The sequence below is a fragment of the Amblyomma mixtum genome, chromosome 3 (assembly GCF_055824585.1).
Source record: "Amblyomma mixtum isolate Tamu chromosome 3, ASM5582458v1, whole genome shotgun sequence".
NCBI classification, from domain to species: domain Eukaryota; kingdom Metazoa; phylum Arthropoda; class Arachnida; order Ixodida; family Ixodidae; genus Amblyomma; species Amblyomma mixtum.
The window spans coordinates 394,173,381-394,317,559 of record NC_143014.1 but is presented as its reverse complement, the minus strand read 5'-3'; the positions used below and the strand labels follow the sequence as shown (position 1 = coordinate 394,317,559).

The following is a 144,179-nucleotide window of genomic DNA, read 5'->3' as shown; positions in this document are numbered from 1 at the left end:
CAGCCATGATTCTGTAGCAAAAACATTTTCTGGGTTGAGCATCTGTACCAAACCATAAAACTGATTGATTTTGTTTTTAATGCTTTGGCAGTTTATTAAGAGAACAAAACGTTCAGAATTTTGGGACTTCCTATTACTTAAGGCTGTTCATTCCTTACTTAGCTTGTTTACAGATTGGGTATCCTCATCCAATCTGAAAGCCTCTCCATTTATAATTAGTTTGTCATATGCCAGGGGCACCTTGTCCTTACTGCTAAGTTTTCTTGGCTTACCAACAGCCCAGAGCTTCTGACAAATTTCTCTGACACACTGAGTAGTCCCGTGAGATTACATAATCACAGCCTTTTAGTTTATTGACGTTGATTAGGACTAGTTCGATCTCCTTGTATGATGCAAAGATTGCAATGATTGGTCATTTACGCTCAAGAGTGTTTGCTTATCCTATGGGCCCGCTGAATCTGCCCTATGGTCACTATCCTGGCAACGGTTCCTAAAAAAGTTTTCGGAACTTTGCCAGATTTCGTGTGGTTCCTTGCCTTCGAAGCCATAGAAAATTAAATTCATCCTTCTGCTATTATTTTCTGAGTGATCTACTTTTTTGGCTGTCATATCGACTTTTCCTGAACATATTTGCGTACCGCTATTTATACTAACAGTCTCACATTCGTTGATTTTGAGAACGGCTATCCTTGATTCTAGTGACTCTAACCTTACCCTGAAATCACCCATTTATATTTTAAAGCTTGCTTTGTCTTTCCATTATGTTACTTAGCCTACTAAGAATTGTTGCCTGACCCTCTAGCAAACATTGAAGGATAATAGCCAATCCAGGGCTGGGGTTTTGTTCAATGTCACCCGACAGCAACAACAGTTTGGTGAAGAACCCCTTCACTGACAAAACTACATATCGCACATCCTTCGTGGGAACGGCAGATCTGGCGAATTTGGGCATATTGCAAGCAGGTGTGGGAAAGGTCGTTGAAGCATCAGCTGCTCGACACAGTGAATTGGCCTACTCAGGGATTCTCAGCAGCAGTATTAGCAATGATTCTTTCTGGAGAGTCTCCACTACGTAAATGGACAGCTCGAAATGAATGGGTCATAACATGAACTTCAAGCTCAATAGCAACTTACTAAAATATGTAAATGCATAAACTTGGCAACTGGCAAAAGCAGCCTGAAATTAAACAAATTCACAATTAACAACATGCAATGTATTCCCCTTTCCGCAAAATGCAGTTTCCCTCTGCATTCTGTTTCCTTGTGTCTGTTTCATGTTGGCAGTCTAAATAGTAATCAAAACGTCAACCAGTGCATTGTACCAACTACAATGCTCAAGTGACAAACATCATGTGGCTGGCGTCTTGAATTCGCTCTTGCCACTGAAGCCAGTTTTGCCTGCTGACATATGCAAATAATTTAACACAGCCAAAAGGCTGCAGTAATAGACTCTAGGTGCATTCACCACAATAGAGGTCAGCTCACATAAAGATTCTTTGATAACTTTTCTGATCTGGCTGAATGCACTGGAATATTTCTAGGGAAAACTGCTCACTACAAGTAAAGGAACAGCTCTTATGGTGCCAGCTCCACATGAAGTACCCAGCACAGAAAAGGAGATCAAGGTAAAACTACAATGCATGCAACAAAATGGCACTCAGCTCCTCAGGGGTTGAAAGCATCTCCCATTGCTGCCAACTCCACAAGTTCCTTGAAAGCAAGCTTTCCGAGTTTCCAAGCCAGTCGGTGAACAGTTTATGACCAGCCCCTGAATTCATAAAAAAATACATCTGACAACGGCTTGCACTAAAGCCACCTAGGAACATGATTCCCAATCTGACACTTCCTTAGGCATGCCCTGTACTGCTGCCATGTCAGATGCAAAAGTCCACTTGTGCAGACAGTCATCAAATTACACACAATACCTAACTTGCAATAGTGATTCAGCACCTGAAAGATGCTGAAAACGGAGTGAGTGAGTGCAGGTGAAAGTTTCTGGAAGTAAGCTTTCTGGGAGAGATTACAGACAACCCAACCACTAAAGAAACAGCACTAGAAGAAATAAGCAAAGTAAAGCATGCTCGCCCTGAAGAAAGCGTAATATCATAGTTTTCGGCTACCTAGACACATATGGTAAATTACTCTAAAACTTCGCAAAGAAAACGAAACTGCGAGGCTGAACTCAGCAGACAAGTCTGGTTTACCAACAGCCGGCACACATAATTCTCATCTAAAGGAGAATTCTACAGGCAGGTGAAAGAAACACCAATAGGAACCTCCACCTATGTTGCTCCAGCAAATCTAACTATGGAACACATCGAGGAACAAGCTCTCAACTCACTCCAGCCATAGCCAAAGGCTTTCCTCGGGCATGTCGATGACTGCTTCTCAATCATCAAGAGATTCCAAATTCAACATTTTCACCCTCATTTAAATTCCATAGCAGCGAGTGTTCAGTTCGCACTAGAAGTGGAAAAAGGAAACTTCTTTTCGTTTTTGGATGTCCTCGTAACCCGAAAACAAAGCTCCCTTTCGTTCTCTGTCTTCTGCAAACCAACCCATTCAGCCTTATATCTGCACTTCACTTCAAACCACCCAACAATCTACAAGACACCAGTTGTGAAGAAATCATTACGAAGAGTTCAAACACACTGCAGTATAGAACCAAACAGAACAAAAACCTGATATTCAAGGACCTCATCATAAACGGGTACCCAAAAAATTTTATTCAGATAACCAGCCACCTCCAAAAAACCGAATATGTGCCAAGAAATCAACCAACAGCAGTTAACCAGACCACAAAATAGGTCACTCTTCTTTATGTCTGAAGGCACCAGCGAAACTATCACCCGTATCCTGAAAAAGGTGGCCTCCGAGTAGCGCACATGCCTACGAAAACTGGGGCACTTTCCCCACCTGCTCCCAAAGACCGGCCATGGAAAGAGCTCAAGCACTGCTTACAAGATTCCTCGCGCCGACTGCGAAGCAAGTTATGTAGACAAAACAAAAAAACAAATAAAGAATTCGGCAATGCAAGAACAACATATGCAACTTCGCAACAAAATGCAGCCCAGTAGCCAGACATTCTGAATACGCCAACCATAGAGCAAACGTTCAAGAAACCACCCCACTCGGAACCAAAACAAATAAACAAAAAAGGTTCTTATTCAAACTTTAGCATATTCAAGCTAATCAAAACAATGCCAACCGCACACAGTGCAGCCTATCCCCCTGTGGACGCGCTGACTTTGCTCCACAGCTCACGGAAAAAGAAAAGACGCGGCAGCTGTCCCCACACTGCCTGGCACCATTACTCACAGCCGTAGACCGTAGCAGAGCCTGTGTCAAAACATCCTTACACCCTCCCACACCCTTCACCACACCAGAGTCCTTTTTTGCCCACTGCGTAGTTAGAGACAAGCCCACAGCACCTGCGTTGCATCCCAGCCAGAAAAAGAGCCGAGCTGGCTCCAAAATGTTGGGATATTGAAATTGAAAATGATGGTTTGGTTTATGGGGTTTAACGTCCCAAAGCGACTAAGGCTATGAGAGACGCCGTAGTGAAGGGCTCCGGAAATTTCGACCACCTGGGGTTCTTTAACGTGCACTGACATCGCACAGTACACGGGCCTCTAGAATTTCTCCTCCAAAGAAATTCTAGCCACCGCGGCCGGGATCGAACCCGAAATTGAAAATGAATTGGCTGAAGATGTGTTGCAGTTTACCACAAGTTATCAAACCAAACCAGACAAGCAACTCTCAAACTGCTTATTTTTACGGTGTTCAACAAGAATGGGTTCATAACAGTGAACAACCGATGCCACTATGTGCATCGGAATACTTTCATGCTCAAGCACCCCCTCAGTGCCTAACGGCAGCACTTCCTCAGGCAGCTTACGAGGAGAAATGGTAGCCAGTGTCACATGCCTTGTGTGTAGTGCATGTTACCAAGCAACCACAGACATGTTTTCTCCAAAAAAGCACTCGCCACAATGGGAGCATGCATACATAATGAGTTCTACTTGCCCAGGCTTATTTACACACTGATAACCCACAGGCCATTGACATCGTTGTTCCCAATAAAGTACGCCAACGCCATCACGCTACACTTCAGCCAATCGGCGAATGCTACCATACAATTTCACCGTTGGGCCCACACAAAAAACACACACATAGTGTCAGAGAAGGCACTTGCAATGATTGGTGAAAAGCCTGCAGCAATCATTACACAGTGTGCACCTACGACTGGTGAACCTAAGCAAGCCATGCTGCAAACTGAAGCAACTGCACTCATCATGTGCTGCTATAGAGAAGCGTCATGTTTGTAAACAAAGGTGGCGCTGCGGTCAGCAGCGACATGGGGTGTAGGCAAAAATGTAGCATGCCCACCCCGCACCAAGCGATGCTGCCTTAGAAACCAACTCGCGTGCGCGAATATTTCAGAGCGTACGCATCGCTTGTGGTTAGAAAAATTTTTTGGTGACCGGAGAGCAGTTCAGCACCTTTTCAACCTGTTCGCCGGACGGAATTACCTGGCGATGCACTGCACAGGCTTCCTTCTGGGCTCCTATATTTGGCAGCAACGGTGCGGCTATGGCGGCCGACTATAGGTTGACTTATTAAATGAAACCGAGAAAGCCCGAGGTATACAGGTCTGCAGTCTCAACAATTGGGGCGATACAGCATACCCGATCGCTAAGTGCAAGAAGAAGGACGACTGGATGCACGACGCGGGGCAGCTTTTTCCCATGACGAACCTTTGTGATGTGCCTGCTCTCGACCAGCCGTTTCAGTGCGGTGAACGCCAAACACTACTGGACACTGAAGCCATGAAGTTACTTTGAATGAGTCATGCAAATGCGATCTTCACTGGTAATGTCTGAAAAAATGCTCTTTTTGTTCGCTTCGCTTTAAGAGAGGTGCACAGGCGAATGGATAGAAGTTTACCTCGAGCTACAATGAAGTTACGTTTGCTCTGCACAGCAAAATATTTCAAGTCATTCTGATTGCAGGCCTTATTCTGCTCGATAACTGGTTTTTGGTCTGGTATTTGCTGTTTTCGCCAGGTTCTGATTGACCAGTAATTGTAAAATTCAGGTAATATGGGAAATAACACTGCATGATTTTGCCGATACCTTAGTGACGTTTAATCGTTTTCTAGCATAGGTGGTGAAAAAACGTACATATTGAAGCTCATGGAAGCGAAAATAGAGAAAAAGCTACGCGTCATATATTCACTACCGGACTACAGTGCTGCTTCAAACGTCGCGCTTAGTGGTCCAATGAATGCTGAAGGCGACTGGCAGCAGCAGTTTTTTTTTTTGTAGCTCGAAAAGATGCCCGGGACATAGTCCAGGGAACGCCACCTGAAAACGGTCCCCTGCGTTCAATTTACGGTACACCAACATGGAATGTTGCGTCCAGACTTCTCGTAATGACAGCCCAATAACGCGAAAAAGCTGGAGACGTTGACTCTTGCACTGTTCGTCGCGCGACTGACGCAAACTATCATAATTCGATGCAGAAATGCAATACTAGCAGCGCGACCGATCCGTCGCCAAACTTTCCCGCTCCATGGTCGCTGCGCATCGCTTTGGCCCATATCTAAATGCCATAAACTTGAGAAAACTTGTGCCGCTGCCTTTCTTCAGCATTGCGGTTCAACCACCTGCACCACAACTGGCCGGAATATTGCCAAATGCATTCAAGAACGCGCAAGCGTGGCATACCCAAGGCGCACGGTACTGCCTTTTGCATACGCAACAAGTCACTGCCGACCCCAGCGCCACCGCATCTTCGTGACGTCACGGCCTGACGCTTGTCTATATGACGACATCGCGCAACACGCAGACACCCACTGCAGTAGCTCAGCTGGTCAACGCATTGTCCTTATGATCTGTGTAGTTGGTGTGATTCCTGGTTGTGGTGGCCACAATGCAATGGAGACCAAATGAAGAATTTATTCCCCATGTGCTGCGCAGTGATAGCGCAAGTTTAAGTGCTCTAGACAACTGTAATCATTCTAAAGCCCTCTAGTGTGGCATGTGATAACCCACCTACAGCTGTGGGAAGTTATGCACCAAAAACCAAATCATACACCTGTCCCATATATTGTCAACCCATGTTAAAGAAGCCCAAGTAATGAAAATTATTCCAGGTTTCTCCACTACAGTGCACCTCAAAGCAAACATACATCTTTAGTGCATCCAAACAACAATACACAGGAACTAGCATTGAAAGCACAAAATATACACAGACACCAAGAAACTTGTGCAGGGACTCTTGCTCACACAATCCCCATCTTCAGCTTGCTTCACGACATAAAAGCACACCATCTCTGCTGACTGCAGACTTGCACTGCCCATGTCACTAGAGCCATCTTGATGCGATGCGCCTTGTTATGTGGGTTTGCACAGGTTGTGCCTGCAGACTGCCTCAAAGCGGCTTGACAGGGATGGTGTAGCTGATGGCAGCGTACTTGCCTGGCACTGCCACAGCTGCCACTCTCCACGAGCTTGCCAACGATGCTGGGGAGCTGGCTGATATAGCCTGCATTACATAGATGCAAACAGAAAGGAACCCATGAAAAAAAAAATGAAATCATAAGCAACACTGCAAAGAGCTGAAAATTCAGGATCTCTATACCCACCCAAAAAAATATCAGGGCTTGCAGCCCTGAACTCGACCACTCCAAGTGCCGCAATCATTAGGGTAACCTCCGCTAAGTTCAATCAGTTAAGAATGATATACTTGATCTTTCTCTTTTCAGCCCGTACATGCTTACAGATCTTTATCAGGGCATCAAGATGACTGTCCCAATAGCATTCTCAAAAGTCAGTGTTACTAAGCCCCCAACTGTCCAGTGTCAGAACATTATTACAAATTTCACCATTCCTTTACTTACGAAAGAAATAAACATGTAATCAAATACTTCTGTGAATGCTCTCTGGTGTAAGTACTATGAATTGCAGTCACTCCTTTTCCACTCTTCTATGCAACATATGTTGGCAGCTCTTACAATTTTCTATTGCATGAGCAGTACTATTGCTAGAAGATGACGCTATACCACCATGACATGCTCCGCAGCTGAGCGACTGTGAGACGTACTGCTTTTACGATGCTGCCTCCAAAAAGTGTGGCTGATACGACATCACAATGAGGCTCTATTCTTATCTTCATATCAGCCTTATTTGGGAATCTTTTGTGAGGCTTTTTTGAAAAACAAGAGGCATCTACCTTTGTGCAAAACCGTTTACACAGAGCGCGTGACTTTCTGAAGTAGAGGTTTGCGCGTCGCCCTGGCCATTATCCAGGTATTGGTTAACCCACGTGTTTGGAAAAATACGATTTTGTAAAAACAGGTCGGCTTACAGACGAGTAACTACATTAATAATGCAAAAATGCAAGCATTCATAAATGAGACGTGGAAACTATATGCATATCTGGAATTAAGACGCGATTCTGGATAGTCGTAAGTCCATTTCGAGCAGCTGCAGATACCAATGTTCTCCAGAAGTCGCAGGGACTGTGTTGAGCTGCATCTCGTGAACAAGTTGGCAGCAGCCAGAACCACATTACCATGCACAATGCGCTCCCGCACATGCGCCCCACTTTGTGGCCTGCATTTCTTTCCAGGTTTTTGCCACAATGACAAAAGCCAATGACCTCCACACAAAAAAATAGACAAAAAAGAGGACATTAACTAGCAGTCAGGTACCTGATGACTGACCAAAACAAAAAACTTTTCATTTCTTGACCACACCGCAAAATGCATTTACATCGCATTTTAACCAGGACATTCTCTCAAGAGTATGAGAACACTAAGCACAGTTCAACAGTGCAAGTGCCCTGCAAGTAGCACTGTTCATGTGAGCGGTGGACAAATTGCTTCCCAGAGGGCTATAGCAGCGGAAGTGCATGTGGACAGTGAGGGTCCGGCACAACTATCCTGCAGTTTTGATGCTTGCCTTATCACCAGCACAGACCAAGCCTTTCTGCTCCCGTCAGTGTTTGTCAGGGGCACCTTTAAATATTCATGGAGTATTCATCAAGACAAAATATAGTACAGCCCACTTATAATGAACCTGACGGTCACGCATATTATGTTCATTGCATCTGAGGTTTGTTGGAAGTGGACATCCCATATTACAGGCAAATGTACAAACCCACACGCAAGCACCATTTATTTTTTAAAGAAGCTCCTTATGCGCATATGGTGCCTAAAGGTAGACGCTATGGCGGCACTTTGCAAGCTCGCCAGAGACGTCATGTGCTCCTCGCCAAGACACTTGATGTGACTAGCTGCTTTGGAATTGCGATGTAATTAATAGCAGTTGAAGCGTTCACGGCAGCTTGTGCTAGACTGGCACTCTTGGCATCGTCTTCACAATAACCTCTTTCTTGGCAGTTTGGAAGTGCATATGCGCGCATACTTTAGCCGCGTTGGTGCACGATTCTCGTATGTCAGCATCATCACCCATGCAAACCAAGTCATTCTTAACAAATTCACATCCGACCAACTTTGAAGGATGCGCTGCCTCAAGTCCAATTCAATCGCAATGCGCGGGTGTTCCACCGCATCCTCCGTTGTTCCTGGATGCGTAAATCCTACCCCACTAAAGCAATTTGTGATGCACTTTAATGCAGTCATTTCTATCTAAACGGTTATAATCGTTTTGACGGCTGTGAACAGAGACCCTAACTGAGACATCGGCAGCTGGTCTCTAAGTTGCTACCAGCATACACTGTGACAGTGCCAATAGGGCACTAAAGCACGTGAATGAAGCGCCCATGTCGCGTGGCTGGTCTTCCGTGCTGCATTCGATGGCATTCAGAGAACAGCACATGGTGCTAAGCACAGTTACCGAGCACGAGCAGGAACTGAACTTTTTTTGTTCTCTATACAGTGCTCGAAATCAATTGACCACTCGACACACAGTCATGCTTCATTCCTATACCCCCCTTCTATACTAAAGCCTAGTGGCATACTCGTCGAATAAACGAAATTCATTTGTGATCCATGTCTTTGTGTTAGGCCTGCAGTGTACACATGCGTAGCTCACGAAGTATCTTGGCCTGAGAGACTTGGCGATGACAAACGGTAGCTGCCGGTCACTCATGTCCATAAATGTGTACAGAAAGTTGGTAATGCGAAGCGTTGCCTTCCCAGGCATGCATTTCGATGGCTACATCTGGTAAATAGTTTCGTTCGCCTTGTACACATCACACCTTTATGACTACTTTCTCAAGTTGCCCTATTCTTTCCAAAGAAGAGGGGAGATTGTGTCACGGGAACTGGGAGGCGCTGTTCGATCACTGGCCCTAAAGGAAGTGCGAGGTTACGGTGGGGCCAATTTTGTGGTGCCTCCTCGTTTGCAGCAACCGAGTTGTGCGGCCACACTTGTACGTTCTATCTTAGATACAGTGCCATAGCCCCAATACATATCTTAGCGGTCACATTGCCCTTGTTCATAGAGCATCCGTTTAACTGTGGCCATTATAAGTGGGCTCAACGTAGTTGACAGAAAAGATTGTTCAAGTACTTTGGTGTATATTTCAGTGCTTATTTAGGCTGGAGTGCCCACATAAATCCCACCACAAACAAAGCATTTCAAAAATTGGAACGCATTAAACGTCGTTTATACCTTGCCAAGTCCAAGAAAAAGCTTCACACGTATACTACTCTCATAAGGTCAGCTTTACAGTATGCCTTTACAATATAAAATCCAAGCAGCATTTCATTAATTAACCACATTGAGTCTGACCAAATCAAGCTGTCAAGTTCATGCTTTTGGCATACTTACCGTATCAGAGTTCATCATTACTACAGGAAACTCAATATTCCCGACCTTATCACTCGACGCAACTTCTCCTCTTTATCGCTCTTTCATTCTTTATAGTACAGTGACTCCCCATTCGCACCTGACCTTATTGCTCTCTCTTATCATATTTCATCCAGGAGTGATCATTTCCGCAAAGTAACGCCCACCTTTGCAAGAACCCTAAAATATCAAACCTAGCCCTTACTATTCTCTATGAAAGATGAACTCGTTGCCGAATGACATGATTACTGAAACTGAGATATCCTGTTTTCATACAAGAGTTTCAGTGCACCTTAGTTGCCCAAACTCATCGTAGTATTGTTTTCACTATTGTCTATTTAAGAACTATGTGCTCTGTCGTGCCCAGATTTAGGGACTCGCGAATGGACTTCCTTTTCTCCATGGAAGAACTAGACGCCGCCATCGCTGGTTGCAGACGGTCATCGTTGCCGGGGCCCGATGGAGTAGCATACTCTACACATGCAAACCTTGGTCAGGAGGCTCGACGGGCTCTTTAGACCATTTTAACTTATCATGGTGTGTAGGTACAGTACCAGATGCATGGAAATCAAGTCATCTGGATCCAGTCCTTATACCTGAAAAATCACCGCTTGACCTTGCATTGTATTATCCAGTTGCACTGGCTAGTTGCGTGGGCAAACTCATGGAAAGGATGGTACTTGAGAATTGAGTGGTATCTAGAAGCTAACAAATAAAACCAGATGTAATGTCTGAGTTTCGATGTGGACGTTCATCAATTGATAGCGTGATTGACCTGGTGTCATCAGTTCAACATCAGAAACATCTGAAGTGCTTGACCGTGGTGTTGTTTCTGGATGTTAAAGGGGCACACGATGTCAATCATCAAGCTATTATGGACGCTCTGGAATCTGCAGAAATTGGTGGTCGCATATTCTGCTGGATGCAAAGTTATTTATCCAATAGATCACTCTTTATGCAAACTGAGGATGGACCAACATCTTCACATTTCACTTCCCGTGGTGTCCCACAGGCTGGGGTATTTAGCCCAATGCTTTTCAACCTTCCGCTTGTCAGCCTTATCAACATACTACCACAGTCGGCGCAACTCTCAGTCCATGTGGACGACATTTGTGTCTGGGCATCAGGAGTTACGCGGCCGCAAGTTAGAGCAAGGCTTCAAAAGGCAGCCAGCATTCTTATGGCCTACCTCCGCTTGCAAGACCTAGAGATTTAAAGTGAAAAATATTCCCTGGTTGTCTCTACATGCAAAAGTATGTCTCATTACCCCGTATGTATAAATGGCTGAACAATACCCTGCGAAAGAAGGCATCGCTTCCTTGGAGTAATTACTGATCGTAACCTATCATGCAGCCCATGTCTCGTACATGAAAAGGCAATTGACATTGATCGTTCACGTTCTCTCCTTTCTTGGAGGGAAGCCGTGGGGTGCATCAGTGCAGTCGATGCTCCACCTGTACACCGTATTATTCATGGGATTCCTTCGGTACAGTCTCCCTGCACTTGGAAACTTGAGGAAAACGAACATACAGTGTCTACAAAGCATTCAAGACGACTCCGGAGACTCTGGACGTGCCTAGGACTGCCCAAATGCACGTCTACAGCGGCAACAGTACTCATGGCCCAGGAGAATCTAGTGACTACCTATATAACAATCGACACGTTGAGAGTGCATATGACACCTCTCTCGGATTCCCGTTCACCATCTTGCCAGTCTTCCTGCTAACTGGCTGTGTACATCCTATCCAAGAATTACTGATGCCCATCACGACTTTTTCCCATCACAAATTACACCAGCCTCTAGACCGTCATCTCCATTATGAAGCCTGCACCAATCTCGTGTGCTTCTTTCCATACCAGGCATCAAAAATAAGGCTGCTTTATCACCAGCAGCATTAAAACAAATCACTATTGAATTAATTGCATGAGAACCACAGACACCGACTGCCCGTATACATCGATGGCTCTGTGACCCCCTCCAGTTCTTCGGGCTCCGTAGTCATCCCCGTAAAGACCATAGTTAAGAAAGTGAAAAAATCACACCAGACTTCATCGACTGGTGCAGAACTTGCTGCTATTCGCATCACCACTGAACATATTAGTGAAGAATGTGAAGTGCAATTATGTTTTGTTCATATGTGTCTGTATTTTTGTATCTTAACACATTGTTTCCCACCTGCTATGATCTTGTGTACAAGATCACAGTATTCATAAAAAAAAAAGAAGAAACACCCCAGCAAGGATCTGTTTTCATGTGACCAAGAAGCAGTGATTGGCGCATGCATTGACGATGCGCTGTAGGCTTTGTTGGCTCTGTGCTTGCCATTTCTCGTAGCCATTTTGGTATTCCGAGCGTTCAGCTTGCACTTCGCACTTATCGTTTCTTCTGTTCTGGTGCCGCGTTTCACCCATGCTCTTCACCATGTCTAGGAAGCGTAAAGCGTTATCGCTGAAAGAAAAACTCGTCATCCTCACAAAAGTCGACGAAAATCCGCAGAAGAAACGTGTCGACCTATCACGTGAACCTTGTTTGCCTGTCTCCATGCTGAACACGATCGTCGGCAAGTGAGAAGAAATTCAGAAGAACATTCAAGTCTTCGGCGCCGGCGTGAAACAAACGAGGGGAACCCAACATGGCAAGATGGAAAAGGTTCTACTGGCATGGTTCAGGGAAGTAAGGGCGGCGGGCGTGAACGTGGACGGGACAGTTGGTCGCGAGAAAGCTGATGAAATAGCACTCTCATTGGGCATAGAAGATTTTAAAGCTTCGGGCGGGTGGCTCCATCGTTTTAAAACACGGCACGGCCTGTCGTATAAAACCGTTTCCGGCGAAGGGAAGTCTGTCGACCAAGATCAGGTCTCCAACTGGCTTTCGACTCTTCCGGCGGTGATTGCTCAGTACCAGCCAAGGGACGTGTTCTACGCAGATGAAGCTGGGTTGCTCATCAACCTTCAGCCCGAGAAAAGTCTCAGCATGAAAGGCGAGACGTGTCAAGACGGAAAAAAAAGCAAAGAAAGAATCACCGTATTGTTGAGCTGCAACGCTGATGGAACCGAAAAGCTCAAGCCTACCGTCATTGGCAAGTTCTGGAAGCCACGCTGCTTCTCGCGTAACCCGCCCCTTCCTGTCGTTTACAAAGCGAATAGGAAGGCATGGATGTCCGGAGGCCTTTTCACAGAGTTCCTCACCCTTCTGGATGCCCGGATGTGTGCCGAGAACCGTAGAATTCTTCTATTTCTCGACAATTGTGCCGCGCACCCTGTCGATGCTTCGTGGCTGCAAAACGTCAAAGTAATTTTCCTGCCACCCAACTACACCAGCCACTTGCAGCCCCTAGATGGAGGAATCATTAGAAACGTGAAATTTCACTTCAGGAGCTTGCTGGTCAGACGCTTTTTGGCCAAGATTGACTGGAAAGATGCCAGCTTGAAGGTAGATCTTCTTGATGCCATCCATTTTCTGGCGATGTCATGGAATCGCGTCAAACCAGACACCATCGCCAACTGCTTCAAGAAGTACGGCTTTTTTTGTGCATCTGGCGATACTGAGGAAAATGAAGATGACGGCGCGGAGATTGACATCCCGGACTGGGGTGACCTCAATGTCGACGTGTCTCCGGAGGAGTTTGTTTCGGCGGACGACCAACTGGCGACATGCAAATTACGCACCGTCCAAGACATTATTGCAGATGTTACCACTGAAGAGGAGAGCGACCACGATGACAACCAAGACGCCGGAGATTGCAGCAGCGATCGTCGGCCATTAAATACTGACGGTGCACTAGAAGCTTTGGATGGGCTTCGTGGCTTTGTCGCGTCTGCGGAGCTAAGTGAGGAAATTGCTACTCATTTCTAAGAGTTTCAAAAAAGCTTGCTGCAGGACCTCGAAAAACAAAAAGTGCAGCGCAAAGTGACCAATTATTTTAAAGTGCTTTAATAAAAGCAAGTTCTGTGCCAAGTATGTATTATTCGCGATCTTTTGGAGTCCATTTTGGATAATACGATTTTCGGATAATACGTTTTTATTCTCGGTGCCCGTGAGAATCGTATCAACGAGATTCCACTGTAATATATTTCCAGTGTTGCTAATGGTTAGCTTACAAGCAAAAGCCATGTTCCTTGAGGCCAACAGTCACTAATGCTAAGAAACAAGTGGATGGGTTACTACGTCTGCCGTGCAGGGGCACTCTGTTATATCACACAGAATCAAGTCTTTAGGTGTATACAACTGTAAAGGGGCCCTGTGACATCTCTACAATACCAATAATTATGGTCCAGAGGGAAGTTTTCCTCTTGAAGTGCAAATAAATACCACATTCCAGAGACACAAAGACATCACAAGGACTATCAGTGCATGCAAAACTCTGCAGTCAGCACAGTAAAACTGAAAACCTTCACATACACTTATGTACTACCTCAGAATCACTTCCCCACAGGTCTCAGTGGCAAATCGTCCATTAGCCAAGCTAACCGAGTTAACCTTGAAGCTATGCAGTTGTTTAAACTGAGTACAAATGGATAGAGTTACTCGATGTTTTCTGTTAACTCAAGGATGCTATAAACACCCGAACAACAAAGCAGCTGCAGCAGCTCCTGTGTGAGAGTGTGTTGCTCAACATCACTATTTGTAGTAAAACAGACAACTACGCATGTTGGTATCATTACATCTTGGCCCACAACATGACTGAGATGAGGAAAACAATGACAAGAAAACACGATAAGCTCTAGATGAGACAAAATGATAAAATGTTACCATCTGCTAATTAAAGTGGATGCAAGGGCTTTTTTCAAATATCTATAATGCCAGCAGCTCTAAATGTGAGTGTGTAGAGTGAAAGCTCGTTAATTCGAACCTCGATAATTCAAATTTTGGGATAATTTGAACTACGCGCCGCCGCGTCTGGGCGGCTTAGCACACAGCACGTGGCCAAAAAAAAAAAAGCACCCCGGCATAGTTAGATGCTGCGCACATCATGAAAGGGCACAGAAGATATGGAACCGGATAAAACCATGGAAGAGTGGGTATGAAGCCTAAATGGCGCCATCACCGGCGCGACGGCCAGTGGTACTGGAAGGTAGGGGTTGGCGGCCGCGGTGGCGGCTGCCTACCCTCTTTTCCGCGCAACCTCTTGAACTCGCAACTAAATACTCGTTAAATCGAGCCCTGTTAATTCGGAAATACGGATAAGTACTGTCGGCGCGGCCCCATCTAACGCCCACGAAAGGCTATGACTTCGGACGGGCGCAACAAATTACGTGTGAAAAACGTTTTTTTTTCTTTGCGAGTATCGTCCATCCTTCCACCCATCAGTCGCCAATGGAAGCACGCGGTAAGCCGCGATCATGACGCCGGCTTTTAGCATCATTCGCTGCAAAAGGCGTTTGCTGCTATCGTGCGTTCCAATGATTAAGTGGCAGTAGACGCTGTTCGCCCCAATCGCCCATGGCACCATAAGGCGAACGTACTGAAAACAAGGCTTGCGCAACTGGACAAGCGCTGGTATTCTACCAAGTTCGCTTCCAACCGTGTTGTTATCGCTGCGCAGCATCTTGGCACGCTGCCAATAAATGCACTGCAGACAGTGACGGTGCGCAAGTTAATGACTGACGCTTTTTTTTTCAAATTCTTAGGCAGAAATCCGGGTGAGTGGGTTCATTACGCGAGTGGGTTCGTTACACGAGTAAATACAATACATATACCCTAATGCAAATGGTTCTTGTCAGTTTTTTTGCGGCCATTCGATAATTGAAACATCGGATAATTTGAACTTTTTTCCCGGTTCCGTGAAGTTCGAATTAACAATCTTTTACTGTATTACACAGTATACAGATGATATAAGTCTCATGAATAATTAATAGACTAATACATATTGTACACAACCAAACGGTAGGTACAGATCACTTTCCTGATAGCAAATCCAAAAAAAAAATAAGAAGACTATCAGACAAACATCATGCTTAAACAAGTGATACAGAGGACTATCAGACAGTTGCAAATCTCCACAGCGACATCCCGTTGCGTCATTCACCATTGGCACGAGGCTTTTGGTGGCCATCCAATCATAGGATGAATACATGCTTTTCCAGTAAATTGAAGGATGCTGAATGAGAGGAACGATCATGCACTGAGTGATGTGCACTGCTTTAAAAACAATTTAACTGCACCTCACATTGCGAAAGCCAGCATGTGCATTTGGAGGACACCCCGGAAGATGAACTGAACCTGCTATGACCAACTCACAGCAACTCGACAACTTCAAGAAGCACTTGGGTGGAAACTGTTACCCCACAGAAGGAAAGCATTGAGATTAAAATTCTGGCACAATATCTACAATAATAAAGAAGGCTCACTATCTTGCAAGCAGAAGAGAAAATGCCATAAAAAATACAAAGTATCGTGTGGGGAAAGCCCACATGATAAACGATTAGAATCTGTTGCCTAATGAAATATGTGACAGTGGGAACTTCCAGGCTGCTTTAAACAATCTCTTATAATCTGATATTTACTGTGGTTCATGCTGATTATGCATTTCAGTTGTATATATAAATGCATAGTATATACTGAAAGTTTGTTGACATTTTTTTATCACCTTTATGTTCTCATTTTGATTGCTACACTTAAACTACTGTAAAATTCTGAACAAGCGCCCCCAACCATGCAAGGGCCCCCCCCCCCCCTAACATCTAACATCACTGTCAATTTCACATTTCCGCGCCGTTCCGGGAAAGCACCCTGTCCCCTGGCCCTTATCACGCAACGCGCCCAAGCAACACTGGTCTGCCCCATCCAGTCCAAGAATTCAATCCAATCCAATCCTGCTTTTCAAGCCATTCACATGCTCGTTCCCATGTGTCGTTCGCACGCGTCATTTGTCATCTTGTTTTGCCATTGTGAAGTTCCCGATGCACTCGTACTCAGTGGCAAAGAAAGTTGAGGTCGTACAATGGCATCGGGAAAACGGAAAAAACGTGCACCAAACATCTCGACATTCCAAGCTCAACCGCAAACAAATACAGGAATGGGACAATAATTTCGAGAAGTTGCTTCAGCATAACTACAGGAGAGCAAAACTTCAAAGAAAGCAGAGTAATGGCGCCCCAGTTTTCAGTTAACCCTTTGCGGTCCTTAGTCGGGCCTCGCCCGACAACGCTGCTCGGCCGTAGCGGTCCGCTGTCGGGCACAGCCCGACAAGCGCTTCCACAGTTGAATCGCGCGCGTTTCGGCTTATTTTGCATGGTGCGCCATCTCTTAGAAACATACTAAACTATTTTTAAAAATGTGTTTGGAAATTTTGCACTAGATGGCAGCACAGAAATGTTTTCGACCTTTCGCACCAGCAAGCCTTCGAGCGTCTCGTGGTTCTGTTTACATGCCGCTCGTAGCACAGCATGGCCGCCTTCTCGCAGAGTGCATTTTACGGCAAAAACTGCCAAGCTTTCAGTGAAAGTGAGGATGATTTTAGTGAAGAAGAGAACTATGTGCCGCCATCAGATGACGAAGACAGCGTATCTACAGAATCAAGTGGCGGCAGCGATGACGACGACGACTGCTCTGGAGCCGGTGGCTCTGGTGACACGAGACCACCTGCAACAGTCTGGCGGGCCTACCCAAAAAATTGTCCAGACTTCAAACCCATTCCGTTCACAGTCTCGAACCCGGGACCTCAAGTAAGCGCCTCCAACCTAACATGCGAGTTGGACTACTTTCAGTTGTTCTTTATGGACAAACTGATTGAGGACATTGTGCGCGAGACAAACCGCTATGCGCTTGAGAAAATCTCGAATGCCGGAGTTCTTCCAGAGCATTCAATTTGGAAGAAATGGGAAGATGTGTCCGTACACGAATTCAAGGCCTTTTTAGGCGTAATAATCAACATGGCACTGAATCCGAAGCCCGAAATCAAGGAGTACTTCAGCCAGGACCTGCTCAAGAAGATGCCTTTTTTCCCGCATGTTTTCAAGCGCAAGCGATTTCTTCAGATTTTTTGGATGCTCCACGTTTCGCCAAGCACAGATGCCTCGTCCGACCGACCAACTCGTGGCAGCAAGGTGAGGGACATTGTGCGCTACATTGATGTAAAACGTAGAGAGCATTTCAGCGCCGGGCCAAAAATTTGTGTCGACGAGAGCACCGTCGGCTTCAAAGGGCGGATTTCATTCAAGTGCTATAACCCACAGAAGCCAACGAAATGGGGCATGCGGGTTTTTGCTCTAGCTGATTGCCAGACAGGGTATATTTCTGCAATTGAGCCCTATTACGGCAGCACGACGACTGAGAGCCTCTGCCGTCCCGATCTCCCCTTTACATGCAGAATTGTTCTGCACCTGCTGGAGAAATTGCAGCTAGCTACACCGGGCAGTGGCTACCACATTTACACCGACAGGTTTTACACTTCGCCGCTTCTTGCAGAAGAATTGCTTCAGAAGAGCGTGGTGCTAACAGGCACTGTAATGACCAACAGGAAGAAAATGCCACCGCAGCTCAAGAAAAAACTGAAGAAAGGCGAAGTGGCGGCTTACCGCCAAGGAGACTCGTACATGACACTTGCGTGGCGGGATAAACGTCAAGTGACAATGCTTAGTTCGGCACACAATGCATCGATGAAGGAAAAGACGCGGACGAAAGCAGGAGGCAAAAAAGTCACTCTGCAAAAGCCTGTGGTGATCAGTGACTATACTGAGAACATGGGTGCTGTCGACAGGGCTGACCACTATTGTGCCAGCTATGCTTTTAGCCGAAAGACCATGAAATGGTGGAGAAAGCTGTTTTTCTGGCTCCTGGAAGTCTCGATTGTAAACAGCTTCATTTTGATGAGACTACAACACCTCAAACAGGGCCTGAAGGAGCAGCGACACCTCCACTACCGCCGGAACCTCATCGAACAGCTGGTTGGTGATGTTAGGGCCCGCGCTAAAAAACGGGGCCCATCTGCTCGTTTGGATGGCGAGGAAAGGCTGGATGGCAGACCTCATTTCATTTTCAAGCTCCCAGGCCGAAGCAGCAAAGATTGCGCGGTGTGCAGTGACCGCAAAACGAAAGGAGGCAGGAAGGAGACTGTATTTTTCTGCCAAACCTGCAGCCAAAATCCAGGCCTGCACCCAGGGGAATGCTTCCAGCGCTACCATACACTGCCAAAATACCGCTGAGTGTCTTAGGCAAGAAGACAAGCCTAAAAAATAAACATTTGAGCAAGCGTTCTTGCACAGCTGTTTGTTTTCTTCCGCGGCGCGGAAAACGGGCAAAATAGTTTCGGACCGGAACGGTCGCGAAGCGGGAAATAGTTAGGGACCGCAAAGGGTTAATGCATGGACGATGCGCTCTTCAAGTTCGAGCGGGAAAGAACGGCAGGACGTGCCGTTAGTAACTGGCTTCTCTCTGAAGAGGCTGTCAGAATAGCCAACAACATGCAGTAGGGAAACTTCGCAGCTTCCAGCCATTACATAAGTCGATGGAAGCAGCGGTTTGGCATGTCAATGCGTCGTTCTACGAACAAGACCCAGAAGACGCCCCAAGAGTATTCGGAGGCAGCAAGTGCCTTTCGGGCTGCCGCAAACTCTCTGCGATGGCGCAACGGCTACACGTTGTACAACATCGGCAATATGGACCAGACAATGGTCCATATAGACAACCCAGCCAACAGGACAAACAGCGTGGTCGGCAAAGGCACCATACGGATCGCAAACACTGGATGTGCCCGACAAGGCTTCACGGTTTGCCTAGCCGCACGCGCCACCGGCCACAAGCGCCTGGCCTTCGTTATTTTCAAGGAACACACCGGGAAAATTCCAGCCAGGGTCTTCGCGAGCCTTCGCATACCAGGTGAGAATGATTCTTTTTTTCAATGGGGCGAGGAATCGCGATGTCGCTCAGTTCGTTCTATCAAGATTCTCAATTTTTTTTCTTTTATTCGTAGCAAATGTTCGTTTCACCGCCATAAAAAATGGCTGGATGACATCAGAAAAGATGCAGGAGTAGCTGTCAAGAATCTGGGGCCCAAACGTTGATGACATGTGCCGCTTACTGGTACTGGACCAGGCGCCCATCCATAAAACAGAAGCTGCCAAGAATGCTTTCGAGGAGTGCGATACCGACGTGCTCAATGTGCCTGCGGGGTGCATGAGCATCCTGCAGCCAGATGACTTCTTTGGAACAAGCCTTTCAAGTCCACCCTACGGCGTTTGTGGGAAGAATATATGCGCGAAAAAGAGAGGACGCCCAAAGGAAACCTGAAGAAGCTGTCGTGCCAGCATGTTTTTGATTTTGTTGCCGAGGCATGGGCTCCTGTACCTGAGGCGACAGTGGCACACTCCTTCAAGGGATGCGGAATTACTAACGCACTCGATGGCTTGGAGGACGGCGACCTGCATGGCGGACTGGCAGATATTGGAGCCGTGACACCAGAAGACCGGGGTGGGCTTCAAGCGGAATGTTGTGAACTTTTTTTGCGACTGACTTGGAGGAGTCTTTTGATGGTTTCGAGAGTAACTGACATAGCAATCTTTCACTCAATAAAGTAAATGTTGCTAGAGCTAAATAAAATTTTAAATCTATGTGCACTGCAGTTTTTTTTCCCTGGTGGGAAAATGTCACTGCTTCTTGAATTTCGGCGCTGCTCCGGGAGAGCGATGACAAAACCTGTGGAAAAGGCAGTCTGGTTATTTTCCGACGGGATTCAAGGCTGGGGAGGTTAGCTTTTGTTTTCAATACTGTTACGCTCGTATGATATGAATAATTGGAATGTACGAATCTTATCGCATGGCTCTGGACGGACTCAAGGGCTTTGGCTAGGTTAATATGTTGGGGGTCCCAGATTGAGCATGAATATTCAAGTTTAGGAGAGACAAGAGTTAAAGAGGTGGACAGTTTTACGGAAGCAGGTGCCAAACACAAGTTACGGTTTAGATAACCAAGAACATGGTTAGCTTCGTTGGTTATGTTCATTATGTGGGTGATAGAAGAGAAATCCTGTGTCTGGCTGATTCCTAAATATTTACATGAAGATGCGTGAGATATCATGGAACTGCGAAGGGTGTAATCAGGAGTAGGATACGATTGACGATGATGAAATGATATTAGAGTTGTTTTAAGTTTAAAGGCATTAGGCAGTTGGTGCACCACTCTTCCACAAGTTTTATGTCACATTGTCTCTGCTAATAGTGATGCTCCGGTAAATGACGCAATCGTCGGCAAACAAATGAACGCTGGAAGATAGATTTGCATTAATGACCTCCCTTGGGAGGTCATTAATGCAAATTAAGAATAACAGAGGCCTTAAAACCGTGCCTTCTGGCACGCCTGAGGTAAAAGGGGAAATGGAAGATGTGTGATTTTTAGCCCATAAAAACTGTTAGTAAAAAGGTTAGTAGTAAAAATTAGTAAAAAAAGAGGTTAGTAAAAATTTGCAGAGCCAATCATGTAGGTACTAGTGGGTTCAGGTTTAGGCGTGAAAGTTTAAATAAGATCTGTTGAGGGGAAACTTTGTCAAAAGCTTTTTCAAAATCTACGAAAACAGCATCCACAGGTCTGTTTGTGTCCATACTAGAACTGATGTCGCGAGTAAAGAGAGGAAGCTGGGTACAGCAGGTTAGGTTTTTCAGGAATCTGAGTTGAGAAGGGTGAAAAAAGTTGACAGCATAGAATAAGGTGATGATGTGTGAGTAAATTACATGTTCCTTTAGTTTAGAGAGAACACTAGTGAGGGAGATGGGAAGGTAGTTATGGAAAGCCTTTTTTTGTGCACTGGGATGATTTTCCCCACTTTCCAGTCGTGGGGTACAAAAACTGGACTCGAGTGATTGCTGGAAGATATGAGAAAGAAGAATGGCTACAACGTTTTTAGTATGCTTGAGAACTTTTGCACTAAGTTCAATCATAGCAGCTGATGAAGTTAGTTACATGAAATTAACACAATTATTCTGTTAGGATCGAAGCGTATGTCCGACACAGAACGGTAGGATAGTCAGACATGTCGCCTACAGGTTCATGGGTAAAATTGGAAGAAAATGTACAATTTAATGCTTCAGCCGCGTCATGGAAGAGGTGAACTGTGTTTGTCGCACGGCGATACTGGCGGGGTTGCTTTTCGTTTATGGCCTTCCAAAATTGCCTGGGGTTGTTGCGAAGCATATCAGGTAATGTAGATAAGAAAAAGGTTTCTTTGGCTTGCGTTGCGTGACAAAAATTTTTTTGCGGCAGCATACTTGTCCCATGCATGAGCGCAATTAAAATGCTCTGCAGATTAGAAGAGCCTCTTCTTCTGCTAAGCAGCCTTTTTAATGTTCCGTTGAACCATGCCGATGATGGCGGTGAATGTTTTAGTGGAGATGTAGGTGCGGATGAGCTCGCGCATTTTATCAGTGAACAAAGACCAGCTAGTTTCGACAGAGCGATTTGAAAAGTTTGAAAGGAAAGAGTTACAGAATTCCATGAGGTTGTTATTCATGGTATTGCAGTCACCTTTGTAGTAGAGCATTAATGTTTTGTTAACTTTTCAGGGAGTAATAAGGGACTGTGATAGGTGCCGTAGATTACCAAGTGATCACTCAAGCCTGATAGGTGCGTAAGCACTGAAATGCTGTCAGGATAAGTAGCGAGCACGAGACTGAGAACGCTAGAAGAATGATTATCCTGCCTTGTCGGGTTGGTGACGAGCTGAGATAGACCAAATGTGAGGCACGAGTTCAAAAAATCGCTCTTGATAGTATGCTTGTTTAATGTTGTTGCAAGGTCATTTTACGATATGAGGGAAATTAAAGTCGCCAAATATAAGCAAACGTGTGCGCGGATATGAGGTGGTTATGGATTGGAGCTCATTGTGAAAGAGCATGAGAAAAGAGACATCAGCGTGAGGAGGCCTGTAGCAGGAGCAAATGATAATGGGCGGGTTAAATTCTTTGGAGCCAATGAACGTGATTTACAAACATGAGGTGATGTTTATGGGGTAGCAGAGTAAGCTTTGATGGGTGGCAATTAGTACGCCACCGCCAAGCCTGTCCTCACGATTGTGGCAGAAGATATCGTGGTTAGGGAAAGAGGCAGGTAATTCAGAGTTAGAAACGGAAGGTTACAGCCAAGTTTCCGTCAGTACCACCATTTTACTTTCGGTGGTGTCAGTAAGGCAGCGCACTGAATCTGATTTTGGTAAAATGCTTCTGATATTTGTGTAAATCAAAGGTACCTACTTAGCATGGGATCTGGAGAGCGAGGCAACCTCTAGCTATGGCTGATAAGGAGCAACAGCCTGACAGAGAACGACAGTCTGGGGAGAGTGGTGAAAAAAGTATGTCGTGTTATCTATAATAAGTTTATTATATCTTAATTTGGAAGTTTTCTTTTCCGATTTGACGACTTCAAACAGATGTTTGCGGACTAGCCAGGTTCCAGATGAGTAATCTTCAGATATTGCATACGAAGAGCCTTAAAGGTTCTTGGCATGTGACATGACAGATTCCTTAGTTTTCAAGTGGGCATACGCTACAATTACAGTAAAAGCTCGTTAATTCGAACTTCACAGCCAGGTTCCAGATGAGTAATCTTCAGATATTGTATATGAAGAGCCTTTAAGGTTCTTGGCATGTGACATGACAGATTCCTTAGTTTTCAAGTGAGCATACGCTACAATAACAGTAAAAGCTCGTTAATTCGAACTTCACAGCCAGGTTCCAGATGAGTAATCTTCAGATATTGTATATGAAGAGCCTTTAAGGTTCTTGGCATGTGACATGAAAGATTCCTTAGTTTTCAAGTGAGCATACGCTACAATTACAGTAAAAGCTCGTTAATTTGAACTTCACCACAGGATAGGGAAAAAAGTTAGAATTATCGAATGGCCTCGAAAAAAACTGACAAGAACCATTTGCATTACGGTATATGTGCCGTATTTACTCGCGTAGCAAGTTCACTCGCATGATGAGCTCACCCACCTCGATTTTTCCTAAGAATTTAAAAAAAAAAAATGCTTCCGTTGTTGATGCTTCCCTCCGTTTTGCACCTTTACAGCCCATAACGCATTTCTTTGGAGTGCACCAAGAAGCTGCGCAGCGATAACATCACAGTGTGTTTAACTTTTGACGTCAGCAAAAGGGGGCAGCGAACTTGGCAGAGTGCCAGCACTTGTCTGGTTGTGCAAGCCTTGTTTTCGGTATGTTCTCATTATCGTGCCATGGGCGATTGCGGTGGACGCCGTCTAGTGCCACTCAATCATTGGCATGCAGCGAACGAAAGCCGGCGTCATCTTCCATTGACGACTGATGGGTGGAAGGATGGACGACACTTGCAAAGAAAAAAAAAAAAGGTTTTCACACGTAATTTGTAGCACCCGTCCGAAGTCATAGCCTTTATGGGCGTTGACTGGTGCTGCACCGACAGTACTTAACCACATTTCCGAATTAACGAGTATTTAGTTACGAGTTTCGGAGGTTGCGTGGAAAAGAGGGTAGGCAGCCGCCACCACAGCCGCCGCGCCGGTGATGGCGCCATTTAGGCTTTACCACCTCTTCCACGGTTTTATATGGTTCATCTTCTGTCCCCGTTTAGGACGTGTGCAGCCTCTAACTATGCGGAGGTGCTTTTTTTTTGGCCACGTGCTCTGTGCCAAGCTGCCCTAACGCAGCGGCGCATAGTTCGAATTATCTGTAGCGGAACCGATTTGCTTTCAAATTAACAGGCTTTTTTATACACAGATCTCTATGAAGCTTGGCTGGACCAAGTGGTGGAGTTCGAATTATCCGAAAATTCGAATTATCGAGGTTCGAATTAACGAGCTTTCACTGTATAGGTAGATTTTTCTTACTTTAGTAGTGTCCAAGCCTGTGTGCATGTTTGATGTCGGTAAGTTGGATGGTGACATCAAGGTTTTCTTTGCAGAGTTTAATTAGGTGTTTTTCAGACTCGTCCAATGTTTCGTGTGCTGCATCTTTGAGACTGAAGAAGACTAGAGCAATGGGCCCAGTCCTCAGCATCATCCATCCTGGCCGTCATTATAGTGATTTGTTTAGCGTTCTCTTCAGCGTCTTCATGCATGCTACTTCAGCCTTTAAAGCGATTAAAGAGGAGGAATCTTCTTCAATTTTAGCAAGCCTTTTGTTATCTCTTCAATAGCCTTGTCAGTTTCCACCAGGCCACTGTGAATAGTTTTTATTTCATTCAGGAGTGTATTTTGCCAAGATCTAATTTTATCTCAGGCATACAGTACATCAGAAGATGCTTGTGTAGACATGGAACGAGTGTTAGGCCCGGGGTTAACTTGGATATCGCCGGATATGGTAAGAAGAGTAAAAAGAATGTGAGCACAATTGTAAGCAACATCATCATCATCATCAGCCTGACAAAGGCCTCTCCCCTGTCTCTCCAATTAACCCTGTCCTTTGCCAGCTGTGGCCACCATATTCCCGCAAATTTCTTAATCTCATCCTCCCATCTAACTTCCTGCCGCCCCCTGCTACACTTGCCGTCTCTTGGAATCCTCTCTGTTACCCTTAAGGACCAGCGGTTATCTTGCCTTTGCATTGCATGCCCTACCCAAGCCCACTTCTTCCTCTTGATTTCAACTAGGATGTCATTAACCCACGTTTGTTCCCTCACCCACTCTGCCGCTTCCGATCCCTTAATGTTACACCTATCATTTTTCTTTCCATAGCTCGCTACATTGCACTTAACTTAAGCTGAACATTCTTTGTTAGCTTCCATGTTTCTGCCCCATAGGTGAGTACCAGTAAGATACAGCTGTTGTATACTTTTCTCTTGAGGGATATTGGTAAACTGTCATTCATGATCTGAGAGAACCTGCCATATGCGCTCCACCCCATTCTTATTTTTCCAGTTATTACCCTCTCATGATCCAGATCAGCAGTCACTGCCTGCCCTAAATAGACATATTCTCTTACTACTTCCAGCACCGCGCCATCAATTGCGAACTGCTGTCCTCTTGCTAGGCTGTTGAATACTACTTTGGTTTTCTGCATGTTAATTTTTAGCCCCACCGTTCTGCTCTGCCTGTCTAATTCATTGATCATGCTTTGCAGTTCAAAGCAATGTCAATGTCAAGGCAGTGTCATCAGCGAATCGCAGATTACTTAGGTACTCTCCATTAACTCTTATCCCCAACTGTTCCCATTTCAGGCCCGGAATACCTCCTGTAAACAGGCAGTGAACAGCATAGGTGAGATCGTGTCTTGCTGCCGGACACCTTTCCTTAGCAACAGTAGCACAGTAATGTCAACGCTAATTAACCACAATAGTGAGTACACGGGGCAAGTAAGGAAAGTTGATGATTTACCTGCAGAAGGAGCAGAGGACGTATATGAGCTTGCGCCATCCCGCTCGCGTTGCCGAGCGCACTGAAGGAAGGCACGAGCCAGTTCGTCCTTATATTCTGGTGTGTTGATCTTTCTGTCAATTTGGCTGATGGAAGCTGCGAGGAGGACGGTGCCAAGCAGTAGAGTTTTTCGGCTGGGGGCACTGTAGTGCAGAAAGCTTTGAGGGGTGGTGGTCGGTCCACGGTTGTTGGTTCTGGGTGAGCACACAGGCGGTCGTTAGGCATAGAAGTGCAGTTGTCTGCTTACAGTGGTATCAGCAGGCAGGAAGCAGCATCAGAGCGACGAGGATGGCTATGCTGTTTGCTTCGCAAACAGCATGATAGCCTGCAGAAAGAGCAGAGGATGGAAATGAGCACATGCCATCGCGCGTGTTGCTGAGCCCACTATACCCTTCGGGGGTGTTGTAGGCACCTTGAATAGACAAATAAATAAACAAGGAAGCCCAGCCTCACACGCTGAGGGACACAGCTCCCTGCATACAAAGCCATGCAGTGTCCACGCCCTCTTGCAGTGGTGCCATCACCACTTGCAGACAATGCAAATTCGCCGCAGGCACTGCAGGCCCTGCTTAAGCGTTACATCTGGCGACGCTTTTTTTGTGCAGCCATTCAGAAGCAACTACTCGTCCTTGCTTTTCTTGCACTTTTCCCAATACGTATAAAGTTGATTGAAGTTTGATGCGCGGTGGCTTTAAGGTTCTATTGTATAAGCACATAACGATGCAGCCGAGAAATCAGGAGCAGGGAAAGAGCCGTCCACCAAAAAAAGAGTATGTTTAAATGCAGAGTGAACTTGCCCTGTGATATAAATTTATAGAGATGAAAAACTTATACCTGCTTTCACAGTGCATTCAATCTTCTTGTCTTTAGTACTAATAGATATGCGAAAAGATCATGAGTAGTGGCAATTCCAGAATATCTTTTAGAAAAGTTCGGGTTCAAACAGCGCACACAGACGAGGACGGACAGTGAGGAACATGAACACAGTGCAGTTTGCTCACTGTCCTTCCTTGTCTGTGTGCAGTGTTTGAACCTACACAACGGAATAACAACCACCCCATCAAAAGACTCTTCTCACCTTTCAGAACTAATTTGGCCCAAAGTAGTCATGCTCGTGCCTCCATTACATGGAGAGAGATAAAATTATAAAATTTTGCCACCTGGTGTAGTTTGGCCCAAGACAATTTTCCCAAGCATTTCACGTTAGAAGAGACAAGCACTATGACGACGCAACCCAGTAAGCATTAAAAAAAATTCAGGGGCACTTTGGCTCTCTAAAGTGCTGCAAGGCGAAAGCGTTTCCTGGTGCTTTGTTTGTTTTTTGATTTTATTAATTTTTTTTATTTTTCATGTTTTGTTTTTTTTATTATTTTTATTGATTTTTATTTATTTTTTCATATCTTATTTTTGTTTTGTTTTTTATTTTTGTTTGTTTTCTTATTTTTATTTTTCCTTTCCTTCACTTTATTCCTTTTATTTTATTTATGAAACCCATGCATTCACTAGATGCGCCTTTAAGGCCGGTTCACATGCAAGCGACTGAGCGATTGAGCGGCGCGTCGCAGCGAAAATTTCCAACTTGTTGAAACCTCGCCGCTCGTCGCAGCGACGACTCAAAACAGGTTTTTCCGCCGCGGCGGCAGGATTCGCCAGCATTTTCGCTTGCATGTGAAACAGGCGTTATTCATGCTCAAACCTTGAGCCTTCGTGGCGGAGTGGTAGCGTAGCCGCTTCAAATGCCAACGGCTCTGGTTCGATTCCCACCCTCGGCGCAGTTTCTTTTTAAGCAGTGACGCCGAAAGGCGGACAAATCTGCCGACGCGTCTGTTGACACCGCTGCCAACAGCGTCTGCTAACGACAGTATGAGGCATTAAAGGCTTTCGCCTTAAAACCGGTGGGTACATGGAGGCACTAGCACTCAAAGCCAGTAACTCCCGAATGCGAGGCAGATGCCGTGACTACTTGGCCATCGCTTCAACACTCCTGTGGCCCCAGTATCCATCCTGTTCTCCAAAAGGGTACCCCGGACTGGTACTAGGTTTTCCTTGGTGCACAGCTTTGGAAGGTAGACTGCGTCTTCAAATCCCGCCACTGTGAGCAACCCTCGCGTGAGCATCATGCCTCATGGAAGTTTAGTTACTGGCTCGCTGTGTGCTTCTCAAAATACGCTATTAAGCCACCAGTTGGGCACAATGGTCAGAGGAAACTCATGCAAAAAAAAAACTGCACTCGACAAGACTATTTTAAGAATATTGCAAGGGGGTCCCCTGGAGCTTCAGTGGGTGGCGGCAGTGGCAGTTAAGAAGGGAGCCTGCTTCTGAAACAAACTTCTTTGCTTTTTTACCTATTTTTACGATATTAAACACACTTGTACAGCTTTTTGCACTGATATCAAATGTGCATTCAGTTCTTGCATAGACCAATTAGTTTTTGAGATAGTCAGGAATTACCATTGCCTTATTACGAAAAACTGGATGAATCGAAATTTCATTTTAACACATAGATAGCCCAAAAGATGAATCCAATGTTGGAAGTAGTTTTTTATTTGACTAAAATTACTTAATTCATGCTGCATCAAATTTTAGTTCTGAAGGGTTGAAATAAAATGTCAAAAACATTTCGACATAATTAAATTTCTGTGCGGAAATTCAAAAATTTGCTTCCAACATTTCATACAATGCACATGCAGCTTCCTATTGCAAAAAAAATTTTGATGTATCTGCTCTGTGTGCTGAGATATCGCAATTGCAATGTCACCTGACACAAGAAAATTTGAGAGCATGCAAACTCTCATTACTGTTCTGTGTTTTGCTCCTTTGGCAACGCTCAATAAGCTTCCTGCCTGAGAGCCATTCATACACAGGGAGCAGGGCTTTGCACACACGAGGCGGTAGGTTGTAGCGATGCTGCGGCATGGGGTCTCGTCTTGCTGTGGTGGCATTCTGGTGGCACCACAAGTTTGCGCCTGTTGGACAGACACAATGATTTGAGGCTGTGTCATTAGACGTGACATGGTGGTAGGCAGCCATTACTGCCTTCCGAGTTGCCCCCACATTTCCTTTATGGGATTTTAGAGCACAGCCATAGTATGACGTCAGTTTAGAGACGAGGTCCGCAGTCAACTTCCCCTTGCCAACAAGGCTTTCTTCACTTCCTCTGTGCGTGAAAAGCAAGGTGCGTAAAGCTGATCCCATTCACTTTGGACATGACTGACACAGTCCTCTTTCTCAATTTTTACGTAGCCATACACATCTGCCTCTTGCAGTGCGAGGAAGGTACGGCTATCGCAGTCACAGAGAACTGTGGTGTAGCGCAAGCCATATTTCTCCAGTGACTGCACTTCCATCTCTCCTGGTTTTCTGTCAGTATTTTTCTGGCATAAATGGCTGATCCTCCAAGCTTGGTAGGACGAGTCACCATCCTTTGGCACTTGCTCTCACCCAGCGCAGAAGTTGCTCAAAACAACAAAATCAAGCACCAACACAGAAAAAAGTTCGATCACCGTGCCTACGCCAATATGAGATGTATGCCCACGCGTCATCCACGACCTGTCAAAGGATAGTGCTATGTTTCCTGCGTTTCCGAAGTGCAGTCCATCGTATAGATTCTTGACCGACTGTGCGCTTTCTGCTGTTAGTTCCTTGGTGGCACGGGTTGCCGCAGGCATCAGCTTTTCTTTGACGTAGCACTGCCACGTACTCTTGTGCAGCCCGTGGTGCAATGTTCATCGCCGCAAAAAATGTCACTGAGTGCGATCTGCCGGTTACCCCTACTCACACAGCACGCGAAACCAGAACATTTACGATAAAGAGTTCCCTTTTTTCCACCGCCGCTAACGCGCGGTGAGCTCCATCGTGCCGATTTCTCACCGCAAACAGCCCGTGTCAAAACGAGCTTCAGGGCAAGGCCAAAATTTCGCTCACCCTTCGTTAAAAACTAATGTCGCCGCCACAGGTTTTGCATTTTGCCGCAAGCTCCAGCAGTTCATTTACAGAATCCAAGGTGACGATAGAGAAGCACGTCTCGTCAAAGGCGCAGTCCGACACGTCATTTGCCACCACTGAAAAAGCCAAATTTTTGCTTTGTCACCAAAGTTGTCGCGAGCTCGTGCAGCCTCTTTTTGGCTTTGGCCTTGTTTTGCTGAATATCTGATGGCTGCAGCGTCACAGTGTTGCGCCGAATGCAGCCGCTGTCGGTGCAATCCTCGGAAGCTAGTGGAACCGCTGGGCCTTTGTTCTCCACAGCGTTGCTGGCTTGGTCGTTCGGTCCGTTGTCATCTGTGCATTCCAGCACAGATGCCCTCTTGAAGTTATCCGCTAGTGACTTCCTCTTTTTTCCGTATTTATGACGCATATGGAACTTTCCGACAGATGTGGACATCGTAACGTACAACTTTGCCGTCAGAGATGGCTCAGCAAAATGGTGTCCTGTGCACGTCGCCAATGCGGCGGCCATGGCCTTGCAGACGACCCCATTCAGATGCGCCAATCAGCTGGCATCCTGAGATCACGTACATGTGGCAACCAATAGAACTGTGTATTTTGGTTTTATTTTAAACCTTTTGTCTCTGCGACCAATCACCACACAGGGTTCGCTGCAGCGGGAAATTCAAGACCAAAGATCACTGTTTTGAATGAAACCGCGATGGCTCCAACCAGAGCTGCGAAATGACCGCTCCGCATCGCTGGAAAAATACCATTTTGGCATCTGATTCTGCATGAATCCAACTTGTGCAGGCATTTCTTAAATTAAATATTGCATTCCAGTGCAAGAAAATTGGTGAAATGATAGAAAAATAGGTGTAGATTTCCAATATTACATTTTCAAAAAAATCTTTTTTCGGCATTTTTCAGCCATCAGAACCCGGCTTCCGCATTAAGAAACTGCCACTGCTGCCAATTTTTTTTTCGTGAAAATGCTCGCATTGTTCAGACACAGGTGTGTAAATACCTGAGCTGTTCATTGTTGTAAGAACAAAACTTACAGATATAGGCTTATCTTTAGCCATCTTGTTCACAAAGTTTTGTTGTGAAAGGAACACTGCGCGAGTGATCAAGCCATTTAGCGGAGCTGACGCAAGGCCATACTGCGCATGCGCGAGGACAGCACACAGCTGGCGCGCACGCCGCCGTCGCTGCGCGGGTGACTCAGGGCCGGCATAATGCGTGCGGCACTGCCATGTCACAATGGCCAAAGCGAGACCCTCTATACTCCAAAGCCACAGATGTTTTCGGCGGCTTCGGCGCCCTCTGACGGTGCTTGCGTCGAACTGGAAGAAATGCTTATTCTGCGCTGGGCGCGGCATAGCTGCACATAGCTAGTGTCCCGGGGCTGCTGCTGCTGCCGCACGCTCTCCATCACCTCTCTCTCTCTCTCCTCGTTGCATTCGTAATCCTCCAGGTTTAACCAGAGCTAAACCACTGCCAATTTTTTAATTTGCTGATACTACCACATATATAGAGCACTGGTGATGCCAGTTGCATGGCAGCTGTATTTACATAAATGCGACTCATCTCAATTTTCTGGCCTGTCGCACGAGAGAAATGCACCAGGAGAGAATATGTATCGCATAAATCTGCCAGACGGGGGTAGGTCTAGAAAGGCAAGCAGAGTTCAGCAGTGAACAGAAAAAGGTGAAGCATAGCCAGTTGAATTGTGGGAAGGCACCCCTCCCTGCCACCTGCTCTGAATGCACCACCTCCCAGCTGCAGATCACAAAAGAAGCCCAAGCAGAAGGCGGGTGCAGCTTGCCCCTCCACGGCCTGCACTGGGCATGGCACCACCAGGCTTGATGCGGTGCATGTAAACGATGGTGCAACAGCTGAACAGGACAAACGAGGAAATGCAGTTGGGCCCAGTCAAATTTGTGCAAATGTGGCTTATGTAGCCTAGCGGAACCCCTCAGAAAACTCTGAACTAATACAGAAACCGTTACTTTGCAAGAGTTGTTGCTTTCTTTCAATGTTTCATGAAATTTTGCATGTTCTTTATTGGAATGCTTTCTTACCACGTTGAATTTCTGCGGTAGTGAATTTGTGGTCCCCCGATATGAAAATCCTCTGACCACTACACGATAAAATTCACCTATGAATGGACATTTCTGTCTGAGTAACCCCTTTAAACAAAAAATGTCAAGGCACTACATGGTGGCCAGTTATTAGCCCTCTGGTTGCACCCTAATAGCAATTTTCGTGGCATCTAGGTTTCTTTACGAGGCTGACAAGAAGACATCTCTCTGTCTTCTTTCATATATTTTTGATCTCAAGCATGCCCCAGTGCTGCCAGAGAGGCCAGCATGGAACGGACAACGGTGGCACATGATGGAAACACCAAAAAGCAGAGGGAGGAAATGCACACCTGCGCACACCCCTTGCACCAAAAAGCGGACTCAGAAAATGCACTCTCAAAGCGACACACACAGCAAAGCATTGGGCCAGGTTAGGCTTGAGACAAGGTGTGCTACACAGCAGGAGGCTCCAAACAAGCTTGAACTGCATTTGCTAGAAGACCTTTCCGAATTGGTTAAAACTTATATCAGGCTCTGCCCTTTTCCAAAAAATAAAAAGCAATGGTCAAAACAAATGAATAAATTCGCTCTCATTTTGTTCTTTCACTCCCCAAAAATTTACCGCTTCCTCAGAGAAATGCTTCATTTGCTGCATGTAAAGGCACTGAGGCACTGGCTGGTAGTTACACCAGGTATCAGTCCAGGTGCCATGGATGCAACAGAACCAATAACAAAAGATTGGCCCTGCAAAACAAAGCATGCTGTCTTTTATTCATTGAAATTGCCTTGAAAAGAAATTGCAAATTGATCAATAAAAAGATATTGTAACTGGCTTCATGGATGATGGGAATGAAAGGAAATCTTGCTATGGCAAACACAGCTCTTGCTATGGCAGTGTATGGCGTATCAAGATGTTGGATTCATCCAGTAGCTTTTGTAGCGGCCCACAAAGCATCGAGACCACAGCCGGCAAAGGAAACGAGACAAGGGAGAGGCCTTTGCCCTGCATTGCGCACAGTCACGGTGGTGATGATGATGATTCCTTAACAACTGGTTTACGAATATACACTTAGGTAGACTGACATGTGCCCAGAAACATGAATGAGGCTGTTGTATACTGCAGCTGAAAGTACACAGGTAAAATATTTCTTTGCAAATGCTGACCATTTCAATTAAAGTTTTGTATGCATTAACAGCATTTGACAAGCACATAATTTAAACATATAATTAAAAAGTTTAAACTGTATATGCAAGTAAAACATGGAGTAATTAAATAACAAAAATAACTTGCAACCTTCCCCCTCACTCAAAAAAGTTCAGGAGTTCCTGCAAAGCATCATCAGCTCTTGCAATAAGCAAGCTGTTGTTAGATTTAATTCAGCAGCTTGAAACAAAAGGTCATTTGGTGAAAGCAGGCATCTGTGATCAAGAGGCGAACACTGTCAGCCGGAGTGCTCATCCATTCTATCCATGAGCCAGATTAGAACACACCACCTGAACATCTCAAAAGCAGATTGGCAAAGAAACTAAAAGAACAACACACCTTCAGGATGCCCTTCGCTTACACGAAGTGTTCAGCAAATCCATGTGTGTGGCACTGATCACTCTCATCTCCGTCCAGGAGCTTCCTGTTGCAGCAGAGTTCGCGTAGAGGTAGATAAGCTTTTTAACAGTCTGGACACCTGAGCTCTGAAAAAGCAGGACAAGTTGCGGTACACAATGACTGAGGGCTCAGGAGACCATGTCATCTTTAAGTCGTGTATAAATACGGTTACCTAATAGTGTTTTGACAGCCCTCAGTACAAGCAACTGCGCTCCATCAAATGTTGGCAGATTGCAATCGAAGCCTTGCTCCTGCTGTGGACTGATCAAAACCAAGACTTTTAATTCACTCCTCATTGATTCACTCACTAATTGCAGCAAGACCCCTTGCAGAACTTTTTTGTAATATATCGTAAAATACATGGCTGTGATGAGACACCTAACGTGTACCAATTCATGGCCAGTGTAAAAAACATATCTGGGTTGACAAACTTTTCAAACTGTATCAAGGAAACAGTGAAGTCACAACCAATGCATTCGTTACCACCTTGGAGAGTTTCCGCATTGTTGTCACCAAGCAACACACCAACCACAAGCCACAGCAGGCAGGAAGGCTTTAATTCATGCAACGTGCAAGTGTCTTCAAGAGATTCCGCTTGCATAGTATATGGAAATGTTGAGTGCCATGTTGCTAGCACTCTTGTTAAGAGCTTTCTCTATCTGAGGACTACAGAGTGCACCTGTGAGACGACACTCCTTAAAGCATATGGTAGCTCTCTCTGTGTACAACACCAATTTTTCACACTACTCAAGGAGAATGGTATTCCTGAGAACCATACAAGTCAACTGCTGCAACCTCTGAAGAATGCCTAAATTACATAGAGGAACTATATTCCACCTTCAGACAAGAAATCATGTACTATGCCCACTTATCGAATGTATGTAAGAATCTGGTTAAAAGGATGCCACACCAGCAGGCTATCGTTCTGTTCATTAGGCTGCAGTCTGGAATTTCTTAAATTAATCTGCCACAAAAAGCTACAATGGTACAGGGCTGCTGGAAAGAAACACGAACTAAGCGTAGCCTAGGGGCTGTTCACTTTAACTTCGGTAGAAGCAAGAAGATGCTAGAGTTGTCCGTGAAGCATTCTAGGACAACTCTAACAACTTTTTTTACCATTCACGTCAAAGTGCAAAGAAAAGAAATTTGATCAGCAGAGCGCACAGGCACCGCGTTGTTTGCGTTTCTTTCCATCTCAATAGTACATCTCATTCGTCAACAGAAGCACAGAAACAAAGTCAAAACACAGTGCTCCTGTAAAAAATAAGCATAAATTACTAAGTGTTTATATTCATGATAGGTCGTATTAGTATACGATTTAAATATTTGGTTTTTCATTGCTGCGTACAGCTTATGTGCCCTCTCGAAGTTTTGTTGCACTATTTATTTTTGTAGATATAAGTATTTATATATTGCTTATTTATAATTATGCTCTGATTGCACATGTACTGTACTGATTGCTTTTGCTCCTGCTGCATTTCTCCTTTTACAAAATGCAAGTTTGCTTTCTGGAAGTATCGTGACCCTTGTTAGTCTGAGCATTGTTATGACCAGATGTTCTCAGTTTGCTTGGCACTCATGAACCCAAAACAGCTTACAAAAGGAGACAAGGAACCCTGTAGTTTGGCTCGTTTTCTTCCCTTCTGACAAGCACACGGCTGTTGTGATTCCCCCCCCTCTTTGTGTGTTCACGCCACATCTGTCGCCACAAACGCCTTTCCCAGAGCCAGTGCGGGGTTCTGCTAAAGTGGTGTTTCTACTAGCACGCGCTCCCATGCGACCTCCTGAAAAGAAAGGTGGAACTGGACACGAGGGACGGATACGACTCCTTGATTCCACGTACCTCAACTGCGGCATGACTGCCACCATGTGCTTTTCCAGACTTAAGGAGTTCCCCTTAAACAGCACCCAACGCAGCAGTATTGACCCTGCGACCATGTGTGTACATCTGCCAGGGTGACCTCACTCAATGCCTGCTGCCACACGCGGAGACGAGCGTATGCCATTCAACCGCGCCTCGGTCTTTCGTCAACTGCGCGGGTGACGCCGCTGCAAGTGTTCGCCTTTGGGCGTTTCCTTGAAACAAGTTATGGGATCCCCCTGGCCGGAAGAGACACTTCCAGGAGACTTTATCCAAGTGACTCAGCCGAGGAAAACGATGGAGCGGGGAGCGCCGTTAAGGAGTACCCAATCGCGACACAAAGCTAGCCAATGAGCGTCGTTAGCTCCACCCAAAGGTGGCGCTCAAGACGAAATCCCTACGATTGGTAGAAAAAGGCGGGAAGACCACGGGAGGGACTATTTAAAGCGCTCGACACATTCATCGAGCAGCAATTCCCTCAGCGATTACCTGAGACACTTCTCAGCCTTTACCCTGTTTGTCTCTGTTTGTAAAGAATTTTGTAAATATGTGAATATAGTTTTTCCTTTACTTCCCCTGCTCCCTGTCTCCAGCCCACGTTCCTTCCTCTGTCAGCACAGAGGTGGTGCTCCTGGACCCGATGCCCGGTGGAACATGCTACTAGCCCAGCAAAACATATCACAGCCACACAGCCACTCAAGAAATCCCGTGCAAAAAGTTGTGAAATGCAAGAAGATGTTGAGGCATGCATGGCTTTAGGTTACTAACCTTTGGTCATAACTGTTGCCCACTGCTGTGGTGTTCGGAAAATTAGTAATGTCTGGAATCCACAGGCAGCGAAAACAGACTGGCTCAGATGTTTGGCTCTGTAACAAGAAGAAAGTTCACATAAGATGCGACTTGGTTGATATGTATGCTAGTGTGGAATACAAGCATGCTAAAACTATGATAATGTGCTACTTATAATGTTTGTTTGTCCAATCATGAGGTTTAACGTCCCAAAGCAACTCAGGATATGAGTTGACCACCTTTTGACCACCAATTTTGACCACCTGGGGTTCTTTAAAGGGACACTGAGGAGAAATTGAAGTTGGCTTGTATCGACAGAATACCAGCTCCTGATTACAAAAACGCCACTCATACTGACAACAAAGCTCTTGTAACGTAGAAAAGAGCAAGAACCAAAATACAGGTATCGCCGCCACAGGCCAAACTCGCAAGTACAAGCGTCATGACGTCATATAACAAAACAGTGTTGCTAGAACCAATGGTTCTAGCAACGCTAGGACACGAGAAGCACAAATCACTGAGGCGCAGCCAATGCATGCGCAAATCTCCTTGACGTCGCCAGATGGCGCCACGTGCCGGGCAGCTACGCGCTCGCCTGAAGCATCGGGACCAATCAGCGCCTGCTCGCCGGCGTTAGGCGGGCTCCCGGTATTCCGCTAGCGGTATCAAGGTACACGGTATGCTAAAGGTGTCTATTTGCGAGAACTTCGTTGACGACTTCGAGAACGAGATCCATCGTAACGCTCGCAAAACGCCGGTGCAAACGTAAGCGAAGCGACTGTAGCGACGGCCGCAATAGCCGATAGATGCCTTCAACGTGCGGCCGGCGGTAGCTTTCTTTTCGGCTGCTGCTAGGCCGCACTGCTGGCCGCCAGAAATCACGGAGTCTGCATCACGTCATGTCACGTCATGTTGCACGTCACTTAGTCCTCTGTCGTCATAGCCGAATCCCAAGTTTGAATCACAGCGGCGGGAAAAACCTTTTCAACTTCGAATCCATATTTCTTAGAAATAAATGCATTTTTCGCTGCCGGCCAAGTGGCAACAAAGCCATGACATGCCGAACTATCGGATTTTGCTATAAAAAATATATTAATAGTGCTCTCCTCAGTGTCCCTTTAACGTGCACTGACATTGCACAGTACACGAGCCTCTAGAATTTCACCTCCATCGAAATTCGACCACCGCGGCCGGGATCGAACCCGCGTCTTTCAGGTCAGCAGCCAAACACCACAACCACTGAGCCACCGTGGTGGCTGCTACTTGTAATGGCTGTGTTAACCATTTTTCCTCTGGAAGTTCTAAAGTATGGGGTTTGATGCCTCAAAACAACAGATCAGCTATGAAACACACATTAGTAGTCGCCAGCAGATTATATTGCACTATGTGGGGTTCCTTAACGTCTGCTGGCACTGCACAGTACACGGACTGGTTGCAATTTATCATTCAGTAAATTGTCCAATGATGTGCTCGGTGATCAGGACCAGGGTCTTTACCGCATGAGGATGAAGTGGGCAGACTGCGGAGGGAAGCCTTCTCCGAACAGCAGCGCTTTCGGTCATGGTAGCTCGATGGCGCCTACCTGGCTCGCCTGTTTCCGCTGGCAGGGCATCCGATCACAACAGTCCATCCGCCGCCAAGAAGACGCCACAAAGTGGTTCCAGCTGATCGGTGCACCACGAATGTGCGTCAGTGTCCGAGCCCATCTGGTCGACAGGTTGGCCAGGAACCCCTGCACAGCTTGCAATGGTCCTCGAAATGGAGCATTAGCGATCAAGCCCATACCCCCAGCAGGACAGCACACAGCCAACCTCCGAGGAACTGCCAGGTTATAGGATAAGGTTAAACAAAGGCTGTAAATTTTGATACACAATACAGCCTTCGCGTCGAAAGCGCATGCCTGGAAAGCTGGCCTATCGGACCTAGTTGAGCCAATTTTTGTTTTCTTGTACTGGAAGCCACTCGCTTCCGCATTTTGGCCAAACAAAACCACTCAAACTCGACGACAAAGGGAACAAAATGGTGGCACTTCAGAGATGCAAATGTAAAGAAAACAAATCCAAATTGTTTTCCTACCTTAACTCTTTCGCTACCGCGCCATAGGCGATCGTTCGCATATGATCGATTCAAATCGCCCGCGCAAAAAAGCTAATTTTGGAGCCTTGTGGACGTGCTCCGCCATCTAGTTAGCGAGCTCAACAACTGCTCTTTCGATTGCAGCCTTGGTTTCAGTGTTTTGACATAAGGGGGCGCCGTGAAAAATAAAACTTTGAACGGCCGCAGCACCGTCAGCCGGAGAAAATGGCGTCCGCGTCGCCGAGCGCTCCTCGGAAGCGAAAGCTGACACCGAGCACGTCGGCCGGTTTCGGTTTCTTTTTTTGCGACGAAAGCAGCGGTTATTAGTCGGGCAACAATGTACAAACGTTGGATTTCGGTTTCGGCAGCGAGACTTCGCCTCGGGAGCCTGGAACGTCAGCGCGTACTTGCATGTAAGCTCTGTTTTCGTTCGCTGTGTGTTTTCTGCGGTGCATACGGTTTGTAATTGATGACAGTGGTTTATTTTTGTGCTTCAGGGTCTTGACAACGTATGGCGAAGACAGTTCGCCAAATGCTCAAGGTCGCGTCACGTTTTTCAACCAAGACGACAGCTAGGTGTCCATATCGGCACATCGCTGCGGAGCGGCGCTCGGAGATTCGCTCGACTTCTCGACTTTTTTTTTATCCTCTTCATGGCGGAAATGATGAAGATCGTGTGCGGAAACACTAATAAGTATGCATGGATGAAGATTTTCAGCAAATTCAGCGTGACGGCTCATGGGAAGCCGTGAATCGGTTGGAGATTCTGATGTTCATTGGAATCATCATATACATTGGAATTGTTGACCTGCCACGACTGTATCTCTACTGAAATACCAGAATAATCTATTCTGGCCCTCTGCCATAAAAAATAATTTCTCAAAATTGGTTTTTCGCTTTTTTTGTTTTTGTTTTTTTTGCACGTAACGGACCCGGATGATTCGGTGGCGGCAGCCTCTATTGGCAATACTTGAAAAGTGTCCTGGCTTTTGAACCACATCGATAAAACTTAATTATTCAATCCTGATGTTTTAGAGCTTGCCTAAAATGCCAAATTTTATCAGCTGGCTTTCAGGGAGCAGCTCATTCAAGAAATCTTCAGGTATGATGAGGGAAAAGAAGTCCACACCCCCAATCCTCTCATAGAATCCATTCAACACCAACCGAAAATAATGAAAAAAAGAAAAAACTACAAGCTCGGCTATCAGAGAACAAGGGAGGAACAAAGATAAAACCTTATGTGAAGCACCTGTCAGTCTACCTCTGCTTCACATCTTCACCTCTGATTGCTCTTCACAGTGGCACCACAGTCATGACCCCTGATTTGACAAGCCATGGAAAGTGCAGTAAATTTTTCTCATAGCTGAAACTGTGAATAATGACAGCTATAAACATGTGCAACAGTTTGTATATTCCAGTTTTCCTCTAATCAAGTTCGGGCTTAGTGCAGCCGGTAATTTCTGTTTTTGCTATATACATTTTTTGTGTTTTTAGCAAATTTCACAAATAAATGTTCATTTACTTTTGCACACACAACTCTGGCATTTATTTCATTCAGAAGTGTAACTAATAAGCTACAATTTCATGCATTGCAATATGTGCTGGGTGTATTAGTTCTTGAGAAAAAAAATTTTCTTTCAGTACGCTCCAAATCGTGCCTTTTTCCGCGGTAGCGAAAGAGTTAAAGGGCAACTGAAGCACTTTTTTTAGAATTTCGCGATATTCAAGGATTCAAATCTATATAGGTTGTAGGTAAAGCATGCCAAGTGTTTTCGCACTAGCATTTAAAATAGTGACGTAATCAACGATTGAATTTTGCAGTTCTCCTGAATGCACCAGAGTAGTGCAGAGAAACTCAGCGTGACGTCACGGAAGGTATGATTTCAAATTACCGCTGTCGTCAGCCACACCCTGCCTTGACTCGTTAGACGCTGCCAAACAGCTCTCGGCAGGGTTCGCCTTCTGTGGCGTTGGTTTTTTTCCTTCAAAGCAGGCGTTTGTGTGTTGGAAATGTACCGATACCTTCGATGACGTCATCATGTGCCCCCCACTTGGCGTTGTGCGATGCAGAGAAGCTTGAAGGGCGTCCAGATTTTAATCAGCGATTACTTCACTATTTTAATTGCTAGCCCAAAAAGACTTCGCATGCTTTACCTGCAGGTTTCACACATTCGACCCTCTTAAACTCGTTGATTTCTAAAACCTATGCAGTTTCCCTTTAAGAACTTCCTACAGGACCACTGAGAAAAACGTGTTTTGAGGCCGTCGGCGTTTCCGTTTTCTCGCCCTCTTTTGTAACGGAGTTCAATTTGTAATCATCATGACAGTTACGAACATGCTGGTTTCCCTTCATTTTGCATGACAGGATCCTGCCGTCACCTTTGCATAACCTTGCAAAGCTGTGCTCAACATCGGAGCCAAGGTTGCATTAATCTCCCTAATGCCTTAAACAAAGTGACTCTAGGCGCTTAGGCTAGTGACCTACAATGGGCCATCTTGCTAGCTCTTTCGCGTGTCAGCAGACGCTGCCAGACATAGGCACCACCACTGAATGGTGCAAAACAATTTGCAGCAAAACAAACTCTAGACCACTGCTGCGGAAGTTTACAAAAAGCATACGAGGACTATACACTGTCAAATCTTTTTCTGCAGGAAAGCGAAAAAAAACGAAAAAGCAAACAGCAGAGACTTTCATTCTCGGAATCTCCTGCTAACAACCCACGTCGAGACTCGAAGAGGTTGCCTATTCTTCAGCCGCGCCCTGCGCGGTCGCAGATGGAGAGTAGCTTCAGCTGCCGCGGCACGACGGAAAGAGAAAGTCTTAAAAATGCTTTGGCACGTGCGAGCTCGAGACGCCCCGCGACAATGATTCGTTTCGTACCCCGGTCGCCCATCTCCAACAATGCGATAGGGGGGGCGATCGAGTACGAAAGAAATGCCTACGAGTATTCCTTTCTCGATTCAGGAATGTTCTTCGAATGGAGCGTGTTCTGCTGCATTCTATCGTGTGGTAGCTGCCCGTGCTTCTCTATGGCCCACTGCAAGTTTCACCCGTCCTCCAAGAACTTCTGCAGTGTCGCCACAATGGGGCCTGTGGCTTTCGTTTTGTCCAAACCCGTCTAGTCAGTCTGGCCTTCATTCAGTGCCTATCGCATCCAGAGTGCCGCGGTGGCAGTCTTGGACGATTACGCTGTTGACCAACCTTTAACCTTACAGGGCCCCCGGCCTGTACTTTGTCCGTTCTCTCGAGAGCACCCCTTGGCTTGGCTCTCCCTGCGCGCGGCTGCCTCCCGGAGACTGCCCTAGCTGTTCAGTCCTGCGTGCCTCCCTTTCTTGCGGTGACCTCACCCTTCACCTCTGCTCTTTGAAGCAGCACCGAGCCGCATTTCCCGCTTGAGTTCGAACTATCGGTTCGTGCTTTCAGTGAGTCACTGCATGTCGCAGTATCTAACTGTCCCGACGGCGCTAACTCTCTGCTGAGCACAACAACTTGCTCTCCTGAGGCTTGCTATTCGACCCTACAACCCTAATGCTCTGGCCCGCAACTTGATCTGAGCCATGCTCTTTGCCTAAGGTAGCGTTTTTGTCCTGGGTATTACCCTCTCGACTGCAGGAATCCGCCTCCTTCCCGGAAAGTGCATGCTCCTCTGGGCTCAAAACTCCCCCATTGCAGCTTTCCTTATTCCTAGTGTTAGTGCCCACACTATCCCCCGAGCTCTTATGGCTTGTGGATTTACACTTTTCCTCATTCCTAGCATTAGTGCATACACTATCCCCCGAGTCATGGTTTGCGGATTTGCACTTTTCCTCATTTCTAGCATTAGTGCATACACTAACCCCCGAGCCCTTATGGCTTGTGGATTTGCACTTTTCGCTAGCTTTTCAACCAAAATTATCGGTCCTCATTGCCAAAGTGGCCTTTTTTTCTAGGACCAAACCTGCCCTATCCTGGCACTTCTGAGCAGCAGTCGTGCCTTCTGGCGACTGAGCAGAGCTCCTAAGTTGGTTTCTGACACTCTCATGGTATGCCTGACCAAAGTCAATATGGCTTTCGAAATCAGCCTCTGCGGAACTTCGGAAGTATCGGAGGAGAGCACTTTTAGCATTCGCGTAGTTTTTCGCATCCTCATCCGACAGGTGCGCTAATACGTTGGCAGCTTCACACGGGAGGATACCCAGCAGCATAATAGACAATAACCCCGACCTAGCTGCTCCTCCATACAAATTCTCTCAAAATTTTGAAGAAAACTGCTGAAATTTTCGCCTGTCCTGAAAACACTTAACCTAGATCGAATTGTTTGCATTCTTATCAAGCTATGTTCACGCGTGAGTTCCTGCAACTCTCTTTCGCAGTTTTTTCCCCGCTCTTCCCGAGCTGCTTCTTCCCACTCCCGCATTCTTTCTCACGCCTGTCGCATTTCTTCCCGTTCTCTGTTTAGTAGCTCCTGAATATCCTCCTAACATTCGACTATCTCCTCCGCGTCTGCACCGCTTGCCTCAATGGCCTCAAGTAAGAGCGGTTTCCTACGGGTCAACCAAAAACCGATGCCAAATTCCCCGCATATCAGAACCAGGTGCGGTTTGTGCAGCTTTTTCCAGTCCATGTCTGCTCTCAAGCGACGGCTAGTCTCTACTCTATGTGGTCAGAGAAAGATTCCCAGGCAATCTCTAGAGCCACCTTACATTACCTAGGTTTACAAATCCTGAAGATGTACAACCTGGCAAAATTCAGAGACAAGGCGGTACACTTACCCATACCAGAGCCAGGACACAGCACAGACCATCACACCGCTGCCATCCAGTTGATGTGCTCGGTGATCGGGACCAGGGTCTTCACCGCATAAGGACGAAGTGGGCAGACTGCAGAGGGAAGCCTTCAGGAGAGTTAGCTCGATGGCGCCTGCCTGGCTCACCTGTTTCCGCTGGCGGGCCCTCCGATCACAACACTGACGCTGTGGTAGGTACAATACCACATAGAAAAGCACTTGTGGTTCCTTGTATACACTGTGCACTATCGTGGTTATTTGTCTTAGGAGCTATTTATACACATGCATATTTTGGGTTACCCCTTAGTGTGTCATCACAAAAAACTGAATTAATGACCTCCGATTATTGCTATTTTGCACCAGCCACGGCATCAATTCTCCAGCGAATTTTTTTGTCACTCCACCTGACACTCAACCTACCTTAGTCATATTTCTCTCCCCTTGTTATCCAAAAAAATCAAGTAACTAAAAAAGGGCATGGCGCACATTCCATGCCCTCAAGCATGAAAGCCTGTAACTCATCTGGCAAGAGGCAAACATGCTCAAGGTTAGCCGAGCCAGGCGGTGAACTTGTATTGGTGTCTGTACAATAAGCTATAGCATGCTATGTCCTGCTTGTTATACTTGTGCACTGCGGACTCTTCTGCATGAGTCATAGCCTTAAACTTCTCAATGGCTTCCTCTGTACGTGTTTATGGAGCAACATTATTTTTATTTCTTTTTCATCTGTCCAAACTAATTTATGTATGTGTATACTCATAGACACACATCGATATATTTCAATTACAAGTGAAATGCTTTACTTTATTGCTATCTGAATCTGCACAAAGTTATTGTGTATACACACACATTTATTGATGTAGCATTTTCTTATGTACACCACCCTTCCCTTGACAGTACTGCACCTTTATGCATTTTGATTTTTTTACAGCGGCTGTCACCAAAACTACCATACCACTGACGCTTAGATTCATCATTTTGAAGCGAAAATCTTCACTAGGCTCATCAACACCGCGCTTCGCGTGAGCCGGAGGCTAGATTTCCCACTTCTATGCATGCGCGAAACCGAGCGACATCACGCGGAGCTCAGGTGGCTGCCGACTTCATAATAAAAAAAGAATAAAAATAAGCACAGAAACAAGAATAAACGAAAGAAATAAAATATTAGAAAAAAAACAGTTTGCCAGGAAACTCTCATAACCACGCCTTAAGGGAAGGAAAATGAAAAGAAAATTGGTTGGTTTTAAGGAAAGGAAACGAAACGAAGCCTGTCTCTCTCATATCTCAGTAGATAGCCGAACCACGCCATAAGAACCACGCCATAAGGGCTTTACGCAAAATGAAATAAAATGAAAATTGGTTTTAAGGAAAGGAAATGCCTGTCTCATATCTTGGTGTACACCCGAAAGGCATGGACACCACAGTAAGTCTCTAAAGCAACCTTCTAAGACAGCAGCGTATTCACTACACCCTCGTCTCCTCCTCCGCCTCCGTACAGGCAGTGCGTGGATGGCCAAACGCCTCCATCATTATCGCGGTGCTCCCAGTGCATTGTGCGCTAACTGCGACGACAGCCATGACGTCAAACCAAGCGTAACTGAACCTTCTCGCTTGTATATCCAGGCTTAACCACAGCTAAGCCATTTCCTAATTTTTTCTTAGTTTTGAAGAAGCCGCATAGCGGACATTCATTAGTCTACTCCCGCAGCAGGAGCCCACCGGCCACAGTGCCACGGACATCGTTTCAGTAGCGCACCGACAGACTACTCAAAGGCTTTTATTGCGAAAGCTATACTACGCCAGGTGTCGCCTCTTCGCGGTACCGCAGCCTACCCTTCACTGTCGGTGGTCAGTCATGTGACTACGGATGTCATACCAGAGCTAGAGATGGGGCACCAAGTCAGCTCTTATTCGTAGTGGCGACTTGGGTTTTCTTATGTTTGCATTCCTTAGTTTGCACCAGAGGAAAATAAATTTGTGTGCAGTTGACCTACTGCTTGCCACTGTCCTAGAAGGAATGAATCGAGCTCTCAAAAAGTCTACAGAGAGAATACTGACGCTGCATCTAGTTAGTTTCATTCCCGCTGCCTTTGCTCAAAGCATAATTTAATTTCTTGCCTTTTCCCTCGAATGCCAAATACAACACTAATCCGGCAGTTCCTGAACGCGGTAACGTTTTCGCGGTATCAGTGTAAGTTAAGTTCAACGCGGGAAAACCCAAGTCGCCGCTACGAATAATTCAAACAAGGTGCACAGATCAATGCAATAGAAACATCCGGTAAACAAACGAAAACGGGAAAATATGATGGCCACACTCTTAGAAGGGAGGAGGAGGGGCGCCGCTGCGAGGAGGGTTGTGCCGTTTTCTTTAAGAGCCGTTTTCTTTAATCGCCTGTCATTAACACTGAATTATTTACGCTTCTGCTTCTCGAGCCAGCGCCCTAGGCAGCCGATAAGCAAACGCACAGCTCACCACCATGCTATCTACACAGACTCGTCGAAATACAGGAGTGAATAAGCACCTTCCGTAGGTATTTAGGAAATCATGTGGGAAAGCAGCGCGGGAGCAGGTAGTTACCAGTATGTACGAAGCTTGAACCGAATCAGCGGCAGCCAGACCGGGAACTCGGGAGCAAGAGCAACTAACCGCAACCAGCCGCAGAAAAGCGCACTGCCATCTTGGATTTTTGGATTCGCTTGTTTCAGCTTGTCTCAGGCTGGCTTAGGAGTTTGAGCAAGCTGTGGTTTGGGTTTTCTGCCACTCCCGGGCACCGCCACTGTTTTTGCATCATTTCATTGCTCAAAAACTACTACGAAAGTTATAAAACCTGTGCAACAGCTTTAGCGGCAAAATATAGAGTTTTTTTTTTTGGTGTTGCACACACGCAGCCATTTAATGCGCACCATGGAGGAAGGAAAAAAAGAGGAGAGACCGTCACGTGACATTTTGTGAAGCCGGAAACAAGCTCGGCGCCATCTTACTCCGGCGGGCTTCTGTTTACATTTCGCCGCCGCGCCGATTGCGCGCGCGTTTCAAAGCCAACGAAGGAGCGTGCTACCGCATGGGCGCAGGCCCCCGCGCGAGTGGCGCTTGGCTGCTTGCCGGTTTAGGGTGCCCTATGTTGGTGTTCGTCAGCGGAAAAGTTAATAAAGCGGAAATACCCGTGTCAGACAGGCGGCTACTTCCAGTTACTGCTTCGTACTGCGTCGTACAATGCTGCCATGCATGACCACACCCCACCTTAGAGTTCAACCTGCCTTTTATTGCAGCTCTTGTCGCTGTATGTTGCAATCTGCCTCCATTGTGTATGTTTTGGAAGCTGGCAGTGTCAACAGTGCCTTCTGTTGCAGCAGTGAGGATTAGAAAAATTCTGCAGTATTTTTTTGTTGGTGTTGAATACCATACTTATCTTCATTGCATGTTTTCGTGCGCCTGGCCGTGCAAGGAATGCTTTCTCATTCAGCAGTGAGGATGGGCAAATATCCTAATAAGTTTGAGTTCTTGACCCTGAACACAAAATGTAGTATCATAACGTGTTGTAATGGTGGCCATGCCAACAATGACTTCTGATTCACAACTCCAAAAGCCATTCATAGAGGCGACAGAAACGGAGAGGGCCAAAGTGCATATAGTAGACGGCAGGGGAAGATTTATGGATGGGGGGTGTGGGGGGGGGGGGGGGGGGGGGCGTCGCTTCCCTCCAAAAGACTGAAATTTTACATAGGACAACCATTCTGAACACCTTTTTCTCAATTAAAAAATTTCAGAAAATATACGTTTAAAATGTGACTGCCCCCTCCGTAAATCCACCCTTTGTAGCATGGCAACATCGCATATGTTTCACATCCACAGATCTAGTATTGTGCATAATATTGTGCATAAGTATTGTGCATAATATTAATATATTATATGACCGTAGCTTTTCAGACTTCTAGAAGTTTAGGAGTACCCAGTGGCTGCAGTATAAGTTTCATGGTGTTGTGCCTCATTTCAATGCTGTGTTTCATATTTAATGTGCAGAGCTGCAGCTGTACGCTCCACTTTTCTCTACTTGGTGAAATACTAGCTTGTAATGTCACTGCATAGTAGCACACTTTACTTGTGATCGACAATACAGGCAATGAAAGTCGATCTGTTGTACGTAATGAATGCATCAAATTATTTTTTTCAACATAACCGCAGGCCCTTTTGCTGGGCTAGTTGGTGTGACATTATGTTCAGGAAAGTAAAAACAGCATAAATTTTACACAAACCACACAGAAAGATGGACAGCTAGGACGGGCGCTGTCCGTCTTTCTGTGTGGTTTGTGTAAAATTTAGCGCTGTTTTTACTTTCCTGATCACAATAACCACCACAAGCATCAATGAAATTCAGCGCACATGCGGATCCTCATTTCACCACGTACTTTTTACGACAAATAACACTATCACAGGACATGGGCACAATAAACGCATGTGAGAAAAGGCCTCCAAATTCAGTTAGAGCTTCGCCTTTTTCGCACTTCTTGACCATGACATCAGCTAGAAAAGCAATTGCAAACCTGCTACAGGAAACCGGTATAAACATAGCGCGTGACCAAAAGCACAGAATTGGCCACGATATTGATACATGCATTCGAAGATACAGTAGTGCATGCACTAGAAGAGAAAGAAGAGTTGGCTCTCGCTCGCGCGCTCGGACCACTGAGGGACCGCCGCAGTTTTTCGTACTCCGGTGTTCGATTTCGCGTTGCACGCTACAATATGAACGAATACACTTGAGGCCGGCACGGGTCAGAGGCAAATAGCTCGCTAGACGCTTCAAACGTTACACGCTTCAAACGTTACACGCTTCAAACGGGCATGCAACAAAGTTTCTGTATACTAAGAGCAAACAGCTGCTTCCTTTACAATATCGCTCTCCGCCCATGTCATGGCCCCCGCCGCTCAAACAAGCGCAATCGTCGAAAAACGAAAATGACAGTTATACCGACGTCAGTGACAATCGCTGGAGCGTTGCAAGAGCACGCATAGGTAGCAACGAGGTTTCACCGCCGATGTAAACGGGAGCGCGAATGGCACACAGACACTGCACGTACAGGACGCGAAACGTCCGCACAATGCGCCGACGACCGCTCTAGCGCACGCCGTATTGAATCACTGGCGAACGAACAGCGCGAATGCAGCGGCGGTCTCCCGACGGCTCCGAGCAGTGACGCAGTAGACGAAACGCCCGTGCGATCGTGGTCGCCGAGCACGTTGAAATTAGTGCACGCAACAACGAGAGTTTTGCGGTTAATGAGTGAACGGCGCCAACGTCAGCCTGTGAGCACGATCAAAAACAAACTCGAGCAGTTGAGGAAAGCACGCCTACGCCGCACCTCAAATGCTACGCCGCGGCCGTCTGCTATCGCCCGGTTTGTAAACAGCAACTACAACGCCGTTGCTAAGCTGCCGGAGTAAGATGGCCTCCCAATCGAGAAAAAACCACGTGATTTCCTCCACACTTTTCTCCCAGGGTGCTGTGTGGAAAGGGCCTCTCCTCTTTTTTTCCTTCCTCCATGATGCGCACCTTGCTTTCGCGCAACGTTTCTAGATAACGTTGCTTTCGCGTAATTCTTCTAGCGGAAGTAAATCACAATCTTGCACAAATTATCAACTGTACCTTGTGTACCATTGGCTGTTGAACGTGCCCTGCTGGCAGCTTGATAACGCTCGGCCAGCAACTGCAGCCGTTTCAGCTACAGAATGAAGTTTTTTAAGTACCTCTTTAGTTGGCTCGCCTTACGTGTTTACTGTGTGTTCCTGTAAATGTCAATGTATCTGACAACCTCGGCATGTGTAAATAAAGTTTTTTTTTTTAAACACTTCTCACACAGCGGAGCGCGGTGGGAAACGAAATAAATAGTGCCCTCTGCTACTTCGGGTGGAGTACAAAAGATATCGCGACACCTCTCACTCATCACCCCTCCACTGACCCAGGGAGCCAGTTATGCATACTTCCTTTCCTTAAAATGATCGGAGTGCAAAACGTTGCCAATGTCAATGAACGCCGACGGTCTATGGCTTCAGCGCTGCGTTCCTGGTTCTGAAACTTGAGCAATGGCTTTAGCGGCGAAATACAGAGTTTAAATTTAGATTTAACTAAAAGGTCTACTCACACGCAGCCACTTGATATGCACTTTGCTTCAGCGTAGTTTTTCTAGCGCAGGTAAATCACAATCTTGCACAAATTATCAACTGTACTTTGTATACCATTCGCTGTTGAAGAATGTGCCGTGTCGGCAGCTTTAGTGTTCATCCGTCAGCTGCAGCGGTTTCGGACTGCTTGGTACAATCTATATCGCGAAGTTTGAATGACCGCGATCATGGAGGAAGTTCTTTCCTTCCTCCATAACCGCGATGAATGTTATATCTCCAGCCGTGCTCACCCACAGCAGGGCATTGCCGTGCCGTGTATGTTTGGGCGGCGTGAAATGAAATTAAGGAACAACTATCAAAAGAAATCGATGTGGCCCTGTGCTACTTCGCGTCAAGTACTAAAAGGGCATACTCTCGCGTCCGAATGTTGGAAAACACTTTTTCGGAGTCATAGGAGGTTTTTAATTATTATAAAAGGCCAGTTGCATTGTCTTGAGGTCGAGGCCCGGTACGGTTCTCGACATTCGCCAACCCACGCAGCGCAGGTCGTACCGTGACGTGTAAATCGGGGCGGTGCGAAAGTAAGTAAATGCAAAATATTAGGATGACGAAATTAAAAAATAAAGAAAAAATACGAAAAAATTATACATTGTTGTCTGCTACTTCGCACAAATTTAAATACAAAAACTACCGATGCCCTAAAGTCGTGCCTGAAGCCGAGCTTCGGTGCTGGGTGTGTATGCGTCGCACAGCAGCGCCGTAGAGATGGACGGTGAAATGCATTGTGGCAGTGGTCTCGGCGAGCACGCCACACACATTAGCTGTGATGGTGCTGAATGCGACACAAAAGACCCTGTGAGCCGGTCATATACCCCATTACCATGCCCTGAGGTCATCTTTTAAGGGGAAATTAATACCTCATCGTTAACGAAAGAAGGTTATCAGCAGAGGTGTCACACTTTTAATTTTCTTCATTATGGCCCCTCTTTCTTCTTTCACTCCCACTTCCTCCCTTCCTCTACAACTGGATGACGGGTGTCCGGGTGTCCACTGAGATATGTGAGGCAGTTACAGCGTAATTTCCTTTCCTCAAATACCATCTTCATTTTCTTCATTATGGCCCCACTTTCTTTTTCTTCTCTCACGCCCACTTCCTCCCTTCCTGTATGGTGGGGTACAGGTGTCCACCGAATGACAGAGGATTACTGCGCTATTTAATTTCCTCAAAAAGTCTTGCGTTCAAAGGGCATGGCGCTGAACATGTTCCCCGGACGCGTGTTCGCCAAATGCAGCTGGTACAGCCAGCGATGACAGCGCCGCCCACCGGCAGGTAGCAGCCACATTAAGGCTGGTTATAAATATTCATTCAGAACGACGGCTTGACATCGCCGCTATGGCGCAGTGGATTAGAGCCACGTGTTGTGTATGGAAGGTCGGCCGTTCGACTCCGCTCTCTGTACTGTGATTTTATTGTTTTTTATTTTCATTTTTTTTCCATTTTTTCCCTTTTAGGTCGCAAATCGTGATGCTTAGTGCCATATAACGACGTTTAAGAGGATTTTTTATCCCTTTTAGGTAAGCCGTAGTGACAATCTTAAGTCACCGTGATCAATTCACCGTGGTTTCAAGCCATGTGGCTGTACAGGCTGCAGTTGGCGAATACGCTCCCCGGACTCCCTGGCAGCACTAGAACATGCTGTCGCGTTCCACTCCTAAAGGCGAAGGTTAAGTGTCATTAATTAGCATTTAATTAGTATTTAGTCATTAATTAGTAATTAGCCAGTGATTAATATTTTATTATTACTTAGTAATTTGTCATCAATTATGTGTGACGTCATCCAGCGGTGATGTCACCAGTGCCACAGAGGCAGTCAAAGTGGTGCAGAAAACGCTTTTGACTCTGCACTTTAGACAGCCAAAGTGCCCTCTGAATTTTTTGCTTTGTGAACATCAACTATGAAGGGTGCCTACATGCAGACTTCACGAACTTTATATAAAAGCATCTCACCAATGCACGGTGTAGCGTGGCAGGTACATTATTTAATGCTATTTAATTTCAATGTTTGAAAAGGCCCTCAATCTCGTTAGTTTTGTCTGACAATGAGCACATAGCACTTACCAAAAGCATACAGGCAGCTACACCACTCGTGTGATGCAAGTATGCACCAAAATGTGAGTGACGAAACAAAATTTTTCATGCTCATCCCCACAATTCCTTTGCTGTAGGACAACAGTAATGCATCTGCAGCAGCACCGGGCAGCTCCTTTCAATGCAGCAAAATTCCTCGTAAGACGAGAAGGTTTGATGTCAGGAGAGGTGAAGTCGGCTGGAAAAAAATGTCTTCACATATGGTACTCAACATTGGGGAACGGGACAAACATGGAGGTGGATAGTGAAGGTGGAGGGTGATGCCACATTACAAACAGCTTAATGAAGTGTGCAAGACATTTACTTTATTCGCTTCATGCAAGTTATTATCAAAGCATGCTCATACACACTCATATTGTCTAGTGCACATGTCATATTAAGCCTGAACATGTCTAGGATGAGGACAAGGAGCTAAAGGAGAATAAAAACAATGGTGAATAAGTTACAGGCACCACAAGTAAGAAGGAAGAACAGCAACACAACAAGAAAAGCACAAGCATGCACAGCAGCAAGACAACACAAAAATTGAGGCAAGAAATGCAAGGCTGACATGAACCTTAGAACAATATTTGTGGGAGGCGGCATCACAGACAGGCAGTGGTATTCTGGCAAAAAGTCCATTAATGCAGCATGATAACACGGGATGATGTGGATTGGTTCTGGCAAGCCCTGTGCACTCCACGAGCAATCTGCAAAAGGCCTCAGTAATGTTTCTTGCCTGATGAACAAGTGTATGACCTTCCCTCTGAACACTCCTTACCACATACATATCAGGGCCATTGTTGGTTCTCTCTGACGGGTGGATCGCAATGCTGTTAGCCAAAATTTACTCCATACACTGATACAATAAAGACCTTGTGATGCCACTATTGTGCACTGCAGGAGAGTAATGCTCAATGTGATGCATTCACTTTAAAAGTAGTTTCCTTTAGTGTGCAATGAAATACAAAACCCGAACACTATATGTACACTCAAAATATGACGTCTACAGTTCAGTGGAGGGCACCATACCATATCTAGGTGCTGAAATGTCGGCAAATGCCTGAAAGGACACTGAGGAGAAATCGAAGCTCTGTAACAGTAGAGTACCACATTCCAATAACAAAGGGCCTTCCTAAAATGAGAACAAAGCTTATGTACATCTCAGAGATTATTTGTTCAAAGAAGAGGTTCAAGCACGCAAGATTACCAGGTGAACTGCGTCAGTAGGAAGGCTATTACAGCCCTTGGTTGGTTGGCAATAAGTTTATTGGTCTCACTTCAGTGGATCAGGTGAGGGTGTGTGAAGGGGGAGGGGTGTTGAACAGGATGGCGACGGGCCCTCAGGCCGCTCTAGATGACCGGGCATTGTTCGGCTGCGGTGACCTTTAAGGACCAGCCCATGATGTGAAGCTGTAGGTCTGCCTGTGAGCTGCACAGAGCAGCCTCCCATCGCTCCGGTGATTCAACCCCTTGGAATGAAAGTTTCAGTTTGTGTGGGCAAGTTTGATATGTGCGTTTAAAATCCGCTCTATTGCTGGGGTATAAGTGAGAGGTTGGAGATTTCTCCCCTCTATGTATGTATTGTGTGCACATGGAGGGTAAATTGTTTTTTTTTGAGCATGATTGAGGCAGTTTCAAAAATGGTAAGCAAGTCTGACTCCGAGTTTCCACGAAGAGAGTAGAAACTATTCATCACCAATATATTGGTAGAACAGGTCACAAAATGTTGATGAAATTGGACTCAATGGAACTGCCTGTACATAAAATTTGGAATTGGAACATGTTTGAAGAATTGGAAATAACAGCGCAACGAAAGAAGAGACAAGAGAAGGACCAGCGCTGACTAACAACCAAATGGTTTATTGCTACAAGTGAAGCAGCATATAAATGAAATGGTACGAGTAAAAACACGAGAAAAATATTCCGCACAACTGCATAATCACACAAATTTAGGCCCCCTGAAAAATTAGCCTTGTACAGCTTTGCTGGCTATTATCTCTTCAAGCTGAAGCAGAAGTCTGAAACCAAACCAAGTCAGATGGAAATAGGCTGCTATTTTTTTCCCTCTATAATATTTTTTTTTCTGATTACTACCAAGTAATATCATTACTGCTGTATGGCATGTGGTGGCATCGTAATTAGTGCTAAGAAGTTATTGGGTGACATGTGCAACCAGAAAAGAAAGGGATGGAAAGCCTGCACACACCACTGTCAAGGAGAAAGGTTTCTAACATGAGAGCATTAAGGCTGCCATTAAGCAGAAAACCCAGTGTTATCGAGCCGGCATTGTGTCAAAAAACCCGCTTCACATGTGTACGTCTGCAGTGAAAGTCATTGAAACGAGGATTTGTAATTTGAATCAAATGTCAGCACATGTCTGAAACTACTTTAATAGATTTTACATACAAAAATTTTTAATAAATTTCTGTATGCCTTGAAACCCATGACCCCTGGGTCGCCAGCCAGGTACGCTACTAACTAGGCCATGTAGGCACATTGACTTTGCTGAGGTACAAAGGGGGAGGGAGTGATGGGTGGGTGCTGTTGGCTTAATTTGAAGCTTAGTAATGTAATTACTGCAGTGAACTAGAGATGTGCCAATTAGTGAAAAACTAATTACAGTAACTAAGCAAACAAGGGAAGGGGAATAAGGGGCTCATTATAAATATGACAGAAGCCAATTACAGTAACGTTATGAAGGTGAACTGTGGTGTGTAAGAGTTCAAAAACAAGAATGTGGAACCTGTGTTGAGATAATTGTGATAAATGTGTGAACATGCATGAATGAAGAACAGTGACTGTGTGTGCGAAGAGAAACGGCTGCAGGAAGCCATAAACACTGTCGCGTCGTACCCATGAATGCTGAGCTTAAGTGCCCCCCTACATTTTTGGGGAGCAAGATAAGTTGCTATGCCTCTTAGGCGTTGCAAATTGTCTAAAAGGAGTGAGATGTCTTTTACATGCACAGCGAAAAGTATGTGGAAGCCAGCATTGGCAAAATAATTTATTTTCATCACTGTCCTTCATGCATCGTAGAATTCATTATGCAGCCTAACTGTGAATCATTACCTCGTGCAACATTTTATATTGACGATTATGTCTCGTGTACGAAGATAAGAATTTTTTTGGGACAGACCCGCCTTTCATAAACATTTGACAGTGGCGTACATGCATATATTAGTGTTGCCGAGTTTGCAAATAGAAGTAGCCAGCAGTCACCTTTTCTAAACAGAAAAATTGCAGCATGTACACTGACCCACCAATCAGAGAATTTCGCGACAAAGAAGCCAGAACTTCTTTGCAAGATGAGAATCTAAATGCTGTCGCATTAAGAGTGTTGCTAAAAGACTTTAAAGCTTACCGATGGTATTCTGTTCGTTGCCCAGCAGCTTAAATGGGCTCCCCTTTGTTGCGCAAAGCTACTGAGTCTTTGGGCACATGTCAAAGTCAGTCAAGCACCTTTCTGAGAGACCGATGATACTGATGAAGCGCTGTGTGTGGATGGACAGGCGGTTAACGATGGCAAGATGTACTAAATGAAAAACAAATGCATCACTTTAAAAGGATTACACACGGTGTCGTCAGTGTCGCTGAAGATCGTAGGGTCGCGCTGACGGACGGCACTGGAACAGATATGACAGGCTGGGCAGGTTGGGCTGGGGTGTCGGACGTCGTGGTAGAGCCTGGTAGCCTGGGCATCGCGGCATAGATCCAGGGGGAGAACAAGCAGCACCTCCACCAAGTGTAATGTGGGGACTAGCACAGTTAGTATGGACGGCCACAGCCCTTGTTCCAGCGGTGCTGCGCAGCAGGCCGGCGTTCAGAAGTGCAAACCCGAACTTCGTCAGCTTCGCCTTCCTTCTTCTTTCTCGCCTTCATCGGCCCTAGCTGCTGGGTCATCAAACCCCAACCCTCTTTCTTATATAGTGAAGAAAATGGAAATTGTATTTAACGAGATGAAATTACACAGTAACTGTCTCCATATTTACCCATCATCCATTTGTAGAGAAAGGGAAAGAGGTGCAGTAGTGAAGAAAATGAAAACTGTATTTGAGGAAAGGAAATTACACACTAACTGTCTGGCATATCTTGGTGGAATGAAATTTAACGAAATGAAATTACACAGTAACTGTCTCCATATCTACCCATCATCCATTTGTAGAGAAAGGGAAAGAGGTGCAGTAGTGAAGAAAATGAAAATTGTATTTGAGGAAAGGAAATTACACACTAACTGTCTTGCATATCTTGGTGGAATGAAATTTAACGAAATGAAATTACACAGTAACTGTCTCCATATCTACCCATCATCCATTTGTAGAGAAAGGGAAAGTGGGAAAGAGGTGCAGTAGTGAAGAAAATGAAAATTGTATTTGAGGAAAGGAAATTACACACTAACTGTCTGGCATATCTTGGTGGACAGCCCCGCATCCGTTTGTAAAGGGGGGGAGGAAGTGGGAGTGAAAGAAGAAAGACAAAGAGGTGCAGTAGTGAAGAAAATGAAAATTGTATTTGAGGGAAGGAAATTATGCAGTAACTGTCTCCCAGTGGACACCAGTCATCATCTGTTTGTAGAGGAAAGGAAAAGTGGGAGTGAAAGAGGAAATTGGCTTACCAGGCTACCAGATGGCTTACTGCTTACTCTGGGAATCTTCTTGGACTTGAAAAAGGCATTCGATACTGTGCAACACGATATCCTTTTTAAGAAGCTTGCTGTGTACGGTGTCCGAGGTGTAGCGAAGAATTTAATTACATCATATCTCTCAAATTGGTATCAGTATGTATGCGTAGACAGTGGTATCACAGAAATTAAAAGTCGAATATGGTGTCCCTCAAGGATCAATCTTAGGACCCCTCTTATTTCTTGTATACATAAATGATATAACATCAATACCAAACTCCCCTGAAATAGTAATTTATGCTGATGACACAAATATCTTCTTCACTGGCACCACAAAAGAGGGCATAGAATCATCAGCTAACAGTTACCTCCTGCATCTTTCCAGATGGCTTAAAAGCAACCGGCTGAGTTTAAACACATGCAAAACCAAATACATAATTTTTAAGCCAGCAAATAAAAGAGACCCCTACCGTGTTCATCTGAAATTTGAGGACACGCTACTGGAAGAAGTCACAGAGCAAAAGTTCTTGGGCGTATGGTTTACAGAGGACCTTACATGGAATACTCACGTTAACAAATTGAAAAGTGAGCTATCTCGAGTTACTGGCTGCATGTATAAAATACAAAATATACTACCCACCTGGTTGAAGCAAGCATTATAAATTCACTTTTTTATTCAAAACTCAGTTACGGCATTCTAGTACGGCATTCTACGACAGCTTCAAACTACAACAAACTAATCATGATACAAAAGAAAATATTGAGAATGTGTGAAAACTATATTGGTGACAAACGAGGACTCCGAACAAAACCGCTCTTCATTAAACACAGCATGCTTAAAGCAGATCAAGTTTATTATTTCAAACTACTTCAGTGGATTTATAAAAATAGGCTGCACACAATACCTGTAGACTGTTGCGCTTCATACCCAATATGTAGACCACACCATCTCAAGCCCGCCACAAGAACTAATTACGAAAGGGAAACATTGAATTATCAAACAATTAACATATTAAACAGTGATCACTTTAATGTACAATACCCACAATCCTTCCACAACTTCAAAAAGAACTGTAAAAAGCTATTAGTGGGCAGTGACATTGCATTCTCTTTTTGTTAACTTGCGCTCATCCCTGATAACACATGTAACTTTAGCTACATTGCATTATGTTATGTTATTTCTATTATTTATGTTATATTATGTTATGTTATTTCTCTCTTCGGTTGTAAAATATATTTGCCATTGTTTCAGCATGTACCCTACACATCAGTCTAAACCTTGTTTTTTTTTCTGAAATGCTTCTATGTACTGATCTACTGCATATGCGATTTATTTTTCGGACCAATGAATTGTGGTTTTTCTTTTCTTTGATTGGCTTCTGATGTAAGCCAATTTTGTTATTACATAATACCTATTGCATATGTCTTTTCTGCCTCCTTAAAATATACCATGTTCAAGAAAAACTAACGCTTTGAAGACATGTGATCTGAATAATTGAATTTTTTTTGCTTTCTGTTGTGTGCTAAAAATATGTTTAGCAAATATGTGTGTAAATGACACGTCATGCTGCCTTGAACTGTGGGGGCGCAGAGGCTCTGTCAGGCATTTTGCCTTTACCTCTGCTCCCTACACAGAGAGAATCCGTGAAACAATAAAAAAAAAGACAAAGAGGTGCAGTAGTGAAGAAAATGAAAATTGTATTTGAGGAAAGGAAATTGCATATCTTGATTTCAGAAAACAGCACTTGAAAAACCGGAATGCAGTTTATTCGTATGCACAGACCTTCCCGATTCCTGCTTCGAGTCCGGCGTTCTCTTGCTGATGCAGAGGCTGAACAAATGAGACGATAAAATGCAGAAGCAGCAAAGGCTGTAAGGCGCCACAGGGTGAGCTCTCCACCTTCCGTGAATTTTAAAACGAGTGCTGTGCCACCTGCACTGAGCATCGGCTTTACATGGGGAAGGTGCTTGGACCCAGGTAGCTAACTAGCATGGAGCGCATGAGGCAACTGCAAAAGCAAGCTTTCTTTTAAAGCCTCTAAGCTTAAAACATTTTTACAGGTGATGCTGCAGAGACGCCTGAAGGAGGTGAATGTTGTGGACAAGGTGCTTGATGTCCTTTGGTATTTTGGAAGCTTGTGAGTAAACAGTCGCAGCGACAAAATTTATTGGTCGCATGTTTAGTTCCTCTCGATTCTGGGATAGAAGCTCGGATAGCAGTCAATGACAGCAGCGCTTCCGTGAAACCGGAGAGCCGCACGTAGTTCAGGCACATTCGCGGGGAAGTGATCGGTGACTCGGCGTCACTCAGTACGACTTCCGCGGTTCATGAGCACACCGAGTAAATGTCTGACAAAAGGGGCTGGTATTATGTCTTGTGTAGGAGTCCTCTGAACACAACGCACGCAGATGGCCGGACATCGGAAGCCTTCTTACCGCTCTGGAGCAGTTCTTCTGCACCCGCCGCGGTGGCTCAGTGGCTACGGCACTCGGCTGCTGGCCCGAAAGACGCGGGTTCGATCCCGGCCGCGGCGGCTGAATTTCGATGAAGGCGAAATTCTAGAGGCCCATGTGCTGTGCGATGTCAGTGCACGTTAAAGAACCCCAGGTGGTCGAAACTTCCGGAGCCCTTCACTACGGCGTCCCTCATAGCCTCAGTTGCTTTGGGACGTTAAACCCCAATAAACCAACCAACCAGTTCTTCTGCACAAAGGTGGTCGTATAGATTGTCACAACGGCTGCTTGTAAGGGAGCAGACTGGGCTAGTTGTTCACTTTTGAACTGTGCATGCCATGTTGACAAAATTCGACACGAGAGCACCTGCTAGCTTACACTTGATAGCCCGTGCTTTGTCAGTATCGTGTCTCTTTTTCATGTCAGCATCTGACAACACAGCGCATGGTGCAAAAATTTGTGAGCTGTTTTGGTCAGGATCGGGTTTGGTCAGTATCACCCTGACGCAAGTGCAAATTTCACATCATCCGCGATCATCCTGCGTTTTTTCAGGATGCACTTCGTCCAAGAATTTTGCAGGTCAACCTAAGATTAAAGTATGAAACGTTATATTGACACGAGGGTTGGACGGAGAAGAGGAAAAAGATCGCAGCCGCAAGAAGTAGACGACGCTGAAGTGGAGGTCCGTTTTCTCTGGTGCCCTCGTTCAGCCGCTGCAGTTACTTTTCTGTGTAGCAACTGTTACACATCTGGTGGAGCAGTGCGGGGTACGCTTCCCGACCTGCGTACGCCTACGAGATAAAGACGGAACTCACACCGGTCCATCAGCGCCCAAGCCGCCGCCTCCGCGGTGAGTCGCCTGAGTTCGGGCCTCTTGCCAACCCGACGAGGATGACGCAGCCTCGACCGGTGGTCCCACCGGAAATGGCCACAGACAGTAGGTCCCCGGCGCCCATCCTCTACCACACGCCGCGAACACCGCCATCTTTTCACGGTGACGTGTACGAAGATGCGGAAGACTGGCTAGACACCTTCGAGCGGGTCGCCCGCTACAACGGCTGGAGCGACGACCGTAAGCTGCATAACGTGTATTTTGCGCTCGAGGACTCCGCTAGGACATGGTACGAGAACCACGAGAGCAACCTGTCCACCTGGGAGGCATTTCGCCAAAATCTCCTAGCTACATTCCCCAACGCAGACCGCCGGGAGAAAGCTGAAGCTGCGCTTCGCTCCCGTAACCAGCGGACTAACGAAAGCGTCCGCATGTATGTGGAGGACATGACACGCCTCTTCAAGCGTGCTGACCCATCCATGGCGGAGGAGACGAAGCTTCGCCACCTAATGCGCGGGGTCAAGCAGGAGCTTTTCGCCGGTCTTGTGCGCAGTCCACCGCGTACTGTTGCCGAATTCCTCACGGAAGCGACTACCATGGAGACGACGCTCCTGCAACGAGCCCGGCAGTACAATCGGGATGTAAGCACGCTTGGGCCCGCTGTTTCTTCGATGCCGCTAGGGAGTGATGCGGCCGTTTTACGGGACCTAATCAGGTCGATCGTCAGGGAGGAATTACAAGCCCTCCAGCTGCCTCCCAGCGCGCCGTCTGTTACATCGCTGTCTGAAGTCGTCCGGGACGAGGTGCGCCTAGCAGCACAGCAGCAACAACTGCCTGAGATCCCAAGACAGACTGAGGTCAGACCTACCTATGCGTCTGTCCTCTGCCGGGCCCCAACGTCAGGCTACGACGTGAATACCGCGACTCACGCAGCGCAGCCGTCTGGTCTTTCCCGTGTGCCTGATCGACCAGCTTACCAGCGGCCACGGAAGTGTGATGTGTGGCGTGCACCGGACCGGCGGCCCCTTTGCTACCACTGTGGTGAGGCGGGACATCTTTACAGGGCCTGCCCGTACCGCCGAGTGGGTCTGCGTGGTTTTGCGCCCGACGACCCTTGCCCCCGGAATGGCGAACGACCATTCGAAATTGAAGCTCATCTGTCGGCCCGTCAGAGGCCTGGGACATACGGTCGCTACGATCCTAGGTCGTCATCTCCGCTGCGTTACCGTTCCCCAAGCCCTCGCCGAGACGCCGGCTACCCTGAGCGGCGTTCTCCCAGTCCACATCGGGAAAACTAATTCCAGCGGTCTCCGGAGGCAAGGCCGCTGCTGTCGGGAAAACTGAAGATCCTCCGCCGCCGATATACCGATACGCTGATTCCTCACCGGGGCAGGGTAGCGACAGCATCCGACGCGCTACTTCTGATTTGTGTGTGACGATTGACGGAACTGACACCATCGCTTTACTTGATACTGGTGCTGACTATTCAGTGATGAGCCACACCCTCGCCCAGGAATTGAGCAAAGTTTTGACACCATGGTTGGGCCCTAGCATTCGCACAGCTGGAGGTCACCTCATTAGCCCGGCCGGAAGGTGCACAGCCCGAGTCTGCATCCGCGGTTTCGTCTACGTGGGTGAATTCGTCGTCTTGAGCGAGTGTTCGAGAGATTTGATTCTGGGCCTCGACTTTCTACAGGCAAACGGTGCTGTGATCGATCTCCGCGAGGCGCGAGTCAGATTTTCGACGAAGCAAGCCGTGGCGCAGAGTGACACAGAAGGCCCAGGAGTCAACGCTCTGCGTATAGTCGAAGACGACGTAATGCTGCCACCACGGTCCAGTGTTAGTGAGGAACGACTCGTTTCACGACTACGAAGGTATTGCGGACAGTCACCCTTCGCTGTTGCTCGAGAAGGGTGTCTATCGCGCGCGGTCTTGTCGAACTGAATGACGGCTGTGCGACAGTTTTTCTGACGAATTTCACGAATGAAATTCAGCACCTCGCCAAGGGAACGGCCGTCGCCTTTCTCGACGACGTGGATAGGTTGCCGAATCTGTGCCCCGTACAGGTGAATCTTCACGACGATGCCGCACCAAGTAACGCCCTTCAGAAGGTTAAAATCAACCCGGAGTTGTCACCTCATCAGAAGAACCTTCTGTCGTCGCTGCTACTTGATTTTAAAGATTGCTTCGCGGCGCGCTCCAAGGTCGGACGTACGCCGGTAGCCAAGCATCGCATTGTCACCGATTCGACAACGCCACCAGTTTGTCAGCGTCCATACCGCGTTTCGCCTAAAGAGCGCGAAGCTATTAAAACGCAAGTCGATGAAATGCTTGCAGACGATGTTATACAGCCGTCAACAAGTCCGTGGGCGTCGCCGGTGGTCCTGGTGAAAAAGAAAGACAACACGTTGCGATTCTGTGTTGATTACAGGAAACTGAATAATGTTACCAAAAAGGACGTATACCCACTCCCGAGGATCGATGATGCCCTCGACCGACTCCGGGACGCCAGGTTCTTCTCTTCCTTAGATCTGAAAAGCGGATATTGGCAGATCGAGGTGGACGAGCGAGACCGCGAGAAAACGGCTTTCGTGACACCCGACGGTCTGTACGAATTTAAGGTGCTCCCATTTGGACTTTGCTCCGCTCCGGCCACATTTCAACGCATGATGGACACTGTTTTAGCTGGTTTGAAGTGGCAGTCGTGCCTTGTGTACCTGGACGACGTGGTCATCTTTTCGTCTAGCTTCGAACAACACTTGCAGCGATTGCGCATTGTCCTTCAAGCCCTCCAGTCTGCACAACTAACTATCAAGCCAGAGAAATGCCATTTCGCCTTCGAGGAGCTCCGTTTCTTAGGACATGTTGTCAGCGCACAAGGTGTTCTTCCAGACCCCGACAAGACTACCGCCGTCTCCCGTTTCCCACGCCCAACCGACAAGAAGGCCCTCCGACGTTTTTTGGGCCTCTGCTCGTATTACCGCCGCTTTGTTAAAGATTTTTCTCGCCTAGCTGAGCCATTGACTGCCTTGACTCGAGATGACACACCCTTCGTATGGGGAAGTGCCCAAGACGCAGCCTTCGAGGAACTCCGCTGCCGCCTTCAAAGTCCACCAATACTAGCTCATTTCGACGAGAATGCAGAGACTGATGTCCACACTGACGCCAGCAATGTCGGCCTCGGAGCGATCCTCGTACAGTGGCAGGACGGCGCAGAGCGAGTAATCGCTTATGCGAGCCGCACACTTTCTCGATCGGAACGGAACTATTCGACGACAGAAAAGGAGTGCCTTGCCGTCATCTGGGCTCTGAGTAAGTTTCGACCTTACATCTACGGCCGACCGTTTCGTGTTGTCAGCGATCATCACTCGCTATGCTGGCTAGCCAGCATTCAAGACCCTTCCGGCCGGTTGGCTAGATGGAGCCTCCGTTTACAGGAGTACGACGTTACGGTCGTCTATAAATCGGGTCGGCAGCACCAAGACGCGGACTGTTTATCACGTGCGCCCGTGGAACCGGCTACGCAAGACATCACCGAAGATTGCCCTACTCTTTGTGCCATTAGCATCTCCCGTATGGCGCAGCTTCAACGAGCAGATTCTGAGTTGGCGCCACTCGTTAAGTATCTGGAGGGTTTGAATGCTCATGTACCTCGTGTGTTTCGCCGTGGACTACAGTCCTTCATTCTGCGGCGTGGAGTCCTCTACAAGCGCAACTTTGACAGCAACAAGGAGACGTTTCTGCTTGTTGTGCCATCCCAGTTACGCTCCGAAATCTTAAGCGCTTGTCATGATGAACCATCCGCCGGCCACTTGGGGGTCAGTCGCACACTGGCAAAGATTCGGCTTAAGTATTACTGGCCCAATTTACTACAATCCGTGCGTAGATACGTAACAACATGCCGGGATTGCCAACGGCGCAAATCTCCTCCTCTAAAGCCAGCAGGCTTTCTGCAGCCCATAGCACCACCAAAGACCCCTTTTCAGCAAATTGGCATAGACCTCCTCGGCCCTTTTCCGAAGTCGTCCAGAGGAAAACGGTGGATTGCGGTCGCGACAGATTATTTGACCCGATACGCTGAGACCGCGTCACTTGCAAACGGTACTGCTGCTGAAGTCGCCGACTTCTTCGTCCACAACATCGTCCTGCGTCATGGCGCTCCTGCAGCTATCATTACTGACCGTGGAGCTGCATTTACGGCCCGCTTCACTCAGGCTGTACTCAAGCTCACGCACACCAGCCATAGACGTACAACGGCCTACCACCCGCAGACAAACGGCTTGGTGGAACGCTTCAACAGGACCTTGACCGACATGCTTTCCATGTATATTGATATCGAGCACAAGACATGGGACGAAATTCTTCCATACGCAACATTCGCGTATAATACCGCGCAGCAAGAGACGACGCAGTTCACTCCGTTCGAATTAGTCTTCGGTCGACAGGTTACCACCCCCCTGGATGCTATGCTACCCGTGGACCCCCCTGACAGTGAGAGTGAACTTGATGTCGACGTCGCCACCTATGTTCAGCGTGCGGAAGAAGCGCGGCAACTGGCCAGACACCGCATTCATCGTCAGCAGCAGATCGATGCTGACCGCTACAACCTTGGACGCCGCTACGTCACCTACAACCCAGGCGACTATGTGTGGGTTTGGACGCCCGTTCGTCGCCGCGGGCTGTCCGAAAAGTTACTGCGCCGCTACTTCGGCCCTTACCTTGTTGTCCGCCGCCTCAGCGACGTAACGTACGAAGTTGCACCAGCCTCGCCAGCTCGTTCATCGCACAACGGCAAGCGCAGCGACGTTGTGCATGTGGTGCGAATGAAGCCTAAAGAATGAAGCCGTACTACGAGCGACCCCCCGAGTGACTTTCCGGCTGCATGCAGTAATATTCCGTGATGTCAGACTCGTGGTGCAACTCTTGAACACTTTTTCTTCGGTCTGACGGTACCACCGCATCGGGGCGATGCTCCTGAAGAGGGGGCAGTGACACGAGGATTGGACGGAGAAGAGGAAAAAGATCGCAGCCGCAAGAAGTAGACGACGCTGAAGTGGAGGTCCGTTTTCCCTGGTGCCCTCGTTCAGCCGCTGCAGTTACTTTTCTGTGTAGCAACTGTTACAATATCACGGTCAGATATGTGGTACAGCTCGGAAATCGACGGCTCTGCGCAGATACACAGTCGACAGTTATGCAAGGAGCACCGCAGACGCGCCAGACATATCGAGTGCCGCCGAGTCATCGATCACTTCCCCGCGAATGTGGCTGAACTACGTGCAGCTCTCCGGTTTCACGGAAGCGCTGCTGTCATTGACTGCTATCCGAGCTTATATCTCAGAATCGAGGGGAACTAAACATGTGACCAACTTTCGTCGCTGTGCCTGTTTTCTCGGCCGGCTCGAGCAGCGCTAACAAGCAAACTGGCATTCGTTTACGACGTAGCATCGTGCGGCTGTTGCGCTCGGCGACTTAGCGGCCGAATCTCCAATGCACGCGCATTTCAAACGGCAGTCTGAATGTGACACCCGAAGGAAACGTGCTTGCGGAGCAGGAGTTCGTCTGCTACATGCACCTCAATCATGGCGGCCGGCGGTGGCGCGGCTGCGTGCCAGTGCATACAAAGCAACTAGGCTGTCACGGATCTAGCAAATTATAAATTTGAAAGTGGGCCTCCTGCTGTGAAACCAGGAACGTTTGTGCCCATAGAGACGAGCAATGGCGAAAGGAGAGAAGCCATAGACGAATTTAGGTAGGACAGGTAGCTGAACGAGGGAGTAGTTCCCATAGGCACCCTGCATTGAAGTTTACTGCTACATGTGGCGCCACCTAGCGGATCCCGAGTGCAATCAGTGAGGCGGCCCAGAAGCGCCCGGCGTGTATGTCGTTGCGTGTGCGTTTCCTTCGGCGTGTGTATTTTCATCTCAGTGTGCGTGATTTGCACAGCTTCGATGGCGACAGTGAGCTCGTGCGATGGTTCAACTACCATGGATGCAAAGAAGAAGAATAAGCGCAGGTACTGCTGTGTGAAAGATTGTCACAATCGCGAAGGGGCCCCAACCGTCAAAATGTATCGCTTTCCGGGAAAACCCTGGGAAAAAGAACGACGAGAGAAGTGGATAGCAGCTGTGCGTCGCGTCAAGTAAGTGAATTTTGTTAGTTTGTGAGTCCGATGGTGTGCAGACGCAAGAATAAAACACGATTGCGGCGAACGGGGAAGAAAACGAGCTGTCATACGCGGGCCGCCGCACGCTGGTTAGAGCGCCTGCTTTTAGTGCGTGCTCCGCGCTTTAAAATTTGCCTATTAGCGGTGTACGTGCTGTGCACGAGGGGCACTGTTCGTTGTTTTTAAGGACAGAGCACCACGATGCTTTTAAGGACAAACCTGCGAATTCGTGGTATGGCATTTCGGCCGCATTTCGTTCCGAGAAAAATGACCGTGGGCTGCGCTATCCGGACCTCTACTACGGCGTCTCTTCGGGACGTTAAACCCAACATACGACCAAGACGTAGAAGTGAGAACTTCGGAGCACGATAATAATCGGTGAATACCGGTCGTGGGGTGTGGAGCGAGTCGCACCGCTGTGTGTGGTGATCCGTAAGATTATGCGCGTGGGGGATATGCACGACACTGGGTGCCAAGTTACTCGCCCAAAAACACCTGCGCCGACTGTTCAAGCCATGACTTTTGATTTTTAGATGCAATAGTATAATTATGACGTCGTTTCGAAAACTTCTGTTGGGTCTATCGAAGCCGTTTCATAAAATGCAAGGAGGCTGCTCATAGTTTGACTCGTTACGTGCTGTTCAACCTGCGCTCTTGGTCAGACGAAGCTTTTTCCTTAAACTTTGCATCTGTTTAACTGGTACAAAGTGAACAGCAGCCCACTGGATAGCATCGCACTGGATAGCAACTAGTTTTGAGATTACCAGTCTTGTTTAAAGTACTGCAACAAAATAGAGGGCTGGATAAAGCCACTTCAGTGTCATATTAAGCATGGTCAGCTGCTGCACTGAGTTCGTATATCTATGTTAAAATATTTACCTACTCTCTGGCATACTTTTCAAGTAGCTAACATTCAGCGTATGGCGAGATTGCTTGTTCTAGCCCATCACATTTTCCAGCATGAAGATCCTGCTCCTTATTGCCTATGCTTTATTCCAGTGGTGAAGACTCCTCAAATTGGTGCCCAAATAAGGATTCAAGGATTTGTAGCAAACACTTTGTAAATGAGGAGAAAAGTACCATCGAGACTCATCCAGGTTACCTGCCAACAATATTTCCACCAGTCTACAAGAAGCAACCAGTGCAGCCTGCTGCTCAGCTGGCAAGATTCAAAAGGTATCTCCATTACTGTGTAATGAGCTTATCACTTTAGGCTTGTTTTTATTTCAAGGCTGAAAGGAATTTATATCTAGAATTGCATGCAGGTATGTGCTGTGCAAAGTCGCGCAGTTTTATAAAGCTAACACCATCTCATTATATTGGTGCAGGTGGAGACAGAGGGCATCTATGCGTTCATCTGTCACAGCAGCGAGCAGCACCCTCTCTTCTGCATCGCCTCAGGGGACAGATGAGGTCGATTCCAGCTGCCCTGCTCTGATTGTGCCTACAGCAATGGACACATCGAGTGCTCCAGTTGAACATGAAGGCCTCGACTTATTATGTGCTGCTGCTGAACTTCACACTGCTCCTAAATCTGTGGCAAGTTCCCAGCAAACGATCAAAATTATATTTACTAAAATATATGAAATCACTGCTTCTCTTGTGGCAAATAATGCTTGCAAACTTGCATCAAGCGTACCTAAAAGGCACACCTGCGTGTTTAAAACACCTCATTTTATTTGGATGTTTTCTTCTCTGTATTGATGCATAAGGTGTTGGAATACTGGGTCACTACATGGTATCCACCTACGACTGCTAAATAATTTATAATTGAATTTCTTCTTGCCACCATTTCGGTTTATCAACTGAACAATGGCTGTGATGTTTGAGGTGTTTAGCTCACGTGAGGTATGAAAAAATTGCAACTTATGATACATCTTTTGTTTTACAAACGCTCTTGATACAATGCATAAGGCACCCGGCTTCAAGAGCTGGAAAGCTCTTGAAGCCGGGTGCCTTAAGCATTGTATTAAGATTAAGTATTGGGCGTTATATTGCAGTTTTTCTTCATGCCTCACGTGACTTATTCTTGTAAAATGTCACAGCCATCGTTGGGTTGATTAAACCGAAACAGATATTCAGTTATAAATTATTTACCGGTCCAGGGGAAATAACACGCAGTTATTCATGTATACTAATGCCTAACACATCATTTGAAAACAGAAAACATGCAGCAAAAGTATGGTGTTGCTCATTTAATACGCTGTTGTGCGATTATGATTTGTTGTCTCAGTTATATAATGCCTAATGTCTCACCGGTGTGTATTATGCATTTGAATGTTTTCTTTCTAGATAGGAAAAATGCTAAATGCTAAAACACCTATGTGCTATGCTTTGAGTACATATTGAAGAGCCGTAGGTAGTTAGCCTGGCACCCTCCCTCTATGCCATCTCTTCTAGCCTATATATTATATATATTATATATTAGGTTACATATTCCGACAATAAGAATGCATTGTGTTTTCTATCCCTTTTTCAACATCTTGCAGGAAATTCAGACTGAAGATGGAGGCAATTTTGCTGGCAGTTTTTCTGTCTTTATCAGCTGCATCCACGGGTCGGAGGCATCCACCCAAGTCTCGCACCGAGAGATGCAGGACTGTGGCACACAACAGAAACCAGATGTTGCGAACAAGCACAGTGGCCCCAGCCACAAAACAAGCTACTTTGCTGGATATGATAGTCTAGCAAAGTCCAGCAGTGCTCTGGAGGACCTATGCAATGTCAGCCATGTTGTGTTTTCATTGCTATTGAGTATGCTGCCGGTGCATTCAGAGAGAAAATGTGACATTTCAATGCAAAACAGGCTGCTTATCTTCTTGCTCAAACTTAAGCTGGGAATCAGTTACTCGTCTCTTGCTGTTCTGTTTTCAGTCAATGAAACCTCAGTGTCACGGCACTTTAAAAGTGTTCTGAAGAGTCTCTCATTTGCGACTAAAAAATGGATTTTTCGTCCCCCCGCCGCAGTAATCCAGGCTACAATGCCAGAGACTTTTAAAAAACACTACCCTGGCTGTACCATGATTATTGACTGTACCGAAGTGCGCACCGAACAGCCACCAACTGTGCAGCAAGAGCGTACCCTATATTCAAACTACAAGGGAGGCTACACTCTGAAGTTTCTCGTCGCAATAACACCTGGTGGAATGATTTGTTTCCGTTCAAGTGCTTATGGGGGCAGGGTCTCTGACGCACACATTACTGTGGATTCTGGCTTCCTAAGCATTGTTGAACCTGGAGACATTGTATTAGCCGACAAAGGATTCCCAGGTATTCGCACAGCTTTGGAGGGCCAGAATTGTGTGCTTGTTATGCCTCCATTTTTGCATGGTGGCCAGTTTACACCTGAGGAGGTCAGAGATACATACAATATTGCACAGATTAGAATTCACGTTGAAAGGATGATTCAAAGAATTAAGACTTATAACATACTGAACACCCGAGTGCCAACGGAATTAATTCCTTGCATGACTGAAGTTTTTCACATGTGCTGCATACTAGCAAATTTTCAGCTGCCAATAATAAGCCGGAAGGAATGATTAAGAGAGTTTTTGAGTGCTGAAGGAACTCAGTAACTAAAGATGCATGTCGTTGTTTGGTTTTGGTTTTATGGGGTTTAACGTCCCAAAGCGACTAAGGTATATGAGAGACTCCGTAGTGGAGGGCTCCGGAAATTTGATCACCTGGGGTTCTTTAACGTGCACTGACATCGCACAGTACACGGGCCTCTAGAATTTCTCCTCCAAAGAAATTCGACCGCCCCGGCCGGGATCGAACCCGCGTCTTTCGGGTCAGCCTTAGTCGCTTTGGGACGTTAAACCCCATAAAACCAAAACCAAACAACGACATGCATCTTTAGTTACTGAGTTCCTTCAGCACTCAAAACTGTGTTAATCATTGCGATACATTGCTGTACATTGGGATGTTGTGTTTGGGTGGCTATGCCAAGGTTGTGTTCATTTTTTTTTCTTTGTCATTGTATGCGTGCAGCTATTCAATGCCTGGTTTTGTAGTGCATATGAAGGTTGGATGACGTGCGGCTTTAATGGTAGCAATAGTGCCTCCTATTCACAAATACTCTGCACAAGTGGAGAGAGGGCCATCTACAGTCATGTGGGCTTGGCTGTAGGGCATTCAAGTGGCATGTCGTTGTGTTTGTGATTTTTGTCCATGATTGTACAGCCTTTGTTCAAAATTTAGAGCTTAGGGGGTTAGCTTCTAGGCCATGTAGTGAGGTTCTTGTGGCAGTAGTGGAAGTCCGACACATTGGAGGGGCAGTACCAGAGATATTTTCAGGAAATTTAGAATGCTGGGGATGCATGACGAACCACGCAGTGGGACTCGGAAGCATACATCCTGGGTACTAAACTTTTGACAGAGGCTGTACATTGCGATATTGTGTTTGGGTGGCTATGCCAAGGTTGTGTTCATTTTTTTTGCTGTGGCATTGTATGCGTGCAGCTATTCAATGCCTGGTTTTGTAGTGCATATGAAGGTTGGATGACGTGCGGCTTTAATGGTAGCAATAGTGCCTCCTATTCACAAATACTCTGCACAAGTGGAGAGAGGGCCATCTACAGTCATGTGGGCTTGGCTGTAGGGCATTCAAGTGGCATGGTGTTGCTCAGCTAATCAGAGCTCTAACAAGCCCGCAGCTAATATACCGCATAGTGCGTATGTTTAATTTTGGCTCATCGTGCCGTTAACCGCTGTACCTGCACCAGATTTTCGCGGCCACAAGACTATATGCTGAAGCTTTGTTTGTTCCAAGATCATTTGGTTTGAAATAAAACCACATTCCTGTTGTAATTGTGTTAAGTGTATTAGTATTAGTTCAGTGTTTTGATCCTTAAAAGTTGTCACACCAACTGGCCTTCAACTATGCTCTCACAAGTGTATTATGCTCTGTGTATTAGGCAGTTATTTGTTAGGAATGCTTTCTATCAATTGAGATCTGTGCTGTTGTAGTAACAGGACAGAGTGTGTGTGCTAAATGCTATCATGCAACATTTCATGCCTTGATGTCTCATGCTGTAGAGAGGGGCTATCTTGAAGACAAGCACCGCATTCAGCATTCAAGTTTATTGTGCATTTGTATCCAGAGTGGTTCTTTAGCTTTGTTTTATGGGTGTTCATGTTGTGTATTACAGCGCGTCAGATACTGTTTTAATGTTTGTTCTTCATTGTCATGCTGTACAACTGTGCAGAAGGACAAGCAGTTCTGAAAGCTTTTTGTTGCACTGCTCTAGCAAGTCTAATAATAAACAAAGACTGCAAATACCACATCAATGCCATTTTTATTAATCATGCTCTTAAGAACAAGTGTTGCACAGAAATGCCAGTTTATTGCCTATCCATGATCAGTAAATGGCACACTGGTGAGATGATTGGAAGAGAAAAATATACGATGATTTGCCTGTACATAGTTAACCTTTTTTCGCGAATGGCTGAATACAGTAGTTAAAAATAGTGGTAAAAGAAGGCCCATTTTGCCTCATTTCAAGTAAAGCACCTTCATTATGAATATAAATTTTCTAGTCTGATACGGCTGAACAATGTTGCAGCACATATCCTTTGCTGCCAATGGCGTTGGCCGGTTCGTATGATCTGGTTAATTCCTATGTACCAGTCTGTCCCCTGTGACGTCACGCTACGCTGTTAACCACAAAAGCATGAGAATCGGTCAACATCATTGGCACTTGAAGGGCATCTGTTGCTTCATTCTAGGGTTGTATTCGTAGATGCTGCCTCTAAAGAAAAAGGAGTGCCAAACTGACCATGTTCATCCTTTGGAATGACTGGAAAGACATTAGTAAGCAGGAATCGCCATGTCTAGTTATCCTACGTGTAGCAGTTAATGTAGCTTCAGTTTCTACAATCGAGCACTGGCTCCTGCCTAAGAGTTTGAAGCCATGCAGATCTACAGAAGAGATAATAGCTGTTTGTTGAACCTACTGTAGTAGCTCAATGGTTACAGCAGTCCGCTTCTGAGCCCGCAGATGCATGTTCAGTTCCAGCTGCAGTGTTGCGTTTTGATGGTGAAACTCGGCACAAGTTAAAGAACTTCATGTGGTCAAAATTTATATACAGCTCTTCACTATGGCGCCTCCTCTTCTCTCAATCCCTTCCCTCTCATACCATTGGGATGTTTACTAAGAAGTGAGACAATTACTGCATCTTTACTTCAAGCCGGACGGCATGCTGGCATAATACATGGAGCGAACAAACAATAAATAAAGCAGTGATGAGTTTACACTTTCTTAACCCCCCCCCCCCCCCCACATTACAAATTGTTGTATTATTGGGGTGTAAAAGTCTCCAGGCTGCAAATATTGACCAATTGACCAAGCTGCATTTACCACATCCTGTTTTTCAACTAGCACCCCATTTGACTGCCACAAATGCACATACACTCAAATTTAGGCTCAAAAAGTGTGGCCTCAAGCCACTAGCACATAAAAGAGCTATCAGCCTCAGTTGTCCCCAAAAGTACACCATCGCATGTCTTGTTCAGTTTGAACACGGATTGTCTAGTTCACACGGGCAAACTACTACTGACAATTAAGAAAAAGCTAATACTCCGCTAGTTAGTTCGTCACTGACAATTCTAACAGCCGGTAGGGAACGATGACACATCACAGAGAACAGCATCATGTCTCCTTTGTGTGGTGGGTGGCCACAGTGGCTCAGTGGTTGCGGTGCTCAGCTGCTGACCCGAAAGACACAGGTTCGATCCCGGCCGTAGCAGTCGAATTTCGATGGAGGCGAAATTCTAGAGGCTCGTGTACTGTGTGATGTCAGTGAACGTTAAAGAACCCCAGGTGGTAGAAATTTCCAGACCCCTTCACTCCGGCATCCCTCATAGCCTGAGTTGCTTTGGGACGTTAAACCCACACAAAACATAAACCAAACCTTTCTGTGGTGTGTTGTTCCCTGCAGGCTGTTAGGAGGGTTATGCTAGTACTTCTGACGATTGCTGTTTATTAATGCCTGAAGAATCATACCAAAGAAAAAAATTTAATGAAGACTTTGGTGTCCCTGCTGTTTGAAATGAATTATTTTCCTTTAAGCTGTCGAAATATTCATACAATTGAAACATTATTTTTTGCAAGGGCTGGCAGAAACCAATCAAAGTAAAATTCTTCGAGGGCTGGTACTGCTTGCTGCAGAAAAGCGTTATCCTTGGCTATCTGAAGAGTAATGTTTCCCCTACTGGAATAAATGAAAAAAAAAACACTGCTCTACATTTAGCAGGTACAGAAGGAGCTGAACCTGTGTGTAATACTTGTGCGACTTTTTCAGTATTATAGTGTCCCCATCATGCTTGAGGTACTCTAGACAGGTCTTTCCTGAGGCGTCAAGAATGGGCTGGTCCCTGCATTTGTGTGGACATTTGATTTCAAGCAAGCACGTCTCATTAGAAAGACTGAAAATGCCATCAGGGCTTCCGCAGAGCCACGGCTGGTCAGGGTGAAGGAGAAGGCCCACCTGAAAGAAGCACTGCCTCTTAGTTTGACGCACAATAATGTAAACATTCATTGCACAGCAACACACCTAGCAGTTTGAGGAACATGTTAAACTATTGGAGTACAAATATGGATTTTGCAAATCTATTTGTGATTCCATTTATCTTTAGTATTACAGCACGTTGTTCAGAAACATGCAGAGACCTTTCACTCACCTCAACAACCTCGATGCCATGTTGCTGCTCAAATTCCCTCCTGGCCACAGGTTCCATCCGTAGTCCTAAGGTGTACAGAACCACAATGGTGAAGAATGCTTTGTGCATAAGAAAAAAGAATACGTACCATATGCTGTAGCCTCAGATGAAAATGCTCTTGACCGAAGGATACCTTGTGCAACTTCCTCTAGAGTTTTTCGCGTCCGCAGTACAGTGTGAGCTGTTGAGCTGGTTATACGCACCCTGCGTTCCTTGTGCCACCTGCAACACATTCAATGGAAAATGGTGCATCATTTGGGTAATATTGTTTGAAACATTACTCTGCAACCACTGGCATACCTTAAACAGCTGGACTGCCCGGCTGTCTCCACACAGAGGTCAGGTAATGACTTGCACACAACGCGCTCATCATAAAATGCCCTTTCCTGCGCTGTCATGCTTCGGAAGTGATCTTTTTTCCTGACAGCCACCTTTGGGAAATCGCCACAAATTTCCAATGCATGGAGTGGCTTACTCGGCGGCTGAAGCAAGGCATTGAGCTTTCCAAGAAGCGACAATCTCCTGTTTTCTTCCTGCTCTTCGCGTACGCTTTGCTGGTGAGCAATCTCAGACTCACTAATTTCCATTTGTTGGAGCACTTCTGTAAATGGGGACTCAATTCCCTTAAAATGCTCAAGGACGTAAAATGGTGAGAACTGCTGGGGTTCTTTTCTGCTGACGAAAGGACTGGTGTTCTCTAAAGGCAGGAAGAGGATGACAACCACACATCATAACAGTAGTGCACAAGTTAATAACAATTCACGTGCACTCATTCACAAGCACATCTCTTAAGAAGGAATAATTTCCTGGGTAGTCCGGGCGAAAACTGCATTAGTAGTGCTGTTAGAAAAAAGCCTACCCACGACTGGTTGACACAATTTAAATTTTCATTCATACAAACGGTCGGGCAAGCACGCTTACAGCACCAAAAATCACATGCACAATCTATGAGTGGTGACAAGGCAAACATAAGTATCCCATCAACAGACATGCGCTGCTAGAAAATGCATCAGAGCGCTTCCGTGCATGGGAGTGCCAAAGTGACAAACGGATGAGTTAACTGTTGCAGTCGGTAGTGCGTTCCATCATTAGTGATAACAAGCCGTCATACCTCCAAACAGCTCACTGATAGATGCTTTGTCGTTGAGCGCAGGCTTAGCCGCCGGCTTTCCCCACGCTTGAGCAACGCTGGTGCAGGACGCATGCTCGTGCTCATTTATGAAGCATGCTACAGCCGCACAGTGCTTGCAGTCGCCAAGACTACCGTACCGGCAACTGCACCTGCCTTCCTCTAACCTCCGCGGCCCAGTGGCAAGCTGCGAGTGACAAAGGAAAATGTTTGGCATGTTGTGAAATTGCGGAACGAAATCGCGAGGAAAATGTGCCATCGTTAGCGAACAAGAACACCCGATTAACAACAACAACCCGATTAACCTCTTTCAAACTTCCTTCTCTCCTTCAGTGTTTTAGGCAAGAAGCATGCACGTGGGCAAGAATAAGCAAAAAAAGCTTTGTTTACTTACGCGAAGTTCAACGTCGTATGCATGCCTATTCCGTTGCGAGAAACACTTCGCGGTTATGTCTCGCTGGTCGACTTCTTTCACGTTGTAGACGTGACCATTTTCGAGCAGGCGGCGTCCTTTCGCGAGTATCGGTGGTCGGAAGTAGTTGTCAAGGTCTTCAATGGCCTTAAAACCGCAAAATATGACGACCGACATGGTTCCCGCCGCACGACTCGAAAGAACCCGGCTGCGTCGGCCGCCTCAAATTACTTGGCGCCGCCGTTGGTGGCGCTGTGCGCAGCGCTCCAGTGGCGCCGCCTGGCCACTGCAGATTGAAGAGCACATGGAAGGGCAAGGACGAGTCGTTTTGTGTTGTTCCTTCTATGTTTGTCTTTTTTTTTCACAAGTTAAAAGTAGATATTTGTTGTAGTTTCACTTTTAGAGAAGATGGAGCGCATGGATTGCTCACACAGCATGTGTGCGTTTCGTTTCATTCCTACTGTTCTGTGCACTTGCAGCTCTTGACCCCAAATGAGGCATTGACATGATCTTACGTGGTGCTGTGTTGATAAAAGATGTGTACTGCACACATATGGGTGTGTGGCATTCAGATTCAAGCACCGACACAGGGCTTCCAGTGGAGTAAGAATTATGAGAGGAAAAAAGCCTCAAGGATGTGGATGGGCAGTTTAGCTCTTCAGTTTGCCTTTTCTGAAAAATTCTGTGGCAGGAGGTCATATGTCAGCCCACCCTTCATGTAATGCCCCCTTTGGGCCTTTGAGGTACAGATAAACTGATAAATAAACAACAAAAAGTGATGCCTCTTCAAGCAGTAGAATTTGCAGCCTTGGTGGAGGATTTTCCGTGGCCCCTTCAGGGAGTGTTTACCCAGAAATTGTAGTTATTGCTTAATGGCTCTTGGTCCCAAGAACCAAACAGCTAACTAATTTCCGTGATGCCTCTTGATGAGGGAATCTGAGAGGTCAAAATGATAATTTACCATAGGTGTGAACAGTAATGGGCTGGATGTATTGCCAAAGAGAACCAAGTTCATCTACTGGACTGAGTGGTAAGAATTTTGGGTTGGTTAAAGCATAGATGGCTTAACATCATCTTGCCAGATCTTAAAAGAGATGTAGCATTGTTGGCGTGTGTGATTGTTGTGATGTGTGTGGCATGGTGAGCTGTCAACTTGGGTGCGACAAAGTTGTAAGCTCAGCTAGAAATGCCTGTGCTGTTTGAGCTCTAGGCAAGAGCTTTGAGCGAGGCCACTGCACTATGTCCTTGTTGTACATTTGGCTTTCGTGGTGCTCCTACTTCCTCCTTCCCCCACCTTTGCTAGGAATGTCGCCATGGGGCTGAGAGGAGGTGGTGTGATGTAATTTGAGCAGTGGCATGGCCATAAGATCCATCCGCACAGTACCACGTAAAAGCTGTTTACCGGTTTGGCACCGCGGTCAGAATTGAGGTGAGTTGTGAGTTGGCCACTGTGGAAAATGACAGTAGAGCTGCGGCAAACATGGCACCAATGGTAGAGAGCTATAGTTTGAAGGCAAACTTTGATGTCTGTGTTGCCATTGTTGTCAAAGTTATCTGGTTTGGTTGGTTTAGAGGGTTTAACGTCCCAAAGTGACTCAATTTGCTATGAGAGACGCCGTAGTGGAGGGCTCCGGAAATTTCGACCACCTGGGGTTCTTTAACATGCACTGACATCGCACAGTACACGGGCTTCTAGAATTTCTCCTCCAAAGAAATTCAACTGGCGTGGCCGGGATCGAAGCCGCGTCTTTCGGGTCAGCAGCCGAGCACCATAACCACTGAGCCACCGCGGCGGCTGTGAGGCCATCAAGGGCAGCACCTGTTCTGAATGCATCGCGTAGCAGTAGATTAAAACTCCACTTTTATAGTTGGGTCATGGGCCTCACTACAGGAGGTGTATGAATCTGTTCAGATTTCGCATTGAGACGCATCAAATTCAGCAACCTTACTACTCATAAGTACAGTAAAACCTCGTTAAGGCATACCTCGTGGCACTGCAGAAAAATTATGTGCAAAGTAGCAATATGCCCAAACTGAAAGCAGCCTAAATAGATCCACCTACCTGGTAAAACATTATACCTGCCAAGTACATAATTTACGCAGATGACACTAGTCTGTTTTTTTCGGATACTTCAACTGCTGATCTTGCAAATCGAGCTAATAAAACCTTAAAAGCAATAAATACTTGGACGTTTGATAATCACTTAAGAATTAACGTTAGTAAAACGGCAGCAGTCATGTTTCACCCACGTCACAAACACTTTGAACTACCTCTAATTGAATTAAACAATACCAGAATAGAGTTTGTGCAGTCTGTGAAAACTCTGGGCGTTTACTTTGCAGCAGATATGTCATGGAATGACCATATTAATTACGTAGTTCAGAAACTTTCCAGAACAGTTGGTATCATGCGCCGTAATTGCTTTAATTTTGCTATGTCAGTCAACATGTTACTTTACCACTCTTTGTTCTCTTCTATAGGCAACTACGGATGTATGGTGTGGGCAACAACAACAGCTGAAGATATTAACAAACTCACAGTGTTACAAAAACGAATTATACGCATTGCATGTAAAGTGCCATATTTCTTCCACACTGCGAGCCTTTTCCATCGACACAACGTCATACCAATGAAGTCCATGTATAACTACAGCCTGTGCTATAAATATAAACTCGCCATAATGAAAAATGATGACTTCTTACTTACACTTGCTGGGTTAGAGCAAAGCAGAACTGTGTATGATACCCGCGCAGCAGAGCCTTGGAATGTTAAGAAATGCCGCACAAACTATGGCAAACAAATGTTGCAGCATACCTTACCGACACTTCTGAACCAGTTGTACTGCCACAAGAATCTTGATGTATCCAATATTTCTCTGAAAGAATTGCCCCAAATGTTCATGTAGTTTTTTCTCTTCCTATTACCACTTTGAGTGCACCTGTCAATTTTGCTGTCATTTATTTTCTCCTCCCTGTGTTTGCCTTTATAGGCTCTTTGATCTAATGTAGTTCTTCTTTCTTTTATAAGCACAATGTACTGCGTATTGAACGTACATGTCTCATTCTCTGTACCGAACATACTTTACTTACATTTTGTTTGATGTCGTACTCCGCCACCGTCAATGCTGCACTGTAAGAGGAAGCCAGGACCTCTCAAGCTGTCTATACAGCTTTTTCCCTGGTTGTCCTCGCAACACCCAGTTGCGGAAATAAACCTTCAACCTTCAACCTGATGCATTTCAAAAAATGTGCACACGAAACCTTTTAATTGCATAGCTACAGTGCAGCCTCGAACGCGGCTTGGGAAGGTTATGTAATGCGAAGGCAAAATAACTGCTGGTCCTTAACTGCCTTTAAGAGAAGGCTAGCATAGCAGGGGGTGGCAGAAAGTTAGGTGGGCGGGTGAGATTAAGCAGTTTTCCGGGATATGGCGGCCACAGCTGGCAAAGGACAGGGCTAATTGGAGAGATATGGGAGAGGCCTTTGCCTTGCAATGGGTGTAGTCAGGCTGATGATAATGATGATACGATCCTGCTGCAGGACATCTGCAAAGACCCCTTCACAGGCATTGTGGCTGTCAATACTGAGAGCTTCGTCCTGATGTGAGACACACTGCAGCTTATTTCATGTGGGAAGCACACTGACCATGACAATCAATGTTGGTAATATGACAACACATGAGATGGGGCTGGGCCACAGCTGCACAGTGGCGCAGATCAGCCAGCAACACAGCAGTGGTAGGTGCAGCACAAGGAGGAAAACTGAAATCTCCTGCAGAGATGCAGTCATGTGACAGTGATATGCAGTAGCTACAGCAATGGGCACGCCCGCATGGCTAGAGCTATGACTGCTCGTACAGCAGCACCTGCAAACAGGCTGGTGATGGGCCTCTGTTGTGGCGGGGACAGGCTGGCACCCCCTTTTCCTCGACAATGGGAGGAAAGAGTGCTCTCTTTCCAGACACGTCAAGCAGCTGCAAGCAGGCTAGGCACTACATCATGTCGCCAACATGTCTCATTATGTCAGTGTGGTGTATGCATTAAGAGCAGTCGTGAACTTTCCTTTCAAATAATATGCATTTTAAAAAAATGCTGCACATCCGTATTTTTACCTTCTCTCAGTATTGGTCACCTGCTACAAAACTTGAAAACTGCTCCTAGTGGAATTTTGGCTTGCAACAAAGACTGCTCCAAAATGCTCTTGGCCATTCCCTCCTCTGCACATGCTCTGCGGTGTGTAATATTCATTGTTCTCATGGGCATTGTTACATGTGGCCAACTGGGTGGGGTATCATCGTTTGCGCTAAAACTTAAGGACACTGAGAAGTTCCCTAGGCAGCCGCTCGGCTGCACACTGATTTCAAGGTGATTGCACTCTGCTTTTCAATGAGTGCAAAATCCTGACACAATAGCGTCTGCAAAGGTTGTGCCCCCCCCCTTTTCCTGTCTCCTTTATCATTTTTTTTTCTTGGATGTTCCGAGTGCAGTGTTTTATGCAAGAAGCTTGAATTAGGAGCTTCGAAAAATTTGATTGCTGGTCTGCACGTGATTGTCTCCATGTCCATGTTTTGCGCCATTTCCTAATCCCTGGCATTTATTGGCATTTTCACTTCATTAAAACTTTCGTGAGTGTGCTGGCACAAGTTTTGAAAAGTTCTTTCCATATTTTCGTTTTCCATAAGGCTGGAGCTTCATGGCACATCCAATCCATCATCTATTCCTTGGCGTTTTCAGGTACCTTGTCCCGTTGCACTTGTGCATTGTGAAGGAGCCACCGCCGCTCTGAAGATGCTTTGTCTCCTTGCTTTTGTGCAGAGCAGCTGCGGAGCCTTCTCTGCAGTGCTCAGGTACATTTGGGCAAAGCATCGAAAACTGATGACTAGCTTGGCTGGCATTTTCTCTTGGTCTCTGAATGCACCATACCATCAGAATTTGACAAAATTATGGACATGTACACCAAGGAATCATTTCAAAACGTTATCCAGGATTTGTATTGTCAAGAAAAATAGTGTAACACGTATAATTTTGGGGTTTGTTAAACGACAGATTCCACGAACGAAGAACAGAACAGCAAGGTTCTACTGTATTTCTCTGAAGGGCTGTGATGGTTTTACAGGGTGTGTAGCAACCTTGGATCATCGGGGGAATTTTGTTTACCTGGGAAATCTGGGATTGTGAGGAATATACGATGAAGAAAGTGGCCAAGTTGGGGAAAAGGACTGACTGAAATTAACGTAGTGGTCTACTGCAAGTTTCAACGGTCTGTGAGTGCCCAGCACACGGCCTGCTCACATTGGCGTGGCATATTGCTTCTAACATGTATCAGGCATGGCAGCCTGTCTGTTTTGGGTGTCTTTTTCTTGTCATCCATGATGAGCATTGTATATACTGGTTCATTCTGTACAGGTTGCCGGACTCCAAAGTAAATTTGGGCTGGTGCGTATGAATAGACATAGCTACATTCAAAAGTATTTTCTGTGGAATAAGCAGTAGTAATAGTAATGTACAGAATTCATGCACTTTCAGTGTACTCATGCGAGGTGCCACGCCACCCTAGCGTGGCATCAAAATCAATCTGGAAATCTTGCTCTCGGGCCTCGTCAATCCTGTAGGCCATTGCAGAAACAAACAAATAGAGGCTAGTTTCTCTGCCATTCGTGCTGTGCTGATGAGGTCGTAGAAAGCTGATATTTTTTATGGAAATCTCTTGGTGCTTGTCCCATGGCATTGCTGCTGTCGAAAGGGATGCCAGAGTGAGCACAGGGTGCCTTCATTGGAAAGGCAGGAAACGGCAGTACTTTTCACTGATGGAAAAACCAACCTTTGAAAGCCTGAAATAATCTCTGGCAGTACAATGAGCAGTTTATGAATCCCCTGAAAGCATGCACAGTGTTTCGTTTAGATAATTTTCCAGCATTTTCTCAAAGTGATACTCCTTGTTTCTTCTGTAAAAGCACATATGGCCACCACTCTTATGAACCATTAAAAGAGAGCAGAAACTTGTGAGCATAATTTTAAGAAACTTGCAAATCTAAGAGCCCAGATCACTGAGGCACTTTTCGTCTGGCGAGAAGGAAAACAGCTGCCGAAATTGCTGCACAGATTCTTAATTGAAATGTGCCAGCATCTGTGGGCCCGTTATGGCTAGGGATTGCAGTGTGGTGAAACCTATACACAAGAGTTAAGCGAGCCATATGTGCCGTCAAGAATGATGCATCTGGGACAGCATTCCACGGTTGGAGCTGTCTCTAGTTGTCACGAGGCAGCGTGGAAGCTCTCACTCGCGTTGTAGCGTAAGCTGCTGTTCATTGATTTTTTTGTGTAATCTTTTGTTTCTCAGCAGTGTGCGACATCACGTCATACGCCTTTGCAGTGCGAACTGTGACAAGAGCATCTCCACTTGCCAGCTAGCAAATTCAAGCTGTCACGTTTTTCCCTACACACAGTTATGCTTCAGGCAAATTGTACCATTCTACATGATTTCCCCTCATTCATTGAGATGCTGAATAAGCATTAGGATGTGATAAATTGTGAGGAGTAAAATACTGGTGTGGAATATTTCGTTTCATTGCTGAATTTTGAGCAAACATGTTTGTATTGTAATTTTAACTATCTGTATTGATATCTGAACTACTATAGAATATTCAGTTGTATTTGCTCTGAAGTTTATTGCTATTATCTGCTTCAAAATTAAAATTTTGATGTTGACACGCACTTGGCAGAGAACATCAAATTCTGGGAAGAATTAAGAAAAGGGTCGCCACCTATAATAAAGAGATGGACTTTGTAAAAGGAGCTTTCTCAACAGGGAAAGCAAATCTCTTTTCAATGCAGCTTCATTAATTGTTTTCTGTGAATTGGTCATGTATACTATCCATTATTATCACCACTATGTTTCTCGCTTTGGCCGTCGGGAAGTCAAGATGAGTAGCTTGCTGGACGCCCACTTTTAGTTTTCTTTGTTGAATGCTTCACCTCGCCTAGACAGCATATTTAACACAGGAATGCATTTAACGGCTACATTTTCGTCTTTTTCTCCGCAGATTTTTGTTATTCCATCCACACCGCAAGGAAACTCTACTATGTAAAGCGCGCAGAAAGATATTGGTTTGAATAAGATTGGATTCGTATTTTATGTGCAATATGGATAGCAGCAATGCACTGCACTGGGAGCATTTCATCCAATGAAAGCAGACGCTGCTTTCAGTTGGCATCTAGACCACAAGGGCTTATCCAAGCTGCAACGGGAACAGCAGCATTGCTGAGAACTAGCTTTAATTTCATACACAGCAAAGCACAAGGAAAGCATATATTTATTTTAAAAATGCATTGTACAAGATAAATTTTATCTGCTTATGAATGCACAATATACTCGCGAGATCACCAAAAAGACTCCCAGAAAATGTTGCACCCTTTTATCCTTTTAGAATGGGCAGAGTGTTCCAAAGCTAAATACAACGCTGAAATTGCGTATTCCGACTGAGATCGTCCCATGTGAGCTGCTTGGTTTCAGAACTCGTCGTTGCCCCTCACCCACTTGGCTTTGCTAAGCATATCGTAGTACCGGTCGGCAATTCGAAAAGCCCTGCTGTGCACAGCATGTGTACGAGAGCAGACGATGCAGCAGTCCCTTTGTCTCAACTTTTGGAGCCCGCGTGACCAGGGCTGCTGCTCTTCCTTGGGAGTGATGTCATAACACACCCCGGCGCTCAGAAAGCGAAACCGCTCAGTATAAGTGACACGGTAATAAATTATTTATAGTGCATATATGAATCGTGCAGCAATGTGCCCTGGGGCAATACGCATTGTTTGAAACAAAGACTCCAACCAAAAATTAGGTGTCTCCCCCCCACCCCCCATTTAAAGTTTTGGGTTTAGTATATGAAGCTTTTGACCTCCTGTGTGCCAGCGTCGGAAGCCGCAAAAGGAAATGCGGCAGTGTTGTGGGCTGGCAAAGCTTAACTGCCAAGACTTGAAACCTGATAATTTGATTCTCTTAATTAGTACTGGTCTGACCCAGTGAAACCCTTTCATTGTTTGTCTTGACTATTTTCATTCTCTCTTGAGCTCTGTGCACACTTCTTTTTGTAAGTGGTTCTTCCAGCACTTCTGGAACAATGCAGCTTTTATCCTTTTTTTAAGATCTTTCAAATGTCCATGCACAAGGCCACTACAGGAGTGCATAGGCTGCTGCGATAGTCTGTTGAGAGATGTTTAACAGTACCTTTTGCTGGGCTAGTTGGTGTGACATTGTGTTCAGGAAAGTAAAAACAGCGCTAAATTCTACACAAACCACACAGAAAGATGGCAGCGCCCGTCCTGTCAGTCTTTCTGTGGGGTTTGTGTAGAATTTAGCGCTGTTTTTACTTTCCTGAACACAATTGGGAGATGTCCTTATCTTTTTCTCTCTTGCATGCATTCCATTTTTTTGGGTGTGCATTTGTTTGTGGGTTTCTGTTAGTGGTTTATTAGTTGCATTTTAATTTTCTGAGCTTGCCCACTTTTGTTTTCTCTTTTCATGGCATCCAACCCTGCATATGGCTGCCAATAGTGGAGGGACTGCAGCAACCGACCATGCATGACACAGCATTCTCTGGTCCAAGGCACCTATCCATCATTCCAGGCTACTGGCTCAAGAACGTGCTCACAAGTCTGCACCTTGGCCTACAAGCAGAGTGACAATATACCCATTGCTGCCAGAACTGCTGTGCCAAATAAAGTATTCCTACCAACATGCCTTGTCGGTGATTAATGAAGCCTATGAATAGATTACTAACAACTTGGTTGGCCCTATAGAAAAACCATGTTACAGCACAGTCGGTTGAGACCATACCCAGCTGCCACATTGTTGCCTCTGCAGAGCTGCATATTGCCTTTCTGTTTATGCCCCTCCAGCAGAAAATGCTGCACAAAGTTAATGAGGAAAAGAAATTTCACTGACAAGCTCCTCTGAGACTACTGCTGAAAGGATACTGAAGCTCACTGAAGATGTAAATCAGGTAATGAACAAGATGTTTGTGAGCACTGCATGTGTTTACTTTTATTGCATACGAGGGGCCAATTTCAACCTTTTTTACAGGTAGGTGGCACCTTTTTTGATTGCACCATCTCCAGCGCTGACAGTGCTAGGAAAGCTCTTGCTGAATATTGTAATCTGGGTGCTTTTAACTGAATGGTCTTTGTAGGTATTTCAAAAAGGCTAGGCAACCGTCCCAGCACTGCTGGGGTTCCAACCCACTGCAAACGAGGTGGATTCTGTAGCGCTTGGTTCTCGCTGGCAGTTAGTGAAATTGGTATCTCCCTAAACTGCACTCTGAAAGAGCATAAAGAAAACTCTTCCACGGTAATTCATGCCATGCAACATGACACGGAAAACATCACGTGGCTAGTTCAAGAGCAGGAATTGGGTTTCACCCAGTTTTCATGATGATGCTTTGGGTGCACAAACTGGGTAATGTTGGTCTTTACCTGTTAGGAAAGGGCCCTAAATGATTAAAATGATATTTGGTAAATTATATTTACAGTTTTCTCTTACTGTTAAAGAATGCAGCGCGAAAATACAAGGAAAAATGAAAAAGTGGACAGGACTGGCGGTCGACGCCAGTCCTGTCCACTTTTTCATTTTTCCTTGTATTTTCGCGCTGCATTCTTTAACCATGATCACTGACCAACAAGCCCAAACAGCCACTTTAGTTCTCTTACCATTTCTGACCTATCTTTCCTCAAGCAGAACAGTGGCTGATTGAATTCGCATCACTTGTTAATATCAGATTTAATTTTTTTCTTGCTCTGACCTTTCTCAGCTGCTAAGGGCCATTATTGCCCGAGAGGTGTGTAGGGTGTGTACTGTACACACACGGAAATCGCTTCATTCAAATCTGCGGTATTTACAAAAAAGTACTTTGGTCCCATCAAAATCTTGTATTTTAGTGCGACAAAACTGCCGGTAGTACACGCTTATTCAACGGCTGTACAGTTTACCTGCCCTGACCGATGATGAAGCATGGCAATGCAGCGTGCTGCACGCGGCCATCGTGCTATATGCAGGATGCATGCTGCGAGTCCGAAATTTGTATTCGGCATTTCGCGTTGCTTTTTCCATCATACTGTCTCTCAGTTTTTGCACACAGCGCCAAGTTGAGAAAACAAAGCCTAGCATGCTAGTACGTTGGTTGGTTTCTTTGTTTTTGGTGTTGATGAATGTGAAAGGCAGCATCAGTGAAATCAGCTGGAAGGCGTCGTTTCCTTAAGTGTGGAAAAAAATTGCGTGAAACCCTAAAAGAATACTGTAACCTGGCTTAAGCGTTATTAATGAAGTACACAAAAGTGATTTCGCTATTCAAGCTGAAATATTCATAACAGTGTTACATCATCAGTTACACAGCAGTCACGTGGAAATTACTGCAGGAGGGTGGAAAACGTTATTTCTCTAAGGGCACACGGAAAACAAATATATATGAGTCGTGTACATTTTATTTACAGGTGTGGTAATCCTGCTGGTGAAGGTTCCAGCCCACAAGAAGTCTGTGCGGGATCCATCCATGACCCATTTATGTGCAGTCTCTTTCCATGTGCTACCCGCATGGAAATCGTCAAACTGGTGAGCACGTGCTTAGTGTGTTGTGGCAGGCATGAAGGGATAGCATGTTTGCCTGCAGTAAGATTGCATGCGGCTAATGATATCTGTCTGCATTTATATATAGTTTATTGAGCAATGAAGAACAGTGTAAATAGAACCACATATGAAAATAATGTAAATTAATCATGTCTGTACTTTTCAGGTGACAGTGGAGATAGGTGTGGGTGACACGCAATGTTGTTCTGTGGCTTTGGATTTCTCTTAGTGACAATGTCAAGGTCGCCTCATTTCGATTGGTGCAAAATGCAAAAGCATTCTTATACTAAAAAACTCAAGGCAGTCATAAACAGTTAAACTTGTGCCCTTCCTTGCAGTGCATTCTGTAGCGGTTTTCTTGAGTATAAAAAGACTCTATTAATTATTTGTGTCCATCAGTTTGGGAAATGTGCCATCAAGTACCTCTAGCTATATGGCAACACTTCGTTTTGATACTAATGATTGATTTTGCAGTCAGCGTATTTTACATTTGTACGTAAAACTAGAATATAGTTGAACTTGCGGCTTCAACAATTTCACATATTTGGAAACGCAATGTCTAGCTCGTTGGGAGATTTCAATGCACAGCGTTAATGATTAACGTGCAGGTGATGGTGTGCATCTTATGCAGATGTGGCGGACCACTCTCACCGTGGGGTCTCGTGTGCTCGGGAGCCATGATGCCAGATTCATCTTCGCTCACCCCTCGGCTGGACTGGCTGCCTCGCTGGGTGGTCATACCGGGTGCCTGAACGATTATGTGAGGTGTCTGCAAAGGTGTCATGGTCATCGTACAGCATGGTCAAGAGTTCTCTGCGAAGGCCAGCGGAGCTTGCACTGTGCAACACAACATATTCATCCCCACTCAGCTGCAGGACCATGACACCACTGGCAAGTGGGGATAATAGCAGGAGCACCAACATCTACGACAAGGAGGAGGACACAGCACCATTTGGATTCTACCTGACAGACAGGAAGTTTTCTCGTGTAGCTATGCCACAAGTAATCAGCGCACATTTGCTCTGCTTCAAGTTTCATAGCATACTGCTAGGAAGCTGGTAAAGTCTTCATCATTTTGGTGCTGTTCTTTAAATAGGACCATATTGGTGGTATCCATGACAGTAGAAATCATTTTTGACGGGTGCTGCAGTTTTGTGTGAGTCAGGAAGTGTCACAAGTGTTTACAGTCTACCGTCTGCCAACTTGCGGAGTGTGTGCTTCAACACATGCTTTGGTGATGGTGAAGAAGTGCCGTCCCTTCGTGTGGTGCCTCCCTATGTGTTCTGCTTGTACACAACGCACATTTTATTTGGTGCTTTAAGTTCAGTGAAGGACAGGAAGCCACCAAAATGTTTTCCTTCTAGCACCAGGGTGTTGACTGGACATGCTTTCACCAGTGCTTTTCTGTTTGCTTTGGTGTTTGTTGAGAGCTAGTACTCTAGAACATGCTCAACATACAGCATGGTCGCTGTGTCTCTAGTTATTTACAACATCTCTTCTTCAGGGTAAAACACGTCTTGTGTGGCACTGTTTGTGTGATAAGATCACAACATGCTTTGCCTCATGGCATTTGGTTGCCTCTGTGTGCTTGCTTTCAACTGCTTCTTTCACATGCTGCACGTAGCTATACAGCAGTGAACTATTTTTCCTGAAGGAAAAGTCACGTAATTGTTTCATGGTCAATTTCCCAGATGAAAATGCAAGGCCTGGCCAGCGTTCTGACACGTGTACCCATTCCCATCTTCTAACTGAAATTTGTACTCCTAACGAAAACCTACAAATTGTACATTAATTCAGTTGAAGGTAACTGGAAGTATAAATTATGCAGCTGGACATAATTTGTGTTTCAATTATAAAGCTCCAAATGGCATTTCGTAGCTGGAAGGGCATGATCCGATTCAATAAGTCAGCTGGAAATGGATCATAATAGTAGTAGTAGTAAATGCTATTGATCTTTCTGGGTTATGCAGGCAGTCTTCCCAGGTCCGGGATCTTTTTCTGTGCTGTTCTATCAACATTGAATGGAAGGTCACTGCCAACCTGTCCTCCCTGTGAAACTGTGTTAGATCCCATTTTCATCGACTCGTCACCTTGCACTTTGCTTCATATAAGTTGGGGTTGCTGTTTGGTCATTTTAAGACAAATCCTAGACAACCTGTTTACCTTCTGCACCCTTAGTGTGACTGGACCATCAGTGTCCGTGGTGCCATTTTTCTGTTTAGCAAAGTTGACTGCTGGCTACTTCAGTTTGCAAACTAGGCAACACTAATGTGCATGTACACCACTGTCAAACGTTTATGAAGGATGGGTCTGTCCTGAAAAAATTCTTATCTTTGTAGACGAGACATATTCGTCAGTATGTATTGTGCACTATAGGTAATGATTCGCAGTTAGGCTGCATAATGAATTCTAGGATGCATAAAGTTCAGTGATAAAAATAAATTATTTTGCCAATAATGGCTTCCACAAACTTTTCACTGTGCATGTAAAAGACACCTCACTCCTTTTAGGCAATTTGCAACACCTAAGAGGCATGGCAACTCCCCAAAAATGCAGGGGGACACTTAAGCTCAGCATTCACGGGTATGACACGACAGTGTTCATGGCTCCCTGCAGCGGTTTCTCTTCACGCACACAGTCACTGTTCTTCATTCGTGGTCACACATTTATCACAATTGCCTCAACACAGGTTCCACATTCTTGTCTTTGAACTCTTCCACACTGCAGTTCACCTACGTAATGTTACTGTAATTACTTTGTCACTAATTGGCATATCTCTAATTCACTGCAGTAATTACACTACTCAGCTTCAAATTAAGCCGACAGCACCCACACATCACTCCCTCCCCCCCTCCCCTTTGTACATCGGGAAAGTCAATGTGCCTACACGGCCTTGTTGGTAGCGTGCCTGGATGGCGATGCAGGGGTCATGGGTTTCAAGGCAGACAGAAATTCATTAAAATTTGTTGTACATAAAATGTATTACTTTATAAAGTGAAGTAGTTTCAGACATGTGCTGACGTTTGATTCAGATTACAAATCCTCTTTTCAGTGACTTTCACTGCGGACATACACGCGTGAAGCATGTTTTTTGACACAATATGCCGGCTGGATAACACTGGGTTTCCTGCTGAATGGCAGCCTTTCTCCTTGACAGTGGTGTGTGCAGGCTTTCCGTACCTTTATTTTCTGGTTGCACATGGCACCCAATAACTTCTTAGCACTAATTGCGATGCCATCATATACAATACAGCACTAATGATATTACTTGGTGGTAATCAGAAAAAAAAAATTATTCTTATAGTGTTGAAAAAGAATAGCAGCCTGTTTCCACCTGACTTGGTTTGGTTTCATACTTCTGCTTGAACTTCAAGAGAAAATAGCTAGCAAAGCTGTACAAGATAGTAATTTTTCAGGAGGCTTAAATTTTTTGCACCGGCACTTGTAATGACTGTAATTTCATCAACATTTTGCAACCTGTTCTATCATTATATTGGTTATGAATTGTTCTGGTTCATTTATTTAACACTCTCCTCGTGGAAACTCTGAATCAGACTTGCTTACCATTTTTCAAGCTGCCTTAATCATGCTCAAAAAACCAATTTACCCTCCATGTGCACACACCACTAGGCATTTTAAGTGTTCTATTTTTTTTTCCATGCAGTGAAAGAGTGTAATACATACACAGAGGGGAGAAATCTCCAACCTGTCACTTATGCTTGAGCACCAAAGCAGATTTTAAACGCACCTATCAGGCTTGCCCAAATAAACCGAAACCTCCTTTCCAAGGGATGGAATCACAGGAGCGATGGGAGGCTGCTCTGCGCAGCTCACAGGCAGAGCTACAGCTTTGCATCATGGGCTGGGCCTTGGAGGTCGCCGCAGCCAAACAGTGCCTGGTCACCTAGAGTGGCCTGAGGACCGTCACCACCCTGTTCAGCACCCCTTCACCCACCCTCACCTGATCCACTGAAGTGGGACTAATAAAGCTATTGCCAACCAAGGGCTGTAATAGCCTTCCTGCCAACGCGCTTCACCACGTTAATTTTGAACTGCTTCTTTGAACAAATAATCTCTGAGCTGTACACAAGCTTTGTTCTCAGTACAGGTAGGCCCTTTGTTATTGGAATGTGGCAATCTACTGGTGCACAGCAACTTTGATTAGTCCTCAGTGTTCTTTCAGACATTTGACGACATTTCAGCAGCTACATCTGCACTGAACTGTAGATGTCATATTTTGAGTGTACATAGAGGGTTGTCTATTTTAGTTCACAGTAAAGGAAAGTACTTTGAGAGTGAACGCATTTCATTGAGCATTACTCTCCTTCAGTGCACAATAGTGGCATCACAGGGTCTTTATTGCATCAGCGTATGGTGTAAATGTTGCCTAACGGCATTGTGATCCTCTGCTCAAAGAGAACCAACAATGGCCCTGATATGTATGTGGTCAGGAGTGTGCACAGAGGGAAAGTCATGCACTTGCACATCAGGCTAGAAACATGACTGAGGCCTCTTGTAGATTGCTCGTGGAGTACACAGGGCTTGCCAAAACCAATCCACATCATCCAGTGTTATCAAGCTGCATTAATGAACCTTTTGCCAGAATACCACTGCTTGTCTGTGATGCTGCCTCCCTCAAATACTATGGGCCATGTTAGCCTTGCATTTCTTGCCCCCTTTGTGTGTTATCTTGCTGCTGTGCATGCTTGTGCTTTTCTTGTTGTGTTGGTGTTCTTCCTTAACTCACCGTTGTTTTTATTCTCCTTCAGCTCCTTGACCTCACCCTGAGACATGTTCAGGCTTGATATGACATGTGCACTAGATATTACACGTGTATGTGCATGCTATGATAATAACTTGCATGCCCGTTAAAGAACCCCAGGTGGTCGAAATTTCTGGAGCCCTTCACTACGGCGTCCCTCATAGCCTGAGTCGCTTTGGGATGTTAAACCCCAATAAACCAAACCAATAACTTGCATGAAGCAAATAAAGCAAGTGTCTTGCACACTGCATTAGCTATTTGTGATGTGGCATCACCCTCCACCTTCACTATCCCCCTCTATATTTGTCCCGTTCCCGAATGTTGAGTAGCATATGTGAAGATATCTTTTTCCAGCCGACTTACCTCTCTTGACATCACACGTTGCCCTCTTACAAGGAATGTTGCTACATTGAATTAAAGGAGCTGCCTGGTGCTGCTGTAGATGCATTACTGTTGTCCTACAGCAAAGGAATTATCATCATCATCATCATCATCAGCCTGACTACGCCCACTGCAGGGCCTCTCCCATGTCTCTCCAACTGACCCTGTCCTTTGTCAGTTGCCGCCACTGAATCCCCGCAAACTTCTTAATCTCATCCGCCCACCTAACTTTCTGCCGTGCCCTGCTACGTTTGCTTTCTCTTGGAATCCACTCCGTTACCCTTAAGGACCAGCGGTTATCTTGCCTTCGCATTACATGCCCTGCCCAAGCCCATTTCTTCCTCTTGATTTCAACTAAGATGTCATTAACCCGCGTTTGTTCCCTCACTCACTCCGCCCTCTTCCGATCTCTTAACGTTACACCTATCATTTTCCTTTCCATAGCTCGCTGCGTTGTTCGTAACTTAAGCTGAACCCTCAAATTTGTTAGCCTCCATGTTTCTGCCCCATAGCTGAAGGAATTATAGGGATGGGCATGACACATTATGTTTCACCTCTCACATTTGGTGTGTACTTGCATCACACGAGTGGTGTAGCTGCCGATATGCCCTTGGTAAGTGATGTGTGCTCATTGTTAGACAGAATTAACGAGATTGAGGGCCTTTTCAAACATTGAAATTAAATAGCATTATTGAGAACTTTTTTTTATTTGAATGAAATAATGTACCTGCCACTCTACACCATGCATTCGTGAGGTGCTTTTATATAAAGTCCGTTAAGTCTGCTTGCAGGCAGACTTAGTTAATGTTCACAAAGCAAAAGATGAGTTCCATGTCCTATTCAGATTAAGTGAAACGCCAACACTGTGAAATACATGCTTCTGTTGAAAGTGGACTTTTAGCTGTGTCTGTTTTTCTTTAAGTACTGGCGGGAAACAAGATCTCCCTATTTTGCTATCGCATTTGACGCTTTTGATAATAAGACGTACGCGCTCATAGCGTTGCACTTGACGCGATTCACAGTCGCGTTTCGTGCGCAGCCGCTTGCAAACGTAACCAAGGGTAGCGTTAAGTTCTATGCACCTGAAGAAGTGACACGGTGAGGTAAAGCTTTAAAACGCCACTGATGCGTTGAGGTTACGATCGAGAGCCAGCCGTTTCTCCGCCAATTCCTCTCCCCGTGACGCTGATCTCATCTCACAAGTACGGAGACGCGACACGCTGCGCGATGGCTTCGGGCAATAAGCGGTCGCTTCATGCAGTACAATTACCGCTAAACTCTTATTTCCGCGACGACCGGCCACAGGGTCTTTAGCGTCGCATTCAGCACCATCACTCAGCTAATGTGTGCGGCGAGTACGCCGAGACCGCCGCCGCAACGCATTTCACCGTCCATCTCTACGGCGCTACTGTGCTAACTCACCTTCGCGCCGCAACTCGGCGGTGTTTTTTGTACTTGGCGCCAAGTAGCAGACGATACGTTTATTTTTTTGTCATACTTTTTTTTTATTCTTCTGCTGTTACGCACTTTCGCACCGCCTCGATTCACACGTCACGGGTATGCCCCGCTCATGGCGGATTGACGAATATCGAGAATCGGGCCCCGGGGGCCCGATTCTCGATATTCGCCATTAACGCCGGCCCTGAAGGTGCCGGTGGCGCCGGTCATGGCAAAAATCGATAATCGAAACTGAAACGCGAGCAGAAAGTTCAACCAAATATATTGAGGAAAGAAGCAAATAAATATCAATCGTTAGTTGCTTTTAAAACTTAGTTTATAAATTTAATAGTAAAGAAGAACTTATGAATTATTGGTGAAATTAAAATATTTTTACACGCACGTACCATCGGCCTTGTCAATTTGTCGCCTTGTGTAGCTGCTAGCCAATACAAGCTAGAAAATTTGCCAAGGAACGCGGCTGTGGTACTGTGGCGCTTGTCATGTAATAATAGGCGTGAGCGTCTCTATATCTTTCAACCACGCTTTTGGCTGTCGTTGGCAATGGTCCATGTTCTTATCAAATCGACAGAGACAGAAAAATGGGATGTGTATCCTGGCGCAATGCACAATGCGGTCGTCGGGTTCCGTCTGCTAACGGAGCCCGGCGCCATCAATGATGTGCGGGGCGCTGTAGAAATTTTCAAATGGAAAGACGGCGAACCAGCTGCTACCGCAGAGGCCCTCGATATCGGTAAGTGGTGATGAATTTCCTCATGCCAACGGCTTTTGAATCAGTTTGCTTGTCGTCGGTATTTACAGTTCTATTTGTTACAGGCAAATCGCGCGTATACTCGAGAGCAATAAGCAAGCGCGCCTGGCCTCAGCTGGCTTGAATGACGAAGACGACGTTGTGAGCGAGTCGCCAGAGTGCAGCGCTAATGAAGAGGTTAGTGGCGTGGCGCTCTGCCTAGTATTTAGTTAATGAATTGTGTCGATGGCTGTCATCCTATCAAGCAGAGCGTTGAAAAAGTCTCGGTTATTGGAGATTTATGGCGCACTTGATCGCGCTGCATGGTTTTTATGGCGCTGTTTTGCGAAGGCTGTAAAAACTGGCACTTACGATGCCAGTGTTATTTCTGTCTCGGATGTGCACGCGATGCATACCGACAGCGCACGTGATTTCATTGACAAGTGCCCATGCGTGCGCATTTGCAGGCAGTGCATGGGACGGTCGTGGTATGAATGGTTACTGTATGGTATGTGGAGTTTAATCTTTCCAGACCAGCATGGGCATTGAGGAACACCGTAGTGGAGGGCTCCGGCTTAATTTTGACTTTGTGGGGCTCTTTAACGTGCAGTGATATCGCACAGTACACGGGCGCCTTGCGTTTTACCTCCAAATGCGGCCGCTGTGGACAGGGTTGATCCCAGGGGTGCGATTACGAGTCGCTTTCAATTTTCATCTCAATTTTTGAGACTGTGGCGTCAAAATGACGACGCTGTGAGGCGCTGACCGCGGAATCAACCAATTAGCAGCGAGGTTGCGGTGGCTAGTAGCAGGGCTCCGCCCCAGAAGCATTTATTTGCACAATAAGGGACCGTATGCTAGTGTTTTGCTGTAAACACGCCGTTAATGAAATGAACAATCTTTTATTTTGTTAACAAACCATGTTTCAAACTCAACAACATGAAGCAAAACAAGAAGCGTCCTCAGTTTTGCAATTAAGTTTGCTCTTCACTCACTTTTGCTGCCGCGAGGGTACACTGACGCTGGAAAAGCATCGGGTAGGTGGCGTGAGCTGCCGCCCGATTCAAAGGATTCAGCCTTATCTGTAGCCTTATCCATCCACCCACATGTTCAGCCATCGTAAACATAGTAGCCAGAAAATCATCCAATTCGACGGCTGCCTTTTTTTTTTACACATTATGTGGAATCAAGGTACTGCGCAGATGCCTTAAGTGCGTGGAAAAATCTGTTTGAAGGCAGTGATTGCTACAGGTCTGCCGAGATCAATTTACAAGGAGTGCTTGGCTCGAAAACCGACGAAGGCAAGTTCGCACTGGCAAGTCTCAAACCTCGCACGACGGATTTCGGTCAATTAGTTACGATTTCCAAAGCGATTTTAAAGCGCAGAGGGAGTGTAACAAATCGATTTAAACCTGTGAACCCGCTTTCAAAAGCTATATTCCTGTGTCTGATTCATGCCATTTTCCAGCAGGGCACCATAATAGGTGGACATAATTGTTACAGTATAGAAGACAGCTGGCAAAATGTGTAGTTATACTGTCACTGCAGTTCTTTAGATTTTCGTAATCTGCTCTTTCAGAGTCTCACTAGGTTCTGAAGAAACAAAAAAAATTGTTGAAGACTGAAAGGGATTAACATAAGTTGCACAGTGCGGCCGTGCCACCGGGTAAAGCCTTTCCCATACAGGTTTTGACATCTGGATGGGAACAGGGTTTTACCATACACACATGTGTAAGGGCTGCTTTCCTGAACAGCCGATAATTAAAAACAAACTCAGGAAAGAGCAATTACTTTCCACTTGTGTATGGTTTGCCTTGCACGGCATGTTCCATGGGGCGATACCGGACCCATGCCAAGAGTATATTTCATTTAGGCTCCACCCAGAATTGCTATTGGGTGGTGGCTTTGCAACCATGCAGCAATATCTCTGTGCTTTTGAACTTGTCTTGCCTACTAATATGCGTTTGCCCCAAGAAAGATAGAAATGCGAGCATAACTTCTACATCCGATACTAAGTGAAGCCTATTCTAGCAGAAGTATTTCCTGTAGCGGCATGCTTGCTATCAGTGCGTTAGGCAACGGTGGTCTGTTAGCTCGCCCGGTGTCGCTTTTCCTGTCATGCTTCCCATCAGTGCCACTGTGGAAGCTGCTTTGAAGCTAGTTGCTCCTTTGGCAGCGAAGCTAGTGGATATCTGTTCCAGGCGAGAGCCACCTTGCACTGGTGGCTGTGGGTTACATGCGCTAAGTGTAGCTTCAAACCATCACCCAAACCACTGCAGTCAAACTTTGGTAAAGCTAACATGGATGTTACCAATTGTTGGCTATATTGAACTGTTCCTAGATATTTTGAAAAAACACAAGCAATTCTTGCTTGACATATTGAATTCAGTTTGCCATAAAACTGATGTATTGAACTGTCAAGCACCAAGCTGTGCCCGCTTTGTTGACTGGTGGCAGGTTTTGCCTTGTTAAACGAGTGACTGGTGGTGCCGGTGCGGCAAGCGGCACAGTTCACACTTTATCTTGAACTTTTTAACAGCACCACAGAAGCTTAGTGGCGAGAACTGTTGGTAGCCTGGCGGTCAGCATGCTTTTGCAGCTCTTGTACCCATCAGTATTGTCCCGGAACTAGCGGCATGGCAGTTTGTAGCCTTCCAGTAGCTATTCCATCTTCACGTCAGCTGTCATGGCAGTGGCGAAAACTGCAATAGCTTTCATTCTGTCGCTTCATTTTTCACACGACACTGCTGTAATGTAGGGACGCCACCCTAACTGGCGTTTCACCTGCCACTACTGTGTGCTGGTAGTGCTCTGTGCGGGTGCCTAACTGGTATTTGGCACGGTTTGAGATAGTGCTAGAGCTTCGGGAAAGGTCTCTCCCAGTTGCCATTCATCCACTGACGCATTGCACTTCTCCTGCACGAGTTTTTAGTGAAATTTTCTATTTCAGTTGTATTGAACTATTCAACGATTTTTAACTGTTTGTATAATGAGGTTTCATTGTATTATGGTTCACAGAAATCACTTTGCTTTTCGCACGGGACTCTGCCTTAATTCTTACTTCGAGTAACTTCGCTCTCCTACCAGTCTGTTTTCGTGCAGGCAGTTCTCGCCAGCCGTCCAGACTTGTGTGTGTTTGCTCAATGAAGAGTCTTCACGCTCTTTGCACAAATGGGGCACATAATCAAGGTTTGACAGTGATAACAGAATACGAGCAGAAAACTGCCGCTCTCTTGTAATGGCCACACCCTGTCTAAATGTTGCAAAACAAAAGTGTGGCTTACAGGGGTGTATACGGTAAGTCTTATTGCGAAATAATGCTTGGAAATGAGTGTGCTATTCAAATAAACATTTAGCTTTGGTTTGTTAGCAACCCATACAATTGCACTATTCTGTTACAGAAGTTTCAAAAGCTTTGTGTAATTTCTCTGCCATTGTGAACAGCTGTTAGTTGTCTGAAATTCTTAGTTCTGTGGTAACAATGTCACGCATGTTGGAGGTGCTGGCTGTGTAATAAAGATTATGAGAAATACGAGATTAAATGTAAAGTAGTTACTATGTTTACATCTTAAAGCCTAAGCTTTCAGTTTGTGATGTCCACATAGAGCTTCAAGGAAAGCCATTGTAGAGTTGTGTTGTGTATTGCAGATTTGTGCATGCATTGAGCTGTGCTAATAAAAATTTTGGGTATGGAAGCTGTAAGGAGAAATTAGTTTTGAGTAGATTTTCGCATACCCAGTCCAAAACTGGGCTATAGGTCATGTCATACTGTATTGTGCACAGCATTTTCTTGCACTTAACATTGGCGGGTTGTTATGTATACTATTGGTAAGAAATAATTAGTGCACTAAGGGTGCAATATGCAGTTAATCCCATTTCACGGAGGCACTTGCATTTCACCTGTCGCGTCAACCAATATGAGGCCGGGATGAAGCAAACATTGGGTGATTTATTGGCAGTAGTGCCAGGGCTTGATGCGCTGCCTTTAGCCAGCCGGTGTAGAATCGCAAGAGGCTCCTGCGTGAGGAGGGGGCCAACCAGGATGCTCCTGGGTGTTGTCTGTCGGCGGCCGCTGCCACTTCTGTGCTGTGTGAGGCCGGTGGTGCTGCTACAGCAGTGTGATAAAGATGAAGTGTGGCAGGTGCGCTGCACGCACTCGCGCGCACGGGAGTGGAGAAGACGACGAAGTAGGATAATACAGATCGGCTCGACCGTATGCTACGTGTACTGTTTCATTCTAATTATCATTACTTACGATACAACATATTTTGGCGACGAGGATGCTGTTTTGATTCGGGACCTTCACGTGGCCTGCTCACCTTCCGTCATGAGCTTTTCTGGGCTTCAGCCACCACCGCCTTTCCTGCCGACTCCTGGTCGTCCTGCCCTTCCATGGGAGCAATGGGAGCTGGCGTTCCGGAATTATATGCTGGCCTCTGGTGCCTCTACTCTCGGCGCGGACAGGCGGAAGGCCATCCTGCTGAACTGCATCGGACTGGAAGGTCAGCGCATTTTTTATACCTTGGCGCCGCCGTCGTCCACTCCAGCGCCTACAGCTGCTGCATCGCACTCCGGTGACGAGGCGCCCCGCCTTGACGAATTTGATGCGGCGATATCCATCCTGTCGGTGGATTACAAATCGTCCGTGAATGTAATCGCCGCACGTCATCGCTTTCGCCGTCGAGTTCAGGCTCCAGGAGAGACAACCGATGAGTACGTCGCTGTCCTTCGCAGCTTTGTCGGCGACTGTGGCTTTGGGACTATGGCGGACGATATGATCAGGGACCAGCTGGTGGAGAAGACCTTGAGTTGCCATCTGCGTGAGCGCCTACTCATGGAAGGCTCCTCCTTGACTCTGTCGCGCGCCGTGCTCCTTGCTCGACAGTGCGAGCAAGCTTCCCGTGAAGCCAGGGAATTGGCTGAGGAGGACGCTCCAGTACATCGTGTGGGATGCGAGCGCGGATCGAGACAAACACCACCTCCGGCCCATTGCTGCAAGTGCCAAAGTAAACCATCGCAACCTGCTGCTGCAATACCAGAGCGCATGTGCTACCGTTGCGGTTCTACGGCCCACCTGGCGAACAACCCTGCATGCCGAGCCCGCAACCGCAAGTGTCGTCGGTGCGGCAAGATGGGCCATTTCGACTCTCTCTGCAAGTCGTCCGACCGTCCTGTTCAAGTTCAGCAAGTTGCAGATACTGCTGACACATCGTCGATGCCGGATGGCTTCAGCAGTGCATCTATTCTCAATGTTGAAAGTAAAAAAAACGGAATTTTCGCCTCGGTCCTGATTGAAGGCAAGTCCATCCGCTTCCTGATTGACACCGGCTCATCTGTGTCAATTATTTCTGAAGACCTATACCACCGATTCTTCGCTGCAATTTTCCCGCTTAAACCAACTGCAGTTCAACTATTGGACTATTCTAAGTCTCGGATTATAGTCCAAGGCTGTTTTGTTGCCAAAGCCAAGTTTCACGACCGTACCGCCTGCATCCTGTTGTACGTTGTCTCGGGAGGCACAACGCTGCTGGGTCTGGATTCCATTGCAGCCCTACAAATGAAGATCAAAGGTGCATCGTTGGAATGTCTTTCCATGACACCTGATACGCCTCTGTTACCTCCTGAGCTACGTCCACACTTTGAACATCTCTTCTCCAAGGAACTCGGAGTTGCTCCTCTGCAACCTGTCGCCTTCCCAGAAAAACCTTGGGATAAGGTTGCCATTGATATCGTGGGGCCTTTCGATCAAGCTCCCAGTGGCTGCCGCTTCGCGATTACTCTAATGGATTATTATAGTAAGTGGCCAGAGGTTTTCTTCGCTGATGCCATCACAACTCAAACCGTTCAAGAATTCCTGCTTGGCCTTTTTGCTCGTGAGGGTTACCCTCAAGAGATTGTCTCTGACCACGGACCTCAATTTTCATCGATGGCCATGCAAACTTTCCTCCGCGAACGGGGGATATGCCATTGCTACTCTTCAGTGTACCATCCCCAAGCTAATGGACTCGTGGAACGATTCAATCGAGTGCTTAAGTCCTATATTCAGTTGGCTATGTGCGAGCAACGCGACCTACGTAGAGCTATTGTGGACTACCTCGGTGTCTACCGCTGTATGCCCCATGCCACGACAGGAATTGCACCAGCTGTCCTACTTCATGGCCGGTTGCCCCGCACAAGGCTCAACGTCATAGGACTGCCGGATCAGTGCTTCTCAATGGATCCGACAAAAGCGCTTAAGCTTTTGCGGCAGAGGCTTGAGGAGAAGCAAGCGCAGTACAAGCTTTATGCGGACCAGCGGAGTGGCGCCAAGTGTCGTGACTTTCAGATTGGCCAGTACGTGCGGGTCCGCAAACCAAATGTGTGAGGCACACTGTCAGCTCGGTTTTCGGAGCCTCGGAAGATTGTGGAGCAGCGTGGACCTGCATCTTATCTGCTGGATGATGGGCGAGTGTGGCACTCGTCCAAGTTTTCTGCGGTTCGCCCAGAAGTGTAGTAGTTCAGCAGCAACTGTCCTCCCCAGCTCCAGCGGCCCTTTTCGCTGATATTTCGCCGCCTATCGACGGCAACAGAATGCTGCCGCCCAGTTCACAGTCCGGAACCGTGGTCCAGGGTTCTTCTTCGGACGCGCCTTCAATCCATCTGTTGCCAGCCGCTCAAGTTAGCTGCCCGGGCCCTTCATCGCACCTGATTTCGCCCGCTCCGGAATCGGCAGCCGCTCCTCAACCCTCGTGTAGTACATCCACAGCGGCAACTGCGGCTTCACTTCCTGCGCCGCCTCGCCGAAGTACTCGCAAAAAGAAGCGGCCCGTATGGTTCAAAGACTATGACATCCGCTAGACATTTTGTTTTTTTTAAGTGCGGCGGAAATGTGATAAAGATGAAGTGTAGCAGGTGCGCTGCACGCACTCGCGCGCACGGGAGTAGAGAAGACGAAGTAGGATAATACAGATCGGCTCGACCGTATGCTACGTGTACTGTTTCATTCTAATTATCATTACTTACGATACAACAAGCAGGAACCGCCCAGCAGAGTTGGGAGCCAGAACGAGACATGTCGCTCCTGTGGAGTAGCATGAGGAAGATGGCGCAGATGGGCAGCCAGCCGCTTGCGGCAGAGAAACCGCACAGGAAGGTGTACTGGGGAGCGCCCTCTATAAATGCTGGCTTCAGGCAGTCAATAGAAGTGGAATCAGGGCGTCCATGACTGTCCATGATAAAAAAACTTAGGCTGTCGTTCGACGACTAGGAACGGGCCATCGTATGGTTGCTGAAGCAGTTTGCGGACGCAGTTTCACCAAATGAAAACGTGAGTGCAAGTTGAAAGCTCAGGAGGAATGTGCGAAGATGGACGAGTCTGGTTGGTGTCGAGGTGCAGGAGCTCGAAGATGACTTCAAAATCTGCAAAGCTGCGTCATTATCTGTGGAATTGGGGCCTGTAGAGGAAACACTGATGTCGAAAAATACACCAGGAAGATGGAGGGGTTTCTTGAAGAAGTTTTTTCAGCACTACAAAAACGAGGACACAGAAAGAAGTACACAGGACGGGCGCTGTCCTCCATGCTTCGGCACGGAGGGGTGTGCCAAAGACAAGCTCTGCCGGAATGCAGTGCAGATCTTGATTCAAAGTAGTCCGGAGGCTGAGCAGAACGAGTAGTAGGAATGTAGTCCAGTGAGTAGTATCCAGTTGTGCTTTGAGGGCTGTCTTTAGCGAACAGTGGAACCTTTCAGTCATGCCGTTGGCAATAGGATGGTAAGCGGTAGTGCAAATTCGGGATGTTCCAAGCAGATCCATAAGATTCTTGAAGAGGGAAGATTCAAACTGGGGACCACAGTCGGTGGTGACAGTGTAGGTAACCCCGTATCGAGACACCGAGCCGGCGATGAACGTTCTGGCGATGGTGTCACAGACCAGCGAGTGAAGCGGTCGATGCACGTAAATTTATAGGAATATTCAGCAGAAGGTGGGCAAGGGCCCAAGATATCGATGTGGACATTATTGATACATGTTGATGGCAGAGGGACCAACCCGAAAGGAAATGTTGTGTGTCGCTGTGTTTTAGACTTGACATGCCAGGCAAATACGGGCCTAGGAGCACTAGTCTTTGTTGATGCCAGGCCATATGTAACGCTGCATAATGGGATGCTGCGGGGCGCGAATTCCAGGACGGGAGAGACCGGGGAGGGCATTGAAAACAAGGCAACGAAACATAGAGGGAACCAAAGGGTGGGGAGTACCTATCGCTGTGTCGCAAATGATGGGGACAGGGAACGAAGGGAGGAGAACTTCCCTGAGAACCAATGAGCTGGGGACCTTGAGAAGGTACTTGATTTCCGCGTTCTTGTGCTGTGCTATGGTGAGGGCGGCGAAGTCGTGGTTGGCTGACGAGGCGGCAGAAGTGAGCGAAGCAGTGACACGTGACAGTGCATAAGCCCGGGCGTTGTCAAGGCCTTGAACAGGTCTGATGTCTGTTGTGAATTCCGCCACGTACAAGAGATGATGGATTTCACGTGGCGAAAAATTACTGCTCCTCGACTTGATGGCTTTGATCAGTGACAATGTGGAACTGCCGACCTTCAAGGAGGGGCTTGAAATGTCGAACGGACATGTAGATGGCTAAAAGCTCATGGCCGAATGTACTGTAGTGGCTTTCAACAGGGGAAAACTTCCGAGAGAAAAAGGAAAGAGGGCTCCAGTCGCCATCCTCGAGCTGGTGAAGTACGGCTCCAACGCCGGTGTCTAGAAGCATCGGTCAAGGGGCGTAGAGGTGCATTAGGACACGGATAGGCCAGGATGGCAACATCGGATAGCTTCTTTGGCAGCTTCGAAAGACTCTAGAGCGACGGAAGACCATGTAAGTTGTGTGCAGTTGGCTTTCTTTCCTTGAAGTAGGTCCGTCAATGGTTTGAGGAGGGCTGCACTGTGCGGGATAAACCGACAATAAAAATTGATGAGGCCAAGAAATTCGTGGTGTTTGCAAATTGAAGAAGGCTGCCGAAATTCTTGAATGGCCTTGACTTTGGATGGAAGAGGATGGCTACCCGAACTGTCAATGCAGTGGCCGAGGAAGTCGAGCTCCTACTTACGGAAGTCACACTTGGCTCTGTTGATGATGCCATATTCAGAGAGATGCTGGAAAAGTTGTAAAAGGTGTTGCAAGTGCTGTTCAGCATCGCCGCTGAAGGCAAGGAGGTCATCCATGGACGCCATACAGAACAGACAGGTAGACCCAGAATCACGGTGTCCACAAACCGTTAAAATGTTTGTCCGTAGTTACGGAGCCCAAAGTGCATGCGGATGTATTCGAAGAGGCTGAAGGGTGTAATGATGGCAGTTTTGGGTACGTCAAATGGCTCCATGGGGATTGGGTGTTAGGCTTTGACGGAGTCAGTTTTAGAGAAAACGGTGGCGCCATACAGCGATGATGTGAAATTTACGATGTGAGGTAGGGGATTACGGTTCGGAACTGTTGCATTGTTGAGAGCGTGGTAATCTCCACATGGGCGCCAGTCCCCTGGTGATTTTTTCGGTACCATGTGGAAAGGTGACGCCCAGGGGCTAGAGGAGGGTCAGATATTGCCAAGCTCAAGCATGTGCTTGAACTCATTGCGAGCAATCTCGAACTGGTCTGGAGCAAGACGCCGAGGTTTAGCGTATGTGGGCAGGCCAGTGGTCACAGTATGGTGTGTCACCTGATGCTTGATGCACAGTAAGAAGTGGGATGGGTGGAGCATGGACGGGCATTCGTTCAGGAGGGTCTCAAAGGCAGACTGGGGTATGCGGGGTATAGAGACAAGCGGTACTCGAAGAGAGAGGCCCTGAACAGTGAGGTTCGTCGTGGTGTCCACGAGACACAGCGCATATCGACCAGCAAGTAGTAGTGGCGCAGGAAATCAGCTCCTAGGATCAGATAGCGCACGTCCACGACGAGGGAAACCCACAGAAATAGACGTCAGTGGCCCAAATTTAGTGTGAGGGCATGCTCGCTGTACGTAGCGATGGGGGTGAGATTGGCAGCTTGGAGTTGTGCGCCAGAGCGGTGAAGGGGTGTCGATGTAAGTGTGCGGGGTAAGACGCTCACTTCTGCCCCGGTGTCCACAAGAAATCGTAGGCCGAAAGTGCGGTCGCGAATGAATAAGCGGCTGGCCTCCATTCCAACAATCGCCGCTTCTAGTGGCGCCCGTGGGAGTTTCCCTGGAAACGACGGTGGAGCACAGCGATGCGCCTCGTCCCCGAAGGTGCAGTGGTACCAGCACTGGACGGCTGGAGTAGGTGCTGGTGGGCTACGCCGGTGAGGTTACAGCCGGCGGCAAGAAGGAGAGCGAGTGTGGGAAGTGGACAGTGTGGTGAGCTGATCGGACAGACGGTTAATCTGGCCGTGGAACTTGTCATAAAGGCGTTGAAGGTTCTATCGGGGGAGGGGAAAAGATGACGGCGTGGTGAGGGGTTGTGACATAGCGCCGAGAGAAACCGGGGTACAGGATATGTCCATGACGGAATCCGTACGCTTGGCGAGCTGCTCCAAAGAGCGACGAGGCAGCGACGAGTACCATGCGAACTGACGAGGGCAAGCGGTGCAGGAGCAGCTCATGCAGGAAGGCTTGGTCGAAAGTGGCAGCCTTGTCGCCTAAGAGCTGCTGGAGCCGCCATAACAGCTGTGTAGATTTGCGATCACCCAGTTCTTTGGAGGAGATGAGGATGAGATGAGGCGGCAGTGGTCTGGCACTGTTGTTTGCTTGATGAGCGCAGCAGTCAACGTTTCAAAGGACGCCGAGGCGGGGGGGTCTTATGAGCAGATCATGTACCTCCGCAGCAAGCTCGGGTGGGAGTGATGCAGCATCGCAGTGAAACTTCTGCGTCTGGGAGGTGATGTGCGCCACAGAGAACTGGCTGCGTTCTTGAGTGAGCCACAGCAACCTAGAATATGGGAAGGCGAAGAGACAGCGTATAAATATGTCCAGAGGCGCCATCACCGGACAGGGCAGTGTTGGCTGTCGGCGTTGGCCATCCTGCGTGCAGGTGTTCAAGCTGACGTCCGGAGCCACCAGTCTGTTGTGTTAACCAAAATATGAGGCTGGGATGAGGCAAACATCGGCTGATTTATTAATGCGTAAACATTGTATGGCTATGTTGGCCTGAGCTTGTCTGCATGATTACGTCCAAACAAATGGGTTCATGCGAAAAAGAATAATACTATCGGATAGAGCATCAAAAACCTCTTACGGGAAATCGGGTGGTTGAGGTGGGTGAATTAGTTAATTAATTAGGGCCAAAAATGTCAAAAAGTGGGCGGTGCCGGTGCAAAAGTGGTGCCAAATTCGAAAACTCCGTAAGTGTGGCACCACGTGAGCGGAAGTGTTCGTGGAGTCAACGCATGGGCCAAATTTGAAAACAGCGTGGCTTGTAGTTTGAAAACTGAGATGGGCAATTGATGGAGCTTGATTAAGTAAGACAAATAATTGTGATATCGATAACGTATTGATAACTTCATCGATAAGTGATCGACTTCCGGTTTGAGGATCTCGACTTCCGGTCACGAGTCTCAGTTGACATGAAAAGTGTAGAAGTGTTGCATTGATGTCTTGGTGTGACATCATAAAGTGAGACGTCATGCTTGGATATTCCTCCAATGCGAGTGCCACAGTGATCTATAAGGTTTTAGTGATGAAGGGCAGTAGAAGATTTGTATATGGGTATACACGCAGTGCATAAGAAAGGGTATTTTCTGCCGCATAGAATATCCTCGCGGATTAATCTGCTTGTCCCTCTATTCCTTAACTCCAGGTTTACGAATCTTCATTGCCATGGAAGCAGCGCAACATTTCCGAGACCTACACGATTTGCTGTACCCGAGCTCGAGCCACCATTGCCACGGGACTCGCCGCCTTCCCATTGGATGCTGGTTGGGCAATGAAGGTGGCCGCCTGTTGTTCACCAGCCAGAAATCTCTGGTTGCTGCAAGCAGCACTCTATGCCAGGCGAGGATCTCGGGTGCCATGGTCTCCAGATTTGGAGCCTTCAATACCTCGGACTAGGAGATATGCATCATCCACAACAGGGACACAGTCTGGAAGCTCATTCACATGTTCCCCAACACCAGGGTACTCACCCTACCTCACGACGTCGTCAAGCACGCTGAGGAGATTGACGAGCGTTGCAGGGGTGAGTGGGCACCGCTGGTGGAATCCTCTCAGCTAAGACAACTGCTTGGAGGCGTGGGGGTCAGCGTGACGGATGTCTCCTCTTCTCCAAGAGAATGGTTCAAGCAATCCTGCTGACTTGTCCACAGGTATGTCACGCAGTGGCCTCGCTGTTGTGCACGTACAATCTTGGTTCGCATTGGAGAGGTGTTGAATGTGCAACTGAAGTGTAAACGCTGTGAAAGGGACATGTTGCGTTCCGAGAAAGCGGCTTGAACATGCTTGCACTGGGCATTGTAGGAGGAAGAGGGGAAGGAAATGACTTCTATTACCATTGCAGGACTTGCTATAGACTGCAGTACATAGGTGTGGCACGCTGGTGAACTCGAGGGTATTTGGCGAGGTTAGTGATTGCTTAGAGTACGTCTGCACAGTACTCAAAGATCACAGTACAATTTCAATGAGCTAGCTGCCTTATCGCGACCTTTGGTATGGTCCATAGTGGCCAGAGCGTGCGTACAGTACCATGAGGGTGCGCAAGCAGTAAATCATCAATGCGAAAGCAGTATGTGGCTATTTACGCGTCAACAAAATATGTCCGTAAAACATGTCCCTAATTTTGTCCGCACGTTCCTGTTGTTCTATAAAGAGATATGGAAAAAAGTTTGATTGTATCAGATAGAGGAAAAAAATTTGCTATGGGGAAAATTCGGTTCATTTGAAGTAATTAATTAATGAAAGCCAAAAAACCCACCGGGACATCGAAATAGTGAGATGTAAAAACAGCCACAGACGTCAAAATGGCACCGGAAACGAACAAGCACAAGGGACAAAGAGTGTTGAGGAGGTGTCAGTGCTTTCGCATTCCTCTAATGCGGTCTGCCGGAGTGATCTCAAATTTTCTTGCCAGTAGTCCCAGGGTTCGATGTGCTGCCTTGAGTCAGCTGGAACAGCATCGCGAGAGGGTCCAGTGCGAGGGGGGGGGGGCCAATCAGGATGTCCCTTGGTGTCGTCTTCGTCAGCAGCCACTGCCACTTGTGCTGTGTGCGGCCGGTGGTGCTGCTACACACCTGCTGGGCCACACCAGGGGATTAACCACATCATGACAATCAGCTGTTGCCATCGGCTGGAAGGCTCTTCTGAGGAGTGTTTGCCGCTTCATTATTGAGTTGTATTGGACTGTAGAGTATGTATTATTATGCACTTGTTCGTTGAAACCAGGTCTTTGGCTTACATTGCACTGATGGGAAGCTAAACAAAGGTCCTGCACTGCACTGCTTGTCAGAGAATGTCTTTGTAATGAACGTTTTGTAATGGTGCTACATTTGTGCAAGGTAAGTAGCTGTCTTGCTATACTGGGTTCTCAATCTCTAGCCTCTGGGAATCTCAAACAGCTTTCAAAAGGTACTCAGGGACTCTGTTTTGACTTTATCCCTTCCTGCCTTATCAAAAAGAAAAACAATACAAAGAACCCAGTATTAAAGCCCCTGTTCTAAGAAATGCTTTATCTTGAAAATAGTGCCTTTTTTAACTCACTTTCTTGTACAGTTTTTGCAGCCCTGCTTCTATAAATTCTTCTCACCAGCCATACGTGCAATGCATTGCACTGTAGCTTTTAATTTACTGTAATTTAATTTACAAAAATGTTTGCTTTGTATTGGTGATTGTGATTTACAGCAGCAAGGCTGTAACTAGCTTTCTCAATACTGCTGAACATTTGAGACAACTCGCACCTGACTGATTGTTGTCTGTGCCGAGCTGTTTGTGTGCACATGCATGTGTGTAGTGAGTGGCACACAGAACGCGGTGAACTTCATAATGTTATTAAATTTGCTGTCTACTATAAAAACCGGAATATAGGTCGAACTTTTTTTCAAAAAACCATGGCAAAAAGTCGACCCCCGTTTTATATACCGGTCATTGGCGGAAAAACTACGAAAGTCTTGCAACAATGTGCAACTGAAGTCAACAGCCTCCATCACCGTCGCCATCAGCAGCAGCGCAGTATGGTGATGTTGTGGCATCACTGTTTTGCGTTTCCATTGTCACAAAGGTATTTTGGTTTGTGGCTGGGTGTTGTCGGCATGGCAATCTCTCCCCGCAGAGATGGTGCATAAGCCGTTTAGAAAATTCAGCATAAGCAATGCGCTAGACGGCACAGAGGATGATACTCTATGGGACGTGGGCAGCGAGAAGCAATTGTCATCCGACTCGAGTTCGGACGACTCTATTGACTCGGAGTAACGCTTGCGCACTTTGTGCCCTTCTCTGTACGGTACACCCAGCCAATTCTTTAACAGTATGGCACGACCATTGCCTCACGTGTTTGTCAGCACCTTATCACGGAGGGGCGAAAGAAGTGAGAGTAAGCGCATGTGTATACATGTGCGCATCTCGCTTGTTTCGTCACTAAGTGCCGTTAATAAGGCGCTGAAAAGCATGCGGGTCGATGGTCGTGCGATAGTGTTAAAGAATTGCCTGGGTGGGCATACGAGGAGCATCTAAATGAAAATAAATACTGTCACCATTGCGCAGTCGGTTGAATCGCATATGTTTGAAGGTAAGGGTGTCTTTCGGTACTTTTGCCGTTGAAAAAGTGTAGTGGTCCGCGAAGAACGAGGCAGCGCCTGGGTCCGCTCACACCATAGAGTTTCTTACTATTGCCTAGAGGGAAAGCTGACAACCCGTCTATGGGAGTTTGCATGGAGGCCCGTCGTGACCACTTCAGCCACCATGGGCGCTCAAAGCATCATGGGGCGGTGAGCTACCGACTGCAGAACTACAACTTTTGGCCAAAAAATAATGCAAAAATAAAGCTGTTAGATAACTACGAATGTCCTAACATTCAATATCCTGCCTGTAGATTGCAACAAACGAGCAGAAAAGCAAGTAAATGCAAAGATTGCCCAAAGTGTGAGATGGCTAGCTTTCCTATTGGCCAAGTAATGAACACTACAAAAGCTAATATTTCGTAACTAACAGGCGCATTTTTAAAAGTAAATATGTTTTCAAAAAAAATTTAGTTGCTTAAATACTTCAAAAGGTTTTTTGATATCATTTTGGAAAAGTGAAACCTTTTATTGGCGTCGTGTGCCTTTGCGTTGTCACTACTATGGCTTTTGCACACCACGTTCCCGCGAAAGTCGTCTGCGCTCACACGAACAACGTTTTCGGAATGAAACGTCCTAGTAGTGCCACTCCGTGCTCCCGAAAAATTACGACTGTGCCGCAACAAGTAGCTCAGTGCACCATGATGCTTTGAGCGTCCATGGTGGCTGAAGTGCAGCGCCGCCAGCTTTCCCTCTAGGTAATAGTAAGAAACTCTATGGCTCACACTGAAGTCCCCCCTGCACTCTTTATTGGGTGCTTTATATATACAACACGTAACACAAAGGTAGTGCCCTCTGGTAGTCTGTTAGTATTCTTAATCGTGTTAGTAGCGCCACATCGCGACATCACTACTGTTTCACTGCCGTTGAAACAGATTTTTTTCATTTTTAGAACTGGTTAGTTGGGGGGTCAGCCGATATACCGATTTTTACGGTAATCAGTGTCCGGGTTTTAGAAGCGGCTTTACACAGCACAACACACAAGAGACAAGGAAGAACTGACACGACGAGCGCTGACTATCAGCTTAGGTTTATTTAGCTTTACATGAAATATATAAGGAAGGAAGTGGTACAAGATGAGATAAAATGAGACCCGGAAGCACATGCAACAGTGAACGCCCACTTCCGCGCCGTTATGGAGGCAAATAAACAATTTCTTTTTCAAGCAGTGTAACAGATGGTTTGCCGACAGAACTGTGACCCTTAAGCCTGATAGCCGTCGCCTCGAACACCTCCCCTGCTTTCCGAGATTTGTATTTTTTGATTGCGTGTGCGTTGCGCAACAAAGGTGCCCATTTCCTCGATTCGCAATTCTTGCAATGAAAGGCTAAATTGCTGCCCGTTCCGGACTGTAGTGATCTAGTGTGTTCACCCATTCTTGTGCTTACCTGCCGGCACAAAGCGCTAAGCCTATTCTGCACAGAAAAAAACAATGCGAATACCTGTTGTGTTTGTTGCATTGCAGTTTATGGCAAGCCCCTGTAATACACTGGGCCCTTAAGGCGAGACGCTCCGAAACAGTTTTCTTTTAATATTGATGCCAGATAAATGAAAATTGCACCAGTTATAGGGATTGATCTCTTTCTAATTCTGTTTTTAGTTCCAAGATAGCTTGATGCTTTCATGTTTTAAGTACCACGCACAAGCGAAAAACTGTGCAGGCTAATACACCTGCTGGACATGCCAGTGAGCATGAGAAGACAGTGTAAAATACTCCACGAAGTGCAAATAGGCAAGGAAATGGTGCACCTCTGTCATGCACCATTTTACAAGAATTTTGAAGCTCATGCTACCTTTTCAGAAGCCAGTGCATAAATATTTTGGGACCTTTCATGCTTATAAACATCACCAATTGTGTTGAAACCTAGATACTTGCATTCTACCTACCAAATTTGGTATTGATCCGAGTACAACATATACACAAAAGGTTGCGACCAATGCCATTTTTGGTCCAAAATAAGGAGTTGAGAAAAACGCAATTGAAAGTTGCAAATGTTGTTGAATACTGTTCTAGTTAGTATATCTGCATGAAAATTGGAGACAATACTGCCCAGGCCATTCTCCTAGAGCATACAACTTTCGTATAGGACTGCACCGCATGTTGGTTCCTCAGAGCTTTTCTTGGCAGCATCCTGAAGACAAGCCTTCTTGGCTAGATGGCGGTGATGAGCCCTTGCTTCAGCTGTCTGCTTTGTGGACATTCTTGGAATTCTGCGCTTGTCACAATTCTTGCCTAGAGTGAGTAGTTCTCTTGAGGGAAGAACACCCAGTTCCTCCAGCACGTTCTCAAAGGCCTTGTGTCCTTGATTAAACTATAAGAAAAGTGATGTTGCCATCTCCACAGCTGTGCATGAGGCGAACCTTGTCTTGGGGCACAGCAGCCAAATTTTGCTATTGAGTGATTCGGTTGCAGTTTGCGTTTCCCCCTTCACACAACGAGAGAGCAGTTGTAAGCCTCTTATATGTGGGCAGCATTGCCTTGCCCTGGCTGTTGGTGAGAACGGGGGTGTGTGATGGGGCTGTCTGACCCAACGCTTCTGCCCTCTTGAGCTTGCACCATGAGTCCTCTTCATCTGGGCAAAATTTGTGGCTCTTGGCTGCATCCCTCGAGCATGAGTGGAAGAAGGATGCCCAAATTGCATAATACACGCCATGCACACTTCCTGTGTTGGCGGTGATGGCTACTTGAAAGTAGGTTTGCAGCTTCTGGATGACTGCATCTGTGAGCTTCTGGTTTCTTGGCATTTTGAGCTTTCGCAGTGCACTCCCAAGCCACTTGGAAACATGGTTAGTGCAGTCCTCTTTTGTGATGGGCACACCGTTGTACACACTTGGTGCTGAAACAGCTGGAAAGGCCTTGCTGTCTCTGTCGCTTTGGAAGGTTGTGAATTTCAGGGAAGTGCTGTAGGACTCAGTCCTATTCAATATCCTCGGAAAGCCCGTTGTGCTCTAAGCAATGCGGGCCGGGTGAATTATTTTTCATTCGTTTTTTACTCGCCCACCGTAATTTTTGTCCATATCCTCAGAGCAGAATTTGCCTCCATGGCGTGTGCTGAACAATCAACATTTTTTTTACACACTGGCATGTGGAAGGCTTGCCATATTACCTCTTCCCTTTTATCTTCAAATTCTATGTGGGTACTGCAGCTCTAACAGTAATTAGACAAAACTTCAAAGTCTAGGCAAAGCCCTGTTTCTACAGAAATGGTTGTGGCTACACCATTATGGCTCTTATGGCCTCTTTTTTGCGAACTGCCATCAAACACGTCAGCTTTATCGGCAGATCCAACTTCCTGGGCTGTCACTTTGCGAGCCAACTCCAAGTTCTCGGCCACTGCCTTCGTAGCCGCGAGGTGTACCTTCTTCGTGATGGCGTTGAACGATTTCTGATGCATCGGCTTTGGTAATCCAAGAAATGCGCAAAATTGAACGAGTTGGCTGTGTCCTGCTCCAACAGCGCGCGGCACAACCACGGTCTTGACGTTCACGGCGAAGCTCTCCCTAGCGCTGGCAGATGGATGCGCTTCACCGTTGTAGTTGCACGTCGCAATGAATACGTTGACGAAATAACGGATGTCGGATATGCTTCATTGTTGCAACGCAACTCCAGAAACGACGTGAGTCCTTTCCGCTTCCCAGCCAGCTCTTTGATCGTAAGTTCGCATCGTCCGCACTCCGGGCATGCTACGCCGCTCACAAGGTCATTCACGGTGCCAGTCTCGCAGATAAAAGCACTCGCTGACTCTTCACCACCCCTACTTTCATTTTTGAAGAACCTTTTCTTTTCCGACGTGCTAACGAAATTGTCAACACCTTTGATGAAGTCCGTACATCCAGCTGGCCCCGAAGCGTCAGAAGCATCGCCTCGACCGAGGTTAGGCTTAGCTGCCGCGGGCATCACTGTCACATGCCGATTTACTTTGCTGCGGGTTCCCTTGAATTCATGCTTCGCTTGGAACTTGACACGTTTCTTCTCGGCATCCATGCTAACAATAAGCAGAAATATTTGCAATAGCTTGTGAAGTACATAGGAGAATGTGCGCATTGCAGAAGAGCAGACGATGTATTGCCACTTCGTGAGCTAGGAGCCAATGGCGTGGCCACGATCGAACCACGTGATGTGGAACCTCTCTGTTTTGACGGTAGACAATGCTGTTTTTATTATTATTTCTTGGCAGTTTGCACAGTGGCAAAGCCTGCCTCTGGGAGAAAAAAAGCGTAGGCCTAGCTCCTCACGCAGGCCCAGTGCAGTAAGATTCCGCGATTTGTCGCCTCACATGCTTGAAAACGGGTCAGATCTACACCTTTTCTAGCCACCGCGAGTACTTTAACAGGGGTTTTCGATAATTTCCAGATCACTTATGGGTCTGATTTTTGCATGCATGAAAGAGAAATGTTCAAGTTTACTAAAGCAGTCAAAAACACAAATGATTTTTTTACTGAAAATTGTCGTTTTTCGACCCGCGTCTCCCCTTAAGGAAATCGAGGCGCGCTTATGCCGGCATCACTTAGCCCTACTGATCTCTGTCTGCCGATTGCATTGATGAACACTTTTATGAAAGGCATTCATTCTAGCATGAAGTTATTGTAGAGAAGGTAACAAGATTAGACATTTCTATTGTCACCAGTGGCTAACTTGAGAGTGCTTTCCGCTGTGACTGCAGTGTTGTGCATGTTAGGCCTAGCGACATGGAGCGAGTCAGTGAGCAGCGCGCTGTCACCCGGTGGGGCGCATATTGCAGCTGCAAGCATGTTGCAGGTAAACCTTTATGTTGCAAATTCATACAGACAGTGCAGAAGTCTGAACAGAAAGCTATAGTGTGTGCTACACTGTTAGCAAAAAAAACACCCAAAAGGAGTTTTTTACTCCTATGTATGGTGTATTTTATTTACTCCTTTATTGAAGGGAGTGTTAAAGGGCAACTCCGGCGATTTTTCGATGTTCATCGATTGAGATGAAATTTTAAGACTGTATTCTTTATGGTAGTCTGATGTCTCATGTAAAATTTCTCACCTGAAAGCGGCATAGTTTTTTCGCAAGCGAATTTTTAAGACAAGCGCTCCTCGACGCGAGCGGCACACATTGATGAGCAACTTCTACAGACCACCCTGTACTGTGACGTCACTGGCGGGGCGGCGTGTCAAGCTAGTCGGACGCGCGCTGGCATTGGCAGTGCAGGGGAAAACTGAAAATTGATTTTGAGGAAAGTAAATGACGCAGTAACGGACACCCGAACCGGGACGTAAGGGAGGAGTGAAAGAAGGAAGAAAGAAAGAGGTGCTGTAGTGGAGGTCTCCGGAATTATTTCGACCACCTGTGTAATTTCATGCCATCTCAATGTGCCTGATGTGATGTGTACGCCAGAGTGATGGGTCACGGCAACTTCTGATGTGCTGTGGGCTGCACAAATTCTTCATCTGTGACAACGGGCGTGATCTACCATAGGTTTCCTGGCGATAAGAACCTTCGCGACAATTGGGTGAGAGCTGTCCGGCGTGTCAAGTGGTCTCTGAGGAAGCATTCCCGCTTGTGCTCGGAACATTTCGCGCCAGATTGCTATGAAGACAGCGTGTACCTCAGAGGGAGCTTTGGACTCGTGAAGGCAGATTCTGTGCCAACGTTATTAGAGTACAAATGCCCATCGCAGCGGCCAGCTGCATGAAGCGCGGCCGTCAAGAGGAAGCGGACCACGGAGAGCGCGCTTAAAGTATGTTGGATTGTAGAACTGTAGCTGGCATGAATTCACTTCCAAAAGCTCGCCGTCGAGACAAAGCTTTGCGAAGGGAGGACTTTTGGTTATGCATTCCCCTGTAAGGACGTTGTGCACCGCGGCAATGTTTCGGCAGCAGATTCTTTCATCAGGCTGGGTCGGCCGGCACTCGCCACACGAACAGCTGTCAGTAGGAGCATCACATTAACTTTTGTTCTGACGACTGTGTCACAAATGCATGCACGAGAAATGACTCAAATACTTACTTCTCCGAGTTCAGACCGTCTCCGTACTGCAGGTGACGCGGCCTGTGGTGTGACTCGGCTAGCTCGCGCAGCGGAGGATCATACCTGAAAGGCGACTCATCCAGTCCGAAATCGTCGAATGAGTCCTCTTCTAAAGACTCGCTGGTCTCGGAAAAGCTGTTCTCCGCGCTTCAGCCATGTCGACAGCGTGGCTTCGAACTTCGCATCGTGGCGAACCCGCTAGTTACGTCACAGTCAATACCGCACGAAGGCACCTCTCCGGTTTCGGTTTTGTGGTTTCGGTTTCGAGTTTTGCATTTTTTGCTGTTTAAAAATTATTTTGGGGTTGCTTTTGAAAACCTTGTATCGTACATATTACAGGAGGTTCTTAGGAACACAAAACAGCCATTAACTTAAAATGGCTGAAAAATCGCCGGAGTTGCCCTTTAAGGAGTGAAAGGGAGTAACTTTACCCCCATAAAAATGGTGGTTTTTGGGTGTTTTGTGGTAGTTTTTTATAACCACCTGGGTGTTTTGCGAACAGCATAGGGAGTATTTTTTGCTGATTTGGAGTTTTTATGAGTACAGAAGGGATTATTTCTTTGCCATTATGGAGTTTCGTTTGGGAGCGTGTGGCATTTTTGCGGTGGTTTTGAGCCTTTTTACAGCAGCTTGTAATGGTTAATGGGTTCTGGTTGAATGTTTCATTTGGAACAAAGCCTCCGTTTTCACATTTAGAGGAAACAACATGAGTAATGTTGTGAAAATGACTGTATTGCTTCAAAGAAGTAAAGAGGACACAAAACGAAATGTACAGGTTGAATCGATGTTGTGCTCATTTAATATATATATATATATATATATATATATATATATATATATATATATATAATATCACAATAAGATAAACGTACTTGGTTGCTAGAAATAAGATCCGAAATTGAGAAACGCTTCCTTTAAGTAAACATTTATTGGGAGTCGACGTTTCGTACAGAGCCTGTCCTTTTCAAGACTCGGGACAGGAAAGGACAGGCTCTGTCCGAAACGTCGACTCCTAATAAATGTTTACTTAAAAGAAGTGTTTCTCAATTTTGGATATATATATATATATATATATATATATATATATATATATACTCAGACATTGATGCCTACCTGGGTACGTTAGGAATAGCAGCATTGTTATTTAAAACATAACGTAAATGGGGGAAAAATGTAGGCAGAAATAATGTGGAAAACATAAAATCAGCAGGTAAGTGAATATGCCTTTAGGCATGTGCATAGCACAGTAAGTTAAGAGGGGAAGAGGATATAGAGAAAGAAAAATATACTGGGAACTACAATATGACAGGTAAAAGTGAGGAATAATAACTGGAAAAGTTTGGGCGACTACTAGCTGCTTCTCCTCTGTTCACAAAGCCTGGAACACTACTTAAAGGGTTCATGCAGCAGGTAAGCTTCATAAATTGCTTATGAAAGGCTGGAGACACGAAATGTTGTTTCCTTTGGAATTGTGCCTGAAGCATCAATAAACACAGATGTCTACATCAAATCGCCCACATGTTATGCTTTTGTCCAAGCAGTCGAGTAGTAGCTGTGGTGCCACAAGTATGTATAAGGTCACATGAAACATACAAAGAGTGCAGTGTGACAGCTGTTCATACACTCGCCATCAATCCAGCTTAGAGCGTTTGGGAATTGTTGGAGCAAAATGAAACAACTAAGCAGCAATTGTAGTTTTTGTGTGCGTCACATGGTCTCATACCAGCTGTGACACCGAAACCACCACTCGCTTGCTGGAACTGAAACTGCATGAAGGGAATCACTGTTTTGTATTTACTTGGCACAGGCAGAATCCACGTGCTGGTCCATGTTCACTGATGTCACATTCAAAATTGTGAAGAGAATGGAAACAAAAAAGCGATGTCCGCGCCTTTGTAAAACAGCAAAGATAGAACAGTGCCAACAGGCCTCTTTGCAGCTTTCTGCTCATGTCTTGTATGAGGGAATGACAGATTATGAAAAGGGTCAGAAACTGGGAGCACCAGCTTTAAAAAAATTAATAAATTCAAGTTCCTTTACACATGGTTTTGTGTTTGCAAGGTTTAAGAAAGCATGCTCAAAAAATGTAAGCATTCAATGAGCCTTTCTGGGGTAGGCAGTGTGGAAAGCTCACAAAGCTGCAAAAAGGCATGACATGCCAAACAATGTACTTCACACATCAAAAAGTGGCTGTCTGTAGACACAGAGAACCATCATGTTCTCGGAAACCACCAAGCATGGAGTCAAGCAGGGGTCCTCCTGTAAATGCAATAATAGACTAGAAATAAACTGCCAAATTAAAAAAATATAGAAAGTGAAGACAGTGGCGAGAAGCATTCATACTGAGTTGGTGCAAAAATGCACATGGGCACTACCGAAGGCACAGCCTTGTCATTCCTTGTTCTCCCTTTGCATCCTTGTACATTTTTGTGGTGGTAACAGTTGATACAAATACAGTGAAATATTTTTCTATGCAGTGTGCATTTTAAATGTTGCGTGTGTCATTGTTAGACACCAGTTCTAGGCAGTCAGTATGATTTACTTCCAAGAAAAGGCAAGCATAGCAGGGGGCGGCAGAATGTTGGGTGGGTGGATGAGATGATACCCCTGTCACACGGCCGACTCTGAACTCCCTTGAACTTCCTTGACCTAAAGGAGTGCAAGGGAGTTTCGCCTCGAAGGAGTTGTCTCCGTGTCACACGGCCTGTAACGAGCTTCTCCTACGATCCGCCAGGGGGCTTCTAAAAACCTGGAGGAGTACCACCATGAAACAAGAACATGGCTTTCAATCAGGGCTGTCATGTGCAACGCAGCTAACTGAGTTCATTCATGACATTGCATCCGGGATAAACGACTGTTTTCAGATAGACGCTATTTTTCATGGCGTGGCCTTAACGAAGGTTTTTTCGCTGTTTCTTCCAGGGTTCACCCAGAACAGATAAGGAACCTCGAGATGCGGATTTGAGGAAAAACAAAAGGATCATGGTTAAATATACGGATGGGCAAATTTTTTATATTGCAGCACGAGGCCGACACCCACTGCAAATAAATCGCTTGACTGGAACACATGACGTGGCGATACGGAGGGCAAATAAATGGAAGCGTTGATTGGCGCCTGCCATTTTTCTATGACTTGGTATCTGGGTTCAAGTCTGCCGTCAGCGGAGGTCGTTCCTTCGCTGTCACGTGGCACGACCCTGTGACAGCGAGACGTCACGACCAGAGGAGAGCAGGGGCCCCAATTTGTGCGACGTGCTGCGCGCAAACGCCAGCACCGTGCCGAGGAGACAGATGAAGAAAGGTAAGAGCGGTTGGCTAAGCAACGTGCCTATGCCGCAGAATGGCGAGCCCGGAGGTGTTCTACAAGTTCTTTCTTTCAGTCGCAATAACAAGGCATCACGCCGAACGGGTGGTGGCGCTCCTCCCTTCCTTTACGGTGCGGTTAGGGTGTCCACCAAGATGACAGAGAATTACTGCGCCATTTCCTTTCCTCAAAAAGCCGGTAGCCACGCGTGACCTGTAGACGCTGCGCACTGCGTTCCTTCAGTTGGAGGCGCTGCGCGCTTTCGCAACCTATCAGGCTTAACCAAAGCTAAGCCCCCGCCAATTTTTTCCTTGCATGCTTGTTCGTTCATTGAGCCATGAGTGACGAGAGCGACGCGTCAAAAAGAAGTGCGAAATCGCCCTTACTGTAGCAGCGATTTCGTCAGTGGACATAGAAATTGACGCAGCAATGGAAAGGATGCACTTGATCAAGCAGCAGTTGTTGATCAACAACAGCACACTCATTGCACTGTCGTCATCACCGCGCCGTGCACGAAGGCAAGTGTGGGCTTACCATCGAGATGGGGGATGGTTCGAGAACGTACTGCCCAACTTGGGATCACAGTCCTCCAGACAATCGTTCCGAGTGTCGGAAACGACTTTCCGACACATTTTTGATGCCTGCTGACCAACGATGATGCGAAAGGCAAGGAATATGCGGGAGCCTGTTCCCATAGAAAAGTGAGTGGCCTTGGCCCTTTATAAACTATGTTCCTCAGCTGAGGATTAGACAATTGCCCACATGTTTGACCTGGGAAGGTCTACGGTCAACACCATATACAGGGAGTTTTGTGAGACCGTTGTGGCCATTCTTGAGGAAAAGTGGGTGAAATTGAGGCCGGCTACTGTAATCGCCGACCATGGAATCGCCAGGGAATTTCGAGTGGTTTGTGGTTTCCCACATGTAATAGGCGCATTAGACGGGTGCCATTTACCGGTTTCCCCGCCGAAGGAGCACGCCAGCAACTACTATAACTACAAGGACTGGTAAGTAAACAAAGAGGTGAATATTAATGCTTGCTGAATGTATGCCGCATGCGCAATTTTCACCTAGTCAAGGTAGGAAGTGTGTACAAAAGGTGCACAATGCACTTAAGCTGTGAGATTCCATGCGGGGCACGAAATGTAATTGGCATTGCAGCCATGTTTAGCAGAATAAATAAATATGCATGGGTATTCATGAATTCCATTACAGCCATCATCTGCTGAATAAAAAAAAAAGCTGATTTTGTTTGCATGTAAACTAAAATCCAGGTTGTCACTGGTCGTGCCTAGAGTTGTGGAAATGGTATACAAGCAATTAGGCTACACTGATAATGAAAGTAAGCAATTGCTTTATAATTTTGTTGACGGTCACCGTGTGTCAGATAAGAACACCCCCACAAAACACATTTATGCAATCGATTTCTGCGAATAGATGAGCACAGCCTATAGTCAACAATAGAGGCAGGCACACATGGCAGATCTGCTTGGCGTTTAGGTCCTGTTTGCAGTCATGTTGGGCCATGCACAGTAATTGACTATCCACATTTTAAGAAGCTCAACTTATAGAATCCTTGTGGCTCTTCGGTACGCAATGCACATCCTACTACATATTGTAACGCAACGTTACAAAGAAGTCGCTCTTATACCGTGGAGCACCAGCAGCCAGTCAGATTGAACCAGTGTCACTTTGTCTTTTTCCAATCGCCAGTGTTGTCCTTGCTCATCTTCTAAGGAAGGCATGTGTCATTGCCCCCCTTGTTTGCAGCATCGCCATGATGCAGCCGACTAGGAGCGTACTGGTGAGCTATGGGCTGACAGTCTGCTAGGTTGGTACAGGGGGGCCACAACACAAAAAGGGGCACCATCAGTCACGAGATCAGTCAACAGGGCGGCCTGGGTAGGGTTTCATTCGGATGACGTGTACAACATTGTCTGTGGCTTGAGGGGTCTTGGGTGGTGGATTCAACTTCGTAAGTAACGTCACTGATGCGGCGGAGGACACAGTATGGTCCGAAGTACCGGCGCAGTAATTTTGCAGACAGTCCGCGATGACGAACAGGTGTCCAAATCCAGACAGTCTCCAGGTTCGTACGATACGAAGTGCCGTACCTGGTTGTAGCGGTATATGCGCTTCCTTGCCAGCTGCCACGCTTCTGCACGCTGAGCAAAACTAGCGACGTGCAGATCAAGTTCACGTTCGCAATCGAGGTATGCGGGCAACATCGTATCCAGGGGAGTGGTCACTCGGTGGCCGAAGACAAGCTCGAAGGGAGTAGGCCGCGTCCTCTCTTGAAGTGCCGTATTGTATGCGAACGTGGCGTATGGGAGAATTTGATTCCAGGTCTTATGCTCTATATCCGCGTACACGGGCAGCATATCGGCCAGAGTTCTGTTTAGCCGTTCCACCAGGCCGTTAGTCTGCGGGTGGTATGCCGTGGCCCGTCTATGGCTTTTTTGGTTGGTTGGTAAACATTTATTAAAACAGTCAAGGGGCCGAAGGCCCAGATCTAGGGGTGGGCCAAGACTCCTTGGAATCTGGCAGCCTCTAGAGCGAGACCGATGAGCGTTCGTTGGTCGTCTAGGGTAGAGCTGCGTAGACGAGCCTCCCAGGTATGTTGTGTGGGTGTTGGCATGTGTTGTCGTGGACAAGTCCAGACCATATGAAGGAGGTCTGCTGGGATATTGCAGTGTCTACACATCGGCATATACCGTTCAGGAAATATATTATGGAATCTTTTGGAATTGGGGAAAGTGTCCGTCTGGAGTTGGCGCCATGTGACAGCCTCTGTCTTTGTAACTTCTTGGTGTGGACCTGGATAGAGTTGGCGAGAAAGACGATAGTGCTGGAGCAGATCGCGTGAAGTGATTATGGTGTCCTTCCTGACCAAGGCGGGCATGTTGGGGGTGGGGTGATAAGCTGCTCGGAAAGTGAGCCCTCGAGCTAGCTCATGTGCTCCCTCATTACCCTTCAGACCCATGTGGGCTGGAGCCCATATCAGTAGGGTCAGGTGTTTAGGAGGATTTGATACGAGTACGCGAAACGCTTCGACTGAAATACGGCCATGAGTAAAATTAAGAATGGCGCGCTGTGAGTCACTTATGACTACTCTAGCTTTAGAAGTGGAGAGCGCGAGAGCAATAGCTACTTCCTCCGCTGTAGTGATATGTGAAGTGCGTACAGAGCAGGAGGCATGAAGAGTCATGTTCTCATCTGTGGCAACCACTGTTGCAGCAGTCCGAGTAGGATGGTCTGCCGCGTCTGTGTAAAGCACATCAAGTCGGCCAGCATATCGCTGCTGGAGTGACGCGGCCCGAGCTTCTCTGCGATCTTGATGATGAGTTGAATGCATGTTGCGGGGTAGAGGGAGAGTCTTGATGTTGGCCCTGATGGCAGGTGGGAGATTGACCACTGAGGATGGCGGACGGAAGGGAGCGATGCGAAGTCGTTCCAGGATAGAGCGGCCTGCGGAAGTTAGGGAGAGGCGTTGGCGCTGGGCCAGGAGCGCCGCCTCAATGAGCTCGTCAACCGTGTTGGAGACACCAAGGGCGAGGAGCTTGTCGTTGGGAGTAGAGAGAGGAAGACCAAGGGCTGTTTTGTCACCGCTGCGGATAAGGCAATCCAGGCGGTGCTTCTCCGTGAGCGTGAGACGTAAATATGGAGCAGTGTAAGCAATACGACTTACTACAAATGCTTGAAAGAGATGAAGGAGATTCGCCTCCTTCATGCCTGCCCGCTTGTTGGAAACGCGCCGTATGAGACAGGCTGTCTGCTGTGTGTATCGATGCAAGCGTTGTATTGTGTTGGTGTTGGCTTCGAGGTGGAGGCCAAGAATTTGGATGGTGTCGACCGTAGGCACGGGAAGGTTGTTAACAGTGAGGCGGATATTTGGAGATGTGGGGGGTTTCCGGGTGCCGGGATAATGCAAAAAGAAGAGCTCAGATTTTGCTGCAGAGCACTTATTTATTTATTTATTTATTTATTTATACAAATACCTCACAGGTTCCACACTTGGAACATTGTGTGAGGGGAGGGGTTACAATATTTAGCAGACAAAAGATAGTACAAAGTGGAAAGAACAAAAGTAAACAATATTAAATACATTGGACTGCAAACAATTATTACACAGTACTTAAACAAAAACGTAATATATTGACACAGAGGAAAAAAACAGCAAACAAATAGCGGCACTGCATGGATTTGACAACACATATGAACACAATTTATGTACAATATCATGGATGCATGAAGGTGGTCAATTCGTTTTTGAAGATTAATGGGTCACGTATGGTAGCAATGCAATCCGGAAGGCCATTCCAACACTTGATAGCACGTGGCAAAGCAGAAGAATTAAACGCGAGTGTTCGGCCGAATAGACGTTGGAAGCTAAGATTATTATTTAGGCGACGTGAAGTGCGCATTGGGCGTGTAATTAAGTGGCAGTGTGGACGCGTGACGACTGTATATTAGTTTCTGTAGTAAGCAAAGAAGTGCGATATCCCTACGTGTCTGTAAACTTGTTAGCGACAAAGATAACTTGATGCTTGTTATGCTTGAATGGCGGTTGTAGTCGTGAGAAATAAAACGCGCTGCACGGTTCTGAATTGCTTCGAGTGAATGAATTAAATAAGCCTGATGTGGTGACCAGATGGCTGATGCATATTCTAGTTGGGGACGGACAAATGTTAAGTATGCTAGCTTGCGGGTAGAAACAGGTGCGCTATGAAGATTTCTTTTCAGGTAGCCAAGCGTGCGCGATGCTTTGGCAGTTATGCATTGAATATGTTCCGCCCAAGAAAGATTAGAAGTCAGATAAACGCCAAGGTATTTATAGGAAGACGTGCGGGATAGTGTGACACTGTTAAGGGAATAAGTGAATAGCGAGTTTGAATGCTTCCGGCTAACTGTCATGATTTTACATTTGTCAGTATTAAGTGTCATTTGCCATGATGTGCACCAGTTAGTTACACATCCAAGGTCCTGCTGAAGAATTGCATGGTCAGTGGTTGAGCGGATTTGGCGATAAATTATGCAGTCATCGGCGAACAGTCGGACTGATGATGTAAGATGCGATGGCAGGTCATTTATGAAAATTGAAAATAATAAGGGACCGAGAACACTTCCCTGAGGGACGCCAGAAGTGACGTCACTAAGGGGTGATGAAAAGTTGTTTGTTACCGTGAACTGCTTACGAAAAGATATGAAGTTCCGGATCCAGGAGACAGTTAGCGAGTCTAAATTAAGCGACGATATTTTAGCTATAAGGCGACAATGGGCAACACGGTCAAACGCTCTGGAAAAGTCAATGAATATGCAGTCAGTCTGGTAGTTTTCATCCATGTTCTTGAATAAATCACTGGTAAGTTCAATTAGTTGTGTATCACAGGAAAACCCTTTTCTGAATCCGTGCTGGCGTGGGAAAAAGAAATCATTGTTCTCGAGATGGCGCGCGACGTTAGATGCAACGATATGTTCAAGTAACTTACATGGAATACTCGTTAGTGATATGGGGCGGTAGTTACTGTGTTTTTGTCGCCAGATTTGTAAACAGGGATTATTTTGCCAATCTTCCAGTCATAAGGAATTTCGCCGGTTGCTAAAGATTGCCTGAAAATATGACACAGAATGATACTAGAGGGATGTATGGTGTGTTTGAGAATTTTTGTATTTATTCCGTCTACCCCTGAGGAAGTTGATACCTTAAGACTGTTAATTAGAGATGCTACGCCTTCTGCTGTTATATCAATTGTAGTCATGAATGGGTAATTGAGTTCTTGGGGTTGAGGTAGGTTGGAATAGTCTTCGGTAGTGAATACTGATGTGAAGTAGTCATTAAACGTGACTGGACAGTTCTCTTGGGGTATTGGACATTTGTTTTCATCAAGCAATGAAATGGTGTCCGACATGCGTGACGGGGAAATTGTTTTCCAAAATTTTGCGGGGTTATTTTTTATGAGCGATTGAAGGTCCTGTGATAAAAATTTATGTTTGGCCTTCAGGATGGCATGGCAGTATGATGCTTCACACAGTCTGTGCTCAGCATGCGCAGAATCAGTGCGCAATCGTTTCGCGGCTCTGAAAAGACGTTTTTTCTTGTTTTTCAATGCTCGTAAGGAATTGTTGTACCAAGGTTTAGATATGTTGACCCGTAATGTTATTCTCGGAATGTGTTTGCGCACCAGTTTCGCTATTTTTTCTTTGAACAAAGTCCAGTTTTCGTTAACAGACCGGGATGAAAAATCACGCACAAAAATTTCGGAGAAATGCTCGAGACAACGATTAATAGCGTCAAAGTCAGCCTTCCTGTAATTTAGAATCTGTTTTGGTTGGGTGCGGCGTGAGTAATAAGGGGCATTAATCGATAACTCAAGAAGCTGATGATCACTGAACCCGTCATTATAAGATATATCACTAACCCTCTCTGGAGCAGATGATAAAATAAGGTCTAAAATATTAGCATCGCGTGTTGGAGCATTGACTAGTTGAACAAAAGAAAAGTCGAGTGTTAGCTGCATGAACTCAATAGAGGCAGATGAATGTGAACATAGGTTCAGCCAATCAATGTCTGGGTAATTAAAATCCCCGAACAAGAAAATGTCACATTTAGGAAATCTGGTTCGAATAGCCGTGATATTGTCATGTAGGTCAGCGACAAACGTGGCAGGGGAGTCCGGGGGCCTGTAGCAGATGCCTAAGACAGTGTTACCGAGGCGGGATGCTATTGCTACCCATATGATTTCCAGTTCACATGGAATATCCACAAGGAAAGACAAAATGTTATTATTAACTGCAATTAATACTCCGCCGCCCCTTTTGCTTATTCTATCTTTTCGGTAAATTTGAAATCCGTTGCTATCAGGCAGAAGTTCCTCGTCAGCGATATCTGGACGCAACCACGTTTCCGTTAAAAGTAGTATATTACAGTTGCTATTATCAAGATATGAGCAGAGTTCGGTGCGTTTAGGAAGAAGGCTGCGTATGTTAGTGAATGTCAAATGGAGAGGTGGGCTTGGAATGCTATCTATAGGCGACTGGATCGTGTTTTTGGTAACACGTGCATTGCTTCGGCATCTTAGCTATCGTGAGACTTCTATTACTTGGTCAGTGTCAGAGTCGTACATGTATACTGAATCACCCATGCGCAGTTTGTCTACGCTGAGCTTGTAGGCCGTTTTTTTAGATTTGGCAAATTCCAAGAGCTTTTTCCTGGCGAGCCGCGTTTGTAGTGAAAAGTCCTCACGCACTGCATAATCGGTGTCTTTAAACTTCTTTCCGTTTTCGAGAATAAGTTGTTTATCCTTAAAATATGTAAGTTTTACTATAATTGGCCTGCATTTCTCAGTCTGAAACTGCCCTAGACGATGCGATCTTTCAATTTGTGTAGATTGAAGATTAACCCCTAGTTTTTCCGAACAGAGATTTATAACTTTATTTTCTGCTGTCGACCATGTCTCAGACATCTCGTCCGGAATGCCAAAAAACAGCAGATTGGATCGCCTAAGTCTGTTTTCCGCGTCTTCACATCTCGATTCGATTTTTCGAAGCTGTGCGCCAATAGCACCTGACATATTCGGTCCGGACTCGGATGCTGGCGAAACCTGCTCAGTCTTACGTTCCGCCATATCAACTTCGACTGTGCGAATCCTTTCAGATAGTTGCTTCAGCTCGACGTCAACACAGGCACGCCAGTGCTTAAGCGCAGTCAATTCGCTCCGAATGTCGTTTTGACCTAATTCTATTCTTTGTACCGTAGCGAGCACAGTTGACAGTACATCCTCGTTTCCGGGGTTGGGACCAGGGTTTGTCTCCACGTCGCCGCAGAGCATCAAGAGCAGGTTACTAACGCCGTGAGCGGCTTTGCCGTCAAGCAATCCTAACACATCACACAACACTTCAGGGCACGACACCGCAAAGAAACAACGATTGCTGGTTCTAACGCAACGGCAAGCGTTTAGGTAACTGACCTGGAAGAAGAGGCGAGTTGAGTGCACCATTCTGAATGCGGTGTCGTGCCCCGCAGGGGCGGCTGCTGGAGGCTGCTTATATTCCCGGTGGTCATCGCTGATAGTGGTGGAATGCGCTCGTTGTTGCCAGATTAGCCGGTGGTGATCTGTCGTAACTGGTAGCTGCGTCCAATCCTCGGGCCATTGCGTCGAAGTCAAGGCACAGGCTCGCAGGGAGGCCGTGTCAGGCGTCGCAGCAAGTATTCCGAGTACAAGGCCAGCCTGGAAGAAGAGGCGAGTTGAGTGCACCATTCTGAATGCGGTGTCGTGCCCCGCAGGGGCGGCTGCTGGAGGCTGCTTATATTCCCGGTGGTCATCGCTGATAGTGGTGGAATGCGCTCGTTGTTGCCAGATTAGCCGGTGGTGATCTGTCGTAACTGGTAGCTGCGTCCAATCCTCGGGCCATTGCGTCGAAGTCAAGGCACAGGCTCGCAGGGAGGCCGTGTCAGGCGTCGCAGCAAGTATTCCGAGTACAAGGCCAGCCTGGAAGAAGAGGCGAGTTGAGTGCACCATTCTGAATGCGGTGTCGTGCCCCCTTTGTCCGATAAGTAGTCTTCAACTGTGTTGATCGCAGCCTGAAGAGTCTCTTCAATGTGTCCGTCACTGCCGCCAGTCATCCAGAGGGTGATGTCATCCGCGTAAATGCTATGATGAAGGCCCTCGTGGTGGGCGAGTCGAGCCGGAAGGCCCATCATAGTGATGTTGAAAAGCAGCGGAGAGGACGGAGCCTTGCGGCGTGCTCTTGTTGCCCAGGGAGATATCCTCGAGGGAGTGTGGACCGGCAACGAGCGTGGCAGTGCGATCCGTAAGGAAAGCACGGATATAGTTGTACAGAGTTTCGCCCACCTGCAGATTCTGGAGGTTGGACAGGATAGCAGTGTGTTGAACGCTGTCGAAAGCTTTAGCGACGTCGAGGCCCAGGATGACCTGAGTGTCTCGAGTCTTGTGGTCCAGAAGTTCATGCTTGAGCTGGAGCATAACATCACACGTGGATAGATGGGGCCGAAAGCCGACCATGCTTGGCGGGAAGAGATCACGATCCTCTATGTATGTCGAGAGCCAGGCCAATATAACGTGCTCCATGGTCTTACCCACGCAGGACATGAGTGAGATCGGACGGAGGTTGTCGAGGCTTGGGGGCTTACCTGGCTTGGGGATAAGAATGATTTTTGCATGTTTCCATTCCTTTGGAAGAACGCCGGACTCCCAGCATTGCTGCATGTAGGCTGTGAGTGCATGAATAGAGCGGTCGTCGAGGTTACGGAGAATCTTGTTATTGATGCGGTCTGGGTCGGCTGCCGAGCCCGGACGTAACTTAGCTAGCTCGGACCTCTGCCACTGTGATCGGGGCTCTGAGGGAAGGGTTGTCGGGACCCGCATAGTCTGGGAGCAGAGTAGGGGGCTGCGGACTGATGTATTTGTCCCTCAGCTGGGCGAGTAACTCATCGAGGCCCGTATTACGGAACTGTCAAATCAAAAACTTGTCAAAAACCCGTCAAAAAGCCCCGCCGTAGCCGCGCTCCTATTGGTCGGCCGTGGCCGGTGGCCATGTTGCTTTCTTGCGTCATGGGTGGCTGGCGTTTACGTCACGGACATGACAGAAGTGGTGACGTTGCACACCTAATTATGCAGGCGCATTTTGACGTTTTTTTTTGACGGCTTCGAGGCGGTCAAATTCGACCGTTGAGTTTTTGACAGAAAATGGCGGAGGCGCCAGTGGCGGCGTATGTGGCTGTGAGGCTGAAGCGGCTGCGTCGATGCGAACAACGGCGAAGGAGGGTGCGCGAAGACGCGTTTGACTTGCCGGATGAGCTGTTCCGACGTCTTTTTCGACTGGAGAAGCAGACTGCGGTGTGGCTGTGCGACGAACTCGCCGATGAACTGGGAGGTGTGCGTGCGAGTGTGTTGTCGGTGCAGCGGCAGGTGCTGTGTGCACTTCGGTTCTTTGCCACCGGCGGCTTTCAAGCTGCCGTTGGTAACGAGGCGCACGTCGGCATCGCACAACCGACGGTGAGCAAGTGCGTGCGACGGGTGGCGGCGGCGATATGCGAAGTTGGCGCGCAGAAGGGGTGGGTTCACTTCCCTGTGAGCCCTGAGAAGGCGGCGGCGAAGGAGGGCTACCTTCGCAACGGCAGCATCCCCGGCGTCGTCGGGTGTGTGGATGGCACACTCGTTGCCATCAAGGCGCCACGGGGCAATGCTGCCCACAGGGCAGCCTTCTGGAGCCGGCAGGGGTACTACGCCCTGAACGTACAGATCGTGAGTACACTTCGGCCTCTGCTTGCTCACATGTGTTCGGCTACAAGTTCGGGCCTTGAGAGTGGAAGTTCACGACTGAATTTTTACTGTATGTTCCAGATCTGCGACGCCAACATGCGCATCCTGGCCATCGACCCCCGCTGCCCGGGATCTTGCCACGATGCCTTCGTGTGGCGGTATTCGTGGATCCGCCGAGAGGTCGAGGGAGGGCTACTAGACGAAGGAGAGTTTCTGCTCGGTAAGCAGAAGAAAGCCCTGTGAAACATCGGGCCATCCCGCTTACACACAGCGCTGTTCAGTAAATCACATGTATTGAAGCTAAAAGAATCAGTCCCGTAAGTTAGTGTTTTGACGACGCGGTGTAGTACGATATGCGCGCCTTGTCCGAGGAGTCTGTATGTTACTATTATCACGCCGAACACATGCCATATAAAGCGTTGCTGGAGTGTACTGTATTATCAGAGCAATTTAAATCAAGGCACAGGGTGTCTGTGCTGTGTAGCAAAACGTAGCACACTATAAGTTACAAGGCTGCTCTTGCAGCAGCAGGTGTTTAAAAATCTCAAATATGCATTGTATTCGTGTCGATGAATATCAGGCATTTCAAAATGTGGCTCTGAGCTACACGATGGGAATGTTGCATTGTACTGTAGAACTTGCTTTAATGGTGTTGAACTCTGCGCCGACAAAGGACATGTTTAACTGTGTGTCATTGTTGGTTACACAGGGGACAGTGGTTATCCGCTGGAGCCATGGCTTCTAACACCGGTGCCAGGCCACCCAAGCACTGCGTCTCCACAGGGGCTGTACAACACGGCACACGCCTCCATGCGATCAGTGGTTGAGCGCGCCATCGGCGTGCTCAAGAGCCGCTTCCGGTGCCTGCAAAGGTACCGGACGCTCCATTACGAGCCGGAGCGAGCGGCTTGCATCATCGCAGCGTGTGCCGCGCTGCACAACCTCTGTTTGGGTGCCCCCCTTCGAGCAGACGAGGAGGATGCCACTGGCCCGGACGAGAATGGACCGCCTCTGCCAGACGGCTACCTACATGGTACAGGAACTCGTGTGACATACCTGCGGGGTGCAGCCATGAGGAGCAGGGTCGTAGACCTGTTCCGGAGAACACGCCGCCAGAGGCTGGACTATCTCCGCATGGTACGCTGGCGGTTTTGGCAGCAGTCCCAGCCAGCGCAGTAGCAGGGATCAACGTCGGTTGTGCGATGCCGACGTGCACCTCGTTACCTACAGGAGCTTGAAAGTTGCTGGTGGCAAAGAACCAAAGTGCACACAACACCTACCGCCGCACCGACAACGCACTCACAACTGCCAGTTCATCGGTGAGTTCGCCGCACAGCCACACCGCATTCTGCTTCTCCAATCGAAAAAGACGCTGGAACAGCTCGTCCGGCAAGTCAACCGCGTCTTCATGCACTCTCCTTCATCGTTGCTCGCGTCAACCCACCTGCCTCTTTGCTGACGTCACTTTGCAACATGGAACAGTTGCTTGTGGTCACCACCTATGCCTGTATTCATGTGTGTAACCACCTGACTCTTTGCTGACGTCACTTTGCAGTATGAAACAGTTGCTTGTGTTCACCACCTATGTGTGTATTCATGTGCGTGGCACTGCATAAATGCTCTTGGTGTTTTTTGGAAGAGGAAGACCCCACACACACTGTTTTGCATCGCATGTATTCAGCGTGCACATTTCACCGTTTAGAGACAGCATGGCACCCATTTCGATCTTTAAGCATTGAGTGTACTGCATACAATGCAATTGACACAGATGTAACGCATTCAGTAGTGCCTCGTGATGCGCAACTTGTGCCACACAGAGACGACAGAAAAGATCAGTCGTACAGTGGTATCACAAGCCTGACACATGCTGCGCAAGCAGAAAGGCACATTCGTACATCGCTGCGCTAAAATATGAAACACGACTAGAACAATGGGCTACTGTTGCATTGGACAGTGGTCATAGTAGATTTAGCAGGACTACAAAAACCTGAATGCAAAAACATCCACAGATGTTGCAGCATGAACACAGAAGAAACGCATTTTAATAATACAGCTGATTCAGCATGAACAATGCAAACCACACCTACATATCACAGATGATACAGCAGGGACAATGAAAAAAATATTTGCATATGCGTATCGCAGATACTGCAGTATGAACAGTGTAAAAATCATCTACATATCACAGATGACACAGCAGGAACAATGCAAACAACATTTACCTATCAGAGATGCTGCAAAAGAAAAATTTCCATATAACGGATGATACAGCATAAAGGCATGTGACTACTTCAGTTCAATGATTGTTGCATGGCTGCATCCTGCCTATGACAGGCGTGTTTACATATATAAAAATTCAGACTGCACTAGTGTTCCGAGTGACGGCAGCGCACATCAGCGTGCAAAACACAACATGCTGCTACGACATGTTAAGACCAATAGAAAAAAACAACAAATTGTTATGCCTATAAATCGAAATGAGAGCATCACAGCTGCAGGTGCACGCATGAAATGTACGCGTGACGGAAGAAAACGGCAGGGAAAATTACCTGCGAACAACATAGTTGCATGCAGAACAGCTTTTACACCAGGCACACGGCAGGAAAAAAAAGAAATACGAATACACAGCGCAGTTTGAGCACCTGGCAGAACGCAACTAAACCAAAGGGAATTGAGACCAGTTTCTGCACCTGCTAAAAGCTTGGAAGGAAAAAATGAGAACACACGTGCAGTTTCTGCGCCTGGCGCTAGTGGGAAACAAAAAGAATTAAACGCACACAGTGTGTGCATGTCAGAAGGTTAACAATAAAGAAGAACAAAAAAATTACACGGATGCATCCGGCGACTGTGTGCGGTTGCGGATTAGCACGGTGAGTAGCCCGACACACTGAGCAAGCAGGTGCTGTCGGGCCGACTCCTCTCCACGTGACTCCGCAACAGCAGCTGCCATTTGCTGTGTGGCCGTTGCTGACAGCTGCAGTGCGCCTGCCGCCTGCCGCATCGCAGCTGCCACATCTGCCATGGCGGCAGTTTGCGCAGCGGTTGCTGCAGTCGCTGCTGTCTGCACCTGCAAAGGAAAGGAGCTTGAACTGCACTACCCCGAGTGACTGAAGAGGGCTGGTTTCACTTCCACGGTAAACATGGTGCGGCCAAGCCCCACACGCGTGCGTTCCATATGGCAGCGACAGAACGCCAGGCTCTGGAAATCGTGTCAAGGGTACGCACTGTGCGAAATAACGACGCGAAACGTAAAAAAAAAAATTGACAGATGCTTAAGCTTCACCTTTGAGTGGAATGCGGCAGCGTGTTGCAGCGCTGCCAGGGAGCCAAGGCATGGCCGTGAGCACAACAATCAGGCATTATCAAAATTGAATACCCATGCATTATGTTATATTTCTGTGTAAAAATGCGAACATTTTGTCTGCACACACCTGATTGTTGCTCTCAATGAGCCTTTCCATGGTGTCGAGCAGCCGCTGTTGGAACTCGGCGTCCTGGCGGTTTCGCGCCTCCGCCAGGTCAGCGCTGTGCCGAGTTTCCAGCAGCAGCTGCTCCACGGCATCTTCCTCCGCCCGCCTACTGTTGCGAGGCGGGCGCCTTCTCACGGAGCTTGGCCCCAGCTGTGGCTGCTGGGGGGCTGTCAGAGGGGAACATGCACATATTACTCACTGCGGTACACTGTTGAATAAGCAAACTGATCTGTACCATGTTTGAGAGAACTGTGGACATGAATACACACGAACAGGCCCATACACATGCATACGCTGTCAGTGATGTAACGAACGTGCCATTGTAGCTGTGCGCATTGATTACACCAATGGGTGCCATCACAGTCCCCACTGCAAGAGGACAAAACTTGCACAAGCTCCAGTGACTGATGTACAGGAGAGTTTTGCGACCACTGTTGGATGATTTTGATTATACATATTGCTCTGCAAATCATACTGAGGCCGAGCAGCTTCCAACTCGGATGCTAAAGAGGCTACATATTTGCAGGCTGACTCACCGGCTTCTTCGCTCAGCTCCTCAGCAAGGAGGTCCCCCAGCAGCACACTATCAATGCTGCTCATGCTGTCGTCTGCATAAAAGCATTACAGCACAACTTATCAGTGGACAGTTGCACCGAAGTGTGCAGTGCACCATAGTAAAATGAACACCTACTTGATCTGCGGCACTACGAGAACTAGCAAATCCCTAGGAGCAGAACAAAAACATCACTATCAAATGTGGAAACTGCATATGCAACCTCCACTTTCTGCATTCAGACTACTCAAATCCTTCTCATAGGATTTAACTTCTTCTACCTCAGGTTCATCTGTTCCATGATATTCAAATCCACACAAGACGCTAACAATACACACAACTTACTAGCCATACAGGTGATTGATGAAATGGTTCACCTACCCGCTGACAATGGAGACAGCGGCGGTGGTGGCGCTGCTGGTGTTGCAGGGGATGGTAGCAGCAGAGGTGGTGGTGCTGCGGAGGGTGGCGCCGGTGGTGCTGCTGCTGCTGCCGCTGCTTCCGCTGGTGGCGGTGGTGATGGTGGTGGTGCTGCTGCTGCTGCTGGGGGTCGCGGCGGCGGTGGAGCTGATGCTGCTGCTGCAGGAGGCTGGGCCTGCGAGAAGGCAAACCGCCGCACGTTTACACATGCGTATCCCGAAGTTCATCTTGATGGTACATTGTTCACAGCACATGACTTTGTGAAACAGTAAAGAATCCCTCATTACCACCAAGCAGGAAACTGTGAAAACGTCTATAACCTCACTACGAGTCTTTTACAACATTGCAAACGCACCTGTCGCCTGGCAATGGGGAAATAAGCTTAATTTCCCCACGCCCTTGGCACTGGCCCACCCCAAGATCTGTATAATGCGGCCCCCAGAGCCAGGCAGCTTGCCACCTCCGGTTCCCCTGCGACAGAATGCGAAGACACGTTACTGCGGCATTCCATAGACCAACACTGTTGACAGGCTCACCCTTGGCCGGCCCGCAGACTTGCCAGCTCCGCCCTTGTGTGGCAGCACATTTACCGCCAAGACTGCCGCCAATGCTCGGCAGTCTTGACAGCCGGTCCCAATCGGTTGAGGCTATCCGCAAGCTCGTCCCAGAGAGCGCGCTTGCGGGCCGCGGTGATGGAATTTGAGAGCTCCGTCGAGGCCCGCGCCAAGAAGGTGTGCTGCTCCAAAAAATCGAGCAGCATCTCTTCTTGGGCAGCGGACATGCGGGGTCTCTTAGGCGCCATCGCAGACTAGATTTCAGAGATATCAAACAACTTCCGCAGGGAATAGCGGGGAGTTCTTTCTGTAAACAGGCAATAGTGCGGACTACACAGCTTGGTGTCGGGGTAGTCGCTTTACGAGAGGGAGCGTATGCGTGCTGTATTCCGAACATTATTTTTCGCGACTAACGCTTTAATGCGAGCATTTAGGCTTCCGTCCGGAAACAAACAGGGTCGGGAAATGTACTTTCTGCTGTCCGCCTAACCGTTTTGCTCTTCTTTGTTTGTTCCCGCGGTCGTTTTCGTTACATCTCTTTGCCGCAGCTATACATATAAACAAAACACGCATATGCGAGCGTACATCATTTATTTTTCCCCACAAATCGCACTTCATGGTCGTCTTCTATTTCCTATGGGAATACAGACAGAGAACCAAACATTAGATACTGCAACACTCCACCCTTTGACACTTTTGCCATCGATCGTACGCGCCTACCAACACAGGCTTACCTCAAGCAGTTTTCGCCGATTTCGTGCCAACCGCTCCTCGCAAGTTTGCTCAGCAGACACGTAGCCTTCACTGTCTTCATTCACATTTTTCTCCGCACTTGGAACAACCACACAGTACCTTGATTTTCGACGCCGCGTAAGAAAACAGTATCAAGGCGTGGAACAGCTGTTTTCGTGCGAAGCGGCTCGTTGACGTTTTTTACCGCCGTCAGCGCACCCCCGCGGCAGCGAAAATTACCCACTAGCAAATTTAATAGCCCAACCTCATGCAGTTGTTGTTTCTATTGCTATCACGACCGGCTTTATTGCTATTTTTCAGCTTTAAACATATTTTTTTGACAAAATAAAATAATAATTATTTTTATCGCTGAGCATTTCTTTACTCTTTTAGCAAAAATTTAGCAGACGGTCCCTCGCCGTGCAGACAAATGCTTCCGGGGCGCCGCTCTGCTGCAATTGGCTGATTCCCCGTTACGTCAATTTTGCGTCAGCGTCGACGTCACATCGTTTCGTCATTTTGACGTCACTGTCAATAACTTTTGACAGATTTTTGACAAAGTTCCGTAATACGGGCCCTGGAGAGCCTGGAAACTGATGTAGGAGGCGTTCCAGTTGTTGGGCGTTCTCTGAACGAGTGCTAGAGGGGTCTATGAGGTGACGCAGGAAGCGCCCCGCATCTGCTCTTGAAATGTTGCTATCTAGTTCGTTACATAAAGCATTCCAATTTTGGCGATCCAGGGTGAGGGCGTAGCGTTCAATCTCTCTGTTCAGCGCAGCTAGCTGTTTACGTGCATAACGGTCAAGCTTATGCCTGCGCGTTTGGAAAGTGAGCTGCTGCTTGCGACGCCAGACGGCGAGCAGGTGTGAGTCGTAGGGGGTCAGAGGATCTTCCGGGTAGACTGATTCCGTGGCGGCTTGTACGTCTTGAAATAGCTCAGAGGTCCAGAGACCAATGTCGTCAATCTTGTGAGGCGGGGAGCGGCACTCTCGGAAGCGATGCCAGTTAGTGAAGAGTTGGGGGCGAGCAGGGCGACCTGCCGGGCCCCCTACGAGAACGAGCTCTAGTAGATCGTGATCACTGCCCAGATTTACGTGCGTGTTTGTCCAGGAGGCATCGAGGCCTTCGCTGATGACGGAAAGATCTGGAGTAGTGTCACGCTGAATGCTGTTGCCGTGACGAGTAGGAAACGAAGGATCATTAAGAATGATGATATGGTTATCATGGATAGCTTGCCACAGTGTCTTGCTCTTAAGCGTATCTGTCTGGTAGCCCCAGGCCGTGTGGTGAGCGTTAAAGTCCCCGACGATGGCAATGGGACTGGAACCGGCCAAGCGTGAGACTTCCGCAATGAGAGAATGAAAAGCAGGATGCCTCGCCCGGGGGGAGCTGTACACGTTCAAGAGGAAGAGGCTATGGCCTCGTTTGCGACGGGGCAGAATTTCCAATAGAAGATGATCGATAGTGGAGATGTTAGTGTCGTGAGTGAGAGCGGTTACATTCCTTTTGACAAAGGTGACCACGTTGGATGAAGAGAGAGTTGTGAAAAGTACGATATCCCGCTAGCTTGGAGGTGGATCCCGCCTCTTGGAGGGCAATTATTTCTGGGCGATCTCGGTGTTGAAAACGCTGTTGGAGGAGAGCTCGTTTACGGGTGAACCCCCGACAGTTCCACTGCCAGAGGGTGAGACGGGTGGAAGTGTTATTGCGAACCATGTTGGTTTAAGCGTTGCTCTACGAGCTGTATGCGCGTTTCGACCTGCATGAAGCGGGCACCATGAGCTTCTTGTGTACGTGTCAACCTATCCATGGCCTCTGTGAGACCCTGAAGCTGCGAGAGGACTTGGGTAGAGAACTGCTGAAAAGTGTTATTGAAAGTGTCTTCAATGTTAGCCATGCGTCTGTAGAGGCGCCTGTCTAATGAAGGCGCGATTGTGCAAGTTTTGCGTTTGGGTGGAGAAGGCTCTTGCATTGAACCATCCTCCTCCTCGTCGGGGGCAGTGGAAGGAAGCGCGAGAGTGGGTTGGGTAGCTGGTGCATTGGTAGTTGTCTGTGCGGCCTGTAATGCTACTACTGGGATGCATTATAGCGCCGGCCAGACAATTGATAATTCGGGAAACCCGTGAGGAGCTGGAGCTGCTTCTGTATGTGCTCTCGTGTGCCGCGGACGAAGAGCGGCTGGTCAGTCTCATCTCCGATCAGGCTGAGCCCACCTGGATGCGCCACAGTGTGCTGTACTGCGTCCAGTGCGGACATCACCATGCTGCCCTGCAGCTGACCGGCTGCTTTCAGAAGTTAATTCGGGAGGGCAGAATGCTGCGGTCATACCTTCCCGAGGTCCGGCAGCGGGCATCCGTCACGCTAAAGTTTGTGCAGAGCTTCATGCGGTCGATGCCACTACCACAATCGCAGCCGATTGCAGCGGCACGCAGGCGAAACCCGTCAGGTGAACCAGTGATAGCTCCCACTCGTGTGCCTCGCAAGGCCACCACACCCCGCCTGGCTGCTGTGAGTGCCACCATGGATGCTGCGGAGGCCTCAATGCCACCCGCTGTGTCATCTCCCGACAGGGTGACTGAGAGTGAATCGTGTGCCCCAGTGTCTAAACCGACAGTCAGCCACTACACCTCACAAATTCGCCTAGAGGAGGGTGCAGTATCGATCCTGTGCTCGTCTCCCTTAACCCTGTGGGAGGGCTATCCACGCCGGACAAACCCTGAGGCGCACGCATCAACAAGCGAAGTGGCCTCCATCCTGAAGCAACGACCCGTGGACCTCCCACCTGTTGTTGCCACGCCAGATGCTCATCAAAGGAGCTCCGGGGAAGAATATGCCGGCACCTGCCCGAAGCCAACAGAAATCAGGGAGGTTGTCCAGCCAACACCATATCCATCAGTTCGGAGGCTCAGACTTGCCATGTCAGTTTCGAAGTGTTCGCAAGCTAGCATTAAGGATAGTTGCCGGGCCAGTTGGTACATGATCACACCGTAAAACAGCGCGCTTAAACTGCCTGATGAAGGAACTGCCTGACGAAGGCCAACTTCAGTACCTTGACCTACGGTTGTCCTCGAGTGAGGACCATCTGTGCTGGTGCTATGCTCCGAGGTCTAAGAAATGCCTTCTGCCTTACTCGTCCGCGCATACGAAGCTTGTCAAACGAGCAATAGCTTTGGGCGCCTTGAACAATGCCCTGAAAAGATCGTGCCATCACCGACAGCAAGCTAGCATGGAATCTCAGCTGAAACGTCTACGCGAAGCGGGTTTCCCGGATGCCCTCATTTCAGGGATCGGCTTCAAGCTCTTGAAAGATCTCCGCCTATCTAGCCTCCCGATGAGGCCACGCAAAGAAAGAGAGAAGATGGCTGTTATGCCGTATCTGCACGGGATCAGCCACTCGTTGAAGAAGATAGTAAGGCGTGCTGGAGTGAATTTGATCCTAACCGCACCCAGAAAGCTCAATATGCTTTTCAGAATGGTGAATGGAGATGCCCCAAAACCAGCGCGGTGCAGTAAGAAACATGAAAAAATGTTCACCACCTGTGACACGGAGGTAATCTACGAGATACCGCTGTCATGCGGCGCATCTTATGTGGGCCAAAGTGGACGCTGCATAGACGACCGTCTGCGAGAGCACACCATTAACATCCGCACGGGATACGGCAGCACGCTGGCAAAACACGTATCTGCCTGTCATTGCACACCTAACCTTGGACGAAGCCAGATTTTGAGGCGGTATAATCATCAACACAAACGTGAACTATATGAAGCATTCATCATAGATAGGAAAGGCGCGTCATGCGTTAGCACTCCATCGATGGCACTGACAAGAAAAGGGATTAAATATCTTGAATAATCATTGACGACATGATGCGACAGGAGGATATCTTCCTCGCCTTCCTTTGATTGTTTTTTGTTTTCCTTTCCGGTATTTATTGCGAGCAATGCAATAAACCATGCAGTTGTAAGTTCAGCGCTGTGTGTGTGCGTGTCTTCTTTCTTCGTCCCGTGTAAGCGCGCTGTTTTACGGTGTGATCGCAAGCTAGCCCTGACCTTGACATTACTGGCGAGAGCGTATGAGGCTCTTTCATGCTACCTTCGCTTGAGGAAGAGGCAAGTGGCGGAGATGAGGCAAGCGACCCAAGGGAGACAGAAATGTCTCATGACCGATCCAGCCAGTTCATGACACCCACGAACAGCGACTGCTCAGGCACTGATTTTCAGGAGAGTACTCCGGGAACGGTTCGCTTTCCACAGCCGACACCAATGCAACCTGGCACCAGTTTGCAGGCCCTGCAGTGTGCAGCCCAGAAGTGCCGACCAGGATTTAGGCGGAACCAATTCGCCGAGACCTCTACCTGGTCAGACATCTTCCCCCGAGCGCAAGGCGGTGCTGCCAGGGTTCCTGATTCAAGAGGATGTCAGGCGCCTGCACTCGTCCACTGCAGCCAATTCCGCTGTTGCCGGGCCTGCTCAGCGGGAATCCAAGGAGTCACTACACCAGCGAGCGCCTGCAGAGACAGCGTCAAGCCTTGCAGAGACTGTGGAGACATCGGATGAAGAGGACCTGGATGGAACACCACTTATGGACAGCTATGAGGACACGGTTCCTGAAAGCAAGAGCTGGCCACATTGTCAGCCACATGGAGTAGATTTGAACATAGGCCTTGTGGTGAGGACACCGAAAGAAGGGAAGGCAGCACCAAGCTCGGCAGCTGCTCCATACAATGACACTGCACAGTTAAGCAGTGCACAGGTCGCCACTGCCCCATTTGGCACTGCACAATTCGGCAGTGTTCATGTCGCCCAAGCACAGGTCAGCAATGCTCAGTTTCCGATCCCTGCTCAAGAGGAAGAGCCCACTGCTCTCTGTGATTGTGATGGTGACCGAGCTGGTAGAAGGCCCACCAATACGCTGCCGAGGAAGTAGGCGGAGGTGTTATTGAGTAGCATGCAATTGTCAGTGTTTCCGAAGACTCAGAGAGTGAAAAGAAGAGGAGGAGAACGGTATTCCTTACTGAAAATTAACGCGTTTTGAATTTACGACGGAATATTTATATTGCATTTTAAAGATAATTTCCTTCATGAATGCTCTAAACCTACGCACGAAAGAGGTTCCTGAAATATCTCGCTTAGTATTTGAAATGTATCCTTAAGATATGCTGAAAATATGTACCCCACCTAAAGCATGTTTCGAGCACGTTTCAAATACGTGACAAAACATGTTGCGAATGTATTAAAATTGTACATTCATAAATATGATATTAATCCGTACAAATTATACTTCAGTGCTAACAAATGGGCTGTGTTTGTGAACATATTTCCTGCACACTACAAGCTGCCGTAGGAAAATTTCGTCCTCTAAACCGTGTGTCGGGACACAGTCAATAAACACTTCCTATTCTGTCGTCCTTTCGTTTATGACAACCTGTGGAGGGCAGACAACCACCGCTTAATTACAGTGCACGAGAAGAATGTGATAGCACATGGTCGGAAAGTGCGTGTTCTGCACCTTCTGGTCCGAACCTGCAAGCGAATACGACCCCCACTCGCAGGGCCGGCTGGCTCCTAAAGACCCCCATGTATGCCTTAGTTGACATTTCGACTCCTGACCGATGCCTGGCGCAGGCTGCGACTAGCAGTCTCGTTATAGATTGCTCGCAGGTTCCAACGCAACCAGTCCTGCAGTTGTGAGACAATTTCGAGGCCCCCAGTCTTCGCGCCAGAAACCTCTCGTTGGGCAAAATAATGCGTTGTCTCTTGGAGGGTGTGCTGGGTGTTTCACCCAAGATTTTACACAAAAATATAGGCTTTTTGAGTTAGAAGAGCGCATTTTCCGGCATGGTACTGTCAGCGGTTCAGTACATCAGAATAAAGATAAGACGTGCAAACTAGCAGCCGGGTTCACTGAAACTGAATACTTAACTTTTTAGATTTTACTTTTAGGCTCCCTAATTATTCGGAAGCGTGCAGCCAACGATAAGTAATATCCACATCAGTTTTTAGAATTTCGCAAACGCGGTTACGTGAAGCGCTGTGGCCCAACAAAATATGGCAACAACGCGCCAAAATAGATGCACTTTCGAGAATCTTGCAGGGAAAGCAACCTCTCCAGTGCACGTAACTAATCGAAATAGCCGATATGTAATGGCGACAGCGCAGAGGGTAACCGCGTTTTCTAAATCCTAAAAACAGTTATGGATGATATTTACGGTGACCAACATGCTCGTCAGTAATTAAGTAACCTAAAAGTAATAGTTAAAAAGTTGACTTTTTATTATTAGTTAACCACCCCGCTGGTAAGCACGACTCAGCGGTATTTTGACGTACTACACTCCTGATAATGCTATGCCTCAAAAAAGCGCTCTAGTAGCTGAAAAAGCCATTTAGAAAATACCCAAAGTCTTAAGAGAGAGACACTCTATATAAGGCAAGCCAACTAGTGCGCGTGTCGGAACACTTGCAGTGTGCTCACGACAGTTTCGGTCAGCGTTTGTGATGTCCCGACATTTCTCCCGGTTAAGCGATGTCATGTGACACTGCGACACCATCTACCTCCTCATTTATGACAATGCCGTGCTTTCTTAGGGATCTGCCTCGCAATGATTTCGCTTTAAAAGGGTCATCGACCATGCCGTTGTTTCGGGGGTTCATTGATTCATTTCGTCGTCGGACAACTTAAACTTCTCACCCTAAATTAAGCCGAACGGAATATGGTATTTTTTTAATGCGTCAGAAATCTACTAAATGGGTAAAAGTAGCATTTCTGACATCTTGCGTTATTGTTCAAAATTTTGTTCGTAGCATACATAGAAAGCATTCATTTTGGTATTTAAGTACAGGTACAAATAACACAAGATTACTATGAAACTAATACATGCTCGAAATTCAGTGTGAGCACAAAGCTGCACCTTTATTCTTCATTCTTTATACCTATATTTTAATCTCCAAGTTTCTACCAAATAGATCAGCATTGGGAAAATACAAATGTTATATATTTCCTTTTCACTGCTATTGGGAATAAGCTATATTTGACCTGGGAGTATTTGCCAAATGCACTTGATCCTCTTCTCATGTTCGTGGCTATTTCCTTACAATAATCCGCACATGCAGCCAATACCTGCCGTAGATAGATGTGTTTTCTCACCACTTCCAATACCTCGATGCCTATCATAAGCCTTTCTTCCGTGACTGCCCTGATTATTGAATATTAATTTTCTTCATGCCAATTTCTGGCTCACCGCTCTCCTTTGAGTGTTTGAATTCTTTATCATGCGATGCAATTCACCCCCACAGTCAGTTAAGTGGGCAATGTCCCCAGCCAAATGAAGATTGCTAAAATTTTCGCCTTGACTTTTGTTCCCAGATCTTACAATCCAGTCCTTGGGTACCTCCTGTAAACGCACGTTGAATAGCTCTGGGGAGATTGCGTCACCTTGCCGTATCCGTTCTTGATTTGTATTGTATTACTTTTCCTATTTAGAACCACCGCCTATGTGCTAGTCATTATACGTACTGAAACATGACCAAGCCGACATATCTTTTGAAACGTCACGAAGTACACTAGGCTCTCCAAGGAATTTCATCCTGACGCCCGCGGCTAAGAGTTGAAAATTACGACGGCAGCGACTCATGCACTCTCTTTTACCTTCGCTTTTAACATGTTCTTTTATTCCTTTTTAAGCAAGGAAAAAGTCAATCTTCTCTATCTGTCAGCTTTCGAACGTTTACGAGCGCTCAATAATAACGTAGCTGTGTTCTAAGCTCGAAAAAGAAAAAAAAACACTTCAATGCCTGAAAGTTGATGTAGTTAAAGGCAAGGCTGGTTCTCGCTGCGAACAGTTCATTAGAATGACTAGTTTCCATATGCATTGCAGAAAGTGACGTTCTATTTTATCTCGTGCGCACTCTGCTTCCTGCATTCGTCGCCGTGGGCAGGTTTTGTGGTTGTTGTAGTTGTTTCTTACATTTCGGGTAGGAGACATTTAATCCAACGTCTTTGCTGAAGGGATACGTGTCGTTCTGCAAGAAAGCGTGAGCTGATGTTTTCTGTCCCGGCTGTGGCAGCCGCATTCGGACGGAGGCTGCATGAAACAAAAAGCTCGTTTTCTAAGGTCCAGCATACGTTAAACAGAAATATATGAATGTGAGAGAAGGAGCTGTTGTCAGAGTGAAGTGCTCTTGCGGATATGCATCTGCTAATTGTACAGTTTAGCCGCTGATTATAATTTACACCGCTGCAGATAATGATGCGCTCAGCCAATTTCACACTCATTTCAAGCGTACAGAAGCCACCTACCGCGCTACACGGACTTGCGAGGCCGCAGAGGGTAGCAGGGGCGCTGGCACTGGAAGTACCGCTCGACGCTATTCTCTTCTCCGTCTTCCGAGCCCTCCCTGTGTTTTCGGGCTGCGAGAAGTTCCATGGGTTCATAAAAGCGAATCTCACTGCCTACGCGATCACAACTGAAAGCACCTCTCGATTCGGCTTACTGTACTGACAGCATCACAGCGGAAATAAGAACTTTGCTTTTGAACAAATAAATAGCAGCGCAAGGAGACGAGGACTAGACGAGACAACAAGGACGGCGCTGTTGTCTCGTCTAGTCCTCGTCTCCTTGCGCTGCTATTTATTTGCTCAAGACATGTACCAACACGCCCAATTTTCCACGTTAGTCAAGAACTGTGCCTTTCTTTGAAGTCACTTTCTCTAACGTGCAGAAAGGAAAATCCCTTCGTAGCGGACGCCAGCCACGGCCCCTTCAGCTGCTAAGGCTCAGGACGCCACAGACATGACCCCAAGGTGGACTGAAGCTTCCAGGATAAATGCTCGCTTCCTTAAGGAACACGAGGAGTAAGAGATCTAATTTTTGTTTTAAGACAAAATCCATTCTGTGGCACTTTCTGGCAACACCGATTCTTGTTCGCAGAAAAATACGTAATGATTACTCGAAAGATTAAATTTAAGGGCCGAAAACTTTTCCTTCCACTCCACTCCAGACGTTACGACTAAAAGCGACTCTGTGAACCCCATTTGATAATGGATGGCGGCCTAGCCTAGCCTCAGAGATCCACGAAAAGAAGACTGCCTGGTGGTGGCGCTGCCTGTATTTCGTCTTGTGACGATTTCTAGCTAAAAAAAATCTTCGGTTGCAGTGAAAGAAGTCACTGTGTCCTTAGAGCACGGTACGGTGCTCTAGCAACTACGATTCGCCCTCTGTGTCCATTTCCGGTTGGGCAGCATGCGCTCACCAACAATTCGGACAAGGCACCAGTCGCAGCTCGTGCACTTATCGTCAAAAGAGGGCGACTTAATGACGCACACACTATCAATGAAGGGCCCGCGCGCAGCCTTGACGCAGAGGGTCTGCGAGCAGGGCAGCCAACTGTCTGAAAAAGAAGAGGAGAGTCGTTCCCTAAACTCTGGTTCCCGTCTGTGCGACTGCAGCAACGAACGTCGCGCCCACTTGTTGCCCTCGCAGTCAGGTAGGTTTTCGTCAATCGGTGACTGGATCTGCTGCAGTAAATATCCTTGCCTCTTCGACAATCGTAGCCGAATAGTGGAACATCAGCGATATTGGTTGGCACTAAAGAGGCGCTTATTTCCTTAAGGCTTTCTGGAAACCTGGGTGTTGTATAATCAATTTTCGTTTGTATTTTTATTGCGAGATCCATAGTAATTTCTAGCGTGCCATTTCATTGTGAATATTAATTGTCCCACATCGCAAACATCTTCATAAATGACTCTTTGAATTGCAAAACCGTTTGAGGAATATCCCGATTGCCGCCAAGTTTGCTTACGCGATCTCTCGGTTATTGGGCCACAATTCAGTGCCTCCCAAGATATGTGTCGTTTGAGTTGGGCCTTCTTTCAGTTTACTAGTGCCAAGGTATTAGATGGCGATGTTGACGCCGAAAGTGTCCGCAAAATGTGTCGCCGGAAGTTGGCCGCTGTGACGTACGTCATCGGTCATATTGATACAGCTCAGAAGTGGACGAAGAAGAAGTGTTTCGCCACCTCGCTTGTGACGAGGAAGAAGAAGTGGTTCGTCTTCTGGCTGGTGACCGCTCGGCAGACTGGAGCAGTTCTTGTGTCTCTGTGTGCTGTGTAATATTCGTGACAAATCTGGTGGAGGTGCTGGGTAAGCTTCCAGACCCGCGTAGGCTACCGACCAATACGGATCTCACCCCAGTTCACCAGCGCCGCGGCCGCCGCCTCCGTGGAGCGTCCCCTGAATTTGGACTCCTTCCGGCTGCAACCAGGGCGACGCAACCCCGGCCTTCGGAGGCACCAGCTGCCATGGCAACTGAGACCACGCTCCCGGCGCACATCCTCTGTCATCAGCCACGAACACCCCCGTCGTTTCATGGCGACGTGTTCGAGGACGCCGAGGATTGGCTCGAGATATTCGAACGGGTTGCCCGTTACAACGGCTGGAGTGACAACCGTAAGCTCCACAATGTCTATTTTGCACTTGAAGAGTCGGCTCGGACATGGTTCGAAAGCCATGAAGCTTCGTTTACGTCCTGGGAAGCTTTCTGCCGCAATCTTAAAGCCACTTTTCCGAATGCAGACCGTCGAGAGCGAGCAGAAGCTGCGTTACACTCGCGCAACCAGCGCCACAACGAGAGTGTACGCATGTACTACGAGGACATGACTCGCCTTTTTAAGCGCGCGGATCCTAGCATGACAGAAGACAAGAAGCTTCGCCACCTCATGCGGGGTGTCAAGCAAGAGCTCTTCGCAGGACTCGTGCGCAGCCCACCAAGCACTGTGGCAGAGTTCCTCACCGAGGCGGCAACTATGGAGAAGACGCTGGAACAGCGAGCCCGCCAGTACAATCGCGACGTCAACACCTTCGGGCCTGATCCCATCTCCACGCCTCCCGGTATCGACGCGGCCTTTCTACGCGAACTGGTCCGATCTGTCGTTAGAGAGGAACTGCAGGCCTTCCGTACGCCGTCCGAGACGCCATCTTTCACGCCACTGAGCGAAGTCATCCGGGACGAGGTGCGCCTGGCAGCACAACAGCACCAGATTTCCGAGGTTCCTCGCCAGCCTGATGCAAGGCCCACGTATGCGTCCGTCCTGCGCCAGGCCCCTGGGTACGACGTCACTGCCGCGACTCCAGCAGTGCTCTCGTCGAGCTCCCCTCGTGGTGACGCTCCGCCAGCCTATCAGCGACCGCGAAAGAGTGAAGTGTGGCGTGCCCCGGATCGTCGGCCCCTCTGCTATCACTGTGGCGAGGCGGGTCACCTCTACAGGGCGTGCCCATACCGCCGCGTGGGCCTGCGTGGTTTCGCGCCGAACGACCCGTGCCCTCAGAACGGGGAACGACCGCAGGAGATAGCATT

General features: G+C 46.9%; 3 protein-coding genes, 1 long non-coding RNA gene and 2 pseudogenes across 8 annotated transcripts in view; 2 read left to right on the top strand and 4 right to left on the bottom strand.

Moving 5' to 3' along the window:
- The window catches only part of LOC149357228 (uncharacterized), a 48,299-nt gene extending 2,390 nt beyond the window's left edge, over nucleotides 1-45,909 (bottom strand). Inside the window, exons 1-7 of one of the 5 annotated variants that reach the window (XM_089584482.1) lie at nucleotides 45,819-45,909; nucleotides 43,227-43,348; nucleotides 37,981-38,104; nucleotides 36,378-36,475; nucleotides 33,689-33,832; nucleotides 26,099-26,462; nucleotides 1-6,549 (exon numbers count right to left, since the gene is read on the bottom strand). The exon at nucleotides 1-6,549 is cut by the window's left edge and continues 2,390 nt beyond it. In XM_089584482.1, the coding sequence (XP_089440608.1) occupies nucleotides 33,691-33,832; nucleotides 36,378-36,475; nucleotides 37,981-38,104; nucleotides 43,227-43,258 (396 nt within the window). In that variant the 5' untranslated portion in view covers nucleotides 43,259-43,348; nucleotides 45,819-45,909 and the 3' untranslated portion in view covers nucleotides 1-6,549; nucleotides 26,099-26,462; nucleotides 33,689-33,690. Of the gene's footprint in view, nucleotides 6,550-26,098; nucleotides 26,463-33,688; nucleotides 33,835-36,377; nucleotides 36,476-37,894; nucleotides 38,139-43,226; nucleotides 43,804-45,818 lie in introns of those variants that run through there. The other 4 variants (XM_089584483.1, XR_016291794.1, XR_016291795.1 and 1 more) reach the window with 4 other exon arrangements.
- A 19,275-nt stretch (nucleotides 45,910-65,184) lies between these two features.
- LOC149357227 (uncharacterized) lies at nucleotides 65,185-69,099 on the top strand. The gene is made up of 4 exons (XM_089584481.1): nucleotides 65,185-65,536; nucleotides 66,560-66,736; nucleotides 66,889-67,099; nucleotides 68,050-69,099. Exons 1-4 carry the CDS (start codon nucleotides 65,346-65,348, stop codon nucleotides 69,097-69,099), a joined length of 1,629 nt encoding a protein of 542 aa, XP_089440607.1. The 5' UTR covers nucleotides 65,185-65,345.
- Nucleotides 69,100-71,923: 2,824 nt separating this feature from the next.
- Nucleotides 71,924-73,678, bottom strand: LOC149357226 (uncharacterized). The gene is made up of 4 exons (XM_089576539.1): nucleotides 73,581-73,678; nucleotides 73,369-73,502; nucleotides 73,242-73,306; nucleotides 71,924-73,048 (listed from the first exon to the last, which is right to left on the bottom strand). The coding sequence occupies exons 1-4, from the start codon at nucleotides 73,676-73,678 to the stop codon at nucleotides 72,770-72,772; spliced, it is 576 nt and encodes a 191-aa protein (XP_089432665.1). The 3' UTR covers nucleotides 71,924-72,769.
- Nucleotides 73,679-92,487: 18,809 nt separating this feature from the next.
- LOC149357224 (uncharacterized) lies at nucleotides 92,488-116,636 on the top strand. Its single transcript, XR_016289891.1, has 4 exons — nucleotides 92,488-92,769; nucleotides 92,853-92,964; nucleotides 104,549-105,053; nucleotides 116,434-116,636. It is a non-coding gene; the product is annotated as an uncharacterized LOC149357224 (long non-coding RNA).
- On the bottom strand, nucleotides 109,577-111,498 carry LOC149357225 (uncharacterized; annotated as a pseudogene).
- A 13,286-nt stretch (nucleotides 116,637-129,922) lies between the features above and the next one.
- Nucleotides 129,923-132,343, bottom strand: LOC149357223 (uncharacterized; annotated as a pseudogene).
- Between the last annotated feature and the right edge of the window lie 11,836 nt (nucleotides 132,344-144,179).

What these genes read in the sequence shown, in the direction of transcription:
- LOC149357227 (XM_089584481.1), top strand. Translation starts at nt 65,346, where the DNA reads ATGGCGACAGTGAGCTCGTGCGATGGTTCAACTACCATGGATGCAAAG. An exon ending in CAGCTGGCAAGATTCAAAAG is followed by an intron (nt 66,737 to 66,888) that starts GTATCTCCATTA and finishes ATATTGGTGCAG; the next exon opens with GTGGAGACAGAGGGCATCTA. An exon ending in ACACTGCTCCTAAATCTGTG is followed by an intron (nt 67,100 to 68,049) that starts GCAAGTTCCCAG and finishes AACATCTTGCAG; the next exon opens with GAAATTCAGACTGAAGATGG.
- LOC149357226 (XM_089576539.1), bottom strand. Translation starts at nt 73,678, where the DNA reads ATGACAGCGCAGGAAAGGGCATTTTATGATGAGCGCGTTGTGTGCAAG. An exon ending in ATCTGAGGCTACAGCATATG is followed by an intron (nt 73,307 to 73,368) that starts GTACGTATTCTT and finishes TGTACACCTTAG; the next exon opens with GACTACGGATGGAACCTGTG. An exon ending in ATGGCATCGAGGTTGTTGAG is followed by an intron (nt 73,049 to 73,241) that starts GTGAGTGAAAGG and finishes TGCTTCTTTCAG; the next exon opens with GTGGGCCTTCTCCTTCACCC.